Consider the following 144179-nt stretch of genomic DNA (forward strand, 5'->3'; position numbering starts at 1 on the left):
AGAACAAACAAACAAAAACATGGTAAGTGGTGAGTACAAACTTTGCATAGTCAGAGAACATTAATAAATACGTAGATGATGTCACAGCCAAAAGCTCACATAATTCCGTACAAAATGACAAAATTGAAAGAATGATGAATGGATGAGGTGGAACAGTGTATGTGCAAGAATGGAGGAGAATGTTTACAGGAAGGTCACTTGGAGATAAAACCAGCAGGTGCCAGAGGGAGACAGCCCAGCCAAAGATGATCGTCAAGGCTGAAAGACGGAAAGGAAAACAACAGCCCCCACACATCGAATCGCCCATAATCAGCACCCAACCCCACGGGACCAGCTCTCACCGAACCAGCACCCACTCCCATGGAATCAGACTCTCCTGCGAACTTGCCGCGCCCCAAAGACTCATCACTCATCAAACTCGGCCCACACTGCCATGTGCAACTGAATATAAGCTGACCAAAGAACCTTGAACATTGCCTTTTCTGAATGGAGACTTTCCGCTCTTGAAAGGCCCAGCGCTGTATTGTACTTTCCTGAAAACAGAGCTTTCTGAACAAGAATTGTGATTGAACTCAACCAACCTGTGTAAGTCTAATTTCTGCTTCAGTGTCTTAGCATTTTCCTAAATCTGAAGAAATCAAACGAGCACGCAGTGAGTAAATTGGATAACAGGTGATTGGCAATGGCTTTTGCCGTGAGGCGCAGATAGCGCGCTCCCTAAATTGTGGACAAAATCCAACAGTGCCAATGAGGAGGACTTTTTTTCTTCTTCAAATGGTGCACCGATGGTCGTATTTCTTTTGTCTTTTTTTTACTTAGTGTATCACTGTAAAACTAAAAAATGTCAGTGTACAAATGTTTTTGTCATTGTGTATATGTTGTTTTGTGTTATTAGGGCCAATAAATGCAATTGCTATACAGACACCATGTCAAATGTGTCATACCATTATGACACAAATGACCCCCCCCCCCCCCCAAAAAAAAGGTGTCTTCGTTTTCTGAATCCCAAATCTGGTCACGCTAATTATTAGCGCGCTTCAGACTAAACTCACTATGTTTAAACTCCAAACCAGTTGGGGGCAGGAGGCTGTCGCTTCTTCCAAGAGAAATAAGACACCGTGAGTTTGAGCTCCGGAATGGGATTGAGTCGATAGCGCTATTCTTGGGCGAAAGGACTGTGCTGCTGCGTGCGGCGTGAGGGTCGTGTCGGCTGGCGGTCTTGCGCTGCTCCCTCTGGTGGCAGGACCAGCAATCTGCTGCGTTCCGGTCGTGTTGGCTGGCGGCCTTGCACTGCTCCTTCTGGTGACGGGAACAGGAATCTTCCATGTGGACTTTTTTTACGAACTTTTTAACAAAGAAAATGTCAAATGGAAGAAAAGGGATGCACATTTCTCTCATGATGCTGTTTACAGTGGTTCGGGATTAAATGGTGTTGCTTCGTTGAGGTTTGTTTTTCTTTTATGATTGCTGAAACACGCCACAAAAAAGACCCCAAATATGCATAGAACACATTGAACTATGAAGAATTTTTCACCATTGGAACTTTCTCTGCGAGCCCATTAGCAGGATGAAAGTGAAGACTTTTGCGGCAAGGTCAGAAACAACACCTTTTCTCTTGAGTCTGCAGGTGCTTTTCATGCTGTTTTGGGGGAACTTGTCTGGACTCTTTGCGTAAAGCCCACCTCCTTCGCAGATAAAATTGGCTTTTAAGGGTCCTTACTACTTTGTTATTGTTCTCTTGGTGACTTTAGACTGTGCTTGACTTTGGTCCTTCAAAGCAGGTGTCAAGTGCGCTATGTGCTTGAATGTTTTGTGTGTGTCTCTGCGTGTGCATGTGAATATGGATGACCACACGTGTGTTTGTGCATGAGTGTAAAGATGCAAATGTGTCTGTGCTGGTTTGTGCTCGTGCGTCAAAGTGTGTGCATGCCAGCGTGTGTCTATATTTAGTCAGGCGAGAAGTATGGTTGGGATATCTCCGGTGTCTGTCCCACTTGGTGTGTTGGCGCATCATCGGAGCTTCAAGTTTGCCTCCGGAGTGTCCAAACGCTGCCGGCACTCAACCTTGCTCCTCCTCGTCTTCCTCATCTTCTTCTGCCCGGCGAACCTTTCTATATCTCGTGCTCCACCCTGCTGACCTTTGCCGCAGGTAAGCTGCACTCAAAGTCCTTGTTGGAAAAACTCACTCGCCCGCTCACTGAGAAACCTTTTAAGCATTTTTTCATTTGCGCATTTTTGTCCGATCGCGCAACTGCAGCGCACCGACGACCGCGCAACCGTAGCGCACTGCCGACCGCGCAACTGCACCGCGCTGGTCGCATTATGGTGACAGAGCCGTCGCTGAAATTTAGAAAATACTTTTAAAGTCCTGATGTACTTTCCCAAATTTAAGTGGACCTCAGTGCGCAGGGAGCTTAATTTGGTCTGATCGCGCAACTGCAGCGTGCCGGGCGCTCACTGTCGCATTGCTTTAAGAGCGTCTTTGCGTTTTGTGTGCTTTTCCCACTTGCTTTCCTTGAAAGCATGATTAGGGGTTAATACAATCCTCAAAGTAACGAAAATACAATAACAACGGAGTCAGTTGGCATCCGGGCCGCGCGGTCGGATTTTCTCGGGTCCTCTCGGCTCATCTCGCGAGGTTCGACCTCCGAAATTTGTTCGACAACCGAAGCAAAAAAATCTCGAATTTTTTGTTCGAATTCCGATTTGTTCGAGAACCGGGACGTTCGAAAACCGAGGTTTGAATGTATACTGATCATATTGATCACAATGCAACAAACAATCAATCTGCATGTGCAATGAAACTGGCCTTGGAATCTTGTGCAATATTCTGGTTTCCTGTGCAATAATCGGGTTTCCCATATCACTCCATATTTGTACATATCTGTATATACTACTGCCTGTATATATGACTGCCTTTTCTATATATTTGATATAATTTTCTTACTTTTTTTCTTCCTTATCTTGTGTGCTCTGGGTACTTTTTATTTAATTTGCTTTTGTTTGCAACAAAGGAAGCAAGGCTCAAATTTCGATGTATGTATTGTGTACAAAGGCAATAAAGGCGATTCTGATTCTAATAGTGGACGTGCATGCGTGCGTGCGGTTCTTGCTGCAGCTGAGCTACAACCTTGGGATGACTTGCAAGAAGCACGTGGGGAGTGGTTGACTTCTAAAAATGCTTTTCAGAAAGCACGTGGGATGGCTTTTGTCATGCTCACACACGCACGCACACGCACGCACGCACACACTTTTGTGGGTTGTGTAGTTGTTGAATCGTTGGCAGTGGCTAAAGGTCAAAACAAGTGTGGGTGTGTGTGCTACGGTCAGGTGTTGTCATTTGAACACGTTATGACAGCTGTCCGTCTAACTGTGTCCTCCCGGATGGATGGACATGAGTTTGTTGTTCATGTCTGTGCAGAGGCGCTGTGGTGCCAGCAGGAGGCCACTGAGCCCAAATGGCTTCGGACTACACTGATGACGTCATGGGGGAGCCAGGCTCCACCCCTCTGGACATTGACAACGTACTCATGCTGCTGCAGGGTCAGTAAAACTACACAACACCAAACGTGCTCACACGTCACCTAGGGCGATAATTAGAGAAGGTTTATGTCCAACAGGGGGGGTGGGCAATTAATAGAGAACACTTTTTGTCCGATCGCCAAGGGGCACTGAAATGGGCGATAATATGTATATTTTCCTTATGTAGTATGCAATACCTGCATCTCATTGGTGTTCTTAACACTAGAACAGCGGCTGTTTTGATCTACCTCTAACAGCGGGGTGCGTCAATTGACGCTCAATCAATGCGACGCGTTACTGTCGCACATTACATGTTGCGCACGTCATTTTATCACGATCGTCTTGTTCGAGCGCACGCCCCGATAACGGAGTTGTGTGAGAATATTGGAGCGCAGTGACGAGTGTAATTTATGGAGAAAAACAATTTAAAAGGGACATTCGACCTGCTGTCAAATCAGTCATATTTAAACTTGCGCAATGACGTTAGCATGCGGTCGCGGAGGAAAACGTAAGTTTTGGGGGGAATTTTTAGCAGCATGGTGTTAGGTTACGGATTCTAGTTATTGATCTGACTCCAAATTGCGATCAACACTTAACACATAAATTGCTATGTCCTAATCCACACACTGGCGCACCTAACAATTTTGCGAGTTCGTTCTGTCAAAGAGAAGACCAGTAGATCAATCAGACCAAATTTACCAATTGTTTATTCCTGACAAAGCGCACTAATACAGGCCTGGGTCCCGGGTCCCTCACACTAAAACTCGTGCGTTTTTGTGACCACCAAAAGACGACACATTCTTCCGGGTTGCCCAGTTTTAAAGAAACACAATATGAATATTAAAGCATGCAAAATATTGTGAGATGATTGGTCGATGGCCATCTCCTCCCCGTCCAGGTGTCGCTGAGATCAGGCGGTTGGGTTTTCCCCTCGAAGCCCGGTCTCATAGACGTGCTGTTGTTCTCGTTCCTCACCGACCTTGAGGTGGTCTCCTCCGGTACTCCCTATCCGGGCCTATTCCACAACACTTCGAAGAAAACAAGTTCATGCAGTTTGCCTGCACATTCTTCGGCCCCCACCAATCCACACGAGCACTCCAATACTAGATATTAATATGATTATAAGTTTAACACAACCTTAGAAAATATGTTTGCAAACTCCCGAAAGCACATTTCCCTTTATTCCCTCTCATGACCTCATTTATGAGGTCATCACCCATTACTTTAGCAAACAGCTACCAGCGCGCTGTCGGTCCTTCCTTCCCCCCGCTGCTCATGTTGAGTCACCAGGGTATATTGGCCCATCGGTGGCAACGGGCCAACGGTTTTCTCGATCAACCGGACAGTGGGTGACCTAATACATGGAATACAATAATGCATAAAATCATAACTGTAGTAAAAATAGCCACAGCAACAAGCACAGACATGATGAGGCTTTTCTAGCTTCCGAACGTTTTTATCCAATCAGACCAAATATCGGTGTATACACCTGAATGATCTTTCATCTTTTTGTTCAGTGTCCTTAGTCCTTCCAACGCCCTGGTCAGTCGGCCTCCTGGTGCCGTGTTGTTTGGGATGAAAGTACAACATGCATCACCAAACATTCCACACGCACCATGTTCCTTAGTCAATAGCCTGTCCAACGCAATTCTATTTTGGAACGCCATTAACGACGTTGCAGCCAATTGTTCATGAACTGCGGCGAATGATTCAGCTGTATAATTACCCAGTCGTTGGACATTGTAATGAAAGTAATTAGTACGGTCTACATTTTTATTGGGAGTGATCCATAGGAAGATACTTTCGAATTCCGAGAACACTTGATTAACGAGTTTATACTTATCTGGCACAACCCGGGGCACTCCTATAGTGTCAATATATGTTGGATCGTCGTCGCTCAACCACTGGGGCAAAACGTCTCTTTTGCTTGCTTCAGGAGCCCCGCCTGTGGGGACTCCAGGTTCCAATTGAGATTCTGTATTTCAATGGGGACAACCACCACAGGCATTATCAACGACACGAGGGCACAGATACCTGATGCATTCTTCGGCAAGCGATCCTATAATTTGTCATCTCCACACCACAACCAGATGTCACTGGTCTTCCTCTGCTCCTTCCATCACTGCTGGGTGAATTCTGGCATGTCCTGTTAAAGCTTGAAAGCAAGTGAATTTGGAAAAAAACTTTGTATATCACAATTACAAATTGAAACCTACTCACCCATTTCTATTTTACCACTCCCCCTCTTTGACACATTCACCCAATGTGTCATTACGTATCAAAAGGAACCTGCAAAGCGTCCCCTCTCATCACCACACTCATTGTAGACAGGCCCACGGAACCTCTAGTTACCATCTGGGCCCCGGTACCATCACCCCAAGTCCTTGAAACTTGACTGTCCACCACACACACTCGGCAACACAAACAAAAATCATCGCACTCCTGTCAGTGAGCTTATAGCCCGGCTGACAGCGGACATTTGTACACACAAAAACAGACATCAAGTATCAAAATAAAAACAGTCATAAAATGAATCCTGGCGCCCGCGGATCATGTCCTGAAAACCACGTCATCAACAAGTTCATCATAAAAACCAAAAGGGCAAGGGTTAACATATTCTTGTAAATCCAACACAAACTTTCCACGAATGCAATCGACAACCTGCAAAAAGGAAAACAAGTTACGCAAGCAACGCGCAATCCGCTCCTTGGCTGGTGGCTGATGCTGCAAAAAAAATCAAGTCACACAGAAAAACAAAGCAGAGCGTGCTATTGTCGCAAACACGTTCAAGCGTCAAACAATTGGTCACTGTCCACCTAGTCCGTCACCCCGTCGGGTGAGCTCAAAGTCGTCACACGTCAAATCGTCCAAAGTCTTGCTGTTCGATACTAGTTCTGTCTTGTCTGACCATATCACTGAAATGGGCCTTCTCCATCACACCGTTTTGTTGTCGATGGTGCCCCTGATTGATCATTGAGCCATGGTTCCGGTCAGAACTCATCACTTACCAGTTCCAGACCTTCCAGTCTGTACCGCCCCTTCAGGTGAGAGGAATTTTATCCTCAATTGCAAACACATCACCCCAACTTCAGACCTCTCTGGCCAATCATACTGCGCCCACACAGTCATAGATGATCACATGCGCACGCACCCATCCACACACTCGCAGACACACACATCCGTCTCTATCACTCAGCTCTCCTCCCACACTAAGCAAAGTTAGTATGTTAGTGTGCAGGCAAACATTGACTCCTAATAGTAACTCTTCACATTTGGACATACTTGTCAACATGACCTATTGTAAAATCTCCAATTCAATTTTCCATAAACTCGCCCATCAGATTCATCGCAAATTGTCATATATGTCTATCTGGGGGGCGACGACTGTGGGACCCGCGTGTCAGGGGAGCCTCCATAACCTCAGATTGCTCCTACAAACTCGATCTCTATTAATTATCCTAATTAAATTCAATAAAGATGGGTCCGACTATTCCCTCTGGATTTTTACGTCATCATTTGGCTCTCCCCCTTTTTCCTGTTGTCTAGCTCAAATATGTTTCTCAGTCTGCTTCTCTTTATTGCCCCTCTTGGCGAGTCTCACTCCCCCCTTTTTCTCTTCCTAAAAATCCTGCCTGTCACACCATCCAGCACCTCTCCCTGCTTCCTTAAATCGTCACCTATTTCCACTCCTTTCATCCACTCCCTCTCGCGGTCTGCCCCCCTCTGCAAAGCTGCAGCGCCACACAGGGAGCGCCAAGCCCTCTCCCTAGAATGGGCAGTTTTTAATGTAATTTACGTCATTGCTGTCCAGATCTTCTATCCTCAATCTCCCTTGCTGTCAATCCCTGTTAAAATGCCAAAATGCCCCTCTTCCTCTTGACTGAATCCACTTTAGTCCAAATGTCCTATTCTAAAATGTATCTAACTCAACTTCTACTTCTTAAGCCTGACGAGCCAAAATATCAGATCTCGCTCTTGTTTCTTACCGTTTTAGCCTATTTGTTTTATCCAAATCTGTTCAATCTCCGACTATGATGCTTTTCTCTGTAGCTCTACGCATTATTCAATTTTTTATCAAATCTCCTCAGTTCTGTCAAACTCACTTGACCCAAGCTCCACTCAGTTTGGTAACGCCACAGCAAGGAGTGCGATTTGGCCGTCGGACACTTCCAACACCCCTGCGTCCCAGAGGCCACACAGAGTGTCTTCCATGCCTTGGTCCGCCTCTTTCAGCCAACGATATTGAGGCCGTTTGATAGGCTGCGTCTCATCTATTTGGAGATCAATAGGGGCCACCGAATGACAAAACCCGACATCAAATGGACCCTGGGACCACGGTGTGTCGGGCAAGGCCGCCAGCATTACTTCAGCGTCCTCATGATCAGTTAACTCCCTACCGTGTGTGCGGGACACCAACATCATCTCCAGCAATCCTGTGTCTGCCATGGGTTGTTTAATTTGGTATGCATTCTGAGACTCAGACCAGTACAAATTAGGAATGTGAGTTTTCCGCCAATCGGTCTGTTGCAACAACTGCTTGACCATTGAGCCCAATTGTCTGGCCTCGTGTCCTGGGGCAAGAGCCAGCGAAATGTGTGGCACCCCTTTCTCTGTCATTTTGAACCACTGCATTTCTTCATATGTCAATTCAGTTGCCGCTGCGACTCCCTCTTTACCAGTCAAAATGGATGATGAAGTTAAATCCCACATGTGCCCTTCAATTTCTTCAAACAAATCATCACTTTTTCGGTCATAATATAGAGTGCAATGCAAAGGATCAACAGGTGGGTGGTATGGTGCCAGTGAGCAGATCCAGGGCTTCCACAGTAGGTAGGTCAAGAACACACCGCCACCAGCAGGGGTCTCTGGCTCCAGCCTGGCCCAGTAGATGGTTGCAGTTTCTGCTTCTGCCGGTAGGGGCGCCATCAGCCACTGACCATGTTGTTGTAGCTGCTGTGAGCACTGGATGCTGACGCCATCTGGAAATTAAATAATCACTCCCTCTGGCCCACACAGAATTCTGGCTTGAACGGCTGACAGCAAGTCCCTTCCCATCAAATTGATCGGAGTGTCTGTGGAATGGATGTAGTTGTGCCACAGTCTACACCCTGTCCGGGTGATCACAGTTTCAAGTGGTTTGGAAAAAGGCAGAGTACGTGGTTGTCCCGAGAAGTCGACTAAAGTCGTTGTTTTCTTTGACAGTGAGGATACAGGAAGGGCAGTGTTTATTGATGAATAAGTTGCTCCCGTGTCCACCAGCATCTTCACAGGTTTTTCTTCCACTGTCACATGAAGCATTGGCTCCGCCGGGCCACTGCTTTCCTGGCTCCCCGGGCAGCCCTATTCAAATTGTCCACACCAGAGATCATCATGTTGGTAGTACTGACCTCCGTGCGTTTGTGGCTGTTGCCAGGGCCGTCCACCTGATGGAGCTGTTCCTGCCTGTTGCATCGGCGCCCCGGGTTAGTATGGCGGGCCTCCGGCTGGGCGGGTGGCTCCGCGTGGTCGATACTGTGGGCATTCTTTTGCCCAGTGATCGGTTTCGCCGCAGATGAAACATGCGTTTGTTGAATGGGGCTTGTATGTTGCCCTCCCCGGGTAAGCAGGTGCACTCCCTCCCCGGCCTCTGTATCCGCCCCGGAACTGGCCCCTTCCGCGCCCCACCACCTGAAGAGCCTATGACATTTGCATTTCCTTTTTCTGTGATTTAGACTGTTTAGCTTCACCATGCATTTTTGCCAACTGTAATTTCAACAACTGTTTAGATAATGCGTCTGTCTCGTTTTCAACTTTAGCTTGTGACTCAGTGAACATTCTGCAGTGATGCAAAAGATGACGTTTAAATCGTTCTTCGGCACAAACCAGAATGTCAGGATCTGACATTAGCTGCTTCTTCACATCTGGCGGAAGTCCATCCACCAGCGCCGTTCGGAAGAGCACCTCTTCCTCGTGCGTGAGAGCCGGATGGCGACCTGTGGCTTCAATCCAACTCTCCACACATGTTACATAATGTTGTGCAGGTGACATTTTCACATCTTAAGGAAACATAGTGGGGGCCAGATCGGTGGGTTGTGGGAAAGTCAATTTAATGTTTTCAAACAGGGGCGCTGCTACTTGTGGCAAGGGCACCTCCCTCCCCAGTCTCGCTGTGCCTGCTGCTTCCTCAATCGCCTGCAATTGCACTAGGGAGCATGCTCCTGCCAACATCTGGCGCATGTCACCGAGTGTACAGCTCTGCCCACTCATCAGAGCCCAAAATTTGTTCAGCCACACCTTGCCTCCTCTGTGAAGTGGGGGCATCTTTTCCATCATCGCGGTCACATCACGGAGCACCATGGGCTCGTAGTGCTGACCGCCCGATGAGGTCACCAGCGGACACATCAATTCATTTTTCTGCACCTCGGCCTGTGTCATCTGTCCCTGACCACTCCGCAAATTATATTTTCTCCGTGTCTCTGTTGCCCATTTTAACATCTGCGCTTCCTGTCTACGCTGCCCATCGGCTTGATCAATTTTCTTCTTTAGCTCCTCATTCTCGGCAGTAAGTCTATGCCAGCTTTCTCCTTTCGTCACATTGGACGGTTGAGGGCTCGGACCGGGGGCGGAGGTGTCCACGTGGGATGTATCCACGCGGGAGGTGTCCCCCTCCCGGGCCCGTCGCCTCTCTTTATTTACTGCTTGTTCAATCAACTGTACAATACTCTGATCCGCCCTTTCGCCTTCGCCCTCGACATCCACTACCATCCTGCCACCCAACGTCACCACCGGAGCCATTACTCCGGGGTCGCCGTACGGCGGCGGTCCAACATAGCTCACTCCGAGTGTCGGGGCACTCGGGTGTGTCACATCATGCAAAGATGGATAAATGCCCTTGTATTCATTTCTTTCCTTGTCTATTTTCACCGCTTTCTCTACCCTTCTTTCTCATGCTCTTGTTAGCCTGCAATTGTCCAAATCAAAAATGTTATTTTCTTTTGAACCTCTAAATCGCTCGTGTTGCTAACCTAACCTAACCTTAAAGAAAGGACAAACAGATTACTCCCAATAGCTCCTCATTATTTACGAGTTAGCCCCCCTTTCTTGAACATTCTCTGATCCATGCCGTCTTCCTCCTCACACGCCTGCACCCACACAGGGTGTGCACATAAACGCACACACCGAGCACGCACACAACCGCACGTACACACACACACGCATCCGCACGCACGCACACACAGACCAAGGGATTCGAATCCATCTCTCATGTAGCTTCTTTGCCACTTTCTATCGGTCAATACCACTCACAATTTGCGCTTCCACATCAGCATACACATTCCTTCAATCTCACTGCTTCAAACATTCACTGAGAAACTCACACTGTCCCTGCCCCGCCCGGGCCATAGACCCCCCCCCCCCACCCCCCCGTGCGAGGGGGGGTCGCGACATCAATGTTGACCGGTTACAGGCTGGCCATTTCCTGCAACAATCATGATGCCGGCCCACCGCCCGCACGAGCATAGCACAGGCCCACGCGCACAGCCCAGACCCGCGACTACGCGCGAGTGCAGGCACGCTCATCAGTCTCAACCTCTCAAAGGGCAGGCCAACTTTGCTGTTGCGCCCTTCATCATGTTCACATTCGACATCTTTCAATGTCTTCTACACAACATTTGTTGTCTCTTATTCTCATTCTATCAAGCCACCGTTCTAGTAACTTTCTGTCACACGCCTTATTTTCTCTACTGCCACACCTTGCTCATCTTAGTTTCTCTAACCAACTTAAACACACCATTGTCCACTTCTCAATTTCCCTATTATCGCTCAAAAGCCTCCTAAACATTCTCCATTACTGATTTCTTCCATAGAACACACATCTCACTCACACACACTCATATACACACCCACTCATGAGGATCCTCTGCGCGCACACACACTCTCCCCCCAATTTGGTTCATTTTGGATATTTTAGCGGTCTGATCTCTCACAGGAGGAACTGTTACCACCGGATATTTTTTGAGGAGGCCTCACTTCCCCTCGGGGATCTCTTTATTAACCCCAGCCATTTGAATACGATCGTCACCGCACCCTTGTCCGCCACGACGAAGCACTAGGTCCCTGACCTATCCGTAATACGCGTAAATCCCTGACTTTACCGTACACGTTACACTCGTAAGTTCCAAACTTATTCACCGTATGTATCTTAACTTCATGCACACCTTATTTGATCTGAACGACAGTCTCCTCTTAAATTTCCTCTTTCAATTTGCAGCATTTCGACTTATAGTAATAGGTATTCTGCTTACCTTATCGGTGATGAGCTCAGGGTTGAGGAGACGTCGTACCAGCTCACCGTTGTGCGCTTATTCCAAACGGTTCGCCGACTGGGAGACAGTGTCCCTGACACTGTCCGGTGTCTTGGCTAAAGACCACGAGATGTCAATTACCCTTCTCTTGACATCACGTCAGGGTCACCAGGAAATTGTTAGGTTACGGATTCTAGTTATTGATCTGACTCCAAATTGCGATCAACACTTAACACATAAATTGCTATGTCCTAATCCACACACTGGCGCACCTAACAATTTTGCGAGTTCGTTCTGTCAAAGAGAAGACCAGTAGATCAATCAGACCAAATTTACCAATTGTTTATTCCTGACAAAGCGCACTAATACAGGCCTGGGTCCCGGGTCCCTCACACTAAAACTCGTGCGTTTTTGTGACCACCAAAAGACGACACATTCTTCCGGGTTGCCCAGTTTTAAAGAAACACAATATGAATATTAAAGCATGCAAAATATTGTGAGATGATTGGTCGATGGCCATCTCCTCCCCGTCCAGGTGTCGCTGAGGTCAGGCGGTTGGGTTTTCCCCTCGAAGCCCGGTCTCATAGACGTGCTGTTGTTCTCGTTCCTCACCGACCTTGAGGTGGTCTCCTCCGGTACTCCCTATCCGGGCCTATTCCACAACACTTCGAAGAAAACAAGTTCATGCAGTTTGCCTGCACATTCTTCGGCCCCCACCAATCCACACGAGCACTTCAATACTAGATATTAATATGATTATAAGTTTAACACAACCTTAAAAAATATGTTTGCAAACTCCCGAAAGCACATTTCCCTTTAATGGGCGATAATTAGAGGTATCAATGTTTTTTATTTATGTCATCGCTAACACACACTGGGTGATTATTAGAATATGGGCGATAATTAGAATAAATACGGTATATTTCAGCCCCCCCAAAAGAAATGCTGTGATGTGTTCGTTAATGACAAAAAATATCACTTGTGTATACAGTAACCACATCATTAAAAGAACATAAAAGATGAAAGAAACCATTGGGGAATCCTTAAATGGATTTCATTTGCCCTCTTTCTGCTGTGCACAAGTTGGCCACTAGGAGGCAATACAATGCAGCCATGCAAAGACAAACAAAGAAGAATAGACCTGTGAGTATTGTTAAACTCAAGTGCTACATCCAAAGTCGAATATGACATATTGGGCCACATTTTCGATGACAGTTCTCGCGCGACTCGCTCGTCCGTGTGTGCTTTCCAATTTCCAGAAATAAAATTGGCTGACCGGGTATTTCTGACGTCTTCAAAGGCGCCGGCTCATGTGGACAGGCTTCATGCGTATTTGGAGCGTGATCCAGTCGCACTGGACGTGAATCACGTGGCCTCCAAATGCGGCTTTTGGGGGCCTGTTAATTTGGACCCAGGTGAGGTCTTTTGCAATTTGCCAAACTACTGCACACTTGAGGAGAGAGCCCCCCTTTGTGACCTTTTCCCAAGTAACAATACTGAGAAATTAGCAAGTCTGCTTTCGTATGTGGAAAAGCTCCCACTTTGGCCGTCTTGTATCTCAAAGAAAGAAAGGGTGACGGCTGGCTGAGTGAAGGGTTAAATGATTGACACGTTACACCGGGTGGAGCTTAATTCAGTCAGACCTGCTTGATTGGTCGTCGGACTGGAAAAACAAAATTTATTTTTCATAGAGATGCGTGTGTGAGCACGCCTGCGTATTGACAATGTGAAAATTTCAGCCGTCATGGGTGAGTTCATTTTTTCATCAATAAGATTCATATTCATAATAATCATCATCATAATCACAACTACCGTTTTTGCCGGTGTATTAGTCGACCTTTTTTGATCCAAAATCGACCGAAAAAAATCGACCTCGACTTATACACCGAGTCAAAAAATTTAACTTCGTATTCATCGCTTCAAATGTGATGGTAACCAAGGCCGTTTCTCATGCATCTCATTGTGCGTGGGTGTGCGTCCGTCAGGTTCATCAAACAGCGAGAAACTGAATCATTATAAAGCGTTCGTCGCATTAACACGCATCCTCAGCAACAATTTCAAATATTCTCACCTCAATAACGGACATCGAAAGCCAGGCAGCGACGATGACTGCTAGGGGGAAGTACTGGGTATTGAGCGAATGTGCGAGTCATCGCGCGTCAAGCAACGACAATAACTACCGGTACGTAAACATTCAATCGCCATGTCTAAATGAATGTCGTTGGCACTTAGAAAATATTCGCCAAACTTGGCCAGACTTCCAGGGAAAGAGAATTTTCACTTGTTCTGGCCGACACGGGGAACCAGCCGAGGCGGACACTTTACGGTGGTTGAGTCGTTCGCACTTTGAAAATATTTGCCAAACTTGGCCAGACTTCCAGGGGAAGAGGCCGAATTTTCACTTGTGGTGGCCGACATGGGGAACCAGCCGAGGCGGACACTTAACGGCGGTTGAGTCGTTGGCACTTAGAAAATATTCGCCAAACTTGGCCAGACTTCCAGGGGAAGAGGCCGAATTTTCACTTGTGGTGGCCGACACGGGGAACCAGCCGAGGTGGACACTTGACGGCGGTTGAGTCGTTCGCACTTTGAAAATATTTGCCAAACTTGGCCAGACTTCCAGGGGAAGAGGCCGAATTTTCACTTGTGGTGGCCGACATGGGGAACCAGCCGAGGCGGACACTTTACGGCGGTTGAGTCGTTGGCACTTAGAAAATATTCGCCAAACTTGGCCAGACTTCCAGGGGAAGAGGCCGAATTTTCACTTGTTCTGGCCGACATGGGGAACCAGCCGAGGCGGACTCTTTATGGCGCAAGAGCCGTTGGCACTTAGAAAATTTGAACCGGGCGGCGTGCGCGAGTGCGCGGCTCGCTGGAAGTCGAATGAGGCTCCGCGATTTCATCCGCGGTGCTTATAAAGTGCCGATCCGCTCGGCCGGAGCTATTTTCGGCCACCCGGCGCGTGCGCACGGCCTCCCGGCTGTGCCGGGTGGCGTGCGCGAGCTCGCCGGCTGCTGAAAGTCGAATGAGGCTCCGCGATCTCCTCCGCGGTGCTTATAAACAGCCGATCCGCTCGGCGGGAGCTATTTCCGGCCATTTGGCGCGTGCGCACGGCCTCCCGGATGTGCCGGGCGGCGTGCGCGAGCTCGCCGGCTGCTGGAAGTCGAATGAGGCTCCGCGATCTCCTCCGCGGTGCTTATAAAGAGCCGATCCGCTCGGCGGGAGCTATTTCCGGCCACTTGGCGCGTGCGCACGGCCTCCCGGTGGTGCCGGGCGGCGTGCGCGAGTGCGCTGGCCGCTGGAAGTCGAATGAGGCTCCGCGATCTCCTCCGCGGTGCTTATAAAGTGCCGATCCGCTCGGCTTGGAGCTATTTCCGGCCTCCCGGTGGTGCCGGGCGGCGTGCGCGAGCTCGCCGGCCGCTGGAAGTTGAATGAGGCTCCGCGATCTCCTCCGCGGTGCTTATAAACAGCCGATCCGCTCGGCTGGAGCTATTTCCGGCCACTGCGCATGCGCACGGCCTCCCGGAATTTGAACACATTTTGTCAATAAATTTCGCATATTTCTGATTAAATTTTGAAGTTTAATATAATGCAACAATTGAGCTCGACTTATACAAAGGATATATCATAAAACCGTAAATTTCCGTCGAATTTTAGGGGGTCGACTTATACACCGAGTCGACTTATACACCGGCAAATACGGTACTTGATTTCTGCATTAGTGAGGACGTCCTCATCTGAAACCGAACTTGATCCCGACGTCCTGTTGGCAACTTCTTGTTGTAGTTGCCGCCCAAAGTTGACGCCATTCTTATAGTAACAAATTTGTAGATGGTGTGTGTGTGTGTGTGTTGACTGTCTTACAAACTCCAAGTCAAAGGAAGTCAACAAAACAGTAAACTTGTTGTTTATGTCCGTACGGCGACCTTGAGTGCCTTGAAAGGCGCCTCATAAATAAAATGTATTATTATTATTATTATTTTGTGCAGTAGTTGATTGGTTGAAGTGAATTCGCAAAACAGGAAGTGATGATGTCAATTGAAAAAAAAAAAGAAAAAAATAGTCCTCTCACTGGACAGTAAGTGAGGTACACCTTGCAGCCACATTCAATACAAAAGCCGAGGTGCAAACAATATCAAGTTCAATTTTCAATGCCGCCAATGTGTGTTTGCGGACATTTGCAGTTCAGCATTCAGCCCCAATGAGGCACAAATTGTGGTTGGGCGCCATCTTCTACCATCTTGGTGCCAGTAACTACAGTATAATAATTTGTGTTGAGAAGGTTCCTTTGAACACTGTGCCGGCATCTTGTGGCATCTTTAAGCAATTACAGCAGAAATTCAATTTTACCCAGATCGATTCTACGCGACTTGCTGTCTACCGAAGTTGGGTCACGGCATCCAAAATTTGTCTCATCGTAAATACATTCTCAAGTAGTATTTTAAATGAACACTATAAAGACAATGTGAAGCTAAATGATTAGCGTGTAAACGCAATTCGCAAATTCTGGACCCCAAAGTCCATGTAAACTTGAGCTTTAGCTGACAACGACTGTGATTTTTGCTCTATATTCAACATTGGGGAAATGACCAATGCTTTCAAAATGTGATCAAACGTGTCTCAGTGAAATATTTCATACTTGTGTGTTTGATGGAGACATGAAATAAACTAGACCAATGTGTGCGTGCGTGTGCAGTGGAGCAGGAGCAGATCCAGAAAAGGACTTTCACCAACTGGGTCAACGCCCAGCTGGCAAAGGTGAGCGCCAGTTCAACTCACACCTTTTGGCACTCAAGCAAGTGTTGCACATTCGTCAGTGGCACAACACGCTGCTGCTAAAAAAAGTCAGTCTGCATTTGAGCGCAAGCAAAGGAACATTAGTCAGTAGACACGTTAGCATGGTGTTGCTAAAAAGCTTGAACGTGATGTCACTGTCATCGCACACTTGTATGATTGACTGACATGTGCGAGGACCAAGAAAACATGTAAGGAAGTTATCAGGTCTTCTTCCAAAAATAAGAATATTTTATCCCGTGCCGGCATACAATCAAACGAAATGCGAGCCAAGACTCTGCGCTTGACTTTGCTACAAACGGTAAACAATCAAACGGAATGCGAGCCAAGACTCCGTGCTACAAACGGGGTTGCCTTACTGGAGTGATTTGAACATTTTCTTTGGCCTATCCAAAGTCATTTGCGACTTTGTGGATCGCGGTGTCCTTCCCAGGGATGTCAAATAGCCCTTTTTTTTTTCCAGACACATACCAATACGTCTTTTTACACTCTGATGCAGAGTACAGAGACGAGGAGTACTTTTCACGCATATGAGGTCAGTGAAGACGAAGACAGACCATTGGCAACTGTAAATGCTCCCGATGCATAGGGCAGAGATACTGGCGTGCTCTGAAAGACACACAAGCTGTACAAGAAGTGTTTTTTGTTTTGTTTTACTGGGGGAAATCAAATAATAAAACAGGGGGGAGAGATTATAATAATAATAATAATCGTAAGAGTGATAAGTGTAGAGAAAGTCTGTGAGACAGTTTCAGGATGAGTGCATAAAGGGCAAAATCCTAGTAATGATAAGAATAGCAGCAATATGGCTTGGTGGTTGTCAACAAAGGATTGCAGCAGGGCAGGATGTTCTTACAAGGGGATGAACAATAAATAGAAGCACAGGCAAAAATGGACAGCAACAGACGGACGGGTGATGACCCCCCCATTCGCCAACAGCAAAGCTCTGCTGCAGATGTCAGTGCGACGCCCATGGCCTTGCATGGCTGTGTTCACGCCCACAACAGCGCAAACCACGCGTTTTTAAGTATGTCAGCTTGCATGAGTCCGAAATAAGCAACAACTTGTCAGCTCCGTGCATGTCTCCGTGCAGTTTGTGCTCATGCTGCTCTGGTAGGAATGTTTCTGATTTGAATGAATGCCGCATACGCGTGTAGAGGAGACCTCCGTGCAGGGTGGTGGATCTCTTCAACGACTTCCGTGATGGATCCAAATTGTTGGACCTGCTGGAGGTGATGAGCGACCAGCGCATTGTGAGTCCAAAAGCTCTCTTTTTGCCAAAAGGTAATGCTAACGCGAATGCTAACGGCGTGCACTGCTTTGCTCAGATTCGGGAGCGCGGCAGGGGAACGTTCCAGCACAGGAGCAACATCGAAAAAGGCCTGGCGCTCCTCCGAAGCAAATCGGTAAATATTAAACCTGAGCCATGAGTTGGGATCGAGCCTCGGAAAGATATGATTTGAGTCGCTTGTCTTGTTGCGCTTTCAGATCAAACTGGTCAACATAAACATAACCGATATCATTGACGGAAAACCGCGCATCATCCTGGGCCTCGTCTGGACCATCATCCTGCAGTATCATGTGAGGGCAGCGTCGATTGATGTTCAAACCGCGAGCTCGGCGTTGCAGATTTTCAGGAGGCTAAGATAGATCTGATGCTTTTCAAGCACATGCCATGATGAAACCACTTCAAACTATCTCCAGACAAACTGTCAATATACAAGCTGTGTGTCCATTTTGAAAAGTATTTGGGTTCTATTTTCATCATTTTTGTCTCAGCTGGGTGGCTAAATGTAGTGCCGCTGCGCTGTTGCATGTGCGGCAAGCGGAAATGACAGCATGCTTGCGTCCATCCCATAGATCGAGGAGTTGGCCAGCGGACTTTGCTTCACCTCGCACCAGTCGTCCATGGAGTCTCTGGCCAGTCTGGACTCAGGGTCGTGGCGGAGTGTCGGCTCGGCCGGCGGCGCCGCAGGTTCCGTCCTCCGCCAAGGCTCAGCACTCCACGCCCGCTTCAGGCTGTCGGCCAAGAAGACGCTCATGCTGTGGGTCCGTGAGCAGTGCCACAAGTGCGTAGGCTTCCTGAGACCCAGGTCAATGGTTGTGTTGTGAACACGTGTTCGACGTGAAGCGCATGCCCAGGCAAGAAAACAATGCGATGTGGTGAAAAAGGCAGAGAGAGGCTTTGAAATGCACTCAGGTAGCAGTCAACACCCGGGAAAGAGTATCTCTGGGTTCCGGTCTGAAAGGGTGGCAAGAGCGCGTGAATGTTGGTCCCCAAGGTAAAAGATGGCCAAAACCAACCGGGCAGCAGCTCACTTGCGCAGATTGAGACAGAACTTGTTCGAGCAAATCTCTGCAAAACTTGACTCCTCTCCCTCAGTGCCGCAAACGCTTGCACGGCTTTGCTTTCAGGGCGGGATGTTCGGCAAACGTGAGAGACTTCAAGGGCAGTTGGCGTAGCGGCATGCTCTTCCTGGCCATCTTGTCGGTGCTCCGCCACGACCTGGTCGACTTGTCCGAGGCGGCCGGCAGAAGCAACAGGCAGAACCTGGACGAGGCCTTCCGAGTGGCCGAGCAGGAGCTCGGCATCCCGCGGCTGCTGGAGCCCGAGGGTGAGAACCTTTCATTTCCGACAAAAGACGAAAACGCACCCAAACTGAATCTGCGAGTATCTGAATCCACGGCCATATGCAGGGACCGATGTGCACGGAGCAAAATTTGTTTGTTTGTTTTTTTGAACGTCTTTTTTTTAACGCAAAGTTGCCCAAACAGCAGCAAATGTTGCAGAGAGAATGACTGACCTATGGCCGCTCACTATAATGTGCGCGCAGACGTGGACGTCCGGGAGCCCGACGAAAAGTCCATCATGACCTATGTGACGCAGTTCCTGCGCTACTCCAAAGACGTCTCAGAGGAGGATTCCCTGCAGGTCAGCCTTGAATGCATGATCGGGAGTTCATGTGTGTCCTGGGCTTAAGCAGCCCCTCAATCCACAATTTGCTCAATCAACATCTCCAGATGGGTGCGCTTGCAAATGTGAGCACAGTCACTCACTCCAAATTGGAGAACAATGAGCGCAAAAGATGAGCCTCTGAATTGTACGCCGATACATGAGAAGAACCGGTTCGGAGCGACTGAGCCTTTTTGGCCAAGCTCCGACATGGCAAATGCTCTCGTGGTTGGATGAAGCGCGGCGATGCGGGAATCATGTGGGAAGCTTGCGGGAAGTGCGCGGGAAGCGCACGGGAAGCGCGCAGGAAGCGCAGGGCCAGGCGCCTGGCCAAGCCTCGCCCGTGATGTCATTTGTGTGCAAGCCGTTGTGCTTCCAAAACACCTTTCTCCGCATGCACTTTGAAACCTCACCATCAAGCTTGCCTCAATGAGATGTTGACTGAGTGGGTCCTCAGTCTGGCTTTTGCCTCCTCCCTTTCTCGCCACCAGGACCCGCAGCCTCCCAAAGCGGCGTCTCCCGTCAGCCTACCCGTTCACTACACTCCTGCCATCTCGGCGTCGCCACTGCGGCAGGTAATTGGCATCATGCTGAGCTGCATTTTTGGGAAATGGCGTGGCAACTCTTCTTGGCAAGGAGCAGCCCCCTCTGATTCAGAAGAGCCCGTCGGCAGGCCGGGCCTTTCTGGCTACAGCCCAGCGCTGCCCTTTCTATGTAGTTTTTGCATTTCCTTGCTATCAAGGCAAGTTTATTACTAAAAAGGCAAAGTAGTCTTGTTCCTTCCCAGGTGAACCCTGAACGCAAGGCGCAGGAAGTATCGTGTTGGCTTCTGCGGGCACACGAGGAACTGCTGCAGGGCTGGGACTCCACCCGGGGCGAGAGCTACTGCGAGCGCTATAACGTATGTTGACCTTTTGAGACGGGTTTGGTCAAGGGGAACCCGCAGGTTTTGTGCCCATCCGTGCCGGGACGCCCTGAGTCGGAATCTTTTTTCTCATTGACATCAGGGACCTTGAGGATGCGGTTTCTTGTTTATCTTTCCAGCTGCTGTTCAGGCGAATGTGCTGGAATTAGCTCATTTTTGCGCAATCCAACATGAAGCTCCATTTGTCTTGCTGACGCGGCTTTTCAGAGACCCGCTTCACCTTTTAGCATTTGACTGCTCCCCCATACAGAGCACAGAGAACAAGGCAGAGCAATTTTGTCTGTTTGCCAGGTTTTCCACACCTTTGTGACGTCTTTCAATGAGCAGCGGCCGTCGATCGTGTCTCTGTTAAGCGCTGTAAGACGAAGCTCCGCGCCGAGCGAGGAGCAGCGAGGCCTCAAGGAGGCCTGGGATGCCCTCACACAAAAGGTGGGCTCCTCCTACTCTTGCTTCTTTCTTCTTATGTCAACTGCGGCTGGGCGGCAACATCAGCATCTTTGCGCCAGGAGTTGTGCCACCAAGTGTTAAACAAACGCAGATGGGTTTGCAGTCGCCATGGTGGCCCTGACCCATATGTTGCCTCAATGACAGCTGCACGAGTACCAACTGGAGTTGGATGGCAGCCTGCCAGCCCCTCTGGACGTGGCGGCACGTTGGCTGCGGAGCACGGAAGACCTTCTGGCCGAGGAGGACGGAGAACCCCGGGACCACCGCCGGGCCGCGGACCAAGCCAAGGAGAAACGGGAGCAACTCAAGGTGACGCTTTGTGGTGGGGGCACTTGCAAACCTTTGTGAGGGGCCAAGCGTCAGGGTTTGGACCCCAAAGCGCCAACAGAGCGTAGAGCTCCAGCTCGGTTCCCGGAATGGGAATCCCGGTATGGTGAGAAACTGACGGCAACGCAAGAAAACTAGAATTTCCAATTTCTGGGGAAATTGCGTGTGAAGGCGAAGAAGCTGAATAAATACTTGGGAAATGCTGCAGAATGATGTTAATGGTTGAAACGGGTTGAATCGGTCAAATAATGTAAGAATAAGAAGGGAAAAAACAAAATTTTGACAAATTTGGCGAGAATATTAAAGTTGAAAAGTTCGAATTTTAGGTAAGTGGGAAGATATGGAATAGACAGGCATACGATGCGCTGTTAAAAGTTGGAACGGGTTGAATTAGTAGAAAAATGCAGAAATTATAAAGGAAAAACAAAATTTGGGCCATTTGCGATTTGTTTGGGGACACTTCCAGTTAGTTTGGGGGCACTTCCGGTTCAATTGATATAACTTCTGGTTCAATTTAGGTCACTTCTGGTTTATTTAGGGAATTTCCGGTTTGTTTGGGTGCACTTCCGGTTCAATTGAGGTCACTTCAGATTTGTTTGGGGTCATTTCCTATTTATATAGGGAACTTCCGGTTCAATTGAAGTCACTTCTGATTCATTTTGGGTCACTTCCGGTTTATATGGGGCACTTTTGGTTTGTTTTTAGACACTTCCGGTTCAAATCAGGTCACTTCCGGTTCAGTAAACGTAACTTCCGGGTTATTTAAGGCACTTCCGGTTCAATTGACCTCACTTCCGTTTTGTTTTGGAGCACTTCCGGTTCACTTTCTGTTGAAATTGGGGCACTTCTGGTTTGCTTTCTGTTCATGTTGGGGCACTTCCTGTTCATTTTAGGGCACTTCCTGTTTGTTTTGGGGCACTTTGTATTCATTCTGGTGCACTTCGGCTCACTCCAAGATGGCCACTACACTGTGGAAGTGGGGGTGAATTGCATAGTGGAAGTGGGGGTGACGGGGTGAATTGCATAGTGGAAGGAGGAGTGGGAGTGAAGGGGGTGATTCTGGTAAGCATAAGGTGAACTGTTTAAAATTGGAACGGGTTGAATCGGTCAAATAATCTAGGAATTGGAACAGAAAAATGAAATTTTGTAAAATTTGTCAAGAATTTCAAAATTGAAAATCTTGATTTTTTTGGTAAGTGGGAAATTTTGAAATAGGTAGGCAAAAGATGAACAGTTGGAAGTGATTGAATCAGTTGAAAAATGTCGAGATGAGATGGGAAAAATGAAATTTGGCAAAATTTGGCGAAAACGGAAAATCTTTGGAATGAGAAAAATGCAAGCGCTCATCATGTGAATATTTCTAATACATCGAAAGTGGAACGAAGTGAATTGGATGAATTATGTGGAAAAAAAGTGAGGAGAATAAAATGGACGAAGAAGAAGAAGAAATTTTATGGTGTAGAACAGGCGTGTCAAACTAATTTTGGTCTGGGGGCCGCATACAGCTTAATCTGATCTCAAGGGGGCCAGACCAGTAAACTCATCTCCAAATTACATAGAACTAACAGCAAATCCACTCTTTTTCTTTTTATTAGTGCAAAGAAGAAATACATTATAAAACTCTTTAAATTAATTGTCCTTTTACACATTTAGTCAACAAATAGTTTTGTGTAATTTAAAAACAGTGCTCTGCATGTTAAAATACATCAAACACATCTAAATTTATCCATCCATCCATACATTTTCTGAACCGCTTAGTCCCCACGGGGGTCGCGGGCGTGCTGGAGCCTATCCCAGCCATCAATGGGCAGTAGGATAACACAGGTTGTAAATAAGCACAACAATACCAGTACAACAAGCACAGGAGTCACAAATTTCAACAGCAGCTGCCACCAGGTGCCAGAGGTTAGCCATGAAAAAAAAAAAAAACACTATCGTAGAACTTTGTCCTCTGACTTGGCCTGCTATAAGTTCTTCAGTGAATCCATAGCTTCGTTGATGTGGGTGTTATGTATGTGCAACCGGAAGTCTCAATATTGTGGCATACGCCACCTTGTGCTGCAGTCATTCAAGTCCAGGACCATCTTTTTTTGCAAGACTATTAATCTAATAGCCTGAATATCTCTGTTTTGTCCATCATTGACCTGCAGCGAGAGATTCACAAAAGCTTGAAAACGATTGTTCAGTGTTTCTATGAAGAGTGATTGTTTTCCATGTCCAATCCAAGGAAATAGCACATGGACAATTTTGTCTCCGATGGCCCATACTTTATGGCTGTCTGGGGACATTCATACCCCAGACGGGATCATGTGGTTCAAAGGTCCTAACAGCCCTGCGTCGACATCCAGGAGATTTGTGTGCCGTTGTCAGCTAATGATCTTGTAGGTGTGGTCTGTTACCCACACTGGTGCACACACTCCTGTCCAGTTGGCGGGCAGCATCGGATAAACCTTGTGACCACAAAGCCATCAGCCATTCCGTATGAAGTAGGTTTCATGGTGCGGCCATGTGGGTTGGAGAGCTGTCACCACTCGAAGTAGCTCTTCTATCTTGGCACTCGGTGATGTCCAAGGCTCCCATCCAGTTTCCTCCTGGAGGGCAGTCATCGTCAATGCATATGTGGGTTTGATTTCCTTGGATGAAACACTTGAAGTTAATTTCAGGTGGCCTTTTTCTAGTTAAAGTTAAAGTCAAAGTCCCAATGATTGTCACACACACAACTGGGTGCGGTGAAATTTGTCTCTGCATTTAACCCATCCCCGAAGGGAGCAGTGGGCAGCAGCGGTGCCACGCCCGGGAATCATTTGGTGATCTAACCCCCCAATTCCAACCCTTAATGCTGAGTGCCAAGCAGGGAGGCAATGGGTCCCATTTTTTATAGTCTTTGGTATGACCCGGCCAGGGTTTGAACCCACAACCTTCCAGTCTCAGGGCGGACACTCTACCACTAGGCCACTGAGCTGGTTCTATAGGCCACTTGTAGTATCGTTTGTCCTTTAACAGTCACATTGAGATTTATCCAGAAGAGCTGATCACACATTCCCTCTGCGAGTCCAGGACTGTAAGGGGTGGTATCACTGACGGTGACAGCACAGTGTTGATATCCAACTCCTCCCATCGAGGCCATACGTACATTTTGCTTCAGTAATGTTCATCACTTTGGCCTCTAGGTGAACTTGAGTGGAGGAAGGGGGGAGTTTGGAACACACATAGCACCCCTCTTGTGTGTGGGATCTCACAGTGAACTTCACATACCGGTACCAGGTGTTGGTGTTAATTTTTCGGGGTTCCATGGCCAGTCCTCATGGTTTTCGTTATGTGACCAACTCCTCCTTCGGTTGGTTGACCTTGTCAATGGGTTTATTCGGATAAGACAATGACCATAGCACGCTACAACCACAACGCAGCAGAAGATCCACCTGGCTTGTGGCGTCCCCATTGCTACTAGGTTAGCGGAGACACCGGAACATCCCGTTGCCTGTCAGAGTGGGGATCGTTGGTTGCTTCACTGACATTGAGACCCCCTACCCTAAACGATAGAGTCCCTTTGTACTCAGCCTTCCCCACCACTCCGAAATTAGGGGTCCAGGACTCTCTGTAACTTGTAGTGGCTGAGGTGAATCCAGCTGGGCCCTTCTGCAATTTTCACTCCGGTGACGGCAGTCAACAAGACTTGGAATGATCCCTCCCACCGGAGGCTGAAACGGCCACTACAGGTTAATTAAAGGCCATATCATAGAAATGTGTCTTTAAACGTGTCTTAAATGTTTCTAATGAGGTAGCAGTTCTAATATCCATTGGTAGGACATTCCAAACCTCTGGAGCCCGAATAGAAAATGCTCTAGACCCTGCAGACATTTTCTTGGCCCTTGGTGTCACTAAAAGACTAGCGTTTTGCGAACGAAGGGTACGAGACGGAACATAAGGAACAACTAGGTCGACGAGATATGAAGGCGCTAAGCCATGCAGTGATTTATAGGTTAATAGAAGAACCTTGAAGTCACATCTTAAATGGACCGGGAGCCAATGTAAGTTGGCTAATATTGGGGTAATGTGATCAAATTTTCTTGTCCGTGAGAGCAGCCTCACAGCAGCATTTTGTACTAACTGTAGACTTTTGATGCTGGACTTAGGAAGACCAGAGAATAATGCATTACAGTAGTCCAGGCACGACGTGACGAACGCATGTATAATAGTTTCCGCATCACCGGTCGAGAGGATCGGACGAATCTTAGCAATATTACGAAGGTGAAAAAACGCAATTCTGGTTATATTCTTAATGTGCTTTTGAAAGGAGAGTGTTTGGTCAAATATTACCCTGAGATTAGTTACAGTATTGCTCTGAGTGATAGTACGGTTATCTATAGTCATAGTGGTTTCCTTAAATACGTTTTGATAACGAGTTGGACCAATTATTAACATCTCAGTTTTATCTGGGTTAAGACGAAGGAAGTTGAGAGACATCCAGTGTGTTAGAGTGGTGCTCACTCTAACTTATTTTTGCAAGAACCACACGGAAGACAGTATGCCCTTTTAAACACCTGCAAGTGGAGAGTCATTCGTCGCTGTGCATACAGCGATGGTCGAATGGTCTGACTCAGGCCTTTTGCAAGAGCATTTTTATTGAGAGAAACAGGGTGGGGGTGAGAGTGGAGGTGAGAGTGGACAGGATGGGGTTGAAGCCCCTGACCTCTGAAGATAGGACAAGCTGGGTTATTTATTACAGGTTACATCCCAACATAAGCATAGGATCAAACTAATCAAGCTAAGTTATTTATTACAGGTTACATTTCAACATAAGCATAGGATCAAACTAATCTATCAACCCTAACACATTGCTTGATCTCCGCAAGGCACACCTCAAGATTACAACAGTCCCCCGGATCTGTCATTGATAACGGCATATATAATTGGGTGTCATCCGCGTAACATTGAAAACTAATATTATCTTTACGTATTATGTCCCCAAGCGGAACCATATAAATATTAAATAGAATTGGTCCGAGTACCGATCCCTGTGGGACACCACACGTAACATTATAGAGCTCAGAGGACGAATTGCCATGGACCACTCGGTGCGTCCTGTCTGATAGATAGGAATAGAACCAGCTTAGTGCTGACCCTGAAATACCAACACCACTATTAAGACGCCCTAATAAAATATCGAAGTCTACAGTGTCGAAGGCAGCACTAAGATCAAGTAGTAACAATACCGATGAAATGTTTGAATCCATAGCTATGAGGAGATCATTAGTCACTTTAGCAAGTGCTGTCTCAGTGGAATGATTAGCTCTAAAACCAGACTGAAAAGATTCATATCGATTATTGGCGACCATGTAATCAATAAGCTGCTGCGCTACTACTTTTTCAAGAAGTTTTGCTATGAATGGGAGCTTTGAAACTGGCCTATAATTACTGAGACAGTCCGGGTCAAGATTTGGTCGCTTAAGTAACGGTTTAATGATTGCGGTTTTAAAGGCTGCACTATCCCAGAGGAGACAGACAGATTGATTATATTTAAGACGGACGGTCCTAAAATTTGAAATAATTCTTTAAGTAGTTTGCCTGGAAGCGGGTCGAGTAAACATTTTTGTTTTGCCGCATTAACCAATTATGTAAGCCTTTCAAGGGACACGCTTTAAAAAAATTGAGAGATTGCATGATCATCAACGCCGGTAATCGGTGGTCTCGACTGAGCGATTGGAATGGTATTCTTGATCTCATCCCTAATGGTTTCAATCTTTCGAGCAAAACATTTCATGAACTCGTCAGCTGAGTGGAAGGAGCTATCAGGGGTCTGCTGGCGTAGTGTTAGCTTTGCCACTGTATCAACTAGGTATTTAGGATTCTTTTTATTGAGATTAATGACTTGCAAAAAATAACGAGTTTTTGCTAAGATAAGTGCATCTTTATATTTCAGGAGGCTGTCCTGCCATGCCTGATGGAAAACCTTAAGTTTGGTTGAACACCATCTGCGCTCATGCTTTCTACATAATTGCTTAAGCGTACGTGTTTCATCTGTGAACCAACGGAGTAGGCAATCTACGGCGAGTTTTCAGACGTAGCGGCGCCACAGAGTCGATGGCATTTAACAATGTCGCATTGAATTAATTTGTAAGATATGTGAGAAATATGGCAGTTGCCGGCGACAGTCACTCAGTTGCAGTCATGGAGTTAATATTACGGCTGCTATAATTCTGATTGTCAAAACAGTAGTGTATGGCAGTACTGTTATATTTGAGGTTGCAAGTCCTCTGTATAATACCAGATCTAAGGTATTTCCATTCTTATGCGTTGCTGCCTGTACGGCTTGCGTAAAACCAAACGTATCAGTTAAAATCTGAAACGCTGAAGTAAGTGGCTCTGACGGTAAATTCATGTGGATATTGAAATCGGAACCCTCCTAAACAGCTTGGAAAAATGGACAAGAAAGAATCTAATCCCTTCTTCGATTAATGAAAAAGAAGCTCTGTTTTTTTCTAGCCCGTTCCTTCCACTGGGACTCGTACCCAAGCTGTTTATTGGCTCGAAAAACGGACAAAGAAAAATCTACACCCTTCTTTGATTAACAAAAAAGAAGCTCTGTGTTCCTTAGCCCGTTCCTTCCACTGGGACTCAAACCCAAGCCGTATCTTGTGCACTTTTCACTTAAACATTTCACATTAGCGCTTTCACATCACATGGGCCTTTAACTTGCTTGTCCCTTGGTTCGTTGCACTTTCGGATCCCGTCAATCCGCTGTTGTCAGACGCAGGCAGACTTAAGATGCTGGCCCAGCGAAGAATTCACTTCCCGGTACTTTCTTTACCAGGTTTTGCTAATGGACGCTGGCCCATCGACGGTGTGCAGCACGTCATCCACTGTCCGTCAGCAGTCGGGTATGCTGGGATCCGGGTCACGGCACCAAAATGATAGAGTTTTGCCCACTCTACCTTTTGTGCAAGAACCACACGTGAGACAGTTTGGCCATTTTACGCTTGCAAGCAGAGAAAGCCATCAGCACGCTGTGCGGTACAGAGGTGCTTGAAAGCAGTCTGACTTTCGCTTCTTGCAAGAGAATAATTATTGAGCGAACGCAGGGTGGGGGTGAGAGTGAACAGGTTTCGGGGGTCACCTTTGCAAACTGGTTAATCAGTGCAGAGGATCTTAGCGCTTTGTTTTACAAGGTTGTGGAAACAGATACGAGTGGAGCATTCTAGATAACTAAGCAAGAATGTTTCCACATCATTTGGAAGGTTTCAACAGCTGAACGTCGAAACTTCCCAGAGTCAAGGAAACGTAGAAGGTTTTAACAAAGTTAATGATTCTAGTCAACATTCCAACATAATCATACGATCACAATAATTTGTCAACCCAACCAGTCCCTTTTTTGTCCGATTTCCCCTCATACGGCTTTGATGCTAATGCTACTTGGGTTAGGGTTAGGGTTCGGGTTAGGGTTAGGGTTAATTAGGTTAATTACGTAGTTGGCTTTCACCGCAGCATCACTGACCTCTCGGCTCCGGGTGAAAACAGATTGCTGTTTCCTCAGACCAACCAACATTTCATTTACCTTCTGTTTTCTCAGTTCTCTGTGCAAGGTGTTGTATTTCTCGCCATGTTGAGTATCATAGTGGCGCCGAATATCGTACTCCTTAAGCACCGGAACTTGCTGCATGCACACCAGGCACACGGGTTTCCCATTCACCTCCGTGAACATATAGGGAGAAGTCAATTTTTTCTTGAAAAATCTGACACTTTGAGTCCACTTTTCTCTTTTATGACAAACACATTTTGCTGATGAGGGTGCCCGTTCCAAGAGAAAAAGCGGGTAAAGCGATTGAACTGACTAAAACAAAACACCTCTCACCAACAACATAGGAACTGCAGATTTGAAAGAAAATTAATTTTATTCTTTTTTTTTAATAATGCAAATTTATCCCCAGGCCGGACTAAACCCCCTGGCGGGCCGGTTCCGTACGTTTGACACCCCTACACTGTAGAATAACATAAGTGTGCTCCACGTGCATATCAGACCTAACATTGCTTCTTATGTATAAAAGCAGACTGAAACAACAAAGAGGGCATATCATGTTCCAGGTGTGCCTTCAGGAGATATCCCAGCAGATGAGCACATTCCAAGCCTTCCAAAAGCAACAGGAGTACGGAACCATGCTGGTTCCTTTTGAAAAGATAGAGGATCTGAAGAGGAGGTGGGTAGGCATGATTTTAGTCCAGCAAATGTTCCTTTCTTTTGAGTTTGACTTGGGCGTCATCACTCAGCCAAGCTTTTTCCCCGGCCAGGTTCACCGGTGTGAGAGTGAGCGCCAAGTACCACGACATCCAGCTGGAGTACCGACAACATCGTCACACGGTGCTGGATTTGCTGAGCCAGATAGGGAGCCGAGTGCACTTGTGGGCCAGGCCTTACCTTTCCCCAGAGGCGCTTAGGCTTTTGCTGCACGACTGGCATGTGAGTTGTCGCAGATTCGCTTTGTCATGGAATGGAAAAAATTGCAGGGTATTTGATGGTGGCACCTTTGTACCACAGGAGCTGGTCACTAATCAGGAACTTCCTTCCTCGCTGGAAGCCGCTCTCCAGCAGCTGAAGGGAGTCTCGGAGATATACTCGACCAAGTCTGCTCTCGGTAAGATATGACTTGCCCGAGACTTCCTGGCGAGACTTCCCAAATCCATGGCGTGTTGACCTGGCTTTCAGCTGCTGACTACCGCCACGTTTGTCAACAAGAGACACTGCTGGAGGAGGACACAGTGGCCGCGTTGGCCCAGGTCAGCTCAGCCAAGAATACGCTGGCACGGGTTCTGAGCGCCTGGGACTCCTACAGCGACGAGTTCAGCAGCATGCAGGCGTGGCTGGAGCAGGACTCGGACGCACGGGGCTGCGGCTCCCGATCCACGGTACTCACCAGTAGGGATGGCTTCCCGCCAAGCTACCAAGTTTGCTGGCGTGACAGTCGTCATTTTGATTGATCTTTGTTATAGAAATGGAATGTTTGCTAAGCCATTTTTCAACAATTTGCATTTGGAGCCACTGCACATTTACTGTGTGAATATGCAAAAGAAAAAATGGTGGAAGAATGTTACCGATATAAAAAATTGGCATGGGGTGGCCACCCAGTAGCGCCACGCCTGACACCAGGGAAAGGCCATGCCCCCTCTTCTAATGGAAATGAGCCATTTCCGACGTGTGTTTTTGACACCAAGGCGACTGCGGAGAGCGTAGCTGAGTGGGCGACCCGACATGCTCACCTGAACGAGGTGGCAAGCTTCCTGATGGAGTCGACCGACCCACGGACCAGCAGCAGCCTGGAAGAGGAGTTGGTCAAGCTCAATGCCCATTGGGCCGACATTGTCCACAGAAACACAGTTGAGAACCTTGGTCCCGTCGTAATGGTTGGTGTGAGCGTGTGAGCTGTTGTCTTCCTCTCGTGCCTCATGTCTCCCTCTGTTTGACACTTTGGGTCCAACTGGTGAGCCTGTTGGTGTGTTTTCCAGGATTGCAGCGCTGACATCCAGAGCAGAACACCACACGTTCAGGCTCTTCTCAAGGAGACCACACTTCTTCTCCAAAAACCCGTCCAAACAATGTCAGGTCCTCTACGCACCTACAGGAAAAGAATACAGGTCACAAGAATTTAGTTGTGAAGTCATTTTGGAAACAGCATGGCTGTTGTAGCTTAGCTTGCACACACCATTTTGCACCAAATGCCCTTTCCCCAATTGTTGCCAGCACCATCCTTACACACTGAAGCTTTGAATGAGGAGACAATCGACAATCTAGTCAACTTTCTGTATTGAAGTTCATGCACTAGCGCAGGTCAAAGGTCAACTACCTTTTCCTTTTTTTAAATACTTTTAGTGCAGTGGTTCTTAACCTGGGTTTGATCGAACCCTAGGGGTTCGGTGAGTCGGCTTCAGGGGTTCGGCAGAGCTGGTATGTCATTCCTCCCTCCGCGGATGGCCGAACACACCTGAATGTCGTGTAAATTCGCGATAACGCATATCTGAACTGGTCTTGCAAAGGCAACAGCAGAAGTCACATTGATTTGCTGGTATGTCATCCCCCCTCCCTCACCCCCACGAAAGAGGGGTTCGGTGAATGCGCATATGAAACTGATGGGGTTCGGTACCTCCAAAAAAGTTAAGAACCACTAAAATTTAGTGGATGTGAGTCTCCTGGGATGCGCAGGTCATAGTGTACAGGGGTACAAACGAGACAGTAATAATGTGTGCTCGCACAGGCACACACACACTCACACACACACACACACACACACACACACACACACACACACACACACACACACACACACACACACACACACACACACACACACACACACACACACACACACACACACACACACACACACACACACACGCACGCACGCACGCACGCACGCACACACACACACACACACACACACACACACACACACACACACACACACACATCGACTGGTCGGGCACTCCTAAAGCGCTATGGGAATGCACTCGCTCCATTTAGCAGTAGAACACTTTGATGGTGGCGGCGCACATATTCCTCTCATATAAAGCGGTTGGGATAATGGACGGATGGATGGATTTTGGCCGTTGCAATCCCTGGCACGTAGTATTTCAGAAACGGTGCTGAGTTTGAATCATCTCACGTGTTTGTGTTCTGTCCGTCAGCTGCTCTTGAGGAGGCTGAAGGACGTGGATCCGGAGGCACTTGTTTTTTCCCCAGAATCTTCTGTGGGGCAGCCGGAAGAAGTGAAGATGGCCGTGGCTGAAGTATGTCATGGCCCGAACCCTTAGCCCTCTATGAACGTCCCAGATGATGAGCTGTGCACCGCTGGTGGCCTCAAGGCCGTGCGTGTGACAGAGTGTGTCTGCTTTAATCAGGCGAGCGAGACCCTGTGCAAAGCAGACCGCTTGTGTGCAGCGTTGCAGTGTAGTATTTCGTCTCTTGACACTCGCTTGGCCGAGCTTCTGCACTGGGAGACGGAGGCTCAGGAGATGCACCAACTACTGGGGGCCACGGAGCAACAGCAGCAGCAGAAGCAGCAGCAGCAGTACCCGAGAGTTCAGGTGAGATGATCTATCAAGCGGGAGTCTGGTGCTTTTCCCATAGGCACTCTCTTCATTGGACTCTTGTCTATTCCTGCAGGTCCTGATCTCCCGTGGCCTTCAGCTGGAAGGTCAGGTGGTGACAGAGGAGCAAGATCTTCAGGCCTCCATTAGGGCAAATCAGAAGAGCCCGCCCATTCCCTACTTGCAGACCACTGTTATGCAGGATCGAGTGCAAGCGGCACTGGCGCAGTCACAGGCCAGTGGTCTTGTTCTTGGTGTTGAGCTTCTTGGGAGAAAGAGACTGAAGACATTCAAACGGACGCATGACATAAAGATTAATTCCATCGGATTTTGTTTGCCCCATTACAGAAGGCAGTCAGGATGCTGAACAACTTGGGAGCGAGCAGAGACACAAGCACAAGTCCTACGGAAGGTCGTTCAGCCAAAGTCTTCATCCGAGTCGAAAACACAGCTCCTCAACGACGGCAGCTGGACACTGCGCCGCCGCCGACATCCCCCGTGGAATTACATCCATGTCACGAAACGTTTGTGTCAAACGTAGTGGTTCAACATTGCGGAGAAGGAAGGATGAGTGTGTCTTCCCATAGCTCTGCGCAGCAGATTCCAACGGCAGAGGCTCCGACTCCTTCCTGGACAGGGATGAGTGAGCAACAGCAGACCATGGAGCTAAACAGCGGAACAGCACAGCAGAAGCCAAAGTGTCACCGGCCTCACGTCCAGGTACAAGCCAAAGAAGAGCCAAAGGTAGGAAAGATGCATCAAGACGCTGAGCACCAACTGACAGACGCCAAGGAATGTAAAGCGGGCCAGTATGTGTTCACACACGTGGAGGTTGAACCAAAACTCCCACTTAAAGCTGAGACACGTGAGCCGATTTCATCTCTCCGCCCACAATGCAAAAAGGCCCAGGCCGTTAAGAACCGCCCCTGGCTCCAAAACAGGTCGCAGGTTTGGCTTGAACCTGCCCTGCAAGGCCGAGTTTTTGCTCAAGGGCACACCTGGGCCCAAGATAGGCCCATATCCCCAATGCAGGACATGAATCTGCCGTCTCGCATTCAGGTTGGTTGTCATCCGCAGTCGTGGGCCCCTGTTGGGCCAGACTCCCCGATGCCACTGGCCTGCTCCCAAGCCAAACCTGAAACTTTGGTCGGGGCTCAGGCCAGTGCGGAACCAAGGCCCCAGCCTGAAAACCAGGCACAGGAAATCCTGCCACATCAGTACCAGAGTCAGATGCCCCGGAGCAGTCCTGCCCACACGCAAGCCCAAGCACAGACGCCACCTCAAAAGTCTGTTGCTCCATCTCAAGCCAAAGCAGAGCCCATAGCAACGGTCCATGTGGCTCCAGGCCAAACGCACGCCCGGACCCAAGTAGGCAGCTGGTCTGCCAAGTCTGCGCAACCTGGGGCTTTAGTAGAACTCCAAGCCCGGCCTCCGCCGCTCATACAGGAGCCTCAATGTCAAGACGCAATTCAGCACAGGCATCATACTCCCCAGCCGGTCGTTGAAGCTCCACAAGCACCGCAATTGGCCCCGAACGCTCGACCGCAAAGACCTTACATGAGGCACTCTGGCCATTCGACCATACCGCAACCATCTCCTCTGCAGCAGATGCCGCTGCACTCTCACGCCCTTGTCCAGGCGGGGTCTCTGTGCCAAGCCAGGCCCCAGAGTCAGCATTCCCCAAGGCGAGCCGCCGTTTTCACACTACCGCAGTGCGTGCCCGAGCAGTTTGCGACTCAACTACTATGGCAATACAAAGCGGAATTCCAGTTGACTGCTCAGCCCAGAATTGCAACACTGACCCAAGGCAGTGCTTTAGCTGCGGCAAAGCCTTTGCCCCAACCACTGTCGCCTCTAGTGACTGTTGAGCACCCGCTCGGACCTGCGACCTGGTTTCAACCACAGACCCAAACGGCACCCGAACCTGACTCCCAATCTCCGGCACAGGCGATGCTCCAGGTCAAGCTTGCTCCACAGGCTCAGGATCCATCGCAAGACAAGCAAAAAGATTCTGTAGCCGTTCTGGAGTCTCATATGTGCGTGCGATCCCGGGAAGAATCGCCAGACGTCCTGGGTCCTCGGCAAGCCTACACCAAGGCCCAGGCTTTGGCTCAAAGCAGTTTTGAGAAGGCCAAGCACTGCCTGCAGGAACACATTCTGGAGGCCGTCAGTCATCAAGCGGCAGTGACAAATGTAAGTGGGATTCTTGGCAAAATCTGAATATTTGTCCTGTTAGGAGAGCTCAGCTGACCTAAGCAAAATGGACACCTGTGTAGACTCTGAGGACACTGGATCCAGATTTACTGGAGGAATTCCTGAGGACAGCCAAAAGCATGGAGGCCTTCTGTACACCTTGGCAGCTCAGAGACATGCAGCTGTTGACACAGTCTTTCAGCGCTCAGTGGGAGGTAGGATTTGAGAGCTTCATTTTGGTCAAAATGCTTTTCAGTCGTTGCTCTGAGAGCCATGCACCCTCAAGGCTTACTTTTCATCCGAGGGCGACGGTGCTCGAGCGGGCCAGCGAGTGGAGGCCTTAAGCGAGCTGTGCCACGTGATGAGTCCGCAGGACGCCCACCGCCTGGCCCACACTCAACTGAGCGATTGTGAGAGTACCCTGGCTGTCATCCAGCGCCAATTTGGCAGCGACCAACAAGCACCGCAGCCCGACGAGCGGTGAGACGGCCCGGGTCGCTCGATTCTCACAAAGAGCCGCCTTTCTGCTTCTTTTTGGAAAGAACCTTTACTGTTTGACAGAGTTGCTGTCTTCAAAGTGGAGCAGACTTCGTCCGTCAAAAGCATGCCCCTCGGTACACCTCAAATCCCATCTGAGGTAACATCGTTATTGGAAGCACATGTGGGCTAAGGCACCACTGTTAAGCTTTTTTGTGTGTGTAGCCCAAAGCAGTAACTGCTGAACAAAAGGTTCTAGGTCAATCTTCTGTGGATGAAGATGGCAACAGAAAGGAGGCTTTAGAGAAGTGAGCGCAGCAATGGAGCTAATACAATGCTTGAAATGGCCTTTGCTCATCGTGCTTTTGTCTTTAGATATGACATTTCCATGAACTCTCTGCAAGTCCAGCTATGGAAAAATGAGCAGATCATGGGAGATGTTCCCTCAGACTCGATGACTCTAAAGGATCTTCGCTCACGGCTACAAGAACTCCAGGTACCGTTGGCAACATTTGCTCAATTGAAAGAAAGCAACGGAGAGAATCCAGCACCTTTATTTGACAAGAGCTGCAGATGTAACACATAATGCGTTGGCACCACCACAGACAATTGAACACCATTTCTTCTCTGGTAGTTCCTGAGGCAGGACACAGAGTCCTTGTGGCTTGAGTTTACAAAGCAGGGCTCCCAACTGCCTGGTCGAGAGCAGGAGAAATGCCATCTTCAGAACCAGTGGTGGGCCCAGCAGGCGCAGCTTCAGGGAAGAGGTGGTTCCCTCGGTGCCGCACTTAGGCAGATTGACTCCACTGAGAACCACATGGTGGACTTCACAGAGCGCCTTGAGCGTTATCTGAGACAAGCCAAAGACATCAAGGCCTTCATGCTGACTGACGCCAACATCTTGAAAGACATCAAGGTCCGATGGCCTCCGAAGTGACGTAAGGAATTTTGTCACCTGCCAGCAGATCCTAACGTCCCCCCCCACCCCCTTGTAGGAACTTGACGAAAACATCCAGAGTGAATTGGATCAGCTGGTCCGTCTGGATCCAGAATCCAGCAACCTAGACCCCAGAGACTGCCTCCCTCTCTCGCGGGAGGTGGAAGCCCACAGATGCAGCCTGTATCAGCTTGGCCAACAAGTTCGCAAAAGCGAGGCAGCTGCTCGCGCTTTGGACCGCTTTCTCGTGTCCCTTCGCACGGTGAAGGAAGACATCGACCGACCTTGCGCCGATGCCAGTTGCGCCAAACTGGCTCTGGACAGCCTGAAAGACAAGGCACCACAGTTAGATCTCCTGCTGCAGGGGGCCCGGTTGACGGTCACCAGGGATGGTTCTCCTGCGTCCTGCCTGGACATGGTCAGTGTCCTGCTGAACAAACTGGAAGAAGCTGACAGTGGACCGCTCAAGAGAGACGCTCGCAGCCAATCTTTGGGCTTGAGGAAGAGGACCCTGTTGGAGGAACTGAGAAAGCTTCGGGGCACAGTGGAAGCACGAGGCCTAACAGAGGCCACCGTGCCAGCCGTGCAACACAGGTGGGCCTTTAGCCATGCAACGCAGGGGGGCTTTTACCCGTGTAACACAGCTGGGCCTTTAGCCATGGAACACAGGTGGGTCTTTAGCAGTGCAATGCACGTTGGCCTTTCGCAGCCTTTAGCAATAAAGGTGCGTCTTTAGCAGCCTTTAGCAATACAGGTGGGCCTATAGCAGCCTTTAGCAAAGCAGGTGGGCCTTTAGCAGCACCCTTTAGCAACACAGGTGGGCCTTTAGCAGCCTTTAGCAACAACGCCAACAAGGACGTGTTCTCAATCAGCACGTCTCGCCATAGGCTTCGGGCTTTGTCTGACTTGGAGGGCCAGCTGGAGACTCACAACTCAGAGATCCAAGGTCTCAAGGAGCTTCCCGAGTGTCAAGGTCAGAACCTCCTGGAGGAGCTGGAGGCCGAGTACAACTCGACTTTGATGTCTTTGGCCGACAGGTATGTCCGCTTCCTGCTCTCGCCCCATCCAGTTACTGAAGTCACTGTGTCCAACAGCAAACACCAGTGTGGCGTCCTGACCCAGCTGCTCAAGACGTTCCAGAGCTGTCGCAGCCATATGAGTGGCACCGTGCTGAGAGCTGAGCAGACTGTCGGCGAGCAGGCCTCGTACATGGGCAAAGACAACCTATGCAGGACCATAGCTAAGGTGAGCCAAAAGCTGGACCAGCACACGTGAGCTACCCAAAAGCAGAACCAGTGCACGTGAGCTCACTTGCTCAAAGGGTGCTGGCCGGGCCTTTGCTCCGATATGCTCATCCAGGTGGTGGACATCAAGGAGGACCTGAGTGGTGTCGGCGTGCGCATGGATGAGATGAGGACAGTTTGCAGGCAGCTGCAGTCCCACCTCAAGAAGTTTCCAGAGTGCAGGGAAGCCGCGTTTGAAGCGGAAGCTGACACGCTGATGGACACCTGGCTGGATGTGAGCGCTTTGCATTCCACAATCCACCAAAGCGCACTCCATTCCTAATTTGTCCCCTCCCGTGCAGGTGACGGAGAAGATAGATGCATACATGGACAACCTTCAAGTGGGCTCGGAGCTGTGGGACAAGGAGTTGGCGTTGGGTGCAGAGATTGACAACTGGATAGCGTCCGAACTGGCCCTGTTTGCAGAGAGCCACCCCTTCCACAACCAGCAGCAAGTCTTAGCCTTGAAGGTGAGCTTCAAACACGCCATTTAGAGTCATTTAAAAGATACAAACCCGCTGAATCCATTTTTAACACGTAGGAGGAGATCCAGGTCTACGAGGAAAACATCCAACATTTCCACAACAAGTGCGAGGGGATCCAAAAATTGCTGCAGAGTCACGAGTCTCCGCTGGAGCTGCAAGTGAGTCGGAGCACCTTAAAAATGTTTGGAGGACCAAGAACCCTTTCCCATGCGTGGCCTTCCCTTCTAGGTGATGGAAACGCAGTTGAGGAAGAGGTTGGAGCAGGTGAAGGAGCTGTTTGCCGACTGCACCGACGTCTTTGAAGAGCTGATGGTGGTGAAGAAACATCTCGGCCAAAAGCTCCAGGCCTGCCTCTCGGCCGTTGAGAACATTCAAGGCTCCGTCAGTAAGATCCAAGCCTCCCAACCAGATGCGGAGGCCCATTTACAGGTGTGAGACGCAAACTGAAAAACTTAATGTTGATCATGTATCAATGTGACGACTCCCAATCTGGAGAGCTAAATAGCGAGTGTGCTTCTACTTTCAAACTCCTTCCTCTTGCATTCGCTGGAATCAACCCTCAGGTGGTATTGGCAATTTGAATTTGCCCACAATGCATTGCACCGTACTCAGCATCAGTGTCCCTTGTTTGTTGAGTGCCATCAGCCAGTACCACAGTGCAAGGAGTTGGGAGTCCTCCCGTCCCGTGTGTACCCATTTCATTCTTGGTTCATACGTGTGTACGTGAGGTAGGCACAGTGCCAAGTCTTTGCTGCCTCGAGCAGACGTTCAAGTGCGGACTGCCTGTGCTCTCGCCAAGGCTCACTTTTGATGAAGGAGCTGTCATCAGAGACTTGAAAGCAGCCCCCACATTACAGAGTAATGTCGCATATCACTGCACATCATATTGCACCAACTTCCCGTGCTGCTGGTCTAATGCTTGACCTGCATCTAATCTCATGAACCCCAAGTGTTACTTGCACTGCCCTCTGTTAAAAAGCAATAAGATCAACCCTGTAAGGATGCTTTTGGGGCTTTTTGTTGTTTTTTGCCCTTACGTCCAACGCAATAGTGGGTACGGAACAAACCGTGACTCGGCTGAACCGTCCTGCCCTAAAAGTAGGTTTGATTCTGTCCCAGTCTCTTGCATCGTTTGCGCACTTTGTGCTGTTTTGCTCAAGGATTTGCACGATGGCCTCGAGGCCCAAGAGGAGCAGGCCGAGTTGGTGCTGAGAGAGATGGCCCTCGTCTCCGGCGTGGCCGGTACACAGGTGCTACAGGAACTCTCGGAGGGTTGCGGGCAACTGATGGACGCCATCGCTCGCGCCAAAGACGCCATCAGGCTCAAGAGAGAGGAGAAGGGCAAAGGCCCGTTGGAGGTCATCCAAGGTCAGTCCATAGAGAGATGGCGTGGCATCTTCCTAAGCGAGCGATCGCCTATTGTCTTTTGATTGCCTCGTCCAGATGAGAGGCAGTCTTTTGAGGGCTGGTTCCAGGACCTGCGGCTGGCCATCCAGGTCTCTTTTGAGGAGCCGGAGAGCAGTGCTAATGTAGAAACGGCGTTACAAAAGCTCACAGTGAGTGAGCCACTCACTTGACACCGCCGCTCCGCTCGGTCAAGTGAGGAAGAGGGGCCAACAGTTTGCCTGCTCTCCCTCAGGGTTTTTTGAAGGCCAACCATGCCGAGCACCGCCTAGAGCAGCTGAAGGAACATCTGGAAGGAGGCCACCTGCAGATCCATCCTCAGCAACTGCGTGAGCTCAAAGACTGGCTGAACGAGCAGTATGAGGAAGTGGACACCTTCAAGGCGCGCTGTCTGAGCAGGCAGAAGCAAATGGAGTCCTTGAGTCGGGACATGAAAAGGTAAATGGCACAAGACTCTCATCTGAAGACAGGACGTAACCAACAGTGACCATTGCAGACTCCAGACGCAGTGTGATGCTTTCCATGAGTGGCTGCGGGTTCAAGAGGAGCTCAGCGTGGCACCCAGTGCGGCCCAACGGCTCCTCCTGCAGGAGAGGTGATCCATCGCAAAATAAAATAGCCAGTGTATTTTTCACACTCCGAGCCGCTGCTCTGTGTGGCAAAATGTTGAACCGCGTGGCCTTTAACGTGGTGCGGTGTATTAGTGGATTTTCATCGACGCTTTACCCGCTTCTCGTCGCGTATGACCAAGGACGTCCATCCATCCATCCATCCATTCATCCATCCATCCATCCATCCATCCATCCATCCATCCATCCATCCATCCATCCATCCATCCATCCATCCATCCATCCATCCGCTTATCCGGGGTTGGATCGCGGGGGCAGCAGCTTTAGGAGGGACTCCCAGACTTCCCTCTCCCCAGCCACTTCATCCAGCTCATCCCGCTCCAGAGGGAGGCCCCGGTGACCCGCGTCCGGGCGAGGGAAAACGAAGTCCATTTATTTTAATCATCATAATGGGCTTCTGTGAGCCGTGCTTTGTCTGGCCCCTCACCTAGGACCCGTTTGCCATGGGTGACCCTAACAGGGGCATGAAGCTCCCGACAACATGGCTCCTAGGATCATAAGGGCACGCAAACCCCTCCACCACGATAAGGTGACGACTCACGGAGGGGAATTACGCAGCATAAGCGACAAAAGTGTCGGGGTTGGCCCTCATACAGAGCGACAGAGAAAGCAACAGAAAGGCCCAAGCATCTTGGGTCGCATTTTATTGGAGCAAAGTGTGCGAGAACCCTGCCGGGTCACCCAGGCATCAGTTGGTTCGTACGGCAGCAAGAGTATGAGGAAGGCATTCGTGCCTCCGGCGTGCTTGGGGGGGAGAAGCATCTGCAGGTGTTGCCAAGACCTGTGCTAAACATTGGTGCCGGTGTTTTTCTGCTCCATGTACTAGAACAAGAGTGGGCAAAATTTTTGACTAGCGGGCCGAATTGGGTTCCAAATTTTGACCAGGGGGCCGAACCAGGAGCAGATGGATGTAGTGTTTGTGTGAAGTAATATTAACGACGTGTAAAGGTCATTGCATAAAAGGTTTTGACCTTTAGTAGATGGTAATGCATGGATAGTCAAAAAACTTTTTGAAAACAAATGCATTTATTAACAGCTTTAAAAAAATATTTCACCAAAAAACTACTATCAGTGATTCTTATTAAATACGACACTGTTATGATGAATAACATTTTCCATCACTTCAGCGCCTGCAGGTCAGATTTATGAAATATGTTTATCTAATGAGGCGAAATCACATCCAATGGCAAACATTCTGACCAAATACATCATCTTGAAGAATCAGTGAAAGAATACATCAAAATAAAGTAATAAAGAAATCAATAGTATTGTTGGTTTTGCTTTTTTGCTAGTGCATCATAGTCTGGAGTAAAATTTGTTGTAGTAATTCTTAGGATAGAGCCGAGGTGTTGGTCCGTTAACCTAGATCTGTGACTGGCTTTGTTGACGTTCATGTGGCTGAACGTCTTCTCACACACGTAGGTCGAGCCAAATTGTCCACTCTTTTTTTAACATTCGGCACTCAGTGTCCACCTTTCTTTTCTTCGGGCCACTCATTTTAATGGAAGGATTCCAGGGGAAGGTTTGTGGGTGGCATGAGCGTAAAACTGTATCTGAAAGCTCAGCGCGCGAATTACGAGAATACTGACGTCACAGCCTACGCTCGAAATTCGGCACTGATAGATGAAATAGAGCGCGGAGTGCGCCGCGTCCGTACTACTGAGTACGCACACACACTTGTGAGTGTGTACCGAGCTTTCTGACACGGCTCCCGGGAGTAAATGCGTGGGCGGGCGCTTCCCAATCTACTGGGGAAACATAGTAATTGCAGGTAAAATGACCCCCCAAAAAAATAATAATACAATTTATTCAGGTTTGGCGGGCCGGATTAAACGGCCCCGTGGGCCGGATGTGGCCCACGGGCCGTAGTTTGCCCATTCTGTTCTACATAGGTGACCTTCACACTATTGTTATTCCTGTCATTTATTATTATTATAAGTGTGAAGGTGAAGACCTTCACACTATTGTTGTTCCTGTCATTTATTATGAGTGTGATGGTGAAGACCTTCACACTATTGTTATTCCTGTCCTTTATTATTATTATTATTATTATTATTATTATTATTATTATTATTATTATTATTATTATTATTATTAGTGTGAATGTGAAGACCTTCACACGATTGTTATTCCTGTCCTTTATTAGTGTGAAGGTGAAGACCTTCACACTATTGTTATTCCTGTCCTTTATTATCATTATTAGTGTGAAGGTGACGACCTTCACACTATCGTTATTCCTGTCCTTTATTATTAGTGTGAAAGTGAAGACCTTCACACTATTGTTATTCCTGTCCTTTACTAGTGTGAAGGTGAAGACCTTCACACTATTATTATTCCTGTCCTTTATTATTATTATTAGTGTGAAGGTTAAGCAAATTCCACCATTTCAACAGAAGGAACCCTTGAACCCCACTTCCAGTGTGGCAGCCATCTTGGATTGACCCTGAAGTGCCCCCAATGAACCCAGATCTAACCGGAAGTGCCCCAGATCAAATCGGAAGTGCCACAAATCAGACCGGAAGTGCCCCAAATGAAACCAGAAGTGCCCCAAAAAACCCGGAAGTGACCTTTTTAAGCTGGAAGTGACCCCAAATAAACTGGAAGTGACCTGAGCTAAACCAGAAGTGGCCTAAATTAAACCGGAAGTGCCCCAAATGAACCGGAAGTGACCTTTTTAAACCGGAAGTGACCTCAGCTAAACTGGAAGTGACCTAAATTAAACCGGAGGTGCCCCAAATAAACCGGAAGTGACCTTTTTAAACCGGAAGTGACCCCAAATTAACCAGAAGTGACCTCAGCTAAACGAGAAGTGACCTAAATTAGACCGGAAGTGCCCCAAATTAAACCGGAAGTGATCCAAATAAACCGGAAGTGAAATCAGGTAAACTGGAAGTTACCCCAAATCAAACCAGAAGTGACCAAAATAAACCGGAAGTGACCTGTTTAAACTAGAAGTGACCCCAAGTTAACCAGGTGACTTCAACTAAATCGGAAGTGACCTAAATTAAACTGGAAGTGCCCCAAATAAACCAGAAGTGACTTTATTCCAACAAGAAGTGCCCTAAATGAAACCAGAAGTTACCTAGATATAACATTTGCTCTAACTTTTTAACAATTTTTGTCCGATTCAACCCGTTTCAACTTTTGAACTCCAAAGTGAATCTCTTGAACCTGTAGTTTTCGTTTTGTTCCAAATTTTAAAAATTTTGGGCGCATTTTTTTTTTCAATTTCCATTCGTTCTCTATGAGGCATTCTTCTACATTTTTTAACCGATTCAACCCGTTCCAACTTTCAACTGTTCATCTTTTTCCTACCTATTCCACAACTTCCCACTTACAAAAATTCCACATTTTCAAATTTGAAATTCAACCAAATTCTCCAAAATTTCGTTTTTCTACTCTAATTTCTGCATTTTTCAATTGATTCAGCCATTCCAACTTTCAACTGTCCATCTTTTTTCTACCTATTTCGCAACTTCCCGCTTACCAAAAATGACAAGTTTTCAATTTTGAAATTCACCCCAAATTTTCCAAATTTTCTACATTTCTCAAGTAATTCAACTCGTTTCTACATCATTCTGCAGCATTCCCCAAGAAGTCATTCATAGTCTTCGCCTTCACACGCAATTTCTCCAGAAATTGCATTTTCTAGTTGTGTGAAGGCGATGGCCTTCACACATATGTTATTCTACTCCATTCGCTTTATTATTGTGTGAAGGCGATGGCCTTCACACATACGTTAATCTACACCATTTACACTTTATTATGATTATTATTATTAGTGTGAAGGTGAAGACCTTCACATGATTGTTATTCCTGTCCTTTATTATTATTATTAGTGTGAAGGTGAAGACCTTCACACTATTGTTATTCCTGTCCTTTATTAGTGTGAAGGTGAAGACCTTTTCATTTTTCTACTCTAATTTCTACATTTTTCAACCGATTCAACCCATTCCAACTTTCAACTGTTCATTTTTTGCCTACCTATTCCACAACTTCCCACTTACCAAAAATTCCAAATTTGAAATTCAACCAAATTCTCCAACATTTTGTTTTTACTCTAATTTCTACATTGTTCAACCGATTCAACCCATTCCAACTTTCAAATGTTCATCTTTTGCCTACCTATTCCACAACTTCCCACTTACCAAAAATTCCAAATTTGAAATTCAACCAAATTCTCCAAAATTTCGTTTTTCTACTCTAATTTCTACATTTTTCAACCGATTCAACCCATTCCAACTTTCAACTGTTCATCTCTTCCCTACCTATTCCACAACATCCCACTTATCAATAATTCAAAATTTTCAAATTTTAAATTCAACCAAATCCTCCAAAATTTCATTTTTCTACTCCAATTTCTACATTTCTGAACCGATTCAACCCATTCCAACTTTCAACGCTTCATCTTTTGCCTACCTATTCCACAACTTCCCACTTACCAAAAATTCCAAACTTTCAAATTTGAGATACAACCAGATTCTCAAAAAATTCATTTTTCTACTCTAACTTCTACATTTTTAACCAATTTAACCCATTCCAACTTTCAATTGTTCATCTCTTGCCTACCCTACAACTTCCCACTCACCAAAAATTCCAAATTTGAAATTCAACCAAATTGTCCAAAGTTTCGTTTTTCTACTCTCATTTCTACATTTCTCTACCGATTCAACCCATTCCAACTTTCAATTATTCATCTTTTGCCTACCTATTCCACAACTTCTCACTTACCAAAAATTCCAAACTTTAAAATTTGAAATTCAACCAAATTCTCCAAAATTTCGTTTTTCTACTCTGTCTACATTGTTCAACCGATTCTACCTATTCCAACTTTCAATTGTTCATCTTTTGCCTACCTATTCCACAACTTCCCACTTACCAAAAATTTCAAACTTTCAAATTTGAAATTCAACAAAATTCTCAAAATTTTGTTTTTCTACTCTAATTTCTACATTGTTCAACTGATTCAACCCATTCCAACTTTCAACTGTTCATCTTTTGCCTACCTATTCCACAACTTCCCACTGACCAAAAATTCCAAATTTGAAATTCAACCAAGTTCTCCAAAATTTCGTTTTTCTACTCTAATTTCTACATTTTTCAACCGATTCAACCCATTCCAACTTTCACCTATTCATCTTTTGCCTACTTATTCCACAACTTTCCACTTCCCAAATATTCCAAACTTTCAAATTTGAAATTCAACCAAATTCTCCAAAATTTCATTTTTCTACTCTAATTTCTACATTGTTCAACTGATTCAACCCATTCCAACTTTCAACTGTTCATTTTTTGCCTACCTTTTCCACAACTTCCGACTTACCAAAAATTCAAAATTTGAAATTCAACCAAGTTCTCCAAAATTTCATTTTTCTACTTTAATTTCTACATTTTTCAACCGATTCAACCCATTCCAACTTTCAACTATTCATCTTTTGCCTACCTATTCCACAACTTTACACTTTCCAAAAATTCCAAACTTTCAAATTGAAATTCAACCAAATTCTCCAAAATTCCGAAATTCCACCAAATTCTCCCAAATTTTGTTTTTCACCTCTGTTTTCTACATTTCTCAAGTAATTCAACTCGTTTCAACATCATTCGGCAGCATTCCCCAAGAACGTATTCATAGTATTCGCCTTCACACTCAATTTCTCCAGGAATTGCATTTTCTAGTTAAATATGACACTATTATTATGAATAACAGTTTCTATTACTTCAGCACCTGCAGGTCAGATTTATGAAAGATGTTTATTTTATGAGGTGAAATCACATCAAATGGCAAACATTCTGACCAAATACATCATCTTAAAGAATCAGTGAAAGAATACATCTAAATAAAGTAATAAAGAAATCAAAACGGCAACACGGTGACAGATATCTGAAAATCAGAGCAGAGTTTTAACTCACAAACACCTGGGGACAGAGGTGAGGAAACGGGAAACACTTCCTTAAAGTCGGACTTAAGAACTTTGAAAGTTAAGATTAGTCGCAAACAAATGGTGCATCAATGTCCTTGAGCATCCTGCATTGTTTGAAAATGAGAATCGTCGCTAGTTTCAATCCCCGCTATATGTACAAATCATTTTCAAAATGCTTTTTTTTTTTTTTACAACAAACTTGAGAAACTCCCCTTCATTTACAGTGGGAACAGTGTTGTTGGTCTCCGTTTTTTTGCCAGTGCATCATAGTCTGGAGTAAAATTTGTTGTGGCAATTCTTAGGATAGAGCCGAGGTGTTGGTCCGTTAACCTAGATCTGTGACGGCTTTGTTGATGTTCATGTGGCTGAACGTCTTGCTCACACACGTAGGTCGAGCCAAATTGTCCACTCTTTTTTAAAGACTCGGCACTCAGTGTCCACCTTTCTTTTCCTTGGGCCACTCATTTTAATGGAAGGATTCCAGGGGAAGGTTTGTGGGTGGCTTTAGCATAAAACGATATCTGAAAGCTCAGCGCGCAAAATACGAGAATGCTGACGTCACAGCCCACACTCGAAATCCGGCACTGATAGAAATATAGAGCGTACCACTGAGTACGTACATGCACTTGTGAGTGTGCACTAAGCTTTCTGACACGGCTTCCGGGAGTAAATGTGCGAGCGGGCGTTCCCCATCTAAACACAATAATTGCAGGGAAAATGATCGAAAAAAATGTTTGTGTTAGAGTGGTGCTCACTCTGACGTCTTTGCAAGAACCACACTGGAGACAGTTTGCCCTTTAGCACTTGCAACTGGAGAAAACGTTCGTCACCCTGTATCATACAGAGGTGTTCGAAAGCAGTCTGCCTTTGGTCTCTTGCAAGAGAGTATTTATTGAGAGAAAGCAGGGTGGGGTAAGCATGGACAGGTTTGGTGAACCCCTGGCATCTGGTCAAATCAGAGCAGGGGCTCTTAGCATTTTGTTTTACGATGTTGGGGGAAACAGAACAACTTTGATTGCTTCCTCTGCAGCTGGTCAAGCAGTGCAGGGGGACTTGTTTTACTACATTGTGAGAACAGGACATGTTTGGTTAATCATTAGTTTACATTCCAACATAATCATGCGATCAAACTAATCTGTCAACCCTAACAGTTTGATAATACAATTTATTCAGGTTTGGCGGGCCGGATAGTTTGCCCATGTCTGTGCTAGAACCTTCCGTTCGGGTGACACGACGGCACTTGCCATCCACAATGTTGCTTTTGATCTTTTGCGAGAGCACAATAAACCCACTTTGAATCATCTGACTGACAGCAGTGAAGTGACCTGCCTTTAATACCCTCCTAGCAGGCATCGTTCATAGCTGCCATCCTCTTCCCTTGTCATAGCCAAGCGGCCGACGTCCTGGTGGAGTTGCTGGATTCCGTGCGCCGCCATGGCGTTACAGCTGACCCCATCCTCAAGGATGGCGACGACGCCATCCGCCGCTACCGAAAGCTGGAGGCGCGGCTGTGGGCGCAGGCGGAGGAGGAAAAACAAATCATGGATGGGGTGCTGGGCCACTTTACTACCAAGGCCCAGTACCTCGGGACCTGGTTCAAAGAGCTCCTGTATTCCTTCACCTTGGCGTGCAGCCATCTGCCGTACCAAGAGAGGGGTCTTAAAGCGCAGGTTGGAGCTCATACATCACCTCGCATTCTCTCACGCGCAGAACAAACCCATCAGCGGCCCTCTTGTTTCCCTTGTGCCTATCACCAGGCGGTATTGAGCGCAAAAGAGGAGGGTGACACCAGGATGAGGAGCCTGCAACTACACTGCCAGAGTCTTTGCGAACAGCACCCACACAGCAAACAGCGAGTCCAGCAGACGCTCCGGGATCTGAAGGATGAGTGGAGGAGCATCCTGCGGGCCGCCCAAGATGTGGTCGAAGAGGTCAAGATGAGAGATAAGCCAGCCCAGAGGGAACATTTGGTGAGTTTCACCTTCCGCGCTCTTGGTTTGGAGCACCGTTCTCCATGCAAGTTGGCAACGCAAAATGACTGTCAAGCCTGAGGAAAGAATGCTGTTCTGTCGTGACTGACCTAAAATCGTTCAGCCATCACCATGCTGAAGAAATATTGATGGAAGAATGCGGTCAAGCCAAAAGTCACGTCAGGTTGTCACCTTTTGCCCAGATACGAGCTTAGTGCAAGCTCTATGATACGCCGGGCTGGTGATGATCTGCAATGAGCTTGAATTTCATATCATCACCAAGGCAGCGAGCGCACGGCCGTACTGTAAACAAAGCCGCCCGCTCGGAATGTCTACGGACGCAGCGGCTGTTGATAGAATGTCGTACTTCACGTGGTGTGATCACACGTTTACTTAGCCTTAACAAAATATTTCTTTCGTGCTGACTATATTGTTTCAGGAAGCCGCCATGCAGTCAGAGGCGCAGCACCTAAAAGAGCAGGCCCAGTCTCCGCGCAACAGTCCGGACTGGGACCAGGCGCTCCAGGAAGCGATCAAAGGCCAGACAGAGGCTGCCGAGGCCTCAGCCCAGATCAAGAACGCCGCGCTGCCAGCTCGCATTGAGGCCACTCGCTTGTGGATCAAAGAGCGTCGACGGCAGCTTCTCCCTCTCGGGCCTCTCGTGCCACTCCAGGAGCGATTACGAGTGACGCAGGTGCCTTCCTCTCACGTTTTTGAGTTCCCCCAAGCAGCAACAATGCAAATTCACAAAGCTTACTCTCCTCTCTCATCTCTGCATAACAAGAGGCCAGCGTCACGATTATGCCTTTTCAGAATCAGAATCAGCTTGATTGACCCAGCTTTGTGCATGCCAAACAGGGAATTTGACTCCGGCTGATCTCAGCCTGTGTACAACATTTAAGCGATTGACGTCGTATAGGTATCTAACAACGTTTAAGTGACGAGAACAGGATGTTATTGCACAGTGATGACTCTGAGTCTCTATGAGTGGTGTGAGTTCATAAGAGCGACAGCCTGGGAAAGAAGCTGTGTCTGTGTCTCCTGGTTTTGGTGTACAGCGCTCAGTAACGCTGTCCGGAGGGGAGGCATTTGAACAGACTGTGTCCTGGGTGAGAAGGGTCTGCGGAGATGTTACTTGCACGTTTCCTGGTCCTGAACAGGTACAAGTCTTGGATAGATAGGAGGTTGGTCCCGATTATCGTTTCCGCAGACCTGATTGTCCGTTCCAGTCTGTGCTTGTCTTGTTTGGTGGCCAATCCAAACCAGACAGTGATGGAAGTGCAGAGGATAGACTGGATGATAGCAGTGTAGAAGGTTTTCAGCAGCTCCTGTGGCGGGTTGAACTTACTGAGCTGTCTCAGAAAGTACAACCTCTGCTGGGCCTTCTTCCGGACACAGTCTATGTAGCCGGTCTATTTCAGGTCCCGGGAGATTGTGGATCCCAGGAACTTGAAGGTGTCTGTGGTGGGAATGGCATTACTGGGGATGGTGAGGGGTGGAAGTGGTGAAGGGTCTCTCCTGAAGTCCACTATCATTACGGTCTTGCGCGGCTCCAGGTGGTTTTGGCTACACCAGTGGACCTGCCGCTCCACCTCCAGTCTGTACACAGTCTCATCACCGTCCCGGATCAGTCCGATGAGAGTGGTGCCGTCCGCATACTTCAGGAGCTTCACAGAAGAGTCGCCTGAGGAGCAATCATCGGTATAGAGAAAGAATAGCAATGGGGAGAGTACACACTGTAATCAATCATGTGATGGTGGACTTCTTGGCCACCGGTACGATAGTGGAGCTTTTGAAGCACGAAGGCAGCTCCAGGGAACCTTTGAAGATCCGTGTAAAGGTGGGTGCCAGCTGTTCAGCACAGACTTTCAGGCAGGAGGGGGACACGCTGTTTGGGCCTGGTGCCTTCCTGACCTTCTGTCTCCGGAACATCTGACACACCTCCTCCTCACAGATCTGAAGTGCGGGCACGGGTTCTGAAAGAGAGAGCGATACGGTGTTAACGGCAATGGAGGTGTGAACAGGGGGGTTGTGGGGGGAGGTGTGGAGGTTGATTGTGATGCAGGATGTCCTGTTGTGTGATAGGACCGTTCAAACCTGCAGTAATACCTTTTTAGCTGGTTTGCAAGCCTTGGGTTCTCCACAGGATGGGGGTGGGGGGGGTTGGTTTCTTGAAGCCTGTGATGCTCTGTAGGCATTTCCACACTGATGAGGGATCAGGGTTGGCAGAGAGGTGTCTCGCCAAGCTCCTCTTAGCTTTCCTGATCTCTCGGGTCAATGTGTTTCTGGCCTGCCTGAACAGGTCACATTCCCCACTCCTAGTAGGCCTCCTCCTTGGCTTTGCGCAGCATCCTGAGGTTTGGTGTAAATCACAGTTTGTTGTTGTTGTACGTGCAGGTCTTAGTCTGCACACACAAGTCCTCACAAAAGCTGATGTATGATGTCACAGTGTCGGCGAGTTCATGCAGGTCTGAAGTTGCAGCTTCCAAAACACCCCAATGGGTGCAGTCAAAACAGGCTCGGAGGTCCTTTTTTGACTCCACTGTCCATTTCCGCATAGTCCTCACCACAGGCTTAGTTTTTAATTTCTGCCTGTAGATTGGGATCAGATGAACTAAACAGTGGTCTGAAAGTCCTAAAGCTGCATGGGTGGGGCACAGAGCAATATGTGTCCTTTATTACTGCACGTACTGCTGTAGCAGTGGTCCAGTGTCTGTGTGCCTCTGATGGGACACGTAATGTGCTGTCTGTATTTTTCAGAGTTCGTGTGTGAGGTTCGCTCTGTTAAAATTCCCCAAAACAATGATCAGTGAGTTTGGGAGTTTTTTCTCCATGTCTGTTATCTGGTCAGCCAGCAGCTGCATGGCTTCGATCCCACGTGCGTGCGGTGGAATGTAAACAGCTGCCATTTCGATCGAGGATAACTTCCGTGGTAAATAAAACGGCTGGCAGTTTTTAAAAGTGTTTCTAAGAGAGGGCTGTAAGACTCTTTCAACACTGTGACATCAGTACACCAACCTTCATGTAGAAGCATAGACCACCTCACTTTGTTTTTCCCGTGAGCTCTGTGCTGCGATCCGCGCGTAGGAGCCGAAATCCAGGCAGCTGTACGGCGTGGTCAGGGATGTGTTTGTTGAACCACGTTTCGGTGAAGCACAGGTCGGCGGATCTGCTTACGTCCGGGTTCCTTGGGATGAGAAGCAGCAGTTTATCCATCTTGTTCGCCAGGGAGCGGACACTCGCCAGATGAATTGATGGTAGGGGAGCACGGAAGCCTCTCTGCCTCAATTTCACGAGGGCTCCGGCGCGCTTGCCACGCCGCCGTCTCCAGCAGAACTTGTAGAGCGCTGCCGCTCCGGCTAGAATCTCCATCAAACTGCCTGGGTACGTGAAAACCGGAGAGAAAGTGCCAGGAAAAGACTGTCCGGGATGGGCAGCAGAAGTTGCAAAAAACACACAAAATAACACAAAGTGGCAAAGAGCGAGTCACCGAGACGGCCATTCGCGGCACCATCATATGACTTTTGCTTCTGGTTCTGCGTCTTCACCTGCAGGCTGTTTTGTCTTGCCGGGATGAAGGCCAACGTCAAATCGCGGAGCTGAAGAGGGAAGTGGAGCACCTGCTTGATGAGGGCTGTAATCCTGAGGTGGCACACCTGCTGCAAGACACGGAGCTGCAGTGGAAGTCACTCCTGAGGATCTGCCAGGAGGCCCAAATGCGGAGCCTTGTCCATGACTTTGAGGCTCACAGTCAAAGCATGCAGTCCTGGTTGCAAGAGCGAGAGTGCCAGCTGCAAGCTGCTGGCGTCCGCTCGCCTCCTGAATACAGCTGCCGCCCAGCGCAGGTTGGTAGAAAATGGATAAATGCTTTTGAGGCCATTGAGCTCTGCTCGGTTTTCCAGGATGTACTGCAGTCCAAACCTGATGGTGACTGTCTGGTCGAGAACCTGAGGAGTCGCGGCCAGACCTTGTTTGACCGCCATGATGTGGACGAAGACCAAAAATGTCAAGTTCAACAGGCAGTCAAAGACGCAGAGGAACGTTGGCGCAAAGTTCTGCAGGTGGCCGGACAGCTGAAGAAGGAGGCCACGGCACAGATCAACCAAGAGGCGGAGTCCAGAAACTCGGAGGTGATGAGGAAACAACAATGCTTTTGTTATTTGCTGCTACTTGTGATCCTCATGGCATCTTGTGCTTTTCAGCTGAAGGCATTCCAAAGCTTCCTGCAGGAAACCAAGGGCTGGCTCGCTGACCTTCAACATCAGCTGGATTTGCTCCCTGCTCAAGCCACAGCGCAAGAGTGGCTGCATGCCGCGCAGGTGAATGCCGCCACTACGAGACACAATTTCTTGATCGACTGACGCACTTGATGTCCCGCGGACATGCACGGTCGGACGATTCACTGCTCAGCGAGCTGCCTCTGGGTTTCATCTTGGGTCTGCCAGTTTGATTGTTGCGCGCAATCGGGAGTCACCCTTTTTCTGGTCACGTGACAATCGTAAGATGAGCCCGCCGTGATGCCATCTTCAGTCAAGTCAAGTTTATTTATATAGCCCTATATCACAAGTGTCAAAGGGCTTCACGTGCAAAATTGACAATTATTCTCAACATCCCCTGATCATAATTCCCAGGAGGGCAAGGAAAAACTCAAAAAACCCTACTGTCGACTGCAGGATTCAAAATGGCCTACCCCCCCAGCTGGATTTTGCCACCTCTCACTCGTGGGGCTGCATGGAACAATTGACGCTCCCTTGAAGCATCCTCATCAGCTGGGAGGTGGCCCTCCACATACGACAACTGATTGACGATGCATGGTCGCACTTTATTGCCCCTGCGGACCAAAAAGATCTTCTCCAGTGAAAAAGAAAGAGCATAAGAGAAATCACTTTACTTAACTGAGATTCCGCCTGCACTAGACGGACGGACGGACGGACGGACGGACAGACGGACAGACAGATAGATAGTGTTGAGTTATGTTCAAGATGTCCGTCATAGATAGGCAGGCAGGTGGGCGCAGAGGCAGAGGCGGGCACAGCGGCAGATGCGGGCGCAGGGGCAGAAGCAAGGGCAGAGGCAGAGGGGCAGATATTGATCCCCAGAGGAAAATTCAAGAGCCAGCAGTGAGACACAGAAACACACAGATAGATAAACAGATAAACAATACATCGATAACAGAATACAGCTTAATATAAATAAATATTAAGCAGCTCAAATAATAAATAATAAATAAATAGGTCAAACAAATAAATAAATAGATTAATAACTAATGGAAACAAAAAATAAACAATAAATTGTGTCATGACTGTGACTATCTTCCGTTGCCGTAGTCTCTGCCCATATCTTGCACATCATCGTCATCATCTTTTATCAGAGCATTGTTAGCGCCAAGCACACTGGAGATGAGAAAGTCCAGGAGCTGAAGAGGCAGAGCGTGTGCGCTCAGGAGCCTGGACCGGTGCTTTTGCGTAAGGCAGTTCAGGACGCCGAGGACCAGTGGAGGGGAATCCTCGAGGCCGCCAAGGCAGCGCTCCACGCGGCAGAACAGCAGATAGCTCAAGAGGATCGGCTGAAGGCGCACCAAGAGGCCAGACGGGAAGTCCGAGCCTGGCTGCAAGAGAAGCAACAGAAACTCAATTCCCTGCATCTTGGCAAGGACCCCCAAGTCTCCATAAAAATGGCGCAGGTAGCTGGCGATGCGTGAGCCTTAAGTTGAATGAGCAAGAGCTCAACGTCGTTGGTGGTTGGGTCATGAGTTAGTCCGTCTGTTCTCCTTGTGTCAGGACATCCTGAGCTCCAAACCACAAGGTGACAGCAAGATGGCCGAGCTGCAGAAACAAAGTTGGGATCTCTGCCATGGTGCCAAGCCTGAGTCGCTCACAGCCCTGGAGGAGCTGTGGGCGGCACTGTTGCGCGACGCCGAAAATGCCCTGAGCAAAGCCGAGGTCCTCTACTCACTTTCCCGGGAGCTGCAAGCCTTTTTCAGCCAGGCGTCCGGCGCCCAAGCCTGGGTGGACCAGCTGCAGACGCAGCTCGACAGTGTCAGTAAAATGGACGCTGGAGGTGGCCGGGCCCAGATAGAAGAGCGGCTCAGCACGGTGCACGTGAGTGGTCCGGCAAATAGCGCAACTTTCTCTGCACCCAGAGACCAGTGCACATGCCGTGTCTCCAGATGATCTTGAGCTCCGGATCCAGTGGAGAGAGTCGACTGTGGGATCTGCAGAGGCGAGCGCAGAGCCTGGGCGACCACCAGGACTTGGAACAGGACAGCAGACTGCAGATGCAGACCAACCTCAAGCAGCTGCAGGAGCAGTTTGGGACTGTGCTGCAGGCGGCAGAAAGGGCAAGCAGGTACTGACGGACACTCAAGTACTTTTCTGGCAGCAGGCACCTCCCCAAAGCCCTCTGTTGAGTTTTTGTCCACCGCTGTCCACTAGACAACTGCAGAGTGTGGAGGACCTTCTGGTGTCCTGTTTGTCTCAGCGAGGACAGGCCAAGGCTCGTCTGGCCCAACTCTGGACGGAGACGTCCAATCTGCCTTGCGCCTTCCCTTGGCCCGGCCTGGGTGAGCGCAGTCAAGCGGCGGAGGGAGCCCGGTCCCTGCTGGACAAGGCCTCGGCCATGGGACCCCTCCTCTTAGATCTACGCACGCGGGTAGAACTTCAATATGTCCTTCAAAGTAACGGCAGTATGTCACTCGTATGTGGATAGTCAAGTCACCGGTTGTGTTCCAAATGTTGTGCAGGCCGCAGAACTGTTTGAGGCCACCCAGGACCCTGACTGGGTTGATTCTACCTGCGCCGGCATGGTGTATTCCGTCTCGGCCTTGCTCCAAGACCTAACGGTGAGTTTGTCTGCGCCACACCCTTTCCTTGCCAGCCGGATGAAGACATGTTGCTCTGCGCTCGGCACGCATGCCTACCTGCCATCAGGACACTGCAACCCGTCTGGAGCAAGGAATTGTGGCCGAGAGGCGAGTGGCCCAGCTGCTAGAACAGCATGAAGCGGCGCAGGATTGGTTGCGAGAGCAGGTGAAAAGACTGGAAGATCCTACGGATGACAGAGCACGTCTTCACGGTGCCATCAACACACTCAAGGTCAGCCGAGCGGGCTGGATGAGCCAGGAAACAGGCTCTCGGGGCTTTCGTCTTGATGGGCTTGGCGCGGCGCTCTCCTCAGGCCTTACTCCAGACTGTAGACCGGGAGCAGAAAGAAATGAAGGAGCTGGATGCCGCTAGAGAGCATCTGCTCGGCCTCTGCACCTCCGAAGGCGGCGATGCACTGACACTGGCGGTCAGCCACCTGGGCGAGCTCTGCGCCACCTCGGAACAGTACCTGAGGGAGCGCTTGAGGGCCTGTGAAGCCCGCCTGCGGGAGCTGGACTGCCAGGCGGCGCATTGGACCCATGAGCTGAAGGAGAAAGCTGCTGCTTTGCTGTGGGAGTTGAGTTCTCTGGACCGGGTGCTCGGCCACATCGGATCGCAGAATGGTGTCTGTCAGATGCGGCGTCACTGGGACAGCCTGCGGGTGGGTTTTCACATTCTGACCGTCGAGCACTGAACCCACGACACGTCACGTCTTTCTATTGCGGCAGAATTATGAAAAGTCGCTGCAGGAGCTCCGTGTCCACATTGACATGCTCAACCAGGAGCTTGCTGCTGCCGACAGGGATCTTCCCAGCGAAATAAGAATCATGGTGCAGTCCCTGTGCCAGCAACATGAAAGGTACCAGACAGCGAAGCCGAGTCACGCGCACGACAAGTTCGACACGTTCTAACTTTCAAAACCGCAAGTTGTGTCCAATTGTTGGATGAGTGCTTGTCTGGAAAAACCAAACAGACAGGACTTGGGTACTTTGGAGGGTCGTTGTTGATTTCAAGGAGAGCCATCATCTCATATCCGGGTGGCCCACCTCATTGCATTCATCTTTTGCCTTTGGCAGTAGGACACAGCGTTTTGGGAGTGACTTGGCAGAGTTTTTAGGTGTGCTAGTACAAGTTTCACAGCTAGCATGTGTACAGGATAAACAGGTGATGTTTCTTCATCTTAACTGGATATTGCTTGTGGTGTCCCCCAGGGCTCTGTTTTGGGCCTCGGTCCTTTGTAAGGCATTGGATGCACTGAAACTGGTGTTTGCTATTTATATCTTCTGTTCTGCAGGAATTTGATTGACTTACCAAAGAAATTAAAACAAAAATGAAAATGTGCTTTGATAGAAAAAATCACATCATTCAACTTGACCAAAACAAGCTTTGTTTGGGAAGTTGCAGGACATCAATTTCTAGACAGTTGAGAGAAAGCCGAAAGCCACAAATCAAATCTAAGAAGATGGAGAAGCATTTCAGTATGACTGTGCCATCATTTTTCCATGTTTGAGGAGCTGCATGGCAATTTGGGGTTGTTTTCTGCTGTCTGCATAAAGAATGTCTCCTTGTACCGGACGTCGTTGGTCACAAATTCGTCGTTGGTCACAATGTCGTTGTAATCCAGATAATCGTGCGTTTTCCTTCAGTCTAGAGTCAAGACTGAGCCAGCAGCAACGAAGCTGTTCCGCAAACATGGCTTGCTGTCTCAGCCATTCCTTGCAAGCGCTGCAGGACTGGAATGGCAGCGAGCCTTCGCAATCCGGCATGTCCCTGCAGGTGGGCCTCATTCGCGGTCGCTTTTGGGGCCCTCCCTCAGTTTTTCACGTCTGATTTTTGTTAGGAGCCAGAAGATGAAAGGCAACGGCTGCTGGCTGTTCTTGGCGAGGCATTTGAGCAGCGGCAGTTTTTGAGCGACTGCCTGGACCGGGATGTGTTTGAGCAACTTTCACAAGACATCTCTGAGGTTCTCAGAGAAGCAGGGATGCTGAAAATGTCTCAATGTCAGGAGGTAACGTATTGAAAACATCCTTTGTATTATGCTTGTGAGTGCTGTTCCTGGAATAGTCATGTGAATTTTTTCATGTAGGAACCCAATGCCAAGGGTGAAGCCACACCTAACGGTCATCTGAGTGCTATTGCCGCTCTGGACGCTCAGCCCAAGGAGGCAAAGATGTCTTTGATGGCGCCACCACTGTGGAAGAACAAACAATCAGCTGAGACAAAGTCTCCAGTTGAGCAAAACACATTTCCAACGGCAACAAATGAACAAGTCGCTCACTTTGTCACGGATATCATTGTATCTGCCATCTCCAATAAAGCTGCACTAGAATTGGAAAGTAGAAAAACATCCTCAGGTTCTCACTTTGGCACAGGATTCTCTCAAGTTGTTCACATGAAGGAAGGGAAGATTTCACCACCTGCAAGAAAGTCAAAGAGCGTCAAGTTTTCCACACAAGTACCTGTAAAAGAGACGACACAAGAATCGAATCTCCATGACCGGGAACATCCAGTCTGCGAAGAAGCAACAGAAGTCTCTGCAAGTGGGCAAGCTTGTGGCATGACTGAGGTTGTCAGAGCAACGAGACACGCTGACATAGTATCTGACCAAAATCACCCAGAAGAGGCTGCTGCCGGAATCGCTCAATTTGCTACTGTGTACCAAAGAAATGTCTCACCGCCCACAAGAAGATCAACAAATATCATGGTTACTCCAAAGCTCCCAACAGCAGCCAGGGAAGGTCTAGCATATGCAGCAGAGCACACAGTTTGTGAGGAGGCACAAAAGGAGTCTGCGAGTCAGGAAGCGACAGTCGGCATGGGACTGATTGAGTCTGCAATGAGTCAACTTCCTCAGGAAGTGGGGGGAACATCCTCAGCTTTAGTAGTTCCCAGCTCTGAACTCGTTGAAGCGGAAGGAGAGATTTCACCACCCAAAAGAAAATTTAAGGCCGCCGAGCCCCATTTCCATGAAACGGCAGAGCAGTTGCAGGATGGTAGTGAGCAAACGAAAGGAGTCGCGGCTCCACGGCCACCGAAAAGAAAGCCAAAGCGCTCAAATGCCCCCCCGCCAATTCCCAAAGAGGGACACCCCGCGAGGCTCGGATGCGCCGATGTGGCATATGCTGAAGAATTGGCAAAGCGCGAGATGATTCCACAAGAACCTCCAAAGTCCCCCAAACACAAAGCTGCCTCACTCTACGGTGAGCCAGACCTCGCCGCCACTAACGTGGTTGTCCCTGAGCCCGCGGCTTCTGTTTTGGTGGACAGCAAGCTATCAAAGAGTTTTAAGGTCGCCCCAAGACCCATTGAGAGAAGCCCAGTTGCTGTTGAGCGAGGCGCCTCTGAAAATGATGAAGGTAAAAATCTTGCTAAGTCAGCCCAAGCTCTGTGCATCACACAAGTGAGCTCACCCATGCAAGCCGTTATTGAGTTGGAACTGCTCGAAGTTGCGAGGGAACCAGCGGGCCAAGCCAGCGCCAAAGACGTTGCGGTTGACAACAACAACGCAAAAAGATGCCTCTCTCGAGATGGAGCTCCAGCGGATGCTTTACAACTGAATATTCAGATGGACTTTTCTGCTGAGACTGCACTGCAAGGGGAATCTCCCATGGCTTTAGCAGCACAATTGGTGGAGATTGTATTATGCGACGAGGACGTGGAAAAGACCTGCCAGGCGGAGATCAACCTGCAAAGACCGACTGACGACGAGGAGCACGACGGAGCCTCCTTGCCTGTGGGCGTTTTGCAAGATACTCCTGTGACAATTCACATGGGGCCCCATGTGCGTCTTGTACAAGTTGAGATAAAAGCATGTCAAGAGCAGAACAAAGACAAACTCGAAACAGAAGCGGTGGAAGAGCCAGAGAAAGCCACAGACGACGAAATGTCTCCGGGAGGGAAGCCAGACACCAGCTCAGAACAAAACGCGGGCAAAGCCGTGTCTGTTCCCCAAAAAGACAAAGCGGAGTGCAACCACGAGGAGAAGCCACCGCAGCTCATCCAAACGGAAGAAATTGGCACAGTGCCACTGGCTGCAAGTCTTGTTGACGCCCACATGGCTGTGACGCAAGAGAGCAAAATGAAAGAGCTAAGCCAAGGTGAGTCTTTAATGACAATGCCACGAGAAGAATTTTCAGAGAGCCTTGCTGAGGCTCCCTGCCAGCCTGACCCCGAGGCGAATGAGTTCAGCCAAGGTGAGACTTCGATGATAATGGCACGAGAAGAATCTCCAGAGCTCACTGAGGCTCCCTGCCAGCCTGACTCCAAGGCGAATGAGATCAGTCAAGGTGAGTCTTTCATGACAATGCCTCAAGAAGAATCTCCCGAGAGCCTCGCTGAGGCTCCCTGCCAGCCTGACCCCAAGGCGCTCGCTGCAGCCCAAACAGAAGCCCGGCAAATGGATGCACCAACGGAGCAAAGCCAAAACGTCAGTAGGTGTGAAGTGTACGCAACAGGCACTTTGCAGATGCGCCAAGCCAGCGTCAAGAGGTCCGAGTCGGACACTGACGTAGCAGAAAGAGCTTCGTTGATGGACATCTTCTCAGAGCTGAAGGCAACGGCAGAGATGGAAATCTTTCACAAGGTACGCGGCGGCTGCCGTTCGTCTGATTAAGAGAATGAAAAGTTTTTCATCGCCTTGTCAAATAAATTTGCCCTCACAGGACTCGTGTGATGATTGTCTAGCAGAGCTGATGAGCTCCACAAGTGGCGACCCGAACGTTTTGCTGTGCGGCCTCGTGTCAAACCTTGTGAGCTGTAGGAATCGCTCAGCCGAGCTCCAGGTTACTGCTATGAGCCGGCAGCTGAAGGAGGCTAAGGTGAGACTTGATGCCAAGGACGAGAGAAAGTGCCACAAGGCCTCTAAAATGTTTGCCCGCTCACTCGCAGAAGTGTCATGACACGGCCAGGGAGCAGGCCGCCCTGCTGGAAGTGGAAGGTGACTCTCTGGAGAAGCGCTGGAGTGCAGCTGCTCGCGATGCAGCCGCCGTCGTAATAGACAAAGTCCAGCGGCTTCAGCTTGTACAGAACTTTTTTCAACAAAACGACAAAGTCAAGACCACCTTGGAACACTTGGCAGCTCAACTGGATATGTCTGGACTGTAAGTCCCTCAACTTCAATGTGTGCGTCTGGCGAGGGGTGTGGCCTACAGCAGGCCCTTACCAGTTTGTCCTACAAACATGGCGCTGCGGCTCTCCTTGACCACTTGTCATAACTTTTCATGGCACCCAACATAAAGTGACTTCTCACTCAAATTGTCTGCTCTTTTGAGTGATGTTGATCACAAACAAAAACAAACAAAAAGACCTCCGGAGCCAAGACGCTCCAATGAGAAAAACAACAAGCCAATGAAAGACCACGTGAGGGCAAAGATAGAACTGTCACACCTGAAGAAGTAGCAAAACTGAAGCTAAACATTGAAAAAGACACTACAAACCAAATAGTTTGGAGACAGAAGAGGAAAGTCAAGCTTTATATCTGTTGTACTGACTCAACTGTTTTTTCTCGTAGTGCCCCGGCAGAGAGCCACCACCAAGAGGCAGAGTGCCTGAACTCCACCAAGAGCGCTCTCAAGGAGAACCGTAGTGTCCTTGGGGAGCTGCTGGGCATTCACACAAGACTGCATCCTCTACTTGGCCATGCGCACCGCGCAGCTGCAAAGAATGTGATTGAGACTCAACAAGAGGACTGGAGCGCGCTGGAGCATGCCGCAGAGAAGGCACTGCATCGGTCGGATGTTCAGGCCCGGAGTTGCAGCGATCTCTTGCTGGAGTTGTCGTATCTGCGGGGACACTTGGAATCGCTCAGTCAACAGCTGGAAGGGTCCCTGTGGGACTGCGCCAAAGTCACGCAGCTGATGATTGCGCACGCTGAGGTCAAAGCAGCCCACGTCAAGTATTACCACTTGAAGGAGAGGTCGGAGGCGCTGCCCTCAAACGTATGGCCCAAAGAACGAGACGAGATCAAGAAAGCGCTTGCCAACGTCAAGGACCAACTTTGTCTTACGGAGGAGTGGATGGCCTCTAAAATCCTGATAAGCGGCGATGCCGTCACCAAGAAAGTCCTGACCCTGGGGAGGGACGGTCTCTCATGGGCCAAGCAGATGGAGAGCAGCATCGAGGGCATGTGCACCAGAGTGCCTCTGCTCCCTGAGGAGGTGCACCAGCAACTCGGGGCCTTGAAAAAACTGCAGTCACAAGTCATGGCCAAACACAGACAACTCGAGTTACAGGTGAAGGCGGCGACGGAACTCCTGCCGCAGCTGGAAGGAGTGGAGGAAATACCCTTCGTGCACTCCATGCTCGAATGTCTCCAAGAACACTCAAAGTCGCTCATCCAGAAGCTGACTGACGCCACCGCGCACTTGGAATCGGGGCTGCGCATCAGAGAAGCAGTGGCCGAGCGGATTGCCAATCTTGATTACTGGGTGGGAGCTCATCTGCAAAGAGAGACGCTGGAAACCGTCCGAACGGACTTTGCGACTGCTGATGGCGAGAGCCACGAGGTGCCAATCCAGGTGGAAAAGCAGTGCGCCACCTGCGAGGCGCTTTTCATGCAGACCAAAGACATAGCTTCGGAGCTCAGCGTGGCGGAGAGCTGCCAACTCTTTGACAAGCTCACCCAGCTCCGGGAAGACATCAGCAACATTGGCAGCTGCTGGCGGGCCGAGAGGAAGGAGTTTGAGGAACACGCACGGTCTGTAGACTCCAGCGAGAGGGAGCTTGTCACCGTTGAACATAGCCTGAGGCGGATGCAAGACCAGCTGCACCAACTGAGGTTCTCCACCCTGACAGAATCGCTGGAGGTGTTAGGCTTCCAAGACCAGCTTTTGGAGCACCGCTCTACGATTGGCCTACTCTGGGCCTGGACTCAGGAAGAGAAGACGAATGAATTTGACTCAGTCATTGCTGAAATTCAGAACCAACTGACAGCCCTGCGACTGAAGGCCAGCGAGCAACACAAGTACCTCTGCATGAGGCAGAATGCAGAGGCCCTGAAAAAGGCCATGGAGGAGCAACTTTGTCAGACCAAAGAAGACACACGGGCGGAGGAGCGCTACAAGACCTACCACAAGCTTCTGTGTCATTTTCCTCTGATCAAAGGGCGTTGCAAGGAGGTCGTGTCCAAACTCCAGATGATCTCCACCGACTTCGACCCCGCTCAGCTGCGCTCCGAGCAACGCAGACTTCAGCAAAATGAGGAGAGCCTTCAAAACACGAAGACGAAAATCTTTGAGGGTCTCGGCGCCGTCGAGTGCGCAGTGCTTCAAGAGCTGGATCTGGACTCGGAGAGGAAAACAATGCGAGCCTTCCTTGGGGATGCTCACCGGGAGCTCCAGAAGCCCATGCTGATGGCGCCAGACGAAGCGGGGATCCATAGGCAATTCCAAAAAGTAGTCTTTCTGAAAAATACACTTGAGTTGCGAATGAGAGCACTGGAACTTCTCGAGGAAGGAAGCGCACGTTCGGATCTCCGAGAATTGACCAACTGCGTTCTACGCCGGTGCGACTCCCAAATGGCAAGTTGGCCTTTTCTGGCAGCAACTAGACGTACTTAAGCAAAGCTACAAATGAGAGTCCTTCGGACTGCTCAGCCGAAGGACTCTCATTTGTATTTTTTTGCTTGCTGCGTTTACTCTTCAACAGCCTCACTGAACCCGTCTCCGTCTTTTTAGACAAAAGGCAAAGTCTGACCTAAATTGTTTGTCTTTTAGGACAACATTTCTGATGCCAGGACATCACTGCAAAACTACACCCAAACTGTCAAACGAGCACTGCAGTTCTTGAGGGACGTTGAGATCTCTCTGCTGTTCCTTCCTGGAGTCTGTGGTGAAAAGCTGGAGGAAACCAAAGAGATCTTAGACTCACTGGAGGATCACTTCCAGACTCACGTCGACCAGCTGAGCCAAGTTGCCCTCGATCCTCCCCTGTCCCCGCTAGGGGTAGAGCGTCTCCAGGAGAGTACTTTGAGTCAACTCCTTGTGAAGATGTCCACACTTAAAGCAAAAGGCTACCTTCAGCTGGAGAAGCTCAGCAGGTTGAACTTTTACTCACCTGACGCCGCTCTAAGAAGTAGTCTCACTGCTCAAAAATGTGATCCACAGGTGTGCCGAGAACAACAGAAAATACGCAAAATCCCTCGAGGGAATCAGTCTGCATGCCAGGAACGCAGAAGCCAGCCTGGAGTATTTTGTCTCTCGTGAGGCCCATTCTCTGGACGAGTGCACCGAGCGGCTGCGAGAACACCAGGTAGGCATCTACGTGCTAAAGCTGAGCGCAACCGTCACCTGATCCTCACTGTTAGAGTGGTGCTCGCTCTAACTTATTTGCAAGAACCACACGGGAGACAGTCTGCCCTTTGAGCACTTGCAAGTGGAGAAATCATTCGTCACTGTGCATACAGCGATGTTCGAACGAAGTCTGACTTTGAATTCTTGCAAGAGCGTATTCATTGAGAGAAAACAGGGTGGAGGTGAGAGTGGACAGGTTTGGTGAACCACTGGCCTCTGGTCAAATCAGAGCAGGGGGTGTTTTACGACGTTGGGGAAAACAGAACAACTTAGATTGCTTCCTCTGCAGCTGGTCAATCAGTAAAGATGATGCAAGCACTTTATTATACAAGGTTGTGGAAACAGAAACTAGTGGACCATTTTAGATACTGTAATTTTCGGACTATGAGTCACGGGTTTTTTCATAGTTTGGGTGGGGGGGGGGCGATGTATACTGAGGAGCGACTTATATGTGAATTTTTTCACAAATTTTCAAAATTCAAAAAGAAAAAAAGTTAAACTGCAATAAACGAACCGCGATGTAGCAAGGTATTACTGTAATTTGAATTTCAAGTAACGTCAGTGGCGCGGCGCGGCGGTTGTTTACATAAAGGACAAAGATTCAATCACGGGATGACAAAGATGACGAAGGGCCCTACGTACTACCGGCATCATTAGCGGCTTTGTTTGTAAGTGACACGGAGAATGAAGAGTTTGAAGGATTTAATGATTTGGAGTGACACAGAAGGTTTGAAAAACGCACGCCCGGTCCTACTCTACGGAGCTTTCTTTCACCTCTGTGGATTGAAGTCCTGGGTCGGCGCTCGGCCGGGTGGCTGTCCAGGGACGGTGGACGGGGCTCAGACATGGCTTTTACGCACGCCCGGTCCTACTCTACGGAGCTCTCTTTCACCTCCGTGGATGGAAGTCGTGGGCCGGCGCTCGGCCGGGTGGCTGTCCGGGGATGGTGGATGGGGCTCGGACATGGCTTTTACGCACGCTCGGTCCTATTCTATGGAGCTCTCTTCCACCTCTGTGGCTGGAAGTGCCACCTCCGGGGACAGAAGTCCACACCGCCACACACCTGGAAGTCGACGCCGGTGCTTGGGGCCGTGTGGTGGTGAACTATTTATGTTATAATTTATCAACACGCACCGCTCCGTTTTGCTCCGCTCTGCTCCGCTCCACTGCAGGTCCTGCGGGCCGATCTGGACTCTGCGCTGAGGCAACTGAAGGAGATGGAGGAGTGGTGTCCCGAACAGCGATGCCAAGCGCAGCGGGAGACCTCCGCGGCGGCTGCCTGGACACGTGTGATCAAACTCCGCCTTGGCTCGCGGCGCCTCAGCGTGAGACTCGAGCAAAGGATCGTCGAATGGAGCGACATCGCCCGCAGCGTAAGTAGTTAGCCAAAGTCTCGACTGAGTGAGCGCTCAAGGAGATGCTTTGCGTTGGCATCGGCAGGGGACTCCACAAATGGAGTTGTCTGTTGTCTCTCAGGTGGAGAAAGCCTCTGCCGTGCTGCGGCAGACAGAGGAGGACCTCCCCGAGCTTGCCCCCTTGGTGACCTCAACCAAAGAACTGGTTGACCTGCAGCAGTGCTGGGAGCAGTACTGGGACAGACTGGACTGTGAATACGGTGCACTATGCGCCCTGGAACAGCGCGTCGCCAGGCTGCTGGGTGTCCCCGACGGCACGGAAGAGGCGCCGCCCACACCCCTCTGCCAGCATCTGCAAGCCATACGGGCCGCCTACGGAAGGTAAGCGGTACCCAGCGCCTTTGCTCCCAGGCCTTTAGCGAGGGCGACGCCTATTTGCTCTCTGTTTGGCTTTAGGTTGGTTGACGGAAACTTTGCTTGGGGCACTTATTTGGTTCAGTGACAGCTTTGGATGACTTTATCAGGGTTTGATGTGGGAATGCCATTGGAGTACACTGCTACACACTGCACATGTGCCACGACCAGTGCAGCCCAGTAGGAGGCTACTATGAGTGAATATTCTCCAAAAGGTCCATATTGGGATTGGAGTTGAATTTATAGATGTTGTCCGGGTTACTGGCCCCGAGCGGCAGCTGGCTTTGATTTGTTTTGGCCGTCCGTTTGTTGCGTGTGGTTCCTTAGGGTCAAGCGGAGTAGCCGAGACGGTTTGGAACAGATAAAGCTGGAGCTGGAGGACAACAAAAAATTGCAGGAGGAGCTGCAGGTGGTGTGGGTGTGGTTGACAAAGGCTGACAGCCTCTTGTCTCAGATGGATCCAAGCAGCGGCATAGTAGAACTGAAGGTACAAGCTCCGTCCGGCTCATGAGCGACGTGGCCCGTTCACCTTTCAAATAAAAGTTTGCATTCGCCCGCCTTTTCAGGTGCTCCACGGCCAGTTGTGCGTCCAGAAAGCGCTGGTCCGGGGCATTCGGGAGCGACTCACGTCAAAGTACCTGGAGTTGGACGTGGTCCCGCCGGAGATCCACGGACGACTGCAGGAGGTCCAAAAGGCTCTGGAGCAAGTTCAGGCTAAGGTAAACTGAGTCTGCGCCATTTTCATTCAAGCGGTGTCCAGAAATTTCAAAACTCGTAGAACTGACTCCACAGCGAAACAACAAGAATTCCTGCTTTGCAAGCCTGCCTTACCCAATTTGTCCATCCAGGTCGAAGACACCATGGAGACAAGCGGACCCGCACACAGAATCGAAGCCGAGCTGCTGGAGACTCAAGTTGGCCTGCGCTCAGTGCAGGAGTGGCTACAAGACAGGAGTTGCAACATGGCGGACGCAAAGCGGGCTCAGAAGGTGGATGGGGCGGGGGTCATCACGCCCTAAACCGGGAAACCCCCTCAAGCCCCATTGTTGAAACTCCATGCAGCTGGTGTGGCACGAGCTGAAGAAGTGGCACGAGCAGGTGGCAGCGCTGGAGGCCGATGTGTGGGACCACGCGCCGTCGCTGACGCAACGACTGGCAGTGGTGCAGCAGCTGTGCGTTCAACTCACTGAGCGGGCCGAGCAGAAGACGGCGCTCATTGGCAAGGTGGGAGAGTGATTTTGTTGTGCTCTGCTTTCACTTGGACACCATTTCTTTGTGGCCGATCAGGCTCGATGCAAAGTTCCGCCTTGTTCTCAGACGCAAGGTTGGCTGGAGGAGCATCGGGAGATGATCACCAGCTCCAAGAGTTGGATGTTGGAGTCGCAGGCTTGGCTAGCCACCCCCCGCACGTACACCAACTCCAAATGTCTGAGAGAGCACGTCACAGCGCTGCAGGTCAGATGAGCCTGAGCCCCGCAAGTGTCGCAGTTGCGCTGACTCGCTCTTCTGCCCGCGCTCTTTTGGCATGGTGACGCCACAGACGGTGTTGAAGGACGCCGCGCAGATCAGAAACGCCTTGGAGAGCTTCTCTTCGGTCTTGGAGCAGATGTCTCAGGTGGTGGACGTCTCTGCTCATTGGGAGCAGCGGGCCGAAGCCGACCGACAACTGGCGGCCGTCCAGAACAGCTTTGCCGAATCTTTGTCGCAAATGGAGCGCGCCGCCGCCGTGAGTCTCCCTCTCTCAACATTTCCACATGGCGAGTCGCTGCCTTGTTCATGTCTGTCGGCGCCGTCTCGCCAAGGAGGTGATGGCGATGGAGACAGAAGCCGTCAAAATGGAGACAGATGTGGCCGAGATCAAGAGCCTCCTCTGCTCCCCGGAGACATTGTCCAGCCCCAAGCAGAAACATCTCAAGGTGACGTGTCACTTGTGCATCACAAGTGCGCCCGGCCCCCGCGTACTCACAAAGTTCGTGGCGCCGCGCAGATGCTCGAGCGGAGGACTCGCTCCATGAGGAGCAGCATTACCAATTTCCAGAAAGCCAAATTGCTCCTTCGTCTTCCGGAGAAGACGGATAAGACCTTGACTGTTTTAAGGCTCATAAATCAGCTGCAAACCTCGCTGCTGGACCTCGAGAAGGTGAGTTGCTCCGTCAAGCGGGTCGGTCGAGGCTGCCCACCGTGTGTCTCGCTCTCATTTCAGAAGATCCAGGCTCTATCCATCCAGCAGCTTCCCGCTCAACGGGCTCGAGGCGAAAGCCGGCAGGCAATGTCCCTGATGGAGCTCGAGCTGCCCAGCAGCTTAGAAGAGAGGGAGAAGAGTGAGGAGAGTGAGGAGAGCGAGGAGAGCAAGGTGAGCCAGGTGAGGGAGGTGAGCAAGGTGAGCCAGCGCAATCTTGGAATTCTCCTCACAAGTCCAAACCGATTGGTGTTTGTTACAGGTCGATGACCCCGAGCCAAACGAGGCAAAGGAAGCCGCACCTGGGCAGAGGCACGGAGGGGTGGCCCACATCGTTCCGGTAAGGGCCGTTTGTTTGCGGGAGGCATAGCCCACCTGGCTTTTTGCGCCCATCTACTGCTTGCTGCTGTTTTTTAGGCACCCAAAAAAACATTGTCACTTCCTGCATCTCCTTGTCAATCTCTGATATGATGTCAGTTTTAGTCATGTCGCTGTGTTTGCATTTGCGCTTTGATGCCAAGCAAAGAGGCAGCGGGTCCGCCCTGTCACCCTTGTCCACTTTTGAGTCGTTCGCGGCCATTCGGCTGATTAGGCCAGCGGGGAAACCGCAGGGCAGGCTCAGGAAGTGAAGGCAGGTGCAGGCGCACGTGTTTGAGTCCCAGTGATACTATTTCAAGATGATACTGTGCCATCGCTCTTCTGCAAGGACTCAAGTTTGCGGTGACTAAAACAAGTGATTATTGGTCTGACCACATGTTGTCTTTTTGGTTGTCAGCCTCATGAGGGCAGCATGCCTGAGAGGAGCGAGGTCAGCATGCCAGAAAGGAGCCAAGCTTCACCCGAACAAAGTCAAGAGGTAACCTCATGATACTGGAAAAGCCGTGTGCCGAGCAGTGTTTCCCCACCGAGACCAATCTCGTGTGTTCCGGACGTCCAAATAAATGAAGCGCAATGCCAGCCAGCCCCAAAACTTCCTCGATGAGAGAACACGCCAGATGAAAGGAAGGAGCAGAGTGTGCCGACTCACCAGGCCGATTGCTTGCCTGCTTGTTTCGTTTCTTTAGGCTTCAGACGCCACAGAGCAGAATTGCTTTGAGGATTTGTCATCCTCGCTGGAGTCTGTCACACATCCCAAGGACCCCGAAGCCATGGTAAACACCTCCACCGACTCCAAAAGTGCAGCTGCTTCCCAGCAGAGATGCTCACTCTGGTAGATGTAGAAAGCCTCCAAGTCTTCTTCACGAGTTAGAATTGGAGCCTTTACTACACCTCCGACGTCCCGCTGGCTCAAGTTAGTGATGTCAGGTTTGAGCCCCAGCTGATACCCCATTCTAGACCCAAGGACAAAGAACCGATCACCGACACTGACGATGATCACGACGCACTTGGAATTGACTCCAGAAAAGCAAAGCTCAGACAAGACCTGGCCGGTTGGGCCTTGGAAGCGCGACACCACTGAGTATTGCTTTGTTCCCTTGTTGGATTCGTTCAAAGCCCGGAAGAAGCCCATGACGCATCCAAATCATCGTAAGGTGGGGCTGGCGTTTTCTAGAGGGGGGGTAAAAAAAAACCTGATTGACTGTTGTCAAAATGTGTACCACCTAGCCCCAGATGATTCATAGCCCAGCCAGGCGTTTGCTGAGGACCTACGACAATTTTATGCAACCTTAGCAGGCGCTATATCAGCGCCATGACGCCAGCTCCTCCCAAATGGCTGAGTAGGGCATGATTTAGATGCGTAATCTGCACTTATCCGATGCACGGGTATTTGCGCTATGAACGTTCCTACACATGAATGTTCAATTGCAAACAAATCGTATCATCGTGCTCCCGCAGCGACACCATTGGCTAGTTGGCATGGGATAGGCTAAAGTTAATCCGGAGAGTGGCGTGAACGATGTCACTTGTATGCATGGGTTGAGCATGAGAGCCGGCGACCCGCATGAACCTGACGTGTTTTTTTTTTGGGAGTAGGGTTTTAAGGAAGCACACCCTAATGGACACACGTGGTGACTCTGTTTGCTACTATGCTAATCAGCTGTTTGTGTTTTCCACACGCCACGTCTGAGCTTTGCAAACATTCGCGATGAGACGGGGCCCGAAGGCCGCGCAGATGCTCTTTGACGTGTTTAATCATTCAACTGACGGCCGATGACATGAGCATTACTTTCCATTAAAGTCACCATGTGCAAGTTTTTTTTTTACCTGTCAGCATGAAGTCTTGATAGGTCTGCATGAATAAGATCTTGCTCTTTTCCTTCCTGACTCGCTCTTGTATATTCAATAAATCTGCAGCAGTGATTCACGTCTCTTTGTGTCTTTTGCTCATTACGGGAATAATAACCCAATAATACCACTCACAGACGCTTGGATTCTTTGCACTTCCCACATGTCGACCACAACGGTGACCATAGCGTTCGGGACTAGCCACAAGGTTGTTGGCTCATTGGCTCGAATTTACGGCGCGGGATGGCACCAGTTCAAAATGCTGCTGTCCAGTCCGCATTGTCTGAACAAACGGTAGCAAAAACACGAGCATATTGAATTTACGAGGCAATAAATGAGAACCTCCTCCCACCTCGACATGAGGGAGACATTGCACACCCTCTCAAGGAGAGCTCTTGTGTGTACATCTTTCCCTGGTCACCTCATTAGGTGCAGCCCGTCACCTGTGAATATGACATGAGTTGTCATCATGGCAACGTGCTGACCAAAACGCCGGCGGGGACAGACCTGGCTGCTGTCCAAAGACTGTGCCGGGAGGTACGACTCACCCACCTACGGATTTTCCCGGGCATGAGGGTTAGGGTTCACTCACGTATGAAGTTGTTAATCAAGTTTTGTTTGTTCAGGAGTTGGAGTGGCAGTCGAGCGAGCAGCGAGATGTGATGTGGGCCACTGTCGTCAGCACGCTGGGTCAAGGAGCCAAGGCGCTGCTGCCGTCGATGCCACGGTAACGCTTGATAGCGCAATGTCATGGATGATGAGACGTTTCTTTGCTGTTACGTAGAGGTGGGGTCGACAAAGCCAAAAAACTGCCTCAACTGCTACATTTACCTACCGCTTGAGTCGAAACACCTGTGGCTGAAAGCAACACTTGGCTGGGTTTTTGGCCTTAAGAATCGGGGCTCTGTTGCGGCTTCACCATTTTGGGGTGAGGTTCTCACCCATCTGCCGTCACTCATGGAAATCCCATTTTATTTGTCCCCAAACGATTTGTTGGCGATCAAAGCACTGTTGCGGCCAAATTCGTTGTTGATGAATTTATTATTCCGTTTACATGCATGTGCCATTTTAGGAGAACCTGTCCGCCAATGGCCAAGATGGCTTCCCTGCACCGGACGAAAGAAAGTGGCGAGGGGTAGAATGAAGTGTGAATGTATGTTCCCTGCAGGAGGTCTCCGGCTGAGGAGGCGGTGGTGCTCGGCGGCGGCTTCTGGAAGTCGGAAGATGACTGCAAGAGGCTGGCGACTTATCAGGTAGAAAAATCGACAAGAAAGCTCTTGATTAGCACTTCCTCAAGCCGAATTTGATGTCTGGGGACCACTCATTTTTTTTGCTCTGCCAATAAAATGAACGGGAGTGCCACCTGAACTCGTGGCGCATGCTTCAAATCTAGAAATTCGCACATTTGTAATGAAAACCATCTGCTAGCCTAATGCTAACACAGAGTGGGACAACCCATAGACGGGCCTGAACTGAGATATCATTATGAGCCATCAAACAGGTGCTACTTGAACACAAGCAGAACAACAGCAGCAAATACAAGCGAATGATACAAGATAGCTCAATGTCGGTGCAAGGTGTACGGACATCAACGTTGCCGGCTGACGTCCAATCCTTTTGAGTGTGATGTCGGTTGGCCTCGTGTCTGTGGAGTCGTAGGACGTCTAAGGCAAAAAAGAGCATTTTGTCCACTCAACTCTCGGTAATTGGTGGGCACGGACGCTTGTGAACAGAGATGCCAGCAGGACATTTTTAAGTTTAGCAAGGTCTCGAGATGATTAATCGATTATTGATTTATGTGAAACGTATTTTTTAATCTCACTGTATAGGGACATGATGAATCTGTATTCAAAAGTCTGACGACACGTACAGTCTTTCTGGATGTTTTCGTTGATCTACAAACGTGGACTTGAGGCGGTTGGACTTGTGTGTATCCAGAGTATGACTCTGGCGTAATGCTCTGCAGATAAGCCATGGAAGTGCGAGAACATGGGCAAGCATAGGACTGATTGCTATCAAGTCAATCCTCTCGCTCCGCAATTGGGACTGCTCAACTTCCGCCTTGTCAGCGGCCTGGCCACGCTGCGCACAGTCAACATGAAGAACTTAGGCATGTTCCCCAATTCAAAGGGCCTGTCTTGCTGTAGGTTGAAGCGCTGAAGGAGGAGCCATCTGAGCAGGAGAACACACTCAACGCCGGTGGCCCAATGTCTTTGTGGAGCGACTCGGAGAAGGACGTGGCCAAACCTGGGGCCGCGTACCGGATCCTGCTGCCGCCTCTAGAACTTTCTGGAAGAGAGACCCCGGTTGGTGTGGACTCCATCCCACTCGAATGGACTCCATCACGCTCGAGTGGACTCCATCCCACTCCATCCCACACAGTGGATGTGGGAGGGTCCTTGACATACGAGGATGCCGAAGATGTGGCCTCCATCAGTGCCCTGTCAGGTAACATCAGGGGCAGTGTTCCCTCTAAGCTGTGCAGCTGCGCGATTACGCACTGCTCGAAAAATCTCTCTGCACAAGAAACGCCATGCTGCACACAAAATAAAATCCAGGATACACTGATTGGTTAATATCTAATGTTAGTTGTAATCTAATCTAATTAAGTGGACCAATGATTTTCTTTCTGTGCCTTTTTATAGTGTAAATCAGTGATTGACAGGTGTCCAGCCAATCATATGATATGGTTCACTTACGCTACATAGCCAATCATAGCATTGACAGTGTCACAGATGGAATGGAGCAGGGCGACCAAATGCAGCTTGGACCAGGATTTATTGAGGGAAAAGGGAGTTGGAAGGGAAGATGAGGGGGAACAGACAGACCGAATCGCAGACAGGTACAGAAACTAACAGAGACGAAGACTGGAGACAAGAATAACGAGAACAGAGACGAGAGACATGAAATAATGAGTGAGAAGCAGACAGGACTTAAATACACGACAGGTAACGAGAGGCAGGTGAGGGTGATCACACTGATCATGATCATGATGGGCATACACAGGAGGGGAGGAGCGAGTAAACAGAGACGCGAACAGAAACCATAACAACATAGAGACCACATAGGACGACCGGGGTCGAGTCGTGAGAGACAGTGCCTGAAAATGTGTCCTGCCCATCCGTGCTGTGCAGGTCAGCTAGCTAAAAACACTGCGGCGGAGTCAAGAGATGCAAATACTAAGTTAGCTAACCCCTAATCATGGCAAAACGAACGAGCCAAAGTAAATAAGAGATGCGGCGGTTCTTTAAAGATGGAATGGTTGTCGGACTGTGTGCAAATAAAAGAACAAACGGTGAAACTGGGTGTGATTTTTTTTGAGCGAGAACGGTCTACAATGCAAAACATGCAGTGAAGCCAAAGCGGTGGGCGAGTTTACGGAGGGAAAAATATGGACTGAATCGAAGTTTGGCTACCTCAAGCGTCACATTCAGCAGAAATGTAATTTGAAAGCTGTTGGAATTGTACAAAGACTCAATATGGGACAGGGGATCGGTACATTATTGTGGGAGAGTGCAAAAGACCGACAGAAAAGGAACGAGCTGTCACAAAACATAATCCGACCCCGAGTCGAAGTTCTCATTGACAATATTTATTTATTTGTTTATTTATTTATTCATTAATTTACTTATTTATTTAATCTGGTGTTCCGCACAGTGGTCCACAGTGTGCACAGGGAGCTTGTGTGTTTGCACAGACACTAGAAAAATTAGAGGGAACATTGATCAGGAGGCAAAAGTATCCAACCACAAATACTTTCTTCCTTTACCAACATCCGTACTTCACAATTTCCTTTTCATTTTCGTATCTGGAGTCGGGTAACACAGGCTGTAGCTTAATCAGAAAATTCCATATAGTGATGGCAGCAGCAGCAACAGCAGATCTACTACTACTACTACCTTCCTCTATAAGCCAGCACAGCCCCATCTGCTCCGCTTTAAAATCAGCCTCCTCACCTCCCCACACATACATGGCGTGACTCACTTTGCTACTTTGGTTGCCTGAAACGTGTTTCAATGTGCCTTCCGCAGTGACGTCCATGAATGGTCCCACCTCACCGCGGAGGACAGCGCTTAGCCGAAAAGTCTGCAGTAGTAGTTTCCACCGGCAAGGCTACGTAAGGAAGCCATAGCGTGTGACAGTATGACTCATTGCGTTGTTTGTTGACATGGGGCCATGCGATCAGGTACAGCTGATGTCCGAGTGCAGCGGAAGCATCCACGATGTCAAAAGAGTTAAGTCGATCTTCGACGGCGAGCAGGAAGCGGAAGCCCTGACCAGCGGCACAGCAGACAACGCACAGGGACAACGGGTGAGAGCATAGCACTCCTTATGCATCTCTCACCTCGCATCGGTTTCCCTTCCCTCAAGCAGGTTCCACCTGCTGACATGGAACTGTCGCGTTCCAATCGCGTAACATTCACAAAGTGCTTTGTATTTGAGCAACGACTCCATATGAAACGCTCTGCTCCCTGGTCTTGACTATTGTCGTTCACCATCTGGTGAGGGAGTTTGGCCCGTGGTTTCTGGAACTATCTTGTTGCATCCACGTAGGCGTGATTGAGTGCTGGGAGGTGTCGCAGGCCCAGGACATCCAACGCAAGAACTCGTGGCAGTGGCTAAGTGCCGACCTGCGTGACGTCACTTCCTGGCTGGACAGAAAGCTACCCGAGCTGGAGGCGCTGCAGAAGATCCCGCCCTCCACCGGCCTCAAATCGTTTGAGGACAACGTCAGGGCGCTCAAGGTACGAGCCTTTATTTCTTCTCTCTGGGAGTTTGGACGCACATCATCAGGTCGAGCGCACTTGTGCAACCGGGAATCACTTGCCTGTAGCTCTTCCTCGCGCTCAAAGAATACTGAGCATGACTCTGAGCATTTGGACGCCGACGTGGTATGGGCAACACTGGTTTGACACTCGCCACTCGGCTAAAGGGCGACCTAACTTTGATCTGTGGCCCAACTTGCTTTGCTGCAGCAGTAAGCGTAGGCGTGCAAGCATTTTGCTTCATTGAATCTCGCTGAACAAGCGTCGCGAAAGGAAAGGCTTCCCCCCGGCCACATTCCTGATACTTGCTTGTATCACTTAGGCTTTGTTGTCCAAAGTGTGAATTGTGGTTTTCAACTTTGACATCTGACATGCATGTGTGCACTTGCTGAGGAGCCGTCTTCTGTCCGACTGGCAGACAAAGACATTCTGGTGCTTTGCACTGTACCCATTTTGTGGATCAGGAGATGCAGAAGGCGTTTGGCGTCCGCAAACGCGCCCTGATCTCACTCAACCTGGCCATTGGTCATCTGAGGGAGCTGAAGGCGGGGCTGGGCTCAGCCAATCGCAGCTGGATGCGAGCCTGCGGCGCGCTAGAACACTGGGAGGCGGGGCTTCGCGCCGCACTCATGCAGTGTCAGGTGCGGCACCGCGGCTCACCTCTTCCTCGTCAAACAGGCGCCACCTCGACACGGATTTCGTTTTTGCTTCTTTTCAGGAGTTCCACTGCTTGCTGCATTCCTTGCTTTTGTGGCTGACTCAAGTGGAGCAAAAACTCGGTGCAGTGAGCCAGCGACAGCCGCCGCTCTCCTACGCCGCCCTGCTGGAGCAGTGCCACACGGTGGAGGTAAGGAGGCGTTGCGCTTATCCGCCGCACGGGTTGCTAACGGCGCTCTTGGGCGCCCCCTAGGCTGTATGGGAGCAATTGTGGGAGCGTCAGGCGGCTGCCTCTTCTCTGCACGACGCGGGCACACAGCTGCTTCTGCGGGCGGGCTCCAGTGACGTGCGGTGAGGTTCATTACGAGGGACGTCACCCCCCCCCCCGGGTAAAATTTGTCCGACACCTAACCGTGTCACAAAAAAGGTTGGGGAACGCTGCTCTAGAGTAGCTTATTCATTTTAATCAAAATCCCATATCAGCAGTCTTCACACATAAAAACACAATAATGCAAATGGAATCAAAAACTTGTTTTCGCTCGTGCGTACCACTCCGTTTGAAAAGACATGCTCCGAAGTCTTGTTGTCCGAATCAAAGGTTTTAACTCCGGAGTTGGTCTTTCTTTACTGATGACCTCTTGCTTCGACCGAAAATCCATAGTTGAAAATCATTTGAGTTTGCATATGTAATCCTCCATTGGAAAATGAAATGTAAAAACAAAACAAAAACGAATGTAAAATGAAATAAATGGATGACTGCTCCTCAGTTGTTCACTTTAAATTTGAAGTGGAGATCACTTATTCTACAGGTGGGCGCATGAAGCATCCCGGGATCAGTAGCGCTCCCTGCCATAAGGCTGGAGAAGTTTTTTTTATTGCCTCCATTGGGTCTCTTTTCAAAGTCGTTTTGTTAATGTAAAGAAACACGATGTTACAGACAGATGACAAAAAACATTAGATATTATATACATCAGCTTAACTACGGAAATTAGTTAATATAGCCACAGCGTGAACTGCTGTCTGTCTCTATGTCGCTGTTTAAGTATTCAAACACTGTGGCTATATTAACTAATCTCCGTAGTTAAGCTGATGGTCTATAGATCAAACAAGCCTTACCAAGGAGGCAAGGCAGGAAGTTGCCTCCTCCGAGCGACTCGTCTTCGGTTTTAACATAACTATAAAAATTCAGCGATTTTGGTTCAAAATGATACAAAACTACTGAAATTAAAAGGAAAATGACTTTATAATAAAACCAATTGAATTTGTTTTTTCCCCTTTTCATGATGGCAGGGGAGGCACGGCCTCCTCTGACCGCATGTCCCTGGCGGACCCCGACAACGAGAACTGCGTAGAGGCCGAGGAGAAAGTTCACACCGTGGGCAACGAGGTGAAACTGGTCCTCAGGCACGTCGGCAAACTCCTCGACCGAGACCTGCGCACCCTTGGACGGCACGAGGTAGGCCACTGGCTTTGGTGGACTACGCAATGCACTTTGTGTGACTCTGTGTGTCTCAGGAGGAAGGGAAGGAGCCAAATGATTATGGACAGGCACCCATGCATACAAGGTACTTTTTTGCACATGCACATTTCAAAAGACTGATGGAAAGCTTGTGTGTACTGCATGTCTGTACTTCATACGCCAAGAAAATAGCAGCTACTACTTTCCTAATTCACCAAGTTGCCATACCAGTTTCTGTTTTTCCTTGCAGGGAGCGAGCCGGGGGGAGCGGTGGGAGCAATGAGAGCAGCGGGGACCTCCCCGTCTGCCGGCCCCTGTTGCAGCGCGTCCTGTTGGTGGTCCTCCCGCTGGCCTTGGCGTTCTTGGTGGCGCCATCTCACGAGTGGCCGTCGCTCTATGGAGGCTCGCGAGCCACCAACTTTGCACTCTCCTTCAACTCCTTGCTGCGCGACAGCAACGGACACCCGCCCACGTGACCGAGCCCGTCCCGTCTGCCTGACTTCTCCCAATGCTTTTATCGTTTCATTCCCTGTTTCAAAGTATCCAAATGCACTCGCGCTTTGTGCGATTCCGTTCCTGTGTCTGTGTGTGTATACATAAGTGTGTCTATAAGTGTGTGTGCGGTTTGAAGGGTTGCATGGAACACACGGATGTAAACAATCCCTCAGCATCGTTGCCACAGAGACAAGAATGACAAGGTGTACAGTTTCCACATGTTGACTTTTATTGGTGGAATCCCGTACGGTAACGTGATGAATAAACATTCCAATGCTGGGTTGTGTGCGCATGTGTGAGAGGGACTCACAAAGAAGACAACGACTTGGCATGTGCCGTTCACAGAAGACAAAAGGACTACTCCTGACTACTTTTTCGGCTAGGAAATTTACTGACAAAAGCGCAGTTAGAATAACATGATGGACTGACAGACAGACGATTCCAGTTTTGTTCAGCTTGAACAAAACAACAGACCGGCAAAATGTTGCCAAATACCAATTTGTGTCCCTTGACGTGAGGATGAATTCTCAAATGTTTGCTCCGATCTGATGAGCTTCTCGCATTCGGCCGAATACTTGGCCACGGATTAGACAGACCGCGCTTCACGAACCCGAAGAATGATGCCAGAATGTTCTGAGCCCAACCATGCCTTTCACTTGCAAAGTGCCAAAGTTAAAGATGGGAAACTGTTGTCCTTTGTTGGAGATGCCTCTAATTCAAGCTGATAGTTTCCATCTTGGAGATTTCCTTTCCAATTCATTCTTGTGCTGCCACAGCAACATGTTCGGGCTGAACCTCGATTTCACGCAGACTTTGGGGTCCAGAATTTGGCGCATTAACCTCAAAAGTGCATGCATTGCTTAGAAAGTCTTGGGAGTGTCATAAAATCAGAGCCGTGCATACGAGTGTATTGAGAAATTGCAGTAGGGAAATAGGTACCAAGATACACTTGTTTGTATTTTGGGAATAACATTGTTCTGGGTGAAAATTAATATGATAGTATTTAAAAAACACATTATATCACCAATTGGGGTAGCGATCATGTAGGGACGTCCTTTCCTATTAGCATAAGCAGTCATAAAGATCAAATAGCCCTTACCGATCGCCGTCTCTGTGGTTGCACAATGGAGTGCTGTTCTGACTTCTCATCAAACACCTTTAAATTAGTCGTGGAAATAAAATAATTAGCACTAAGCTAGTCATTTAACTTCCTATGGTCTCGATCGTCCATTTAGAATACGACGAAAAAAATGAAGCTTCAGTTGTATTTGGCTCCATCGTGACAATTGGGAAGCCGTGTTGCTGAAGGTGGCTCGGATGCACTTTTTTTCGTAGACTGCATTCAACCTCGACTCAGTCTAGTAGTGCGTTCAGAGATGTTTCCATGGCAATGGCATCTGGAACGCCAAAGTCTGAAGTAGAGGCGGGGTCCCCCAGATCCAACATCCACGCCTCCACTGGAACAAAGCTGAACACAACAAACAAAGCCAACACTCAAATGACACAAGAGGGCTGGGAAGTACGTTTTGCTAAATCCATCCATCCATCCATCCATCCATCCATCCATCCATCCATCCATCCATCCATCCATCCATCCATCCATCCATCCATCCATTTTCTATACCAGTGCTCCCGAACCACTCGGCCGCGGACCGGTCCGTGGGTCATTTGGTACCGCACAGAAAAAAAATTAAATAATTTATCGACGATTAATTAATTCAGATCAAACCCCTCCCCAGTCGAGCCCGCAAATCTAGCAAAAATAAGTAAGAATTTATTTTGAAAACTATAAAAAAAATTGACGATTCTCTCCCAATAATATCTGTCGCTGCATCTGTGCCTCTTGACACGGAGACCCGGTCACGTGACATGTTACCCCGCTCGAGCCCGCGAAGCTAGCAAAAATGAATAAGAAAAAGAGATGTTTGGAAATCTTCTTTGGAAAGAGGAAACGGCCCAATGAGGAGACAGAAGAAGAGGCTACAACTTCTAAGAAAAATCAAGGCAGAATATCCCGAGATTGCCAAAAAAGCACAGAAAACCCTGCTTCCCTTTCTAACATCCTATCTATGTGAAATTGTTTATTTACATATTTATATAAAGGCCGGTCCGTGAAAATATCTGACATGTAACCGGTCTGTGGCGCAAAAAAGGTTGGGGACCGCTGTTCTATACCACTTGTCCCCACAGGGGTCACGGGTGTGTTGAAGCCTATCCCAGTAGTCATCGGGCAGTAGGCGGGGGACACCTAGAACTGGTTGCCAGCCTATCGTAGGGCACAGAGACGAACTTACTCGCACTTACACTTACGGGCTGGAGTGCTCAATAAGCCAACCATGCATGTTTTTGGGATATGGGAGGAAACCGGAATGCACGGAGAAAAGCCAGGCCAGTATGGGGAGAACATGCAAACTCCACACAGGGTGGTGGAATTGAACTCGCACCCTCTGAACGTGGACGTACTAACTATTGTGCCACCCGTTTTGCTAAATGAAAAAATAAAAATTGCAGGTATTACGTATATATACTTCATGTACTCTCTTTTGTGAAGGCGAAGGCCTTCACACGTTATTACTGTCCTTTATTAATGTGAAGGGGACGTACTTGGATTTGTCTCACAGCAAAAATGATCAGTTTTCGCAAAATTTACAAATTTTCAGCCAAATTTTCCCCATTTGTTCTTAATGGCACATTCGACATTTCACATTTACATTGTTACCATTTGAAATTCACATCATTCAGCTCATTCTGTCACGGATCGGAATGGAAATAGAGCAAGGCGACCAAGTGCAGCTTGGACCAGGGTTTATTGACGAACAGAAACTAACAGATTTGGCAGACTGACGTAACTGACTAACAAAACCAGCAACAGAAACTGAACAGAGGGAGACGTGAAACAAAAAGACAGAGTGACATTGACAATGACAGCAACAAGACAACAATGATCCGACAGGGGAGTGACACGCAGACAGGACTTAAATACGAGACAGGTAATGAGAGGCAGGTGAGAATTATCCCACTGATCATGGGCACACAGGAGGGGAGGGGCGAGCACACAGACACACGGACAAAACGATGACAATATGGACATGATCGGGGACGAGTCGTGACACATTCAAATCACATTGGGAGGATTGTCACTTTTAAAATTCACACAAAATTCCGCAAAATTTTGTTTTTCTCTTCTAGTTTCTCAATTCAACCCATTCCAACTTTTAACTGTTCATCTTATGCCTATCTATTCCAAAACTTCCTACTTAGTAAAATTTAATAATTTTCAACTTTAAAATTCACACAAAACTTTACAAAAAGAAAGTTTCCTTCTAATTCCAACATTACTTGACCAATTTAACCCATTCCAATTCCAAACATCATTCTCAAGCATTCCCAAGTATTTACTGTATTTTTCGGACTAAAAGTCGCTCCTGAATATAGGTCGCATTAGCTGTAAAATGCACAATAACGTGAAAAAAAAACATATATAAGTTGCTCGGAGAATAAGTCGCATTTTGGGGGAAATTTATTCGACAAAATCCAACACCGAGGACATGAACGAGTAACAACAGGCTAAACGATAGGTATGCTAACGTGACATAAACACAAACGAAGAGCTGAGAACGGGCCTGACATAACATTCAGAGTTATTCAAATAACTATTACATAAATAACACGTTTATAAAACCATCTGTGTCACTCCAATTCATTAAATTAATCAATCGTCCTTTTAACTTTTTTTTTAACTTATGTCAGCAACGCCGGCCGGGTGCGCGCCGCTGATGGAGCTTGCATTTCAAAATATTCCACAGGCCCATATAACGATATATAAATTATATATCAAATAACTATCATATAAGCAATAATATTGTCAAACCATCGGTGTCACTCCAAATCATCAAATCCATCGATCAAATTCCTTGTCCTTTGTCAACAACGCCGCGCGTGTGCCCTGACGTCAGCCTCATCGTTATTCCACAGATCTAGTATATAACTATATTGTAGCGTTAACAAAGTACAAGGAAAGACGTGGGTTTGGTAAACGGCTCTTTATTTCAAAGTCAAAGTCAAAGTCAAAGTCAGCTTTATTGTCAATTTCTCCACATGCCAAAGACACACAAAGAAACCGAAATTTCGTTCCCCCCTATCCCACGGTGACAAGACATGGCTCACAACAGACAAACAGTAAACAAGTATAACAAAAGCGTGCTGAATAAATAATGAATAAATAACACAACAATAAATAAATAAAAACGCGTACAGCAGACATTCCCGAAAATAGCGCAACAGTGCCGCACGCTACGCAGAAGGGGGTAGCGAGTTCAGGGCCCTAACAGCCTGGAGAAAGAAGCTGTTGGCGAGTCTGGTGGTGCGGGAGCGCAGGCTCCTGTACCTCTTCCCAGAGGGCAGAAGGTCAAACAAGGAGTGAGCCGGGTGACTCACATCTCTGGCAATCGAGGTTGCCTTGCGGGCGAGATGGTGGCACATTCATTATTTCTCATTTTCTTTCCCAAGGAGGAGGTGAATTACCTCCTTTCACTTTACACATATTCCAGATATTCATGTCATTAGGGGTTCCATTTTTTTCTATGCACAAATTTACCGTTTTCACAAAATTCACTAATTTTGAGCCAGAATTTCACCTTTCAACATTTCTCTTCTTCCATAGTCTTTCATAGTTCATCCAATTCACCTCATTCCAATGTTCATATATTCCACACATTCATGCCATTAGGTTTTCCATCTCCTTCATTCCAGAATTGTATGGTTTACGCCAGGGGTGGGCAATTAATTTTTACAAGGGGCCACATGAAAAACCTGAGTTGTGTCAGAGGGCCACACCTACGATAACTTAAACCTGCTCAATTTTCTTCCATTGTAAAATGCACTAAATTATTTATTTTAAATAGTTGGTACTGGTAATTAGAAGAATACAATTATTCTGTTTATGTTTATATTAAGCTATGTGAAATTGTGGTGCAAAGGTCAAATAAAAAAACAATTATTAATCAGTACAATTTATTCTTAACTTCTTTAACTTTTCCTCAAATGACAAATCCGGTGCATCTCTGGGTGTGAAGTCTGATAAAAAGTCCTTGTTGGGCTTGCAGTTTTGCTAGCAATGCATCAGCCTCTGAAGCACCCTGATTAGCAGACAGATGTAATTTTTCTCATGCTTGGTCGTGTAGTGGCGACTCAAATTATATTCTTTAAACACAGCGACCTGTGTACCACAAATCAGGCACATGGCTTTACCTTTCATTTCTGTAAAGAAATACTTGGCAGTCCATGTCTTGTTGAAAACACGGTGCTCCTTGTTGGAAATAATATACTTTTTATCATTGGATTCTATGTAACTACTTTTGTGTGCAAGATTCTCCGCAGTATGTGACCATCTGGCCTCGTGAGAATGACTTGGGGGCATATGGCAGTCATTAGCCGCGCTATACAATAAGCCCCACAGTTAGCTAGACATGTGCAGATCATGTGATTGTCATGGGACGGCTGAAGCGGACAAAGGTCTTATTTAAGTTGAAGTCATGAGTACGGCACAGCAATGTATTCCCAGAGGCACTAAAGACTACGTCTTTGTTGAGCTAATGGTCATGAGACGTCCATACTGCCCCGTCCATAAGAGTACCCCCTGTGTTCTGTGGTAATGGGATATAACTATGGAATGTTCTTCCTGTCTGGAAACCTATTTGACCATGTACACTTGCCCCTTTGTTTCTCTCTCAATAAAGGCACGGCTAAACTCAGAGCAGAGTGCGAATCTCAGCCACACTTGCTGCGTGTGTCTGGGGTGCGCCCTTCTGCGCAGGAGAAAACGCTAAGCCAAGAAAGACCTACCGTCTCCGAGATTGATTTCAGATAAATATTGTCAACCCAACACTCCTTGTCAACTTTTCATTTCTGAGGGTCAGCACACGTTTCTCGGGCAGCATTACTTCGCACTGTTCACCTTCACGCACAGCTCACATACACGTACGCTACACGGAAGTGCGACGCCTTTCAAATTAAAAGCGAAACAGTTGTATTGTACGCATGACACTAATTTTTTTATTATTTTTTAAAATTACGATTGGCCTCATGCGGGCCGGACAGGGACGCACAAAGGGCCAGATGTGGCCCGCGGGCCTTAATTTGCCCAGGTTTGGTTTACGCAAAGTTCGCAAATTTCCAGCCAAACTTTCCTCATTCATTCTCTATAACATTTGCTCTAACTTTTACAATTTCTGTCTCATTCAACTGGTTTCAATTTTAGAATCCCAAAGTGAGTATTATTAACCTATAGTCTTTGTTTTGTTCCAAAGATAAAATTTTTTGGGTGCATTTTTTTCCCAAAGTTTCACTTTTTCCCCCATTCATTCTCTATGGGCCATTTAACATCTGCTCTAATTTCCACAATAGTTGTCCAATTCAACCCGTTTCAACTTTTACGTTACAAAGTATGGGTTTTGAACCTGTAGTTATCATTTCGTTCCGAATTTCAAATTTTTTTTGCGTACATTTTTTCCAGATTCATTCTCTATGGGCCATTCAACATCTGCTCTAACTTTTAAAAATAATGTCTGATTCAACAGGTTTCAACTTAAGGATTCAAAAGTATGAGTTACTAAACTTCTTATGATTAAATCATTTAACATTTTCACTTTTTAAAATTTCTCCAAAATCCCATTTTCCCCTTCTAATTTCTACATTTTTTTAACCGATTCAACTGATTCTTATTCCCACCTACACTGCTCAAAAAAACTAAAGGAACAATTTTTTATCAAGGTATGGCATGAATTCAATTAGACTTTTCTGATAAAGTTTTGGTCAGGTATGTGGCAGAGGGGGTTGTTAAAAAGTTTCAGCTGCATTGGTGTTGATTAAACTAACAACAGGTGCATTAGAGGGGCAACAACGAGATGGCCCCCAAAACAAGACTGGTTTTGCAGGTGGAGGCCATTTCAAGTTCCTCCCTCTTGATCTTTTTTAACTGTTTTTCCACAAGTGTTGGCTTTAGCTAGAGTCATTATCACGACCGGGACCATCTTAACCCTTCTGAAGTTGCGCAGATTATCCAACTCCACCAGGATGGCACATCCATGTGTGCTGTTGCAAGAATATTGGATATGTCTCCCAGTACAATCTCCAGAGCATGGAGGAGATTCCAGGAGATAGGCAGTTACTCTAGGAGAGCTGGACAGGGCCGTAGACGGTCCTCATTCCATCAGCAGGACCGATATCTGCTGCTTTGTGCAAGGAGAAACAGGTTGAGCACTGCCCGAGCCCTGCAGAATGACCTCCAGCAGGCTACTGGTGTGAATGTCTCTGCCCAAACAGTCAGAAACAGACTTCACGAGGGTGGCCTCAGGGCACGACGTCCTGTAGTGTACCCTGTGCTCAATTGGCATTTGCCATAGAACACCAGAATTGGCAAGTCCGCCACTGGCACCCTGTGCTTTTCACTGATGAGAGCAGGTTTACCCTGAGCACCCGTGATAGACGTGAAAGGGTCTGGAGAAGCCAAGGAGAGCGCTATGCTGCTGCAACATCATTCAGCATGACCGGTTTGGTGGTGGGTCAGTGATGGTCTTGGGAGGCATTTACATGGAGGGACGAACAGACCTCTACAGGCTAGAGAACGGCAGTCTGACTGCCATTAGGTATCAGGGTGAAATCCTTGCACCCATGGTCAGACCCTACGCTGGTGCAGTAGGTCCTGGGTTCCTCCTGATCCACAACAATGCCTGACCTATTGTGGCAAGAGTATGCAGACAGTATCTGGAGGATGAAGGAATTGACACAATTGAATGACCCTCGCGATCTCCTGATCTAAACCCGATAGAACACCTCTGGGACATAATGTTTCGGTCCATCATACGCCGCCAGGTTGCTGCTCAGACTTTACAGGAGCTCACTGATGCCCTTAGGAGGACATCTCACAAGACACCATCCGTCGTCTCATTAGGCGCATGCTGCGACGTTGTCAAGCTCGTGGGGGCCACACAAGATATTGAAAAGAATTTTGAGTTACAGAAATTGAATTAGGCAAAATGGACAAGCCTGCCATATCATTTTTTCACTTTGATTTTTGGGGTGTGTATATACTGAGCCCTCTGTAGGCTGAAAACCTTTATTTCCATCAAAAGATGTGGCATCCTTTTGTTCCTGAGACATTAAATTGTTCATATCAGTATAGGTATCCCCCACCAAAAACTTTCACCATTGAAATCTAATGTGTTTTTAAGTGTTCCTTTAATTCTTTTGAGCAGTGTATTTCAAAACTTCCTACTGACCAAAAATGTTAGAGATTTGCTCACTCCAACTTATTTCGCAAGAACCACACGAGAGACAAGCAAGTTCTTTTAGACACCTGCAGATGGAGAGTTCACACGTTGATGGAGTGAAGTCTGAAGCTCTCCCAACTGCAAGGACATATTTATTAAGAGAAAGAGTGGGGGCAAGAGTAGACTGAATAGGAAGCCCTTGTGCTCTTGTCAAAACATATCAGGGGGTGTTTTACGACCTTGTATAGAATGGGATTCATTACCGGTTGCATTCCAACATAATCATACGATAAGGATACTCTGTAAAACCCTAACAAAAAATTCCAAATTTCAACTTTAAAATTCATGCCAAATTTGACAAAATTGCCATTTTCCCTTCTAATGTCTACATTTTCTGACCGATTCAACCCGTTCCAACTTTAAACATCATTCTGTAGCATTCCCCAAGTTTTTGTTCAGCCTCTTCGCCTTCACATGCAATTTCTACAGAAACTGCGAATTCTAGTTTGAATTATATTCGGCTTTCACAGAAAAGGGTATCCAAGTTAATAGGTATCCAAGTCAATAGAAGTGTACATGGAAGACTTAGCCTTTAGTGCAGTCTTGTGTGGGAAGAAATTAACTCCAATAGGAAACGAGACCACACCTTTTGGAGAGTTGGCGGAGAGAAGGTGTTGCAGGTGACAAGCACCGAGTGCCATCATTCAACCCAAGAGATTATTTAGAACACATCAAAAAGCCGAGTGTACAGGTCAGTGAACACAGGGGGCCAGCAGGAGCCAAGTTGGTGGGAGTGCGCCGAGGTTTTGATCACTTTTGCACTTTTCGTGGTGAGTTAGCCTCTTGCGCAAATTGGGGATGCTAACTGCTAGCATTAGCAATGATTGTTGCTAACTCATTGCATTGCAATAGCGTTCGCAATTCTGCGCGTTGACACTGTCTTACTATGAAGACTAAAGAAGAGATGGGAACTGAACTTCTGTGAACAGGGAACCAGTGAAGGCGTTTGCCAGGTGACTCGATGAGTTAACTGTTCTAATTACAAATTACTGTTCTAATAACTTGACTTGACTTGACTAATTAACTACAAGCCAAGTGGCTAATGAACAGTAGTTGAGGCAGATGCATGCGTGTGCAATGCCAGCGTGATGTGCAATGCTGTCCATCATTTGACTTTGTCAAATTCTCAATTGTTTTGTGTGCATTTGAAATGCACTGGGGCGGAATGGGGATTTTAATTTTTCAACATACGATGTGAAATTTGATCAAATATTCAACATCAAATATTCAACATCTGAAGACTCAGACAGACTCAACATCCATAGTAATTCCCAACATACGATGTCATCATGGTTAGCCCACAAGAGCGGCATGTCGGGATGACATCAGTTAGCGTCCCAAGAAGGCTAACGCAAATGTTGGTAGTGAAGGAAGAAGGTGGTGATTTCCTCAAAATTAAAACAAGAAATCATGAAAAAACATCAGCGCAGAGTGCGTGTGAGTGATCTTGCGAAACAATATCGCCGTAAAGACGTTTCATCAATTTTGACGATAATCAAGCAGAACCCTAACCCTCAAAGTGGTCAATCACGGGGATCTCATCATCTCTATAAGTTGTAGTTGGATAAAAAAAATAAAATAAAATGAAATAATAAATAAATAAATAAATAAATAAGATAATTTAGTTTGAAGTTCACATACTGTAACTTACAGTAAGTTACAGAACATCTGTATCGCCAACAGCTTCTTTCTCCAGACTGTTAGGGCCCTGAACTCGCTACCCCCTTCTGCGTAGCGTGCAGCACTGTTGCGCTATTTTCGGGAATGTCTGCTGTACGCGCACTTGCTCCTTTTTATTTATTTATTTATTTATTTTTATTTTTATTTTTTATTTTTTATTTTTTGCTCCTCTTATTTATTTATTTATTTATTGTGTTATTTATTCATTATTTATTCAGCACGCTTTTGTTATACTTGTTTACTTGTTTGTCTGTTGTGAGCCATGTCTTGTCACCGTGGGATAGGGGGGAACGAAATTTCGGTTTCTTTGTGTGTCTTTGGCATGTGGAGAAATTGACAATAAAGCTGACTTTGACTTTGACTTTGATCTCTATGTGTCTAAGCTACAGTGACAATAAAACCCCTTTTATTGCTTATTTCGTTGTCGTCTTTTTACATCTCTCTGATGTAATGCATGTATTTTATTGCTATGTGTAATTGTCTGCAGTATTTATTATGGAGTTATCATTGTTTTTTGCTATGGAACGAATTAAATGAATTACAGTGTATTCTAATGGGAATATTTGATCCAACATATGACTTTTTCAACATACGAAGTAGGTCATGGAACAAATTAAATTCGTATGTAGAGGTTTGACTGTATTCTGTTTACTTTTATTATTTTGGGGGGCCCCTGCATAGGCATGGATTGTAAAGATTTTGTGTGTGTGTGTGTGCTGATTTATTGGTCCAAAGTACCAAATCCTCCTAGAGACCAACCCAAGGAAGTCACCCTCACATCTATTTTTGTACTCATTTTTAGATTTAGATCAAACTTTATTCATCCCAAAGGGAAATTCTCAGTCCCACACCCCAGAGAGGGTACATAAATTTTTGAAATGATGACGTCATTGTGAACACGCAACAGATGGCACAAGCCACCCAAGTGGCAGCTGGTAGGTCTCAGAATTTCAGAATTCGGGTAGTCCACAGGGACTCAATGTATTTTTGTGTGTGAGTTGGCTGCAGTCAGAAAATATTTTGCCAATGCAAAGCTGATCACTTTTTCTACAACTTTTCCAACCCTGAGAAATGAGGAGTTCAATGAAACATTTCTGGGCAATTTTCACAGCCTTATATGACATGAAAAAAAAAAAAACCCTAGCAAGTTTGATGAACGTCATTTGCTTTTTCAAGGAATCATAATAGATCGTAATTGGATATGTGATTTCTACAGACGTTTGCTGTCAAGCCAGCCCTCGTTTGAAAGTAGCAAAGGAGCTGCGGCGCCTCACCCGTCCACCTGCGGCACGGCGCCAAAAGCCGTCTCAGGTCTGGCCAGGGGCGTGTGGCTTTGTAGGGGGCGGTGGTAAGAATGGCAAGCCAACGTCTCAGGTGGCGGCACATCAGCCGTCTGCGCCCTGGACACATCGGTGTCCAACATCTCCAGCAGGAGGTCGTACACCAGCACCACCTTCTTCCGCTTCATGTTGCACAGATGGTCCATGCCCTTGTTGCTAAGGAGACCACACAACAACCGGCAGCATTGAGAACACGTATTGGCGCAGTCTCGTTTGAATTGTCCGCATTGGCTTTTTCTCGTGTTTAGCATTCTCACTCGACCGTTACGCACACATCAGTGCACAACTTGACAGCATATGTGCTCTCTCTCGGTCGTCCTCAGACGAGCTTCCATAGTGGAAGCTATACATTGCGCATTAATAATGACTGTGGGGCGCAGCTCCTCACAGCATCCCCAATCCAACCCTTAATGCTGAGTGTCAAGCAGGGTGGCATCGGGTTCCATTTATAGTCTTTTTGGTATGACTCGGCCAGGGATTGAACCCACGACCTCCCAGTCTCAGGGTGGACACTCATACCACAAGGCCACTGAGCTGTACACCTGTAGAGAAAGATACCAAACTGAACTCAAAGAAATACAACACACGATGACAAGTGAAGCCTAGCCTTTAGCCTGCTAGCTTCATGTTAACACTAGAGGGGAAAAGACGAGCTAATGAATAGTGTAAAAACGGTGAAAACCTCATAAGCACGGCAGGGCGTGGCGTGGCGCAACGACAGACCTGACGTGTCGAATATGCGAGAGGAGCATGGTGAGGTGTCCCAGTCTTAGCGTCTGCTGCTGGGTGCTGAGGCCGGTCTTGGAAATGGACCAAACCAGAGCGTCAATCACGCGGTGCAACAGCTGCAAAAGTCTCTTCCTGCTGGCCAATTGTTCAGACGTCAGTGGGGAACTCGTGCAAATGTCTGCAAGCAAAGCAAAGTAGTCCCCTCACACCAGCGAGTCTGGCGCTAACCATACGACAACACCTTTGCCTGCGTTGAAAACCATCCGGTGCTAACCAAACGACAACACCTTTGCCTGCGTTGAAAACCATTTACTCAAAACTCTGAACCTTGCTGTGCCGCTTAAGCCGTGTGTCCCCAGAGAATATCTAGTCGAGTAGGTGATGCTAGAGCTCTCATTGTTAGAATGGGTGCAGTGAGCACTATATGTTCTTCAAGTTATTCGGCAAAATTTTTGTTGTCTCCTCTATTGTTATGAAGCATACAATGTTATGCTAAGGCACTCTTGACAAGTGACTCTATAGTTGCAGAGGAGAGTTGGGGGGCCGCAAAATATCTTCTTTTCTTGGGGGGACTCATGAGAAAACAATTGAGAAGCACCGGCTTAGGCTTAAACTTCACAGCGTTCACAGCATTCACAGCGAAACAATAGTGCCAGTGCAAAACAGTTTGAGCAGAAGTCTTTCCCACTGTCCTCAAGTGACTCTCTGCCACACTTTCCACTTGCTATGCATTATTGTAAACGCGCAGTGTTCAATTATGGCTACACCAAACAACGACGTTGCATACGCAAACATGAGATCAATTGCCATTTTCAAGAAACCTCTTAATGAACGAAGAAGGAATTAGCATCTTAATAAAGGTTGTCCAATCCAGATCCAAAAAGTCGGAACCCTGCTAAATCCACCTTTAGCCACAGGAACTTGTGAGCGGGCAAGCTGGTGAACGAGCTGGCTCCCGGGAGTTTGGACGATCTGAAGCGTCCGCGCTTAAAGCCAAACTGTGGCAGGGTTCCCGCTTTCTGGATGTGGATTCATGAGAATATTTGTACACTTTGTTTTTTTTCACTTGATTTGGTTTGCTGTGCTGCACCATTCAACAAATTGCATAAAACTGCTTTTTGCATCATTTGGAAAATTTTTGGAGCGTGGCCTCAAAAAAAAAAAAAAAAAAGAAATTGGGGGTGGGGGGGGTGGGGGGGGGCGTGCGTGCGTGCATGCGTTCTGACTTGAATTGAGGAGGATCATGGCCTTGAGGCAGACGTATTCTTCCCGTTGCAGCTTGAGCTCTCGGAATCTGGCTGTGGCCGCGAGCAGCATGTCAAAGATCTCCACAATGCCCTCCACGCACTCGCCTTCCTCTCTGCGTGTGAGCACACACATGTACAAAAGTCAGCATACATAGATGTATGGTGCCTCTGGGCGGCCAAATTCATTTTGGGACTCAAAGCGCTGACAACAGTCTTTCTCCGTCGAAACGAGCACAGGCGCCACCTCTGACTCTTTAGTCCGTGCAGGGTGGGCTATTTTACTTTCAAAGCGCCTTCGATAAACGCCCGGTGAATAAAGATGACAATTCTGCCGGCGTCTGACCGGAGCCGAGCGGGGCTTTGTTCGAGTTGATGCTTTTGCCATTTGCTGCCTTGATTTTATGCTTGAGAAAGGCGCCGGGCTCCGTCTCCTTCCAGCTCTGCTCCGTCAGAAGCTTTTTGTTTTTGTATTTGCTGACACCAAGCCGCATTTTTGTGCTCCTTACAAAGCTGGAAACCAACGTTTGGCTTTAGGCGGCTCAAGAGCGTCGGCGACCAAAATCTGCGACACGGCTGCTGGCAATATGCAGCTTCAAGAGCACACTCGGTGTGAACAAGTTTTTCAAAAGTCATGATCTTGCACTCCACGTTTTTTCAAAATCGGAGTGAGCTACTTTGGATCTGACCTATTGAGTTTAAAGTCGGGCGAAAAGATGAGCTTCCCGGAATGGTCAACCGATCGCCATATCAGGCCCAACATGAGGATTTCCAACCAGCAGCACTTGAGCAGTTGGATTTGGTCGGACAGACTCAGCTCCATGAAGCCTATGCACAGGCACAAACAGAGATCAATTCTGAAATGAGCTAAAAGATCCATTAACATAACCCAGAGAGGAAGACCATGTCGACACAGAGCGGATACCGCCTGGGGTTGTGCCAACCAAGGGGACGTAGCCTCTAATGGGGGACTGTTAGGTTACGGATTTTAGTTATTGATCTGACTCCAAATTGCGATCAACACTTAACACATAAATTGCTATGTCCTAATCTACACGCTGGCGCACCTAACAATTTTGCGAGTTCGTTCTGTCAAAAAGAAGACCAGTAGATCAATCAGACTAAATTTACCAATTGTTTATTCCTGACAAAGCGCACTAATACAGGCCTGGGTCCCGGGTCCCTCACACTAAAACTCGTGCGTTTTTGTGACCACCAAAAGACGACACATTCTTCCGGGTTGCCCAATTTTGAAGAAACACAATATGAATATTAAAGCATGCAAAATATTGTGAGATGATTGGTCGATGGCCATCTCCTCCCCGTCCAGGTGTTGCTGAGGTCAGGCGGTTGGGTTTTCCCCGCGAAGCCCGGCCACATAGACGTGCTGTTGTTCTCGTTTCTCACCGACCTTGAGGTGTTCTCGTCCGGTACTCCCTATCTGGGCCTATTCCACAACACTTTGAAGAAAACAAGTTCATGCAGTTTGCCTGCACATTCTTCGCCACCCACCAATCCACACGAGCACTCCAATACTAGATATTAATATGATTATAAGTTTAACACAACCTTAAAAAATATGTTTGCAAACTCCCGAAAGCACATTTCCCTTTAGGGACTCACGATGCATTCCAGGAAAACAGACTTTTCTGACCAGGAGGATGGACTGGAAAAAACACTGCCTGACTTCCCCATCTGGCTTCATTTTGACAATGGTGTGGATGGCAAAAGTTGATTAAGAAACAGATTGTAGTCATGTGACGAGGTGTTTGAGCCACTGAGTCAAGGGGACTCGTACTGGCCCGGAAGGTCGCGAGTGGGAGAATCCGGGCAGGATGGATCTGACTCGCCGTCTTTCCTGGAATGCAGCAAACATGAACCTGAACCGCAGCGGCGGGCGGCGCGGTCTCACCCGGTATCTTCTTGGCCCAGCTGATCATTTGGACGAGCTCCTTGTCGGCCAGGTTGGTGAGCGGCATCATCATGCTGGCCTCTGTGAACGGCTTATTCAGCTCCTCCATCAGGTAGATGGTGGGGGGCTCATCAGAGGCCAAGGAATTCCTAAAGTCTGTCTTCTTAAGTTGGACTCTGCAACAAGTCAACTCATGGGAGAGCAGAAGACGCGCGCCGCCCCCCACCTCCCCCATTTAGACGGTATCTCACTGGTTTGCAAGTGAGCGCGCACATAGCCAATGTTGGTTTTTCTTCAGGGCTTGCTCAACGTCGGACAACAATTTGAATGTTGTAAAACATTTTGTCTTGAACATGTTCAAATCTTTGGCAAGAAAGAATGTTTGCGACAGTTACAACTGTTTGGGAATGTCTGACCAACATCTTTGCAACCCTTTAGAGCGAGCCTGACACAAAAAACATTGGTGACGCTGCGCATACGCTGGCTAGCCTTTGCAGTCTGGTGCGATAGGAGCTTTCGGGCAGGTCTGTCTCGCCGTCACCTTGAATGCTTCCCTTGAAGAAAGCCTTGCAGCCCTCGCAGGTCGAAAACCCCGTAATGGTACCCCGGCGCAAAGTCATGGCATACGGCGCAGAAGTGTGTGTCCGACTTGACTCTGCATGTGCCAACCTCGGGTTGCCTGGCCATCTTTTTGGGACATGCCAGGATGGTGCTGCAAAAGAGGACAGCTCAACATAAGCGCGTCCGGCCAGCCGTCGATCATCCCACATGTTCGTGCAACTTTGCAGCGCCGCCAAGATGACGGCTGCCGTGTGCATTTGACAGAATCATCCACTCGCCGGTCAGCGTCTAACTTTCCAAATTCATTTTATTCTTGGCTTCACAAAGCAAAGCAAAGCAAAGCAAAGCAAAGCAAAAGAAAAAACATCCGCTCCTCTTCAACTCTCAGATAGTGGGTTCTTTAGCAAGACTTTAATCCACTTTGATCTGTAAGTTGCATGTGTAAAAAAGACAGACTGGCATTGCTGTTAAAATTGCAACAGTTTTTGTAAAGAAATGCCAGATTGCTCAAATGTTTTGCAACAAATTAATCAGTAAAGGTGCCTAGTTTCCAAGTCGTATACTAAAATGTTGGGACAGGGTGTAAAAGACCTCAAAGGTCCTGGGCCAGCCCCCTCGAGCCCTAACTGGCAACCCCTAAATGGCGTCAGTTGTTTGCACTCACCTGTTGCTGACGAAGCCTTTGGAGTCCATCCAGTGAGGGCCGGCATGCTTGTAGGCAAGAACCGAGGAACGATGCAGGGCGTGCGGTGGCTCGGACCAAAAGGGCGATGGCGTGTCGCCGGCAGCCGCTCTCCCATAACTCTGTATGGCCAGGGGGTTGCGGTTGCTGTCAACGTAGGGCGAGCTGCTGCACGGCTCTAGCCCGCCATCGGCCGGTGAGCGCCGAAGCTCAGAGGCCTTGCTGGAGTCCACTTCTTGGAACCGCAACAGCGCTGGGGGCTCACAAACCGGCCCGGGAGATGGCGCCATGTGCAGACAGTCCGCCATTGGACACCAGCGATGGACGGGATGAGGAAGCTGAAGAAGGCCTACTGCATCCTCCACTGAAGACGATGACTGCCACAAAACAAAGAGAAAGCATCACACCACACGCTATTTGCATTGCTTCAATGTCTTCTTTCTCTCTTCTGTTCTCTTGAACAGTCTAGAACAGTGGTTCCCAAAGTGCGCGGTACCGCCCCCCTGGGGGCGGTGGAAAGATCTGGGGGGGGCGGTGAGGACGAAGGGGGCGGTAGGGGGGCGGTGCGGACGAAGGGGGCGGTAGGGGGTGGCAGTCCGAAGTTAGAAGTTGAAGGGGGCGGTAGGGGGGCAGCAGTCCCGAAGTCCCAGTTGCTCCTGATGGCGTATAATCAGTCGGTGGATGAAGAAGCGGTGTCAAGCCCTTGCAACTGCCCATTCTCCATTCAGTCCAATGACAAGAGACGCTTTGATTGGCCATTACTTAAATCGACTGTGATCACCCGGACAGGCGCAGACCTCCCTCTCGCAGCTTCGCCAGCCTGCGCTTGTCTGCGAATTGACCAACATTTGCTTTGTGCGGAGAACCGCCGCCGAGGATATACGCTAGTGACAAAGATCCAGCCCGTAAAGTCAGCTACCGGGTACTAACTCTCAACAGATAATAGGTGAGTATTGTTAGAGTTGTGCTCACTCCAACTTATTTTGCAAGAACCACACGGGAGACAAGTAAGTCCTTTTAGACACCTGCAGGTGGAGAGTCCATTCGTCGCTGTGCGTACAGCGATGATCGAATGAAGTCCGACTCTCCGTCCCGCAAGAGCATATTTATTAAGAAAAACAAAGTGGGGGTAAGAGTGCACTGAATAGAGAAAGCCCTTGACCTCTAGTCAAAACATAGCAAGGGGTGTTTTACAACTTTGTGTGGGATGGGACAAGCTAGGTTATTTATTACAGGTTGCATTCCAACATAAATCATACGATAAAGATGATCTGGAAAACCCTGACATCTCCCTCCTGTTTTAACATATGATTATGCCACCCTAAACAACAAAGGCAAGCAAGAAAATATCACGAAGAAAGAAGAATAGTAAAAATAAAAAACAACAAACAATGATAGCAACAATTTCCAGTGAAGATGAGGTTTTCCCTCAATACCCCAGATCAAACTTATTGTGTAAGCGAAAAACCTGCTGGCCAGATATTATTTAGCAGGAAAAGTCTCACATGGTCCCTCTGCCTTAGGCGACCAGAATGCTACCAATAAAAAAAGAAAAAGAAAAACACAGAAACAGAACATCATTGTATCCATCACTTGCGAAGCATTTTTGATGGTCAAATCAACAAGTTTCCGTAAAACATGCTCAGCAGAACAGCATCTACGCAATCCACATTTCATTATCATTATCACATCTGTCACGTCTAAGAAGTTGTATATGTACTTGTGTTTTCATCAGCTGATGATGTTCTAGTCTGTAGGTGTAGTCACTCACACTGGTGCACACACTTGTGTCCAGTTGGCAGGCAGCATCGGACAACTCTTGTGACCACAAAACCACGATCCGTTCTGAATGAAGTAGGTCCCGTCCGACGGTGCAGCCATGTTGGTAGGAGAGCCCTCACGCCTTGAAAACGGCTCTCTCTCATCCTGGCACACAGCGGTATTGTCCAAAGCTGCCATCCAGTTTCCTCCTGGAGAGCAGTCGTCGTTAATGCATTTCTGGGTCCCGTTACCTTGGATGTAACGTGTAATTCACTCCAGCTGGTCTCTGTGTAGGCCACTTGTGGTATTGTTCATCCTCTAACAGTCACATTGAGATTTGCCCAGAAGAGTTCATCATAGGCACCGTCTGCAAGTCCAGGGCGGGATGGGTCGGCATCACTGATTGTGACAGCTCGGTGTTGATATCCAACTCCGCCCACGGATGCCATACATTACGCTTTAGTGACATTCATTGCTCTGGCCTCCAAGTGAACTTGTGTGGAGGAATAGGGGAGTTTCGAACACACATAACGTCCCTCCTGTGTGTGAGCTCTCACAGTGACCTTCACATACCGGTACCAAGTGTTGGTTTCGTATGGGTTTCTGGGGTCCCATGACCAGTCTTATAAGTTCTCATCATGTGGCCATCGTTTTCCATGGTCAACATTGTCATTTGGTCTGTTCAGATGAGTCCAGAGACCATAGCACGCTCCAACCACAACGCAGCAGAGGATCCATCTGGCATATGGATCCCCATTGCTACTAGGATAGCAGAGACACCGGGACATCCCCTCGCCTAGCGGAGTGGGGATCGTTGTTCGCTTCACCATCATTGAGACGCCCCACCACTCCAAATTAGGGGTACAGCACCCTCTGCAACCTGCAGTGGCTGAGGTGAATCCAACTGGGCCGTACAGCGATCTTCACTGCGGTAGTCAGCAAGACTTGGAATGGTCCCTGCCGTCGTGGCTGGCCCAGTTCTTTCTTTTGATGACCTTGATGGAGACCCAGTGTCCTGGATTGATGGGGTTGTCGACCTGTGAGGAGGAAAGATCAGGCGGCAGTAAATTTGTCTTTGACACACTTTGAGCGTCCTGATCATATAATCTGCCAAGGACTGCTCTTCGTCTGTTGTTTGCAACTCTCGTAGTCAATTGTAGTGCCCATTTAACTGGCAAATAGGAGTGTTTGCGGGAAGAGTTCAAACACTTCCTAATGATTCCCTCTAACCAAAGACTACTTATGACAGGGGCTTTCCCATTTATTGCCTCTTGTTTCAAAATAGATTGTCTTATCCATGCCTTCTTTCTCCTCACACGCCCGCACCCACACAGGGTGTGCACACACACACACACACACACACACACACACACACACACACACACACACACACACACACACACACACACACACACACACACACACACACACACACACACACATACACAAAAGTTCAGACGAACGACAACAGACTTTATTGGTAACTGTATAGCAGACGTTTTAGACTCTGCTCTCTCGCTTCTACTTTTTCATGTCGGTGCAGTCGTAGGTGGCCCCTATTGCAGTCATTGTCTTGTTAACTGTTGCCTTGTGCGACTCCTATGCATGATTGTGTGAAAGTCAAAAATTGAACGTACCTAACTTTCTGACCATCCAACCTCCACTGTGGTACAAAAAACCTTACTATTGTATTGAGTAGGTACATTGAGCAACCTAGCTTCCTCCTGACTGAATTCAAAGTCCAAGTCCAAATGTCCTGTTCTAAAATTTATATAACTCGACCTCTACTTCTTAAGCTTGACGAGCCAAAATCTCAGATCTTGCTCTTGTTTCCTACCGTTTTAGCCTATTTGTTTTATCCAAATCCGTTCAATCTCTGATTATAATGCTTTTATCTGTAGCCCTACGTATTTTTCAATTTTTTTTTTATCAAATCTCCTCAGTTCTGTCAAACTCAGTGCACAATGAACCTCCCTTCCACTTTGAACCAAGCTCCACCAAGTTTGGTAACGCCGTAGCAAGGAGTGCGATTTGGTCGTCGGACACTCCAAGTCCATATCTTTTTGCTGCACTTCACCCTCTCAAGTTGGTGTTCTTTTGTTGTTGCTTCAGAGCGACCCCATCCATCATTCTTGAATGAGTACATTGTTCAAATGAGTCCATTTTCATCATTGTGAGTTCCTCCGCTTCTCACTGTCTTTTCTCGTACCCGAGGATGTTGTCTGTCCTCCGGAGTGTACTTGCCCCTCTCCAAGCACAACAGTTGTCTTTTCTTGTCCTTCGCCAAAGGTCAAAGGTTGTTCACGGCTGCAGGCGAAGTCTTGGATTGAGTTTCAGGGACCCTGACACTGAGAATGACAGGCTGGACATCAAACTTGTAAGACTATCTCCAAATGTAGCTGCTGCCATCAATTTGCTAGTAACGTTTGTTTACCAAACTTCAAATTCTCCTAATAACAGCGATCTCATTTCTATATTGTAAGTCCTGCAACTCATCCTATTTTCGCGATACATTTTATCTATAGTTCCAATTTAATGGGACAGTATGTTGTCTACAGTATCATTATTGAAAATTAACTCATCGAGGTCTGCGTTCCACATCTGGCCCTGATATATGTCTTGACCTCTTAAATGTTATTAACTGTGTCATGCTTGCTCAAAAATGTGACTTAGAATATGGTGCTGTGAATTCTCAGTCTCTCCAATCAAATTGGATCCTACTTCTTAGTTCTTATCTTTCTCATGTTCCTGTTTGTCTGCAATTGTCCAAATCGAAAATGTTGTTTTCTTCTAACTGTCTTTCTGTTAGAAAAATTGTATATATATGTTATCATGCGTTCTCTAATGAGTACTTATTCACAATGTTACTGTTCAGTATGCTTGCTGCTTTACCTTGCTTATTCTTATCTTGTACAACAGAACAGAAGGATTACGGCTGGGTCAGGGGCGAGATGACGGTTGTGTCAAACAAGATGCTGCTGACAGCTCAGCGTCCACCAGAACAGATCGTGAAAACAACACGTCAAACGATGCGTCATGAACCTTCTGATCTTCCTTAAAGAACGTCACTTTCTCTTTTTATCTCTCGGAATATCGCTTAAACTGTTTTGCCATATCTGCACGCAACACTTTGTGCGTTACTTTTTGTTTCTTTTCTTACGAGACGAAGCCACAATCTCTTTTTTCCCCCCCTTAAGGGCTAATCGTCTCACACTGTGGGTAGGGCATTTCCAAATAAAAAGAGCGAGGAGTGTAAAACTGATTTTTAGTGTAGTCGGATTGCTGTAAGCCTGAATGCACTCCTCGCGAGAAAAGACTCAATATTCTGCCTCACTGGTTTTGTCTGCTGATCCTTTTGCTGATTTTGAACCTAACAGATTTTTGGGGGCTCGTTCCGGGGTCTCAATAGACCTATTTCGGGATTCCAGCTGACTTTTCGACCCAGGACAAGTCCTTGGCCAAGTCATATAGAGGAAACCCTTTTCACGGGGCTGACTCGATCAGTCAGCTGGACACCGGAGTGGTTGACGAGATCATCCGAGGAGAAGGCCCAGCAGACTGTGAGTACGAATCTTGATTCTGTTGAAAGTAATGAAAGTGCAGTGACAAAAGGTCACTTAAAACCTTGACAATTCTAGACCCTATCAAGTGCAATTAGAAACAGTAAATTCCGCTGGGATGATGGAGTCCCCTGACTGATAAGTCAGTTAAATTCCATGGGAGAGCGGACCCATCTGTTTTCTAAAGAAGTACAGGTAATTTGGAGCAGTTAAATTCCGCTGAGGTGTCGTGGGGCCTCCTAACTTAACCTTCCTAATGTGTTAGCTTTCTGCTGCCATCTGTGGTGTTTTTCTTAACTCTTGTTTAGCTGGTTTGGCTTCTTTATCCATGAAAAGCTAGGTTTTATGACTACTTTAAGAAAAAGGCAAAAATAAGTTTTTTCTTACACAATAGGAAGGTTAAAGAGTTTGTTAAAATCCACGGGAGGGCGGACTCCCCTGCTTGCCTGTGAGACGATAAGAGTGCGCATTGTGTGTGTGTGTGTATGGTTTGACTGAGAGTGATCTCATTTGAGCTCTCCTTTATATAAAACAGGATTGTAGACAGTGGCTTTGTGTGGAAGCAGAGGAAAGGAGACTTACCACTGAATATTTTACCACTGTCCTGTGAATTAAATTGGCTTTAGGACACTGTAGGTGCCATTCGAATTGCCAACTCCGAAATTTAGAGAAATAAACCATGGGAAAATCAAATAGCAAACAAAAGCCGCTACCCCGACATGAATTAAAATGCAAGGGGTTGACACAGAAAATATAAAATATCTTGACAAATGCATATTTTGGACAGAGGTGGTTGCATTATGCGACGTGGCGGTGGCGAGGCTCTCCGCACTTCAGTTGCTCCCCCCACCCTTGTTATCAGCTGGGAAGATTGTCATGTCTATGTTGTGGGCCCGTGTGTTTGTTTCTGTGTATGTTTGTCTTTGTGTATCAGTTCGTTATAAAGGTTGGAATTGCGTTAAATTGGTGCACGAAAACGGTGTGCTAGACAATGGTTTATCAGATTTGCATTGTTAAATGTAAAAATTAGAAATTATAGAATAATATGACGGTTGTGGGCAGAAACTCATCCGACGAGGAGAGTGCCCAACCCTCATAAAAATGTGAGAGTAAGAGAAAACATACATTGTAGAACTGGATAAAATTAGGTTAATGATTAGAAATCAATGGTGTTATTATTATTCTCTAATCCCCTGCATTGCAAATGTCTTCTTGATGCAGATAGGTTAACAGGCTAGGACTTTAGTGAGGAGATAATTTATCAATTGATGGGGGTTAGTAATTGTCCAAATTCTAGTCACATGTTTTGAGGGACCACAGCAACAACACTATATTTAATTTGCAGGCCATTATTTAGTATGATATGACAGTGTCTAGCTAAGTAGACTGTTCTATCAAAAAATGTGAGAGTGAAGGAGGAGGTTTGATTTGTAATCTGACATTTGGGTCCCATTTTGAAGAGTCTCTGCAGGAGCATAGATTGTTTTTGTTTAAAGATATGTTTCACAGTTTATCTCGGTGCAGTAAGGATATAGCAATTTTGCAAGACTTAAAATTCAAAATTAAAAAGCAAAATTACATTCTCATTTTCCCAGATGAGAGGAAAATTGAAAGATAAGGAAGACGAAGAAAAGATAAAAAAGAACTTGCTGTTGCACAGACAGGAAGATGATGACACAGTGTCAGCGCGAGCTCGCTTAAGAATCGCAGCTAAGAATGTGATGAATGAAGATGAGAAAAACACAAAGACAGATGTTGTGGCACGGCAAAGCGAACCATCCTTTCCGTCTTTGTACCCCAAATTAAACAACTCATTGCTTCCTATAATTTGAGAGGTGATGAAGTACAACAGGTTTTCATGGCATCCTTAACCAAACATTGGGCAAGCGTTAAAGGCACCTGGAGTCCTTTTGCTCTCCAGGGCCGTCCGTCCATTGGAATATAACAGGGTGCCATTACAAATACAAATTGACCAACTATTGGGCAGGATAAAAATACAATTCCAACGTAGAGCAAATTACACAGACATTGGCCGAACTAAACAAAAACAAGATAAGTTGTTTGAAGACTTTAGACACAGACCAGAAAGAGTGTTCAACTTATGTCTATGATCAACAACTCAAAAATGCTCTACATGCAAATTTGCGACCAGTATTATGTCGACAACGAATAAATTCGACAATTTTTTTCCCTATAAAATGGTGCCGTTTGGGTTTGAAGTACATAGTCGCTTCAAAGAAGGAAAAGCATGATTTAAGATACGCGATTGATCAATGAGAAGGCTATCCCTTGTGCCAGGGGTGTCAAACTCATTTGTTCGCGGGCCGCGGTGTAGTCATGGTTTCTTTTGGAGGGCTGGTATGACTGTCATACCCGAGTAGATGTGTCGCCTGCACGTCATCTTTCTTGCATGGCTACGTTGCTGTCTCAGCTGCATCTGACCGTTGAAAGATGCACAACACTCAATCCTGCCACTCTCATTCCCCTTCCTGACGACGGCGGATTCCATGATTGTGTTGATGCTGCCCAATAGATTGCAAAGGCTCGGCCTGATTTGGAAGATACGCCTCTGCCAGATGGTCATGTGGGTTTTGTTGATGGGTCTTTTAAGAAAAATGAATCTGGTGTGACCCTTACTGGGTATGCCATTGTTACTGCCGACGAAGTCTTGGAGGCTGCTAAACTGCCATCCTATATGTCAGCACAGGCCGCTGAGCTCATGGCTTTGACTGGGGCCTGCAAATTGTTTGCAAACAAGTCCGTCACTATCTGGACTGATAGTCAGTATGCTTTTGCTACAGTGCACGTTTTTGCTCAGCAGTGGAGCAACCGTGGCATGATAACTTCTACAGGGAAGCCCGTCACCCATTCCACATTACTAACTCAACTTTTGGACGCTGTCCAGCTACTTTTAAAGGTGGCAGTTTGCAAATGTGCTGCTCACACTGCAAGATCTGATCCTGTTTCTCTTGGTAATGCTTTTGCTGACAAATCCGCTAAGGCCGCTGCAGAAGGCCTGCTCCATGTCCTCTCGTCTCTCACTGATCATGATTCGATGTCACACATCTCCCCTGATGTGTTGCTTGACATGCAGTCTCAGAGCCCCTCCCAGGAACGACTCTCTTGGGAAAAACGGGGTGCAACTAAAAACACTGATGGTCTTTTTGTGTGACCTTTGGGCAAACCTGTCTTGCCTCGTAACTTGTTCAAATGGGCTGCTATTTCGAGTCATGGGGTCACCCATGTCTCGACGGGGGGTATGGTGAAACAAGTTGAAGCTATTTATACGACATACGGTTTTGCAGCTTTTTCACGAGGCAATTTAAGACCTCAGAGAGGAAAGTTCCCGACTCTATTGTATCCGTTTCAGACAATACATATGGTTTATATCCAATTACATAAATGTGAAGGGAAAGAATATTGTTTTTTCTGCATTTATTTGTTTTCTGCATTTATCTTATTGTAAAAAGGTGATCTCCGCAGACCCAACCTAAGTACGGAAGGTGAGCAAAGTCTGGTCATAGTGCCTGATCCTGGTGCCAAGATCCAGGGTTGACACGAAAGCTAGCAGAAACCAATTTCCAACACACCAACCCGAAGCTCAGGGTGTTGACTCTGAGGAGATCCAAAAACATGAGCATTAGAGAGTCATTTGGTGAGTACTTTAATCGGGCTGTGGCCTGCGCAAAGTCTGCCATGTGTTTTTGGTTGCTTTTGCTGGTTTGTGTTACCATTGTATTTTTTTCGGGGGTTATTTTATTTGGAGGGATGGAGTACCATGAGCCTCGAACATTCTTCTCTCGGGCAACTACCAATGCTGATTCTAATCAATATGGCTCATGGGGAAAAATTGCTAGACATAAGCGCAACACAAAATCCCCTTTTGATCATGTTGTTTGTACACCAGAAACCGTCCGCGTTCCAACTTGCGTACCATGGCTTTTGTCTTGGACTTACAATAACTTATTAATGTTTACTGTGGCTCCTAATACATCTTCTTCTATTATTTTACCTATGAAAAGTTTGAAAGGTTTCGAAATGGTCACCCCGCTCTCTGGTTCCAGTGAAGAGGCTGTTTTCTTTGCTAAACGAGTGACTTTGAAGAATCAGGGCACAAGCCTCCTTTTGACTCTTACACTCCCTGATGGTCAAATTCGTCCTCCAAATGCCACCTTGTTTAACACTTCTTGTTGGGGTTTTCAACTGTGGGCTTGGTCCTCACTTTCCTATTGCTATTTGCATTAACAAAACAATGTCGATCGCAGACTGTCCCGTTACAAATAATTACACCCTGTCAGCAGGAGCAAAAATCACAAGTATGCTCCTCACTGATACAGACAGCTATTTTGTAGCCTCCACAGGAATAAGCGGTCAAACCAACAACTGGCTTCTTATGGCTGAGCAAGCCACAAAGATGGCTAACACCAGTTGCATTGCATGCATGGGTCCAAGACCTCTTTTGAAAATCATACCTGCAAATATAGTTCCTAAGTGTGCTGTTGTTTTAATGTTAAACTCATCCATTTCACCCACTCATGATTGTTTTAAATGGGATAAGGTTTACCCTGTTGCCTCTATGACAAAATATAAACCCCTTTTTTCGTCCGATGTAGCTAAGGGTAATTTTACATGCATTAGATTACCTGGTACTGGTGAGAAGCTCGGCGCCCTACCTACTCCATGGTGTGAGTCCATGACCAATGTCACTGCCCCTTTTTTGCCCATTGCTCGTAGTGATATTTGGTTTTGGTGTAATAGTAACAAACTTTATGATAGGTTGCCTTTAAACAGCTCTGGAATTTGCGCTTTGGTAACCCTCTTGTTTCCTGTTCATTTGGTACCAATGTCCTCTTATGATCTAACATCTTTTGCTAAGTCCGTAGTGCCCGAATACTGGCCGAGAACGAAGCGAAACGCCGAATGGCAGGGCGCAGCTAATCCAACTTACATAGACGCCATTGGTGTTCCTAGAGGACTACCGGATGAGTATAAGCTGGTGAATCAGATAGCAGCTGGTTTTGAATCCGCCCTGTGTTGGTGGTGTACTCTTAACAAAAATGACAGGATTAACTACATCCACTACAACGTGCAGAGGCTTGGAAACTGGACCGAGGCGGGTTTCAAGGCGGTCCACTCCCAACTGGCCGCTACTTCCCTCATGGCTTTCCAGAATCGAATGGTCCTTGACATGCTACTCTCAAAAGAGGGCGGTGTCTGCGCCATGTTTGGTGAGCAATGTTGCACATTTATTCAAAATAATACTGCAGCCGACGGAAGCCTGTCCCGGGCCCTTGAGGGTCTGAGGACCTTGAATGGGAGGATGAAGGAACACAGTGGGGTGAACACGGAGGTTTGGACCGACTGGTTGAACGTGTTCGGAAAGTACCGCACCCTGGTTTCCTCGGTCCTGGTCTCCATTGCCGTTTTCTCTGCCATTTTGACCCTGTGTGGATGTTGCTGCATTCCTTGTCTCCGATCCTTAATTAATAAACTAATTACAACTGCTATCTCTCCACCAGCTGAGACTTTTCCGTTACTCCAAAGGGATGACCTTTCTCTAGTGACGACTCTGTCAGCGAATCCATTGTGGTAAACCTGTCCGATTTGTTTCATGACTCTGGCATTGACGATTAAGACTCAATTTCCTCCCAAGTGTAAGTTAGTTCTTGCGAAATGTGATCCCTTGGCTGAAAATCTTTTGAAGTGGCCATATGGGTGATAAGTTAGTCCCCGAGAACTTATGATAAACAGGGGGGAATTGTTAGAAAAATTGTATATATATGTTATCATGTGTTCTCTAATGAGTACTTATTCACAATGTTACTGTTCAGTATGCTTGCTGCTTTACCTTGCTTATTCTTATCTTGTACAACAGAACAGAAGGATTACGGCTGGGTCAGGGGCAAGATGACGGTTGTGTCAAACAAGATGCTGCTGACAGCTCAGCGTCCACCAGAACAGATCGTGAACACAACACGTCAAACGATGCGTCATGAACCTTCTGATCTTCCTTAAAGAACGTCACTTTCTCTTTTTATCTCTCGGAATATCGCTTAAACTGTTTTGCTGATATAGCCATATCTTTGTGCGTTACTTTTTGTTTCTTTTCTTACGAGACGAAGCCAGAATCTCTTTTTCCCCCCCTTAAGGGCTAATCGTCTCACACTGTGGGTAGGGCATTTCCAAATAAAAAGAGTGAGGAGTGTAAAACAGATTTTTAGTGTAGTCGGATTGCTGTAAGCCTGAATGCACACCTCGCGAGAAAAGACTCAATATTCTGCCTCACTGGTTTTGTCTGCTGATCCTTTTGCTGATTTTGAACCTAACACTTTCTTTTGAACCTCTAAATCTCTTGTGTTGCTAACCTATCCACACCAGAAAACCATTTAAAGGGTCTTAAAGAAAGGACCAACAGATTACTCCCAAAATCTCCTCATTATTTATGACTCAGCACTCCTTTTCTCACTTGGGTGGGCTGCTGGACGATCTATGACCCCACAGTCAGCCTCCCCAACTCTACACGGTGCATATCTTGTCAGTTGTTAATGGAAACCAGAGTTGTCTTGTGCCAATTAGTCTACATTCATGGAACAAGGCCCAAACAATCCCGCACAAACCTGACCCAAAACATGACCCGGTCACACTTAGGCTTACTAATATACATTGCATGATACCAGAACAAAAGATTTACCACAGTATAACACCAAATGTAATCGAAAATTCATGTCATAGAGTGTTGTATTATTACCATCTTTCACTCTACTCACTCCCTCCTTCTGAGGCTTGGCAATGCCCATGCCTCACACCTTGACAAACGTTTTGGGTGTTCTTTACTACATATGATTCTATCATCATTTAATTTGACTTTCTTTCCAAAACGCTTCTCAATTTCCCAGTTCACACATCTTCTGCATGTGCTACTGTTTCTCCAGTTGTTTTTCTCTAGTTAATTATCAATCCAAAAACTACGTTTTTCTTTTTAGCATTTAACTTACTCAAAATCACTCTTTCATCAAAGTCGCTCGACTAATTTTCCATAGTAGTCGCCAACGACTTCAACCATTCAACCTTTCATTCAGGCAATCATTCATCAATGCTCATCATATGCATCTCACACAGTCTCCAAAAAGGAGTCTTCCTGGTCCCAATTCACCCAAGCTCACCACACAACATTCATATATCATTTTCAACTCAAGGTTCCTGATAGAACAATCCACCAATTCAAAAAAAACTAAAAAAAAAACTACTGGCAAGTTAATCTGAATTTTTTCTTCGTTTTTAAATTTGAAGAGCTCAATCTCTCAGATGTAGCTTACATTTAGAATTTTGTATCATCTTATAACACAACCAATCAATTATTCCCATTAAATGTAGCGTTGCAAAATATTAAATTCACAATTTAGCGTCTTCCAATTACTGAAAGCACGTTCTGTTGTTATGTTTACTTTGAATTTCTCATGAGGGCTCGACACTAACATGCACTAGTGTGGATTAGTTTCTGCTCGCAAACAGATTTCTCTCTTTTCCTCTCATTTTTATCAGTCAAAATTGTTTCTGTTCTGCGTTGTAAATTGAATAGGCAACAGTCTAGCACATTTCTTTATACTAAAAGTTTAGCCAATCTTCATCATTTTAACACATGCGCACGCACACACATGCACAGCTCTCGTGTGCGAAAGGTAGGTCCCAGCACTAATGATTCGTCACAGTTTAAAGTTAAAGTCCCAATGATCATCACCACACACACATCTGGGTGTGGTGAAATTTGTCCTCTGCATTTAACCCATCCCCATGTGATTTTGATCCATCCCCTGGGGGAGAGGGGAGCAGTGAGCAGCAGCGGTGCCGCGCTCGGGAATCATTTGGTGATCTAACCCCCCAATTCCAACCCTTAATGCTGAGTGCCAAGCAGGGAGGCAATGGGTCCCATTTTTATAGTCTTTGGTATGACCCGGCTGGGGTTTGAACCCACAACCTTCCAGTCTCAGGGCGGACACTCTACTACTAGGCCACTGAGCTGAGTTTGGCCATTTCCTGCGGCCGATCATGAGCTGGTCCCTCCCACGCACACGAGGACAGCACATTCTATTTTTTTGTTAATTTTATTTATCTTCTAGAAGCAAGTTGTATTTCTTTACCACTTGATTTGCAAATTTTAACTTTCTGGTCACACTTCAACTTCCAACTCCCCTTTTACTCCATACTTTTTCTTCCACTTTGTCATGTATTGCATACAATTAAGAAATCTACTTGCCATGTACCTCTCATCTCAAAGAAGAACAGAGCAAGAGATTTACCGTTCTTATTTCCCATCTTAATTTTAGTAGTTTAAGGTTTTACAATTTCTTTTCAATTTTTTTTTTTTCTTTGAGGATCCTCAATGCAGGTTTAAATTGACCTTTCAACAAATTACTAGCCTGTTTTATTGCCGTGGATCAATGCTAGAACTGCTATTTAGTCAATTTATCCTACCAGTCACACACTCAATCACACAAACTCCAGCGCTTTTTAGGCCAGGGATGGGTGTAAAACCCTCCCAAACAGCTTGGAAAAACGGACAAAAGAAAGAATCTACGCCCTTCTTCAATTAAGAAAAATAAGCTCTGTTTTTTCTTAGCCGGTTCCTTCCACTGGGACTTGAACCCAAGCTGTTCTTTGGCCGGAAAAACATACAAAGAAAAATCTACGCCCTTCTTTGATTAACAAAAGAGAAGCTCTGTGTTTCTTAGCAAGTTCCTTCCACTGGGACTCTAACCCAAGCCAGATACCTCAGCTCGGAAAAACAGACAAAGAAGAGTTTACGCACTTCTTCGATCAACAAAAAAGAAACTCTGCCTTTCTTAGCCTGTTTCTTCCACTGGGACTTGAACCCAAGCTGTATCTTGTGCACCTCTAGGTTTTACGCGTTTCACAACAACACAATCACACAACTTCAGCGCTTTTTAGGCCTATCATAGCTCGGACAAACCGAAACCGTATCTCATTGCTTGGACAAACTGAAACTGTATCTCATAGCTCGGACAAACCGAAACCGTATCTGTTGGGTTGACAACATTTATCTGAAATCAATCTCAGAGGCGGTAGGTCTTTTTGGCTTAGCGTTTTCTTCTGCGCAGAAGGACGCACCCCAGACACACAGCAAGTGTGGCTGAGATCCGCGCTCTGCTCTGAGTTTAGCCGTGCCTTTTATTGAGAGAGAAACAAAGGGGCAAGTGTACATGATCGAGTAGGTTTCCAAACAGGAAGGATATAATTATTATCTCATTACCACAGAACGAAGGAGATACTCTTATGGTCGGAGCAGTATGGACGTCTCATGACCATTAGCTTAACAAAGGCATAGTCTTTAGTGTGTCTGCTTCAGCCATCCCATGACCATCTCATGATCTGATCATGTCTAGCTAACTGTGGGGCTTATTGTATAGCCATATGGCCCCAAGTCATTTTCACGAGGCCAGATGGTCACATACTGCGGAGAATCTTGCACACAAAAGTAGTTACATAGAATCCAATGATAAAAAGTATATCATTTCCAACAGTATCTCATAGCTCGGACAAACCAAAACCGTATCTCATAGCTTCAGGCCTTTAACTTACTTGTCCCCTGGTTCGTTGCACTGCCGGATCCCGTCAATCCACCTCTGTCAGACGAAGGCAGACCTAAGATGCTGGCCCAGCGAAGAATTCTCTTCCCAGGACTTTCTTTTCCAGGTCCTCCTAATGGACGCTGGCTTGTCGGCAATGCAGCACGTCCTTCTTCGTCAGAGAGATAGCGGGTATGAGGGATCCCGGGTTTCGGCACCAAAATGTTAGAGTTGTGCTCACTCCAACTTATTTTGCAAGAACCACACGGGAGACAAGGAAGTCCTTTTAGACACCTGCAGGTGGAGAGTCCATTCGTCGCTGTGTGTACAGCGATAATCGAATGAAGTCTGACTCTCCCTCCTGCAAGAGCATATTTATTAAGAAAAACAGAGTGGGGGTAAGAGTGGACTGAATAGAGAAAGCCCTTGACCTCTAGTCAAAACATAGCAAGAGGTGTTTTACGACTTTGTGTAGGATGGGACAAGCTAGGTTATTTATTACAGGTTGCATTCCAACATAATCATACGATAAAGATAATCTGGAAAACCCTGACAAGTATAGTTTCCTTTGAATGTATGTAATGTAGTGTAGGCTTTTCAAAATCCTAATGAGGTACCGCGCAGTCATCCATTCAGCCTTGGAGGGAAGTACATAGTCCCCAACTACGTGCATAGTCTATATCAGACTTGGGCAAACTAGGGCCCGTGGGCCGCATCCGGCCCGTGGGGCCATTTAATCCGGCCCGCTAAACCTGAGTAAATTGTATTATTATTATCAATGTTGGGTCATTTTCCCTTCAATGACTGCATTTCCCCAGTAGATAGAGAAACGCCCGTCCGCACATTTACTCCCGTAAGCCACATCAGAAAGCGCCGTGCATACTCACAAGTGCGTGTACGTCCTCAGTAGTACGGACCCGGCACACTCTGCGCTCTATATCAGTGCCGAATTTCGAGTGTGGGCTGTGACGTCAGCATTCTCATAATTCGCGCGCTGAGCTTTCAGATACAGTTTTACGCCAAAGCTACCCACAAACCTTTCCCTGGAATCCCTCCATCAAAATAAGTGGCCCAGGGAAAAGAAAGGTGGACACTGAGTGCTGAGTGTTTAAAAAAAAAGTTGACAACAGAAATTTTTTTCGCTGAAGTCCAATCAATGCCGTTATGTCTGATATGCCAAGAAACGGGTTTAAGGAGCACAATATTAGCCGTCACTTTGCTACGAAGCACGGTAACTACACTAGGAGTCAACACATGAACGAGCGGCTACAGTGGAGAAGTTGACAGCTGATTTGAAGACTCAGCAAAACTTTTTTCACCGACAAACTGCGGATCAAAAGTCAAGTACAGGGGCAAGTTTATGATGCATCCTCTATTTTCGACTAATCTTAACTTTTAAAGTTTTTAAGGCTGAATTTATGGAAGTGTTTCCCGTTTCCTCACCTCTGTCACCAGGTGTTTGTGAGTTAAAGCTCTGCTCTGATTTTCAGTAAATCTGTCACCGTGTTGCCTTTTTGATTTCTTTATTAGTACTTTCTATATTAGTACTTTATCTAGATGGATTCTTTCACTGATTCTTCAAGATGGTGTATTTGGTCAGAATGTTTGCCGTTTGATGTGATTTCACCTCATTAGATAAACATCTTTCATAGGTCTGACCTGCAGGCGCTGAAGTGATGGAAACTGTTATTCATAATAACAGTGTCTTATTTAATGAGAATCAGTGATAGTAGTTTTGAAATATTTTTGGTGAAATATTTTTTTAATGCTGTTAATAAATGCCTTTGTTTCCAAAAGTGTTTTTTGAAGATCCATCCTTTACTTCCCTACTAAAGGCCAAAACCATTCATGCAATGACCTTTACATGTCGTTTATATTACTTCACACAAACACTACATCCATCTGCTCCTGGTTCGGCCCCTCGGTCAAAATTTAGAAGCCAATTCGGCCCACAAGTCAAAAAGTTTGCCCACCCCGGTCTAGATCAGTGGTTCTTAACCTTGTTGGAGGTACCAAACCCCACCAGTTTCATATGCACATTCACTGAACGGGGAAAATACCCCCAAAAATTCAAATTTAAGACATAGATGTTTTTTACTGGTGCACAAAATGAGCCATGATCATTACCTTGTTCAAACAACAAAACCAACCCAATGCATGAACTCAACAAATTACATACCTGCAAATCAGTGTGCCTCTGCGAGACCAGTTCAGATATGCGTTATCACGGATTTACACGATAAATCAGGTGTGTTTGGACCTCCACAGCGGAGGCTCTGCCGAACCCCTGGGGTTCGATCGAACCCAGGTTAAGAACCACTGGTCTAGATAGTGAGCCATTCCGAACGCAGCCTTCAGACTCATTCACTCATTCCCGACTGCCCAATCACGACAAGGAGCAAAATGAAGAACTCCCAACTCACTTGAAAGTGGCGTTTTCTCTCACCTACGTAAGAATTGTACCTCAAGTCCAGCTCTTATCAAAACCTTTTCAAATGTTGACGTCATTCGCGCAGAACAGACAACAAAACACACTTTCAAATAAACCCGTCTGGTGTTGCTTACAAAGCTGCTGGCTTGGTTAGATGTGAAGGGGGTGTTGGCTCCTTATGGGGGTGGGGCTGAGGGATTGCCGAGTGGTGGCCACGGCGCTGCTTTGACCTTAGCCAAGTCTTTCAATGAGACGCCAGGCAAACGAGGGAGAAGATGTTCACCAGTGGCACATTCTGACTTCCCGATGCCCCTACGCTTCCCTCCACGCAACCCTGCTATGCGCACACATTCCCCCATGGCCGAGGTATTTGCGGGGGTGGGGGGAGCAAGCCAGCTGTGCTTGGCTGAAAAGCTCGACCACTCCCTGTCTTACTATTTATCCAAGCCACTCAAGGACGGCTTGTCCACTTCCTAGCTTTGCACAACCAACCCCGGCCGGTGGCTAGATTAAGTCAGGCATCATACCTAAACATCCCTAATCAGATGATTGCAAGGAATTTAAAACATGGCAAATATTTACAGGAGTCAAAATGTTTGTCGATGGATTGATTGACACTGCCAAACGTCCTCAAACATCATCAGCATCTTTCTGGCCAAATACATTTCTGCCTTTCATCTTTCATGTATTTGTAGAATGGTGACCAGTTCAGGGTGTACCGCACCCACGCCAAGTCATCTCGGGCTAGACTCCAGCACGCCGGCAACTCCCATAAGCCGGTCCAGAAATGGTCAACTGGGTGTATTTGTAGCATTTACGATTATTAGAAATGCATCAATTCAAGAATTCATCTCCAAATACCATCCATCCATCTATCCATCCATCTTCTTACGCTTATCCGGGGTCGGGTCGCGGGGGCAGCAGCTTCAGGAAGGACTCCCAGAATTCCCTCTCCCCAGCCACTTCATCCAGCTCATCTCGGGGGATCCCAAGGTGTTCCCAGGCCAGCTGAGAGACATAGTCTCTCCAGCGCGTCCTGGGTCGTCCCCGGGGTCTCCTACCGGTGGGACATGCCCGGAACACCTCCCCAGGGAGGCGTCCAGGAGGCATCCGGATGAGATGCCCGAGCCACCTCATCTGGCTCCTCTCAAGAGTGGAGGAGTAGCGACTCTACTCCGAGTCTCTCCCGGATGACCGAGCTTCTCACCCTATCTCTAAGGGAGAGCCTGGACATCCTGCGGAGAAAACTCATTTCGGCCGCTTGTATCCGGGATCTCGTTCTTTCGGTCACGACCCATAGCTCGTGACCATAGGTGAGGGTAGGAGCGTAAATCGACCGGTAAATTGAGAGCTTTGCCTTTTGGCTCAGCTCTCTCTTTACCACAACGGACCGGTACAGAGTCCGCATTACTGCTGACGCTGCACCGACCCCGATCTCACGCTCCATCCTCCCCTCACTCGTGAACAAGACCCCAAGATACTTAAACTCCTCCACTTGGGGCAGGATCTCATCCCCGATCCGGACAGGGCATTCCACCCTTTTCCGATTGAGGACCATGGACTCGGATTTGGAGGTGCTGACCCTCATCCTGACCGCTTCACACTCGGCTGCGAACCGCTCCAGTCAGAGCTGGAGATCACGGCATAAAGAAGCCAACAGCACCACGTCGTCTGCAAAAAGCAGAGACGCGATGCTGAGGTCCCCAAACCGGACCCCCTCAACGCCTCGGCTGCGCCTAGAAATTCTGTCCATAAAAGTTATGAACAGAATCGGTGACAAAGGGCAGCCTTGGCGGAGTCCAACCCTCACTGGGAACGAATCTGACTTACTGCCGGAAATGCGGACTAAACTCTGGCATCGGTGATACAGGGACCGAACTGCTCTTATCAGTCGGCTCGGCACCCCGTACTCCCGAAGCACCCTCCACAGAACCTCCCGAGTGACACGATCGAACGCCTTCTCCAAGTCCATGAAACAAATGTGGACTGGTTGGGCGAACTCCCATGCACCCTCGAGGATCCTGCCGAAGGTGTGGAGCTGGTCCACTGTTCCATGGCCAGGACGAAAGCCAGACTGCTCCTCGTGAACCCGAGGTTCGACCTCCCGACAGACCCTCCTCTCCAGCACCCCTGAATAGACCGTACTAGGGAGGCTGAGGAGTGTGATTCCCCTGTAATTCGAACACACCCTCCAGTCCCCCTTCTTAAAGAGGGGAACCACCACCCCAATCTGCCAATCCAGAGGCACTGTCCCCAATGTCCACGCATTCTTGTAGAGGCGCGTCAGCCATGACAGCCCCACAACATCCAGAGACCTTAAGAACTCTGGGCGGATCTCATCCACCCCGGGCCCTTGCCACTGAGGAGTTTTTTAACTACCTCAGTGACTTCAACCCCATAGATATGAGAGCCCGCCTCAGAGTCCCCAGGCCCTCCTTCCACAATGGAAGGCGTGTAGGTGGAATTCAGGAGGTCTTCGAAGTATTCTTCCCATCAACTCACGAAGTCCCGAGACGAGGTCAGCAGCACGCTATCCCCACTGTAAACAGTGTTGATGTTGCACTGCTTCCCCCTCCTGAGACGCCGAATGGTGGACCAAAATTTCCTCGAAGCCGTCCGGAAGTCATTCTCCATGGCCTCGCCAAACTCCTCCCATGCCCGGGTTTTTGCCTCAGCCACCGCCGAAGCCGCGTTCCGCTTAGCCATCCGGTACCTGTCAGCAGCCTCCAGAGTCACGCAGGCCAGAACGGCCTGATAGGACTCCTTCTTCAGCTTGACGGCATCCCTTACCGCCGGTGTCCACCAGCGGGTTTGGGGATTGCCGCCACGACAGGCACCAACGACCTTATGGCCACAGCTCCGGTCGACCGCCTCAACAATGGAGGCGCGGAACATGGTCCACTCGGATTCAATGTCCCCCGCCTCCCCTGGGACGTGGGAAAAGCTCTGCCGGAGGTGGGAGTTGAAGCTATTCCTGACAGGGGATTCCGCCAGACGTTCCCAGCAGACCCTCACAGAGCATTTCGGTCTGCCAGGTCGGACCGGCATCTTCCCCCATCATCGGAGCCAACCCACCACCAGGTGGTGATCAGTTGACAGCTCCGCCCCTCTCTTCACCCGAGTGTCCAAAACATGCGGCCGCAAATCCGATGACACGACTACAAAGTCGATCATCGAACTGCGACCGAGGGTGTCCTGGTGCCAAGTGCACACCCTTATGTTTGAACATGGTGTTCATTATTGAAAATCCGTGTCGAGCACAGAAGTCCAATAATAGAACACCACTCGGGTTCAGATCGGGGGTGCCGTTCCTCCCAATCACGCCCTTCCAGGTCTCACTGTTATTGCCCACGTGAGCATTGAAGTCACCCAGTAGAACGATGGAGTCCCCAGAAGGAGCGCTCTCCAGCACTTCCTCCAGGGACCCCAAGAAGGGTGGGTATTCTGAGCTGCCGTTTGGTGCATAGACACAAACAACAGTCAGGACCCGTCCCCCCACCCGAAGGCGGAGGGAGGCTACCCTCTCGTTAACCGGGGTAAACCCCAATGTGCAGGCGCCCAGCCCAGGGGCAATAAGTATACCCACACCTGCTGAACGCCTCTTACCGAGGGCAACTCCAGAGTGGAAGAGAGTCCAGCCCCTCTCGAGAGGGCTTGTACCAGAACCCAAACTGTGCATGGAGGCTAGTCCGACTATATCTAGTCGGTACTTTTCTGCCCCGCACACCAGCTAGGGCTCCTTTCCAGCCAAAGAGGTGACATTCCATGTGCCAAGAGCCAGCTTCTGCAGCCGGGGATCTGACCGCCAAGGTCCCTGCCTTTGGCCGCCGCCCAGCTCACACTGCACCCGACCCCTTTGGCCCCTCCCACAGGTGGTAAGCCCATGGGAAGCGGGACCCATGTTCCCTTTTCGGGCTGTGCCCGGCCGGGCCCCATGGGCAAAGGCTCGGCCACCAGACGCTCGCCTTCGAGCCCCGGCTCCAGGCCTGGCTCCAGAGGGCGGTGACCCGCGTCCAGGCGAAGGAAATCGAAGTCCATTTATTTTAGTCATCATAAGGGGCTTCTGTGAGCCGTGCTTTGTCTGGCCCCTCACCTAGGACCCGTTTGCCATGGGTGACCCTACCAGGGGCATGAAGCCCCCGACAACATGGCTCCTAGGATCATAGGGGCACGCAAACCCCTCCGCCACGATAAGGTGACGACTCACGGAGAAATACCAGTCTCGGGTCAATCCTTTGGAGCCTTTCTGCCTCCTGTCATTCAATTGTGGTCGGGGGACCCGTTTGTGGAGTCCTCCATGAAAGCAGCAGGCGGAGTCCCTTTCACTTCTACATCAGATATTTGCATACATCCGATTTCAGACATTTGACAATTGATGTTGCCTGCCAAACCACTCACGCAATCTTCATCATCAGTTTATGGAAAAATAAGAGCGAGCCACCTGCATCGATTATTCCACTAAATAGTTGCAACCAGGAGCGGATCTAGGATTCTGGGAGATCAGGGGCTTAGCCCAGATGTCGGTTTATTTTTCTATTTTGCTGCCTCACACGCAAAACTTTGTCACGTGCCGTGCCAGAGACGCTCAGCCACAATCCTTCGTGATCGTAATGTCTGTCACCTGCTCCCTCTTGTTATCTGATGTATTTAAACCCGATCTGTGTGTTTCTTCCCTGTCGGTGTCTACTGTTGTCTCCTGGCTGTCCGCGCCTAGTGTTCCTGTCGTGCTCGTCTATATTCCCCCGGTGTTGTCTGTAGGCTCACGGTCAGAATCTGTTCCGTGTCTGAGTGGACATCTGTCTGTCTGTTTGCTGGGCGTGAGTCTCTACCCCGTCTGTGTCGTCGTTTCCCCATCTACCTCCCTTCCAACTCCCTTTCCCTTCAATAAACCCTGGTTCAAGCTGCATTTGGTCACCCTGCTCCAATCATTCGAATTCCAGCAGCCGGCGAGCTCGCGCACGCCGCCAGGCACAGCCGGGAGGCCGTGCACACGTGCCGGGTGGCCGAAAATAGCTCCGGCCGAGCGGATCGGCACTTTATAAGCACCGCGGATGAAATCGCGGAGCCTCATTCGATTTCCAGCGGGCCGCGCACTCGCGCACGGCGCACTGCACAACCAGGAGGCCGTGCGCATGCGCAGTGGCCGGAAATAGCTCCAGCCGAGCGGATCGGCTGTTTATAAGCACCGCGGAGGAGATTGCGGAGCCTCATGCGACTTCCAGCGGACGGCGTACTCGCGCACGCCGCCTGGCACCACCGGGAGCCGTGCGCACGCGCAAAGTGGCCGAAAATAGCTCCAGCCGAGCGGATCAGCACTGTATAATCACCGCGGATGAGATCGCGGAGCTTTATTCGACTTCGGGCGGCCAACGCACCCGCGCGAGCCGCCCGGGACAACCAGGAGGCCATGCGCACTCGCCAGGTGGCCGAAAATAGCTCCAGCCGAGCGGATCGGCACTTTATAAGCACCGCAGATGAGATCGCGGAGCCTCATTCGACTTCCGGCGGTCGGTGCACTCACGCTCACCGACCGGGATCACCGGCTAGCTGTTCGTACGCGCCTGGTGGCCGAAAATAGCTCCAACTGAGAGGATCGGAACTTTATAAGAACCGCGGATGGGATCGCTTTTTACTCTGCCAACCTAACCAGACTGACGGGAGGGGCACAATTCAGAAAACGTGCTCAGCTCGTCGAGAAAATGCGATTTAAGCAATAAAATCAAAAATGCGCCTAAAACCTAAACCAAACACTGCAGATCGTCATTTTTTCATGCGCAATGTCCAACTCGGCACTCTAAAGCCCCCTAGAGAACTTTTTACTATGCCAACCTAACATGAGTGACGGGAGGGGCACAATTCAGAAAACGTGCTCACCTCGTCGAGAAAATGCGATTTAAGGAATAAAATTAAAAAAGCGCAAAAAACCTAAACCAAACGTTGCAGGTGGTAATTTCTTCATGTGCCGTGGTCAACTCGGCACTCTAAAGCCCCCAAGAAAACATTTTAGTATGCCAACCTAACCAGAGTGACGGGAGGGGCACAATTCAGAAAACGTGCTCAGCTCGTCAAGAAAATGCAATAAAAGCAATAAAATAAAAAATGCGCCTAAAACCTAAACCAAACGCTTCAGATGGTCATTTCTTCATGCGCAGTGGTCAACTTGACACTCTAAAGCCCCCAAGAGTACTTTTTACTATGCCAACCTAACCAGAGTTGAGGGAGGGGCACAATTTAGAAAACGTGCTCAGCTCGTCGAGAAAATGCGATTTAAGCAATAAAATTAAAAAAGCACAACAAACCTAAACCAAACGTTGCAGGTAGTCATTTCTTCATGTACCGTGGTCAACTCGGCACTCTAAAGCCCCGTGAGAACCTAACCACAGTGACGGGAGAGGCACAATTCGGAAAACGTGCTCAGCTCGTCGATAAGATGCGATTTAAGCAATAAAATTAAAAATACTTATAAAACCTAAACCAAATGTTGCAGGTGGGAATTTCTTCATATGCCGATGTCAGATCGGCACTCTAAAGCCCCCAAGAGTACGTTTTAGTATGCCAACCTAACCAGAGCGACGGGAGGGGCACAAATTTAGAAAATGTGCCCAGCTCGTCGATTAAATGCGATTTAAGAAATAAAATTTGAAAAGCGCAAAAAACCTAGACAAAATGCTGCAGATGGTCACTTCTTCATGCGCAGTGGTCAACTCGGCCCTCTAAAGCCCCCAAGAGTACTTTTTACTATGCCAACCTAACCACAGTGACGGGAGGGGCACATTTCTGAAAACGTGCTCAGCTCGTCGGGAAAATGCGATTTAAGCAATAAAATTAAAAATGCGCCTAAACCAAACCCTGCAGATGTTCATTTCTTCATGCGCAGTGGTCAACTCGGCACTCCAAAGCCCCCTGAGCACTTTTTACGATGCCAACCTAACAGCAGGAACAATTCAGAAAATGTGATCAGCTCGTCGAGAAAATGCGATTTAAGCAATAAAATAAAAAAGCGCAAAAAACCTAAACAAAACGTTGCAGGTGGTCATTTCTTAATGTGCCGTGGTCAACTCGGCACTCTAAAGCCCCCAAGAGTACTTTTTACTATGCCAACCTAACCAGAGTGACGGGAGGGGCACATGTCGGAAAACGTGCTCAGCTTGTCGGGAAAATGCGATTTAACCAATAAAATTAAAAATGCGCCTAAACCAAACGCTGCAGATGTTCATTTCTTCATGCGCAGTGGTCAACTCGGCACTCTCTAGCCGCCAAGAGCACTTTTTATTATGCTAACCCAACCTGAGTGACGGGAGGAGCACAATTCAGAAAACGTGCTCAGCTCGTCGAGAAAATGCGATTCAAGCAATAAAATTAAAAATGCACCTAAAACCTAAACCAAACGCTGCAGATGGTCATTTTTTCATGCGCAGTGGTCAACTCGGCACTCTAAAGCCCCCAAGAGTACTTTTTTGTCACGTGCTGGCGCCACCTGCGACAGGACCACGCCCACCTGTCAGTGGAATCGCCGTCACCTGCCATGGGCTCATGGACAGCGCTATATCAGCGCCGCCAGCGCAGACCCGAGTGTCAGTCTGTCCCTTGATGCTGCTTCGCTCATCAGTCCCTGCGATACTGACTCGCATGACTATTTGAAATCCCGCAGAATCGTTTGTCTTCTCCAGCCCGATCGCCGCTCGAGCGCCAGCTGTTCCCATCATCCCTTTCCACAATAAAGTCTCTCGCTACGCACTTGGCTGTACTGTCCGATCCCTAACAGTACAGACTGACCAACGCTATGCAGCCAGCGAACGACGAGACGGCATTGAGCCGACTGGATCGAGCCGAGACCGCCATCAGCAGCCTGTCCGCCGACATCCGGCACCTGATCGAGGTTGGTCAGCAACAACAGCTACAGCAGCAGCCCTCCAGAGACTGTCGGTGGCTGCGTCCCCGGCTTTCACGGCACTCCCGCACCGCCCGTCTGCTGAGGCCAGGAGGCTCGCCGACGTCCTGGAGCCCAGCCTTGGCAACATCGAGAAGTTTAACGGCGATCCCAAGCACGTGAGGGCATTCGTGACCAACTGCTGCATAATGTTCAGCCTCCAGCCCGTCACGTTTGCGTCGGAATCAGCCAAGGTCGGAGTCGTCCTAACCCACCTCACGGGCGAGGCGCGGCTGTGGGGTCTGGCCGAATATGAAAGGATGGCCCCAGCTTGCGATTCCTTCGACGCCTTCGCGGAGGAATTGCTCTACCTGTTCGACCTGGGATCCGCCGCCGAAGACGCCGCCGAGGAACTGGCGACGCTGCGTCAAGGTAGCCGATCGGTCGCGGAGTACGCCCTTAAGTTCCAGACGTTGGCCGGCAGCAGCGGATGGAACACGCCGGCGCTCGTTAGCACATTCCTAAACGGCCTCGCTGAGTACATGAAAGACGAAATGGTTTCTTACGATCGTCCGCGAACCCTGAAGGGCGCGATGGACTTGGCGGCCCGAGTAGACCGGCGGATCCGGACGCGGCGGCGCGATCGGGAGAGGAGGTCCCCGCGGAACCCGCGTGGTCACATCCCTCCGTCTGCTGGGGACCCGCCAACCACACCACCCGCCGAGCCCATGGATCTGGGAGGGGCTCGGGTTCCCTCGGAGGAGCACCGTCGACGCCTCTCACTGGGCTTGTGTTTTTACTGTGGGGAAGGGGGTCATCGGGTGGCGGGGTGCCCGTTAAAAGGCCGGAGCTCTCGCGGCGTCGAGGGATCCGCGTGAGCTCGACCAGCACCAGGTGTCGGCTTCCTCCCTCTAAGCCCGTCCATTCCCGCGCGTGCCATTGATGGCCGTCTGATCGGCGAGGTGGCTTCCGTGACGGAACCAGTTAAGTTACTGCTCTCCGGCAATCACCACGAGACCATCCAGTTCTTTCTTCTTTCCCTCCCAGGACAGCAGCTCATACTGGGGCACCCTTGGTTGCGGCAGCACAACCTGGTGCTGGACTGGGAGGTGGGGGTTGTTCGGCAGTGGAGCGAACGCTGCCATCGAGTGTGCCTGAAGGCGGCCACCAGCCCACTCGGCAGAGCCCCGCCCAGGTACAGTCCCGACATCTCCAATGTCCCAGCATTTTATCACAAACTCAAGGAGGTTTTTAGTAAAGCCAGGGCCGCTTCTCTTCCTCCACACCGGTCCTACGATTTTGCCATCGACCTGTTGCCCGGCACCTTCCCTCCCAAGGGACGTGTCTACTCCCTGTTCACTCCTGAGCGCCGGGCTATGGAGGAATACATCCGGGAGTCCCTGGCAGCCGGTATCATACGGCCGTCCTCTTCACCTGCGGGAGCGAGGTTTTTCTTCGTGAAGAAGAAGGAGGGCACGCTCCGCCCGTGTATCGACTTCCGGGGAATAAACGAGATCACTGTAAAGAACCGATACCCTCTGCCTCTTCTTTCTTCCGCCTTTGAGAGCCTTCAGGGTGCCACCATCTTCACAAAGCTGGATCTTCGCAACGCCTACCACCTGATCCGCATCCGGGAGGGAGACGAGCGGAAGACAGCTTTCAACACCCCGAGCGGACACTACGAGTACTTGGTGGTTCCGTTTGGGCTCACCAACGCCCCAGCGGTTTTCCAGTCCCTGATAAACGACGTGTTACGAGACATGCTGGACGAATTCGTGTTCGTTTATTTGGACAACATCCTCATCTTCTCCCGCTCGCTCCCTGAGCGCATCAACCATGTTCGGGCGTTGCTGCGACGCCTCCTAGAGAATTCGCTCTACGTGAAGGCAGAGAAGTGCGAGTTCCACGCCTCCGCTGTTAAATTCCTCGGCTACGTGGTGCGTGAGGGATCCATCGAAATGGACCCTGGGAAGGTGGAAGCGGTCACGTCATGGCCTGTTCCCGAGACACGCAAGCGGCTGCAACAATTCTTAGGATTCGCGAACTTTTATCGCCGTTTTATCCGTGGATACAGCACGGCGGCCGCGCCCCGTACAAATGGACAGAACGGGCGGAACAGGCATTTCAGGAGCTTAAGAGGAGGTTCACATCCGCTCCCATCCTCAGAGTTCCCGATCCCGACAGACAGTTCATGGTCGAAGTGGACGCCTCGAACGTGGGTGTCGGGGCGGTGTTGTCTCAACGTAGCCGCCAAGACGATCGTCTCCACCCGTGCGCCTTCTTTTTTCGCCATTTGTCAGCCTCAGAACGGAACTATGACATCGGTAATCGGGAGCTCCTCGCCGTCAAGTTGGCTTTGGAAGAGTGGCGGCATTGGCTGGAGGGCGCCACCACTCCGTTCATTGTCTGGACCGACCACCGCAACTTGGAGTATCTGAGATCGGCCAAGAGACTGAATGCGAGACAAGCACGGTGGGCTCTGTTCTTTGACCGGTTTGAGTTCTCTCTGTTAGAGATTTGTTCACTCAAACAATATCTTGCAAGAACCACACGGAGACAAGTAAGTCCTTTTTGACACCTGCAGGTGGAGAGTTCACTCACTCCAGAATGAAGTCTGAACCCTTGTTCCTGCGAGGGGATATTTATTAAGAGAAACAGAGTGGGGGTTGAGAGTGGGCAAATGGCCGAAGCCCCTGGCTGATCAAAGCACAGCAGGGGGTCCTTCACGATGTTGTGTGAACAAAACACTTTGGTTGCTTCCTCTGCAGCTAGTCAATCAGTTCAAAAGATCTTAGCACTTTGTTCTACTACTTTTGTTAAGACAGGACAAGCGAGTTTAATTATTACAGGTTACATTCCAACATAATCATAGGATAAAACTAACCAGAAAACCCTAACATCTCCCTCCTGATTTATCATATGATTATGTCACCCCAAACAACAAAGACAAGCAAGAAAACATATATACGTATAATGAAGAAAGAAGAATAGGAAAAATAAAAACAACAAACAATGATAGCAACACCTTCCAGTGAAGATGAGGCATTACCTTAATACCCCAGATCAAACTTATTGTGTAAGCGAAAAACCTGCTGGCCAGATGTTATTAGCAGGAAAATTCTTACACGGTCCCTTTGGCCTAGGCGACCAGAATGCTATCAATAATAATAAAAAAAATAAAAAGAAAAACACAGAACAGCATCTACGCAATCCACGTCTCATTATCATTATCACATCTGTCACGTCTAAGAAGATGTATATGTGCTCGCGTTTTCGTCAGCTGATGATGTTCTAGTCTGTAGGTGTGTTCCGTCACACACACTGGCGCACACGCTCGTGTCCAGTTGGCGGGCAGCATCGGATAAACCTTGTGACCACAAAGCCACCAGCCATTCTGTATGAAGTATGTTCCGTTCGATGGTGTAGCCATGTTGGTTGGAGAGCCCTTACACCTTGAAAACGGCTCTCTCATCCTGGCACACAGCGGCGATGTCCAAAGCTCCCATCCAGTTCCCTCCTGGAGAGCAGTCGTCGTTAATGCATTTGTGGGTCCTGCAACCTTGGATGTGTAGTCAGCAAGACTTGGAATGGTCCCTCCTGTCGTGGCTGGCCCAGTTCCTTCTTTTGATGACTTTGATGTAGACCCAGTCTCCTGGATTGATGGGGTTGTCGACCTGTGAGGAGGAAAGATCAGGCGGCAGTAAATTTGTCTTTGACACAGTTTGAGCGTCCTGATCATATAATCTGCCAAGGACTGCTCTTTATCTGTTGCTTGCCTTCTTTTGATAGAATCTCCTATTGGTAACTGTATAGCAGACGTTTGAGCATATAATCCCATACTCTGCTCTCTCGCTTCTACTTTTTCCTGTCGGTGCAGTCGTATGTGGCCCCTATTGCAGTCATTGTCTTGTTAACTGTCGCCGTGTGACTCCTATGCATGATTGTGTGAATGTCAAAAATTGAACGTACCTAACTTTCTGACCATCCAACCTCCACTGTGGTACAAAAAACCTTACTATTGTATTGAGTAGGTACATTGAGCAACCTAGCTCCCTCCTGACTGCCAAATGTCCTGTTCTAAAATTTATATAACTCGACCTCTACGTCTTAAGCTTGATGAGCCAAAATATCAGATCTTGCTCTTGTTTCCTACCGTTTTAGCCTATTTGTTTTATCCAAATCCGTTCAATCTCTGATTATAATGCTTTTCTCTGTAGCCCTACGTATTTTTCAAATTTTAATTTATTTATTTATCAAATCTCCTCAGTTCTGTCAAACTCAGTGCACAATGAATCTCCCTTCCACTTTGAACCAAGCTTCACCAAATTTGGTAACGCCGTAGCAAGGAGTGCGATTTGGTTGTCGGACGCTCCAAGTCCATATCTTTTTGCTGCACTTCACCCTCTCAAGTTGGTGTTCTTTTGTTGTTACTTCAGAGCGACCCCATCCATCACTCTTGAATGAGTCCATTGTTCAAATGAGTCAATTTTCATCATTGTGAGTTCCTCCGCTTTTCACTGTCTTTTCCGTCCCCGAGGATGTTGTCTGTCCTCCGGAGTGTACTTGTCCTTCTCCAAGCACAACAGCAGTCTTTTCTTGTCCTTCGCCAAAGGTCAAAGGTGCTTCAGAGCCAGGCACCATTTTGTAGTTGTTCACGGCTGCAGGCGAAGTCTCGGATTGGGTTTCAGGGACCCTGACACTGAGAATGACAGGCTGGGACATCAAACTTGTAAGACTATCTCCAAATGTAGCTGCTTCCATCAATTTGCTGGTAACGTTTGTTTACCAAACTTCAAATTCTTCTAATAACAGCGGTCTCGTATTTATATCGTAAATCCTGCAACTCATCCTATTTTTGAGCTACATTTTATCTATTGTTCCAATTTAATCGGACAGTATGTTGTCTTCAGTATCATTATTGAAAATCAACTCATCGAGGTCTGCTGTCCACATCAAGCCCTGATCTGTATGTCTTGACCTCTCACATGTTATTGTCATGCTTGCTCAAAAATGTGACTTCGAGTATGGTGCTGTGAATTCTCAATCTCCCCAATGAAATTGGATCCCACCTCGTAGTTCTTATCGTTCTCATATTCCTGTTAGCCTGCAATTGTCCAAATCAAAAATGTTTTCTTTTAACTGTCTTTCTTTTGAACCTCTAAATCTCTCGTGTTGCTAACCTATCTACACCAGAACAAAAAAAAATTTACCACAGTATAACACCAAATGTATTCGAAAATTCATTGTCATAAAGTGTTGTATTCTTCCTATCTTCCACTATCTGTCCTACTCACTCCCTCCCTTTGAGGCTTGGCAACGCCCATGCCTCACACCTTGACAAACTTTTTGGGAGAATGCGTTCTTTACGACATACGATTCCATCATCATTTAATTTGACTTTCTTTCCAAAACGCTTCTCAATTTCTCAGTTCACACATCTTCTACATGTGTTACTGATTCTCCAGTTTTTTTTCTAGTTAATTATCAATCCAAAAGCTACGTGTTTCTTTCTAACATTCAACCTGCTCAAAATCACTCTTTCATTAAAGTCGCTCTACTAATTTTCTATAGTAGTCGCCAACGACTTCAACCATTCAACCTTTCATTCAGGCAATCATTCATCAATGCTCATCATATGCATCTCACACAGTCTCCAAAAAGGAGTCATACTATCACATTGGTCCCAATTCATCCAAGCTCACCACACAGCATTCATATATCATTTTCAACTCAGGTTTCCTGGTAGAACAATCCACCAGTCCAAAAAAAACTTAACTAAAACAAACAACTGGCAAATTAATCTGAATTTTTTCTTTGTGTTTAAATTTGAAGAACTCAATCTCTCAGATTTAGCTTGCATTTAGAATTTTGTATAATCAACCAATCAATTATTCCTATTAAATGTAGCATTGCAAAATCTTAAATTCACAATTTAGCTTCTTCCAATTCCTGAAAGCATGTTCTGTCGTTTTTTTTTTTTTTTTTTTTTTTTTTTTTTCTTTCATCGAATTTCTCATGTGGGCTTGACACTTAACATGCACTAGTGTGGATTAGTTTCTGCTCGCAAACAGATTTCTCTCTTTTCCTCTCATTTTTATCTGTCAAAATTGTTTCTGTTCTGCGGTGTAAATTGAATAGACAACAGTCTAGCAAATTTCTTTATATTAAAAGTTTAGCCAATCTTCATCAATTTGGGACTTTAACTTTAACACATACGCACACACATGCACAGCTCTCGCGTGCAGAAGGTAGGTTCCAGCAACAATGATTCGTCACAGGCTGGCCATTTCCTGTGGTCGATCATGAGCTGGTCCCTCCCATGCACACGAGGACAGCACATTCTAATTTTATTTATTTATCTTCTAGAAGCAAGTTGCATTTCTTTACCACTTGATTTGCATATTTTAACTTTAGTGTAACACAAATTGAGCTCTAGTCATTTGTAATTTGGGCATACAAACAGCATTGTCATACTTCTTGGATGGACAAGACTTCTAATAATCTAAAAAAATTCTAATAATCTGACAATGACATGTTTTGCTGTCATATGGGCATCTATTCTTTCTTTCTCTGTATGAGCATAAGCGGTCAAAGAGGAGGAAGCTTGTCATGCTAAAAATTTGGCTTTTCCTCTGCCCCTTCCTGCACCCTTTGATTGATATTGCTTTGCAGAACGACACACTCTTGCAAAGTGTCCTCGTTTCCCACAGTTCCAACAGTTGTCAGTATCTTGTGGGGGTTTTGAATTATATGGCGGCCTGCGACCTTGTTGGCCTCTACCTCTTCCTCTGCCTTGCTGGGACCCTTGGAAGAAGACTGTTGTATCTTCATCTAGTTCATCATCATCATTATCTAGATGAAATACATCAGAACTTTTGCCTTTTTTTATCACTTTTTCAGCATGTCTGGCCCATTGCATAGTTGTTGTCACACTTGCAACGTCCACTTCCACCAAATGTTTCTTCACCCAGTTGCCTATTTCAGGGCGGAAATTAGTGAGGAGCGCGTTTTTAAGCTGTTGTTGATAAGCACTCTCAGCTGTATCATTGAATGGGATGCCACTATGCACCCTGAATTCTTTTTCAAATCTCAAACGAAAATCATCAGTATCTTCCCCAGGCTTCTGTTTTATTCCTGCCAAATGACCATAATTCGCTCGTCTTTGAAATATAGTTCGCACTCTTTGCACAAGACCATTCCATTGTGCTGCATACTCCCCTCCCAATTGATTTTCCTCAATGGGATAGGGAAAAGGCCCTTGATTATTTCTACCTGTATAATTTCCTCTAACCTTCGCCCAGTCTTTTCCCAAGGAGGACATTGCAGCTTCTCCTGCCTCATGTCCATTCAGTCTATAGGAATGTATAATTCCGGCCATGTCCTCTGCCCATTTATCTGGGTCTTCAGCAACAGGGATAACCCCTTCAACTGCTTTTCTTGCCTCTTCCAAAGTCCATGGCCGGAAAACATATGTATGTGGGAGTTGGCCTTCCCCTACATTAGGGTTTGGCACCTGTATCATTGGGCATACATCAACCTTGTCTAAATTTTGAGAAAATCTAGCAGCAGTGGTCAAACTTCTTGTTTGTACAGGACTTCTACTAGCGTGACCCTGACTTCCTTTGCTGTTATATGGGGGGGGATGCAGGTTTGTTAAGCTTGGATACAAGTTTTGCGTACGAGCGGAAGGCCCCTCTTGCTCCTCTGCTCGAGCTGCCCCTTCAGCGTCGGCTGGAGCCGCAGCCGCAGCAGTGCGCCTGCGCACTGTGGCCTCATTGTCTTCCGGCCTGACAAACATAGTCTCAGCCTCATCACCTTTCATCTTTCTATCTTTTGTCTTTTGGATTTGTTCTCTTCTCTCTTGTGAAGCTTTTAACCAGATTTTAGCACAATCCAATTCTCTCTCTTTTCTTTTCTTTTTCAGCCCATTTTTCTTTTTATCCACACTCTCTTCCAAAACATCAACTACTATCTTCCACACTTCAACTCTCAACTTCCCTTCTACTCCATATTTTTTCTTCCACTTCGGCATATATTGCATACAATTAATAAATCTACTCGCCATGTATTTCTCATCTCCGTCAAGAGGTAGAGATTTACCGTTTTTATTTCCCATCTTAATTCTAGTAGTTTTAGGTTATATAATTTCTTTTTCTCAAAAATATTATTATTATTATTACTTATTTATTTCTTTTATGTCTTTGAGGATCCTCAATGCAGGTTTAAATTGACCTTTCAACAAATTACTAGCCTGTATTATTGCCGTGGATCAATGCTAGAACTGCTATTTAGTCAATTTATCCTACCAGTCACACACTCAATCACACAAACGCCAGCGCTTTTTTAGGCCTCATGGCTCGGACAAACCAAAGCCGTATCTCATAGCTCGGACAAACCAAAGCCGTATCTCATAGCTCGGATAAACCAAAGCCGTATCTCATAGCTCGGATACACCAAAGCCGTATCTCATAGCTCGGACAAACCAAAGCCGTATCTCATAGCTCGGATAAACCAAAGCCGTATCTCTCGTGCACACAACTTAAGGCCTTTAACTTACTTGTTCCCTTGGTTCGTTGCACTGCCGGGTCCCGTCAATCCACCTCTGTCAGACGAAGGCAGACCTAAGATGCTGGCCCAGCGAAGAATTCTCTTCCCAGGACTTTCTTCTCCAGGTCCTCCTAATGGACACTGGCTTGTCGACAATGCAGCACGTCCTCCTTCGTCAGCCAGATAGCGGGTATGAGGGATCCGGGTCACGGCACCAAAATGTTAGAGATTTGTTCACTCAAACAATATCTTGCAAGAACCACACGGAGACAAGTAAGTCCTTTTTGACACCTGCAGGTGGAGAGTTCACTCACTCCAGAATGAAGTCTGAACCCTTGTTCCTGCGAGGGGATATTTATTAAGAGAAACAGAGTGGGGGTTGAGAGTGGGCAAATGGCCGAAGCCCCTGGCTGATCAAAGCACAGCAGGGGGTCCTTCACGATGTTGTGTGAACAAAACACTTTGGTTGCTTCCTCTGCAGCTAGTCAATCAGTTCAAAAGATCTTAGCACTTTGTTCTACTACTTTTGTTAAGACAGGACAAGCGAGTTTAATTATTACAGGTTACATTCCAACATAATCATAGGATAAAACTAACCAGAAAACCCTAACACTCTCTTTCCTACAGACCGGGTTCCCGTAACGCGAAGGCGGACCCCTGTCGCGTTTGTTTCCTGATGGGGAGGCGGGACAGGGTCCGCCTCCCACTATCCTCCCGAGCTCAGTTCGGGTGGCGGCTCTTTCATGGGAGATTGAACGCCAAGTGGAAGCCGCATCACTCGATCAACCCGGCCCCAGCAACTGCCCGGAGGGTCGCCTGTTCGTCCCTGAAGGCCTGCGGTCGTCCGTCCTGCAATGGGCGCTCGACTCACTCCTGGCCTGTCATGTCAGCTGCACGCACGAGGTACGTGGTGGCACAGCGTTTCTGGTGGCCGACCTGGCAGGTGGACACCAGCGATTACGTCAGAGCCTGCTCAATTTGTAATCGCTGGAAGACGTCTACTCGTCCTCCTGCCGGGCTGCTTCAACCCTTGCCAGTTCCCCAGCGTCCCTGGTCTCACCTGTCAATCGACTTTGTCACGGGCCTCCCCCCCTCGGAGGGAAACACGGTGGTCCTCACGGTGGTGGACCGTTTCAGCAAGATGACGCATTTCATCCCTCTACCTAAGCTCCCATCCGCGAAGCAGACTGCGTCCATCATGATGCGGGAGGTGTTTCGTCACCACGGTCATCGTGTCAGACCGAGGTCCACAATTCGCTTCCGCCTTCTGGGCGGAGTTCTGCCGACTCCTCGGCGCCACGGCCAGCCTCTCCTCGGGGTTTCACCCTCAGTCCAATGGTCAAGCGGAGCGCCTGAACCAGGAACTGGGCAGGTCTCTCCGATGCATGGCCGCCGGGGACCAGCGCGGGTGGGTCCAACAGCTTCCCTGGGTAGAGTATGCTCACAATTCCCTCCCCAGCTCGGCCATGGGACTTTCGCCTTTCCACTGCGTCTTCGGGTACCAGCCACCCTTGTTCGCCCACCAGGAGCGTGGTGCGGCGTGCCCGTCGGCCCAGGCTTGTGTCCGCCGTTGTCATCGTGCCTGGGTGAGGGCCCGGGTCACTCTTCTCCGCTCTGTTGCAGGCTACGCCCGCCAGGCAAACAAGCACCGGACGCTGGCTCCGGAGTACAGAGTGGGGCAGCGTGTGTGGCTCTTGACGCGGGATTTGCCGCTGCGAGCGGGATCCCGCAAACTAGCGCCCCGCTTTGGTGGACCGTTCCCTTTTCAGAAGGTGATCGGCCCGTCCGCAGTCCGTCTTCTCCTTCCTGAGTCCATGAAGGTTCACCCCACGTTCCACGTGTCCCGTGTGCGGCCCATCCATGAGAGCGCGTTGGCGCCAGCGCCCGTTCCGCCGCCGCCGCCCCAACTCGCCGAACGGGGTCCGGCTTACGCTGTCCGCTCCTTGCTCCGATCGCGGCGCCGCGGTCCTGGCCTCCAAAACCCCGTGGATTGGGAGGGTTATGACGACGCGAACCGCTCCTGGGTTCCGAGCCGCTGGATGCTCGACCGTTCGCTCATCACGGAGTTCCACCGCTGTCATCCGGATCAACCAGGTCCTCGGCGCGGCTGCCCGAGTAGGGACGAGGGGACCCGAGGTGAGGGTTCGGGGAGGTCTTGTCCGCCGGTACCGGGGTCTTCGGCTCCCGCGTCCGTCGATCCTACGTCTGGCATTTCGGCGGTGTACTGACCCCCCCACCTGGTTGCCCGGGGTATTGCCTTTTTTTTGTTTTTGGTTTCTGGGGACGTCGGGAGCCGTCCCTTGTGGGGGGGGGGGGGGGGGGGGGGGGTTCTGTCACGTGCTGGCGCCACCTGCGACAGGACAACGCCCACCTGTCAGTGGAATCGCCGTCACCTGCCACGGGCTCATGGACAGCGCTATATCAGCGCCGCCAGCGCAGATCCGAATGTCAGTCTGTCCCTTGATCCTGCTTCGCTCATCAGTCCCTGAGATACTGAGTCGCTTGACTATTTGAAATCCCGCAGAATCGTTTGTCCTCTCCAGCCCGATCGCCGCTCCAGGGCCAGCTGTTCCCATCATCCCCCTTCCACAATAAAGTCTGTCGCTACGCACTTGGCTCTACTGTCCGATCCCTAACACTTTTTACTATGCCAACCTAATCAGAGTGACGGGAGGAGCACAATTCAATAAAAGTGCTCAGCTCGTCGAGAAAATGCAATTTCAGCAATAAAATTAAAAATGCACCTAAAACCTAAACCAAACGCTGCAGATGGTTATTTCTTCATGCGCAGTGGTCAACTCGGCACTCTCTAGCCGCCAAGAGCACTTTTTACTATGCCAACCCAACCAGAGTGACGGGAGGAGCACAATTCAGAAAACGTGCTCAGCTCGTCGAGAAAATGCGATTTAAGCAATAAAATTGAAAATGCACCTAAAACCTAAACTGAACGCTGCAGATGGTCATTTCTTCATGCGCAGTGTTCAACTCGGCACTCTAAAGCCCCCAAGAGTACTTTTTACTATGCCAACCCAACCAGAGTGACGGGAGCGGCACAATTCAGAAAACGGGCTCAGCTCGTCGAGAAAATGTGATTGAAGCAACAAAATTAGAATGCACCTAAAACCTAAACCAAACGCTGCAGATGGTCATTTCTTCATGCGCAGTGGTCAACTCGGCACAATAAAGCCCCCAAGAGTACTTTTTACTATGCCAACCTAACCAGAGTGACGGGAGGAGCAAAATTGAGAAAACGCGCTCAGCTCGTCGAGAAAATGCGATTTAAGCAATAAAATTAAAAATGCACCTAAAACCTAAACCAAACGCTGGAGATGGCCATTTCTTCATGCGCAGTGATCAACTCGGCACTCTATAGACGCAAAGAGCACTTTTTACTATGCCAACCCAATCAGAGTGACGGGAGGAGCACATTTCAGAAAACGTACTCAGCTCGTCGAGAAAATGCGATTTAAGCAATAAAATTAAAAATGCACCTAAAACCTAAACCAAACGTTGCAGGTGCTTATTTCTTCATGCGCAGTGGTCAACACGGCACTCTCTAGCTGCCAGGAGCACTTTTTACTATGCGCGCACAACCAGAGCGACGGGAGGAGCATATTTCAGAAAACGTGCTCAGCTCGTCGAGAAAATGCGATTTAAGCAATAAAATTAAAAATGCACCTAAAACCTAAACCAAACGTTGCAGGTGGTTATTTCTTCATGCGCAGTGGTCAACGCGGCACTCTCTAGCTTTCAAGAGCACTTTTTACTATGCACACCCAACCAGAGTGAGGGGAGGAGCACATTTCAGAAAACGTGCTCAGCTCGTCGAGAAAATGCGATTTAAGCAATAAAATTAAAAATGCACCTAAAACCTAAACCAAACGTTCCAGGTGCTTATTTCTTCATGCGCAGTGGTCAACGCGGCAATCCCTAGCTGCCAGGAGCACTTTTTACTATGCGCACCCAACCAGAGTGACGGGAGGAGCACATTTCAGAAAACGTGCTCAGCTCGTAGAGAAAATGCGATTTAAGCAATAAAATTAAAAATGCACCTAAAACCTAAACCAAACGTTGCAGGTGCTTATTTCTTCATGCGCAGTGGTCAACGCGGCACTCCCTAGCTGCCAGGAGCACTTTTTACTGTGCGCACCCAACCAGAGTGACGGGAGGATCACATTTCAGAAAACGTGCTCAGCTCGTCGAGAAAATGCGATTGAAGCAATAAAATTAAAAATGCACCTAAAACCTAAACCAAACGTTGCAGGTGCTTATTTCTTCATGCGCAGTGGTCAACGCGGCACTCCCTAGCTGCCAGGAGCACTTTTTACTGTGCGCACCCAACCAGAGTGACGGAAGGAGGACATTTCAGAAAACGTACTCAGCTCGTCGAGAAAATGCGATTTAAGCAATAAAATTAAAAATGCACCTAAAACCTAAACCAAACGTTGCAGGTGCTGATTTCTTCATGTGCAGTGGTCAACGCGGCACTCTCTAGCTGCCAGGAGCACTTTTTACTATGCGCGCACCAGCAGAGCGACGGGAGGAGCACATTTCAGAAAACGTGCTCAGCTCGTCGAGAAAATGCGATTTAAGCAATAAAATTAAAAATGCACCTAAAACCTAAACCAAGCGTTGCAGGTGCTTATTTCTTCATGCGCAGTGGTCAACGCGGCACTTTCTAGCTGCCAAGAGCACTTTTTACTGTGCGCACCCAACCAGAGTGACGGGAGGAGCACATTTCAGAAAACGTGCTCAGCTCGTCGAGAAAATGCGATTTAAGCAATAAAACTAAAAATGCATCTAAAACCTAAACCAAACGTTGCAGGTGGTTATTTCTTCATGCGCAGTGGTCAACGCGGCACTCTCTAGCTGCCAAGAGCACTTTTTACTATGCGCACCCAACCAGAGTGACGGGAGGAGCACATTTCAGAAAACGTGCTCAGCTCGTCGAGAAAATGCGATTTAAGCAATAAAATTAAAAATGCACCTAAAACCTAAACCAAACGTTGCAGGTTAATATTTCTTCATGCGCAGTGGTCAACTCGGCACTCTCTAGCTGCCAAGAGCACTTTTTACTATGCACACCCAACCAGAGTGACGGGAGGAGCACATTTCAGAAAACGTGCTCAGCTCGACGAGAAAATGCGATTTAAGCAAGAAAATTAAAAATGCACCTAAAACCTAAACCAAACGTTGCAGGTGGTTATTTCTTCATGCGCAGTGGTCAACGCGGCACTCTCTAGCTGCCAAGAGCACTTTTTACTATAAGCGCACAACCAGAGCGACGGGAGGAGCACATTTCAGAAAACGTGCTCAGCTCGTCGAGAAAATGCGATTTAAGCAATAAAATTAAAAATGCACCTAAAACCTAAACCAAACGTTGCAGGTGCTTATTTCTTCGTGCGCAGTGGTGAACGCGGCACTCCCTAGCTGCAAGGAGCACTTTTTACTCTGCGCACCCAACCAGAGTGACGGAAGGAGCACATTTCAGAAAACGTGCTCAGCTCGTCGAGGAAATGCGATTTAAGCAATAAAATTAAAAATGCACCTAAAACCTACACCAAACGTTGCAGGTGCTTATTTCTTCATGCGCAGTGGTCAACGCGGCACTCCCTAGCTGCCAGGAGCACTTTTTACTGTGCGCACCCAACCAGAGTGACGGGAGGAGCACATTTCAGAAAACGTGCTCAGCTCGTCGAGAAAATGCGATTTAAGCAATAAAATTAAAAATGCACCTAAAACCTAAACCAAACGTTGCAGGTGCTTATTTCTTCATGCGCAGTGGTCAACGCGGCACTCCCTAGCTGCCAGGAGCACTTTTTACTGTGCGCACCCAACCAGAGTGACGGAAGGAGCACATTTCAGAAAACGTACTCAGCTCGTCGAGAAAATGCGATTTAAGCAATAAAATTAAAAATGCACCTAAAACCTAAACCAAACTTTGCAGGTGCTGATTTCTTCATGTGCAGTGGTCAACGCGGCACTCTCTAGCTGCCAGGAGCACTTTTTACTATGCGCGCACCAGCAGAGCGACGGGAGGAGCACATTTCAGAAAACGTGCTCAGCTCGTCGAGAAAATGCGATTTAAGCAATAAAATTAAAAATGCACCTAAAACCTAAACCAAACGTTGCAGGTGCTTATTTCTTCATGCGCAGTGGTCAACGCGGCACTCTCTAGCTGCCAGGAGCACTTTTTACTACGTGCACCCAAACAGAGCGACGGGAGGAGCACATTTCAGAAAACGTGCTCAGCTCGTCGAGAGAATGCGATTTAAGCAATAAAATTAAAAATGCACCTAAAACCTAAACCAAACGTTGCAGGTGCTTATTTCTTCATGCGCAGTGGTCAACGCGGCACTCTCTAGCTGCCAGGAGCACTTTTTACTATGCGCGCACAACCAGAGCGACGGGAGGAGAACATTTAAGAAAACGTGCTCAGCTCGTCGAGAAAATGCGATTTAAGCAATAAAATTAAAAATGCACCTAAAACCTAAACCAAACGTTGCAGGTGCTTATTTCTTCAAGCGCAGTGGTCAACGCGGCACTCTCTAGCTGCCAAGAGCACTTTTTACTATGCGCACCCAACCAGAGTGACGGGAGGAGCACATTTCAGAAAACGTGCTCAGCTCGTCGAGAAAATGCGATTTAAGCAATAAAATTAAAAATGCACCTAAAACCTAAACCAAACGTTGCAGGTGCTTATTTCTTCATGCGCAGTGGTCAACGCGGCACTCTCTAGCTGCCAGGAGCACTTTTTACTACGCGCACCCAACCAGAGCGACGGGAGGAGCACATTTCAGAAAACGTGCTCAGCTCGTCGAGAGAATGCAATTTAAGCAATAAAATTAAAAATGCACCTAAAACCTAAACCAAACGTTGCAGGTGCTTATTTCTTCGTGCGCAGTGGTCAACGCGGCCCTCCCTAGCTGCCAGGAGCTCTTTTTACTGTGCGCACCCAACCAGAGCGACGGGAGGAGCACATTTCAGAAAACGTGCTCAGCTCGTCGAGAAAATGCGATCCAAGCAATAAAATTAAAAATGCACCTAAAACCTAAACCAAACGTTGCAGGTGCTTATTTCTTCATGCGCAGTGGTCAACGCGGCACTCCCTAGCTGCCAGGAGCACTTTTTACTGTGCGCACCCAACCAGAGTGACGGGAGGAGCACATTTCAGAAAACGTGCTCAGCTCGTCGAGAAAATGCGATTTAAGCAAAAAAATTAAAAATGCACCTAAAACCTAAACCAAACGTTGCAGGTGCTTATTTCTTCATGCGCAGTGGTCAACGCGGCACTCTCTAGCTGCCAGGAGCACTTTTTACTATGCGCGCACAACCAGAGCGACGGGAGGAGAACATTTAAGAAAACGTGCTCAGCTGGTCGAGAAAATGCGATTTAAGCAATAAAATTAAAAATGCACCTAAAACCTAAACCAAACGTTGCAGGTGCTTATTTCTTCAAGCGCAGTGGTCAACGCGGCACTCTCTAGCTGCCAAGAGCACTTTTTACTATGCGCACCCAACCAGAGTGACGGGAGGAGCACATTTCAGAAAACGTGCTCAGCTCGTCGAGAAAATGCGATTTAAGCAATAAAATTAAAAATGCACCTAAAACCTAAACCAAACGTTGCAGGTGCTTATTTCTTCATGCGCAGTGGTCAACGCGGCACTCTCTAGCTGCCAGGAGCACTTTTTACTACGCGCACCCAACCAGAGCGACGGGAGGAGCCCATTTCAGAAAACGTGCTCAGCTCGTCGAGAGAATGCAATTTAAGCAATAAAATTAAAAATGCACCTAAAACCTAAACCAAACGTTGCAGGTGCTTATTTCTTCGTGCGCAGTGGTCAACGCGGCCCTCCCTAGCTGCCAGGAGCTCTTTTTACTGTGCGCACCCAACCAGAGCGACGGGAGGAGCACATTTCAGAAAACGTGCTCAGCTCGTCGAGAAAATGCGATTCAAGCAATAAAATTAAAAATGCACCTAAAACCTAAACCAAACGTTGCAGGTGCTTATTTCTTCATGCGCAGTGGTCAACGCGGCACTCCCTAGCTGCCAGGAGCACTTTTTACTGTGCGCACCCAACCAGAGTGACGGGAGGAGCACATTTCAGAAAACGTGCTCAGCTCGTCGAGAAAATGCGATTTAAGCAATAAAATTAAAAATACACCTAACACCTAAACCAAACGTTGCAGGTGCTTATTTCTTCGTGCGTAGTGGTCAACGCGGCACTCCCTAGCTGCCAGGAGCTCTTTTTACTGTGCGCACCCAACCAGAGCGACGGGAGGAGCACATTTCAGAAAACGTGCTCAGCTTGTCGAGAAAATGCAATTTAAGCAATAAAATTAAAAATGCACCTAAAACCTAAACCAAACGTTGCAAGTGCTTATTTCTTCATGCGCAGTGGTCAACGCGGCACTCCCTAGCTGCCAGGAGCTCTTTTTACTGTGTGCACCCAACCAGAGCGACGGGAGGAGCACATTTCAGAAAACGTGCTCAGCTCGTCGAGAAAATGCGATTTAAGCAATAAAATTAAAAATGCACCTAAAACTTAAACCAAACGTTGCAGGTGCTTATTTCTTCATGCGCAGTGGTCAACGCGGCACTCCCTAGCTGCCAGGAGCACTTTTTACTATGCGCACCCAACCAGAGTGACGGAAGGAGCACATTTCAGAAAACGTACTCAGCTCGTCGAGAAAATGCGATTTAAGCAATAAAATTAAAAATGCACCTAAAACCTAAACCAAACGTTGCAGGTGCTCCTTTCTTCATGCGCAGTGGTCAACGCGGCACTCTCTAGCTGCCAGGAGCACTTTTTACTATGCGCGCACAACCAGAGCGACGGGAGGAGCACATTTCAGAAAACGTGCTCAGCTCGTTGAGAAAATGCGATTTAAGCAATAAAATTAAAAATGCACCTAAAACCTAAACCAAACGTTGCAGGTGCTTATTTCTTCATGCGCAGTGGTCAACGCGGCACTCTCTAGCTGCCAAGAGCACTTTTTACTATGCGCACCCAACCAGAGTGACGGGAGGAGCACATTTCAGAAAACGTGCTCAGCTCGTCGAGAAAATGCGATTTAAGCAATAAAATTAAAAATGCACCTAAAACCTAAACCAAACGTTGCAGGTGGTTATTTCTTTATGCGCAGTGGTCAACTCGGCACTCTCTAGCTGCCAAGAGCACTTTTTGCTATGCACACCCAACCAGAGTGACGGGAGGAGAACATTTCAGAAAACGTGCTCAGCTCGTCGAGAAAATGCGATTTAAGCAATAAAATTAAAAATGCACCTAAAACCTAAACCAAACGTTGCAGGTGGTTATTTCTTCATGCGCAGTGGTCAACGCGGCACTCTCTAGCTGCCAAGAGCACTTTTTACTATGCGCACACAACCAGAGCGACGGGAGGAGCACATTTCAGAAAACGTGCTCAGCTCGTCGAGAAAATGCGATTTAAGCAATAAAATTAAAAATGCACCTAAAACCTAAACCAAACGTTGCAGGTGCTTATTTCTTCATGCGCAGTGGTCAACGCGGCACTCTCTAGCTGCCAGGAGCACTTTTTACTACCTTCACCCAAACAGAGCGACGGGAGGAGCACATTTCAGAAAACGTGCTCAGCTCGTCGAGAGAATGCGATTTAAGCAATAAAATTAAAAATGCACCTAAAACCTAAACCAAACGTTGCAGGTGCTTATTTCTTCATGCGCAGTGGTCAACGCGGCACTCTCTAGCTGCCAGGAGCACTTTTTACTATGCGCGCACAACCAGAGCGACGGGAGGAGAACATTTAAGAAAACGTGCTCAGCTCGTCGAGAAAATGCGATTTAAGCAATAAAATTAAAAATGCACCTAAAACCTAAACCAAACGTTGCAGGTGCTTATTTCTTCAAGCGCAGTGGTCAACGCGGAACTCTCTAGCTGCCAAGAGCACTTTTTACTATGCGCACCCAACCAGAGTGACGGGAGGAGCACATTTCAGAAAACGTGCTCAGCTCGTCGAGAAAATGCGATTTAAGCAATAAAATTAAAAATGCACCTAAAACCTAAACCAAACGTTGCAGGTGCTTATTTCTTCATGCGCAGTGGTCAACGTGGCACTCTCTAGCTGCCAGGAGCACTTTTTACTACGCGCACCCAACCAGAGCGACGGGAGGAGCACATTTCAGAAAACGTGCTCAGCTCGTCGAGAGATTGCAATTCAAGCAATAAAATTAAAAATGCACCTAAAACCTAAACCAAACGTTGCAGGTGCTTATTTCTTCGTGCGCAGTGGTCAACGCGGCACTCCCTAGCTGCCAGGAGCTCTTTTTACTGTGCGCACCCAACCAGAGCGACGGGAGGAGCACATTTCAGAAAACGTGCTCAGCTCGTCGAGAAAATGCGATTTAAACAATAAAATTAAAAATGTACCTAAAACCTAAACCAAACGTTGCAGGTGCTTATTTCTTCGTGCGCAGTGGTCAACGCGGCACTCCCTAGCTGCCAGGAGCACTTTTTACTGTGCGCACCCAACCAGAGTGACGGAAGGAGCACATTTCAGAAAACGTACTCAGCTCGTCGAGAAAATGCGATTTAAGCAATAAAATTAAAAATGCACCTAAAACCTAAACCAAACGTTGCAGGTGCTTATTTCTTCGTGCGCAGTGGTCAACGCGGAACTCCCTAGCTGCAAGGAGCTATTTTTACTGTGCGCACCCAACCAGAGCGACGGGAGGAGCACATTTCAGAAAACGTGCTCAGCTCGTCGAGACAATGCGATTTAAGCAATAAAATTAAAAATGCACCTAAAACCTAAACCAAACGTTGCAGGTGCTTATTTCTTCGTGCGCAGTGCTCAACGCGGCACTCCCTAGCTGCCAGGAGCACTTTTTACTGTGCGCACCCAACCAGAGTGACGGGAGGAGCACATTTCAGAAAACGTGCTCAGCTCGTCGAGAAAATGCGATTTAAGCAATAAAATTAAAAATGCAACTAAAACCTAAACCAAACGTTGCAGGTGCTTATTTCTTCATGCGCAGTGGTCAACGCGGCACTCTCTAGCTGCCAAGAGCACTTTTTACTGTGCGCACCCAACCAGAGTGACGGGAGGAGCACATTTCAGAAAACGTGCTCAGCTCGTCGAGAAAATGCAATTTAAGCAATAAGATTAAAAATGCACCTAAAACCTAAACCAAACGTTGCAGGTGCTTATTTCTTCATGCGCATTGGTCAACGCGGCACTCTCTAGCTGCCAGGAGCACTTTTTACTACGCGCACCCAACCAGAGCGACGGGAGGAGCACATTTCAGAAAACGTGCTCAGCTCGTCGAGAAAATGCGATTTAAGCAATAAAATTAAAAATGCACCTAAAACCTAAACCAAACGTTGCAGGTGCTTATTTCTTCATGCGCATTGGTCAACGCGGCACTCCCGAGCTGCCAAGAGCACTTTTTACTGTGCGCACCCAACCAGAGCGACGGGAGGAGCACATTTCAGAAAACGTGCTCAGCTCGTCGAGAGAATGCGATTTAAGCAATAAAATTAAAAATGCACCTAAAACCTAAACCAAACGTTGCAGGTGCTTATTTCTTCGTGCGCAGTGGTCAACGCGGAACTCCCTAGCTGCCAGGAGCTCTTTTTACTGTGCGTACCCAACCAGAGCGACGGGAGGAGCACATTTCAGAAAACGTGCTCAGCTCGTCGAGAGAATGTGATTTAAGCAATAAAATTAAAAATGCAGCTAAAACCTAAACCAAACGTTGCAGGTGCTTATTTCTTCGTGCGCAGTGGTCAACGCGGCACTCCCTAGCTGCCAGGAGCTCTTTTTACTGTGTGCACCCAACCAGAGCGACGGGAGGAGCACATTTCAGAAAACGTGCTCAGCTCGTCGAGAGAATGCGATTTAAGCAATAAAATAAAAAATGCACCTAAAACCTAAACCAAACGTTGCAGGTGCTTATTTCTTCGTGCGCAGTGGTCAACGCGGCACTCCCTCGCTGCCAGGAGCTCTTTTTACTGTGCGCACCCAACCAGAGCGACGGGAGGAGCACATTTCAGAAAACGTGCTCAGCTCGTCGAGAAAATGCGATTTAAACAATAAAATTAAAAATGCACCTAAAACCTAAACCAAACGTTGCAGGTGCTTATTTCTTCGTGCGCAGTGGTCAACGCGGCACTCCCTAGCTGCCAGGAGCACTTTTTACTGTGCGCACCCAACCAGAGTGACGGAAGGAGCACATTTCAGAAAACGTACTCAGCTCGTCGAGAAAATGCGATTTAAGCAATAAAATTAAAAATGCACCTAAAACCTAAACCAAACGTTGCAGGTGCTTATTTCTTCGTGCGCAGTGCTTAACGCGGCACTCCCTAGCTGCCAGGAGCACTTTTTACTGTGCGCACCCAACCAGAGTGACGGGAGGAGCACATTTCAGAAAACGTGTTCAGCTCGTCGAGAAAATGCGATTTAAGCAATAAAATTAAAAATGCACCTAAAACCTAAACCAAACGTTGCAGGTGCTTATTTCTTCATGCGCAGTGGTCAACGCGGCACTCTCTAGCTGCCAAGAGCACTTTTTACTGTGCGCACCCAACCAGAGTGACGGGAGGAGCACATTTCAGAAAACGTGCTCAGCTCGTCGAGAAAATGCGATTTAAGCAATAAGATTAAAAATCCACCTAAAACCTAAACCAAACGTTGCAGGTGCTTATTTCTTCATGCGCAGTGGTCAACGCGGCACTCTCTAGCTGCCAGGAGCACTTTTTACTGTGTGCACCCAACCAGAGTGACGGGAGGAGCACATTTCAGAAAACGTGCTCAGCTCGTCGAGAAAATGCGATTTAAGCAATAAAATTAAAAATGCACCTAAAACCTAAACCAAACGTTGCAGGTGCTTATTTCTTCATGCGCAGTGGTTAACGCGGCACTCTCTAGCTGCCAGGAGCACATTTTACTATGCGCGCCCAACCAGAGCGACGGGAGGAGCACATTTCAGAAAACGTGCTCAGCTCGTCGAGAAAATGCGATTTAAGCAATAAAATTAAAAATGCACCTAAAACCTAAACCAAACGTTGCAGGTGCTTATTTCTTCATGCGCAGTGGTCAACGCGGCACTCCCGAGCTGCCAAGAGCACTTTTTACTGTGCGCACCCAACCAGAGCGACGGGAGGAGCACATTTCAGAAAACGTGCTCAGCTCGTCGAGAGAATGCGATTTAAGCAATAAAATTAAAAATGCACCTAAAACCTAAACCAAACGTTGCAGGTGCTTATTTCTTCGTGCGCAGTGGTCAACGCGGAACTCCCTAGCTGCCAGGAGCTATTTTTACTGTGCGCACCCAACCAGAGCGACGGGAGGAGCACATTTCAGAAAACGTGCTCAGCTCGTCGAGACAATGCGATTTAAGCAATAAAATTAAAAATGCACCTAAAACCTAAACCAAACGTTGCAGGTGCTTATTTCTTCGTGCGCAGTGCTCAACGCGGCCCTCCCTAGCTGCCAGGAGCACTTTTTACTGTGCGCACCCAACCAGAGTGACGGGAGGAGCACATTTCAGAAAACGTGCTCAGCTCGTCGAGAAAATGCGATTTAAGCAATAAAATTAAAAATGCAACTAAAACCTAAACCAAACGTTGCAGGTGCTTATTTCTTCATGCGCAGTGGTCAACGCGGCACTCTCTAGCTGCCAAGAGCACTTTTTACTGTGCGCACCCAACCAGAGTGACGGGAGGAGCACATTTCAGAAAACGTGCTCAGCTCGTCGAGAAAATGCAATTTAAGCAATAAGATTAAAAATGCACCTAAAACCTAAACCAAACGTTGCAGGTGCTTATTTCTTCATGCGCAGTGGTCAACGCGGCACTCTCTAGCTGCCAGGAGCACTTTTTACTACGCGCACCCAACCAGAGCGACGGGAGGAGCACATTTCAGAAAAGGTGCTCAGCTCGTCGAGAAAATGCGATTTAAGCAATAAAATTAAAAATGCACCTAAAACCTAAACCAAACGTTGCAGGTGCTTATTTCTTCATGCGCATTGGTCAACGCGGCACTCCCGAGCTGCCAAGAGCACTTTTTACTGTGCGCACCCAACCAGAGCGACGGGAGGAGCACATTTCAGAAAACGTGCTCAGCTCGTCGAGAGAATGCGATTTAAGCAATAAAATAAAAAATGCACCTAAAACCTAAACCAAACGTTGCAGGTGCTTATTTCTTCGTGCGCAGTGCTCAACGCGGCACTCTCTAGCTGCCAGGAGCATTTTTTACTACGCGCACCCAACCAGAGCGACGGGAGGAGCACATTTCAGAAAACGTGCTCAGCTCGTCGAGAGAATGCGATTTAAGCAATAAAATAAAAAATGCATCTAAAACCTAAACCAAACGTTGCAGGTGCTTATTTCTTCGTGCGCAGTGGTCAACGCGGAACTCCCTAGCTGCCAGGAGCTCTTTTTACTGTGTGCACCCAACCAGAGCGACGGGAGGAGCACATTTCAGAAAACGTGCTCAGCTCGTCGAGAGAATGCGATTTAAGCAATAAAATAAAAAATGCACCTAAAACCTAAACCAAACATTGCAGGTGCTTATTTCTTCGTGCGCAGTGGTCAACGCGGAACTCCCTAGCTGCCAGGAGCTCTTTTTACTGTGCGCACCCAACCAGAGCGACGGGAGGAGCCCATTTCAGAAAACGTGCTCAGCTCGTCGAGAAAATGCGATTTAAGCAATAAAATTAAAAATGCACCTAAAACCTAAACCAAACGTTGCAGGTGCTTATTTCTTCGTGCGCAGTGCTCAACGCGGCACTCCCTAGCTGCCAGGAGCACTTTTTACTGTGCGCACCCAACCAGAGTGACGGGAGGAGCACATTTCAGAAAACGTGCTCAGCTCGTCGAGAAAATGCGATTTAAGCAATAAAATTAAAAATGCACCTAAAACCTAAACCAAACGTTGCAGGTGCTTATTTCTTCGTGCGCAGTGGTCAACGCGGCACTCCCTAGCTGCCAGGAGCTCTTTTTACTGTGCGCACCCAACCAGAGCGACGGGAGGAGCACATTTCAGAAAACGTGCTCAGCTCGTCGAGAAAATGCGATTTAAACAATACAATTAAAAATGCACCTAAAACCTAAACCAAACGTTGCAGGTTCTTATTTCTTCGTGCGCAGTGGTCAACGCGGCACTCCCTAGCTGCCAGGAGCACTTTTTACTGTGCGCACCCAACCAGAGTGACGGAAGGAGCACATTTCAGAAAACGTACTCAGCTCGTCGAGAAAATGCGATTTAAGCAATAAAATTAAAAATGCACCTAAAACCTAAACCAAACGTTGCAGGTGCTTATTCCTTTGTGCGCAGTGGTCAACGCGGCACTCTCTAGCTGCCAAGAGCACTTTTCACTATGCGCACCCAACCAGAGTGACGGGATGAGCACATTTCAGAAAACGTGCTCAGCTCGTCGAGAAAATGCGATTTAAGCAATAAAATTAAAAATGCAGCTAAAACCTAAACCAAACGTTGCAGGTGCTTATTTCTTCGTGCGTAGTGCTCAACGCGGCACTCCCTAGCTGCCAGGAGCACTTTTTACTGTGCGCACCCAACCAGAGTGACGGGAGGAGCACATTTCAGAAAACGTGCTCAGCTCGTCGAGAGAATGCGATTTAAGCAATAAAGTTAAAAATGCACCTAAAACCTAAACCAAACGTTGCAGGTGCTTATTTCTTCATGCGCAGTGGTCAACGCGGCACTCTCTAGCTGCCAAGAGCACTTTTTACTGTGCGCACCCAACCAGAGTGACGGGAGGAGCACATTTCAGAAAACGTGCTCAGCTCGTCGAGAAAATGCGATTTAACCAATAAGATTAAAAATGCACATAAAACCTAAACCAAACGTTGCAGGTGCTTATTTCTTCATGCGCAGTGGTCAACGCAGCACTCTCTAGCTGCCAGGAGCACTTTTTACTGTGTGCACCCAACCAGAGTGACGGGAGGAGCACATTTCAGAAAACGTGCTCAGCTCGTCGAGAAAATGCGATTTAAGCAATAAAATTAAAAATGCACCTAAAACCTAAACCAAACGTTGCAGGTGCTTATTTCTTCATGCGCAGTGGTCAACGCGGCACTCTCTAGCTGCCAAGAGCACTTTTTACTGTGTGCACCCAACCAGAGTGACGGGAGGAGCACATTTTAGAAAACGTGCTCAGCTCGTCGAGAAAATGCGATTTAAGCAATAAGATTAAAAATGCACCTAAAACCTAAACCAAACGTTGCAGGTGCTTATTTCTTCATGCGCAGTGGTCAACGCGGCACTCTCTAGCTGCCAGGAGCACTTTTTACTACGCGCACCCAACCAGAGCGACGGGAGGAGCATATTTCAGAAAACGTGCTCAGCTCGTCGAGAGAATGCGATTTAAGCAATAAAATAAAAAATGCACCTAAAACCTAAACCAAACGTTGCAGGTGCTTATTTCTTCGTGCGCAGTGGTCAACGCGGCACTCCCTAGCTGCCAGGAGCTCTTTTTACTGTGCGCACCCAACCAGAGCGACGGGAGGAGCACATTTCAGAAAACGTGCTCAGCTCGTCGAGAAAATGCGATTTAAGCAATAAAATTAAAAATGCACCTAAAACCTAAACCAAACATTGCAGGTGCTTATTTCTTCGTGCGCAGTGGTCAACGCGGAACTCCGTAGCTGCCAGGAGCACTTTTTACTGTGCGCACCCAACCAGATTGACGGGAGGAGCACATTTCAGAAAACGTGCTCAGCTCGTCGAGAAAATGCGATTTAAGCAATAAAATTAAAAATGCACCTAAAACCTAAACCAAACGTTGCAGGTGCTTATTTCTTCATGCGCAGTGCTCAACGCGGCACTCCCTAGCTGCCAGGAGCTCTTTTTACTGTGTGCACCCAACCAGAGCGACGGGAGGAGCACATTTCAGAAAACGTGCTCAGCTCGTCGAGAGAATGCGATTTAAGCAATAAAATAAGAAATGCACCTAAAACCTAAACCAAACGTTGCAGGTGCTTATTTCTTCGTGCGCAGTGGTCAACGCGGCACTCCCTAGCTGCCAGGAGCTCTTTTTACTGTGTGCACCCAACCAGAGCGACGGGAGGAGCACATTTCAGAAAACGTGCTCAGCTCGTCGAGAGAATGCGATTTAAGCAATAAAATAAAAAATGCACCTAAAACCTAAACCAAACATTGCAGGTGCTTATTTCTTCGTGCGCAGTGGTCAACGCGGAACTCCCTAGCTGCCAGGAGCTCTTCTAACTGTGCGCACCCAACCAGAGCGACGGGAGGAGCCCATTTCAGAAAACGTGCTCAGCTCGTCGAGAAAATGCGATTTAAGCAATAAAATTAAAAATGCACCTAAAACCTAAACCAAACGTTGCAGGTGCTTATTTCTTCGTGCGCAGTGCTCAACGCGGCACTCCCTAGCTGCCAGGAGCACTTTTTACTGTGCGCACCCAACCAGAGTGACGGGAGGAGCACATTTCAGAAAACGTGCTCAGCTCGTCGAGAAAATGCGATTTAAGCAATAAAATTAAAAATGCACCTAAAACCTAAACCAAACGTTGCAGGTCCTTATTTCTTCATGCGTAGTTGTCAACGCGGCACTCTCTAGCTGCCAAGAGCACTTTTTACTGTGCGCACCCAACCAGAG

The 144179-nt window shown here is 47.9% G+C and overlaps 2 protein-coding genes across 2 annotated transcripts; one reads left to right on the plus strand and one right to left on the minus strand.

The window, feature by feature from the left end:
- The first annotated feature begins 1099 nt into the window (after positions 1 to 1099).
- Positions 1100 to 76603, plus strand: syne2b (spectrin repeat containing, nuclear envelope 2b). Its single transcript, XM_088401460.1, has 90 exons — positions 1100 to 2149; positions 3422 to 3543; positions 16501 to 16562; positions 17756 to 17851; positions 17927 to 18004; positions 18087 to 18179; positions 18459 to 18667; positions 19014 to 19213; positions 19433 to 19530; positions 20043 to 20126; positions 20339 to 20452; positions 20768 to 20905; positions 21068 to 21232; positions 29330 to 29442; positions 29534 to 29702; positions 29781 to 29877; positions 29949 to 30148; positions 30455 to 30616; positions 30746 to 30874; positions 31922 to 32023; positions 32135 to 32320; positions 32400 to 32558; positions 32672 to 34516; positions 34600 to 34731; positions 34821 to 34996; positions 35078 to 35153; positions 35219 to 35301; positions 35369 to 35489; positions 35628 to 35909; positions 35989 to 36524; positions 36818 to 36967; positions 37025 to 37175; positions 37290 to 37448; positions 37516 to 37683; positions 37755 to 37856; positions 37927 to 38127; positions 38859 to 39066; positions 39142 to 39254; positions 39338 to 39540; positions 39599 to 39697; positions 47040 to 47322; positions 47410 to 47622; positions 48062 to 48316; positions 51177 to 51467; positions 51525 to 51752; positions 51825 to 51941; positions 52994 to 53305; positions 53403 to 53723; positions 53792 to 53970; positions 54057 to 54273; positions 54365 to 54463; positions 54552 to 54716; positions 54799 to 55146; positions 55214 to 55344; positions 56132 to 56261; positions 56326 to 56493; positions 56572 to 59067; positions 59147 to 59302; positions 59373 to 59584; positions 59995 to 62002; positions 62198 to 62520; positions 62588 to 62732; positions 63946 to 64146; positions 64250 to 64509; positions 64870 to 65029; positions 65109 to 65261; positions 65391 to 65531; positions 65605 to 65766; positions 65860 to 65997; positions 66083 to 66268; positions 66345 to 66458; positions 66530 to 66682; positions 66746 to 66913; positions 66984 to 67061; positions 67497 to 67577; positions 67786 to 67872; positions 69377 to 69484; positions 69574 to 69674; positions 70116 to 70200; positions 71095 to 71395; positions 72979 to 73064; positions 73134 to 73259; positions 73322 to 73349; positions 73502 to 73692; positions 74178 to 74354; positions 74432 to 74560; positions 74624 to 74721; positions 75661 to 75826; positions 75886 to 75935; positions 76080 to 76603. The coding sequence occupies exons 2-90, from the start codon at positions 3459 to 3461 to the stop codon at positions 76303 to 76305; spliced, it is 20295 nt and encodes a 6764-aa protein (XP_088257586.1). The 5' UTR covers positions 1100 to 2149; positions 3422 to 3458; the 3' UTR covers positions 76306 to 76603.
- Positions 76604 to 77677: 1074 nt separating this feature from the next.
- Positions 77678 to 93253, minus strand: LOC148385739 (estrogen receptor beta-like). Its single transcript, XM_088401461.1, has 8 exons — positions 92785 to 93253; positions 92101 to 92271; positions 91560 to 91735; positions 90337 to 90475; positions 89630 to 89763; positions 88398 to 88581; positions 87609 to 87830; positions 77678 to 77792 (listed from the first exon to the last, which is right to left on the minus strand). The coding sequence occupies exons 1-8, from the start codon at positions 93108 to 93110 to the stop codon at positions 77678 to 77680; spliced, it is 1467 nt and encodes a 488-aa protein (XP_088257587.1). The 5' UTR covers positions 93111 to 93253.
- Positions 93254 to 144179: the final 50926 nt, after the last annotated feature.

The sequence above is a fragment of the Syngnathus floridae genome, chromosome 16 (genome assembly GCF_059516105.1).
Source record: "Syngnathus floridae isolate MCC-2025c chromosome 16, RoL_Sflo_1.0, whole genome shotgun sequence".
Lineage (NCBI taxonomy): Eukaryota > Metazoa > Chordata > Actinopteri > Syngnathiformes > Syngnathidae > Syngnathus > Syngnathus floridae.

Bases quoted from the DNA above. Each gene is read 5' to 3' on its own strand.
- LOC148385739 (XM_088401461.1), bottom strand. From the start codon at position 93,110: ATGGCGGACTGTCTGCACATGGCGCCATCTCCCGGGCCGGTTTGTGAG. The intron at 92,272-92,784 runs GTGAGTGCAAAC...CCTCTTTTGCAG, and splicing joins AAAGGCTTCGTCAGCAACAG to CACCATCCTGGCATGTCCCA. The intron at 87,831-88,397 runs GTCTGTCGTTGC...TGGTCTCCTTAG, and splicing joins TCGCATATTCGACACGTCAG to CAACAAGGGCATGGACCATC.
- syne2b (XM_088401460.1), top strand. From the start codon at position 3,459: ATGGCTTCGGACTACACTGATGACGTCATGGGGGAGCCAGGCTCCACC. The intron at 47,323-47,409 runs GTTGGAGCTCAT...GCCTATCACCAG, and splicing joins AGAGGGGTCTTAAAGCGCAG to GCGGTATTGAGCGCAAAAGA. The intron at 51,942-52,993 runs GTGAATGCCGCC...ATCTTTTATCAG, and splicing joins AGTGGCTGCATGCCGCGCAG to AGCATTGTTAGCGCCAAGCA.